The 144,179-nt window shown below is 50.7% G+C and overlaps 4 protein-coding genes across 7 annotated transcripts in view; 1 reads left to right on the plus strand and 3 right to left on the minus strand.

Annotated features, from left to right (window-relative positions):
• Window positions 1-33,596: 33,596 nt before the first annotated feature.
• Window positions 33,597-42,006, minus strand: LOC122378745 (cilia- and flagella-associated protein 300-like). The gene is made up of 7 exons (XM_043360200.1): window positions 41,874-42,006; window positions 39,381-39,491; window positions 38,016-38,097; window positions 37,589-37,661; window positions 35,856-36,022; window positions 34,768-34,940; window positions 33,597-34,391 (listed from the first exon to the last, which is right to left on the minus strand). The coding sequence occupies exons 2-7, from the start codon at window positions 39,482-39,484 to the stop codon at window positions 34,193-34,195; spliced, it is 798 nt and encodes a 265-aa protein (XP_043216135.1). The 5' UTR covers window positions 39,485-39,491; window positions 41,874-42,006; the 3' UTR covers window positions 33,597-34,192.
• Window positions 42,007-43,312: 1,306 nt separating this feature from the next.
• Window positions 43,313-109,188, minus strand: LOC122378746 (SAM and SH3 domain-containing protein 3-like). Of its 4 annotated transcripts, none has more exons than XM_043360202.1 (7): window positions 99,606-99,639; window positions 93,474-93,769; window positions 74,213-74,293; window positions 64,293-64,458; window positions 63,535-63,908; window positions 47,058-47,208; window positions 43,313-45,029 (listed from the first exon to the last, which is right to left on the minus strand). In XM_043360202.1, exons 2-7 carry the CDS (start codon window positions 93,594-93,596, stop codon window positions 44,407-44,409), a joined length of 1,518 nt encoding a protein of 505 aa, XP_043216137.1. In that variant the 5' UTR covers window positions 93,597-93,769; window positions 99,606-99,639; the 3' UTR covers window positions 43,313-44,406. The 4 variants fall into 4 exon arrangements, with proteins under 4 accessions (XP_043216137.1, XP_043216139.1, XP_043216138.1 ...); XM_043360204.1 differs by having other exon boundaries at window positions 99,518-99,634; XM_043360203.1 differs by having other exon boundaries at window positions 99,446-99,634.
• A 3,058-nt stretch (window positions 109,189-112,246) lies between these two features.
• On the minus strand, window positions 112,247-116,900 carry LOC122378757. Its single transcript, XM_043360222.1, has 2 exons — window positions 115,572-116,900; window positions 112,247-113,854 (listed from the first exon to the last, which is right to left on the minus strand). Exons 1-2 carry the CDS (start codon window positions 116,898-116,900, stop codon window positions 112,247-112,249), a joined length of 2,937 nt encoding a protein of 978 aa, XP_043216157.1.
• An 18,810-nt stretch (window positions 116,901-135,710) lies between these two features.
• The window catches only part of LOC122378758 (uncharacterized protein K02A2.6-like), a 10,776-nt gene continuing 2,307 nt past the window's right edge, over window positions 135,711-144,179 (plus strand). Inside the window, exons 1-2 of the mRNA XM_043360223.1 lie at window positions 135,711-136,240; window positions 136,424-139,444. Of these exons, the coding sequence (XP_043216158.1) occupies window positions 135,711-136,240; window positions 136,424-139,444 (3,551 nt within the window). The remainder of the gene's footprint in view (window positions 136,241-136,423; window positions 139,445-144,179) is intronic.

Below are 144,179 nucleotides of genomic sequence, written 5' to 3' on the forward strand. Positions count from 1 at the left end.
TGCCTCCTATTGGAATGATCACTGTTTAACGGCCCGTTTCTGGCGGCAGGCGTACAAGAACTTCAGTAAGCGTGTGCGTGAGGTGCGCCGTAAGCTGGAGGAGCTGGTCCCCGAGCTGCCGGATGTGTCGCCCGTGCCGTCGCCGGACATGAACGCGCCGTCGCCGACCAACTCTGACGACGGCCGGCAGCTGCCCGATGACGGTATGGGTGCCGGAGACCGGCCGGACCCGGCCCGGCCCCGGGACGGGACGGGACGGGGCAGCGCGGCCGGCTCTGGGACCACTCACTGGGGGCACGATGTCCCGGATGTTTGTGTCCCGAGACTAAGACATTCTGCTGCATGGTTGTCTACGCGCTGTCTCTTGTTTTTAACATTTGCAAAAATTATACTATTCTGAAGATTTTTTATTTCTTTTACACCTTCCATAACTTTAACTCTAATGCAATTTAACCATTAATTGAGGTCATTTCTTGTAACATGTAAAGAACTTTGTGTACGTGTGGTCAGAATTATTTACCAGCATATTTATATTCATGCATTAGTGAGTTTTCGATGTATCAAATATCATCTGCCTTGAAACATTCCCGTCATATACTGTAAACTAGATGATATCGCTATGGATTTCTGGAAGCATCTCAGGCGTTTGCTCTGTCCGCTGTGTACAAATCGAACTGCATGCCAGTATTTCTTTAGAACGGATGAGCCTTAATGGAATGTTAACTGCAGCGGCTTTATTAGTGTCAGCGATTCTAGTAGTTTGACAAGGGTCGCGTTTCTTACCACGGCTCAGTTCCCATCCACCTTGTGTTCCGCCTAATTTAGTTCATATACCATGCTGATGTTATGGTGTTGGCATTATGGTGTTGGCAGGGACCCTCCCACCTTCAAAAAAGTTAATGAATTGGCATGAAAGTGATGTCGCTCGGTGCAGAAAGAGCAAACACGAATATCTACCAAATTTCATCGAAAAATATTCACCGGTTTTCAAGATATTAGACTTTTACTTTTGTTTACTTTTTGGGATCTCCGCTGTTCCTAGCGACTTTATTTGAAAGTGCGGCATTTGTTGCGCGCAAAGCAGCCTATACCACCGCGTGTTACAAAGCATTTTAGTCAAACATTTAAACATCGTTAGATATCTGCGATGACGTCACACATTCAGAGGGGTATTCCTATGCATTAGCCCCTCTGAATCAAAATGCTGCAATTTTGAAATTCAATATTTCCGATTTAACGCATTTCTCGATGTTGTGAGTGCCGAAACCGGTAATTGTGAGCCAGGGACCCCATTTTGGCTATCTCAACTCAAATCTAATGTTAAGGTGGGAGGGTCCCTTTAAAGGGAGATAATGAGCTTTCTTTTTTCTTAAATAAAAATTACTCGACATCTATACTATTTCTACTGTAGTTTCTATAAAATATGAAAAATTCCTAGCACATTTTCGTATGTGAAAAAGGTTTTTATTTTTGCAAAAAAGAAGCAGTACTTGCAGTAGGGGAGAGTGGGGTAAGATGCCCAGGGTGGGAAAGACGCCCCACCCCCTCTAGCGGCGAAACAAAGAATCGGACCTGGAAATTAATGTTCTTAGCGTAAAGCGGAAGCCTGCCTTGTTAACTGCACAAAAAATTGCGAAGCTCAGTTGGGCAACGGCTGGCTTATGATTGCATGTTTTTTATTTGCTGCTTTCAAAAAATATTTTGGTGTCAAAACATTGTAAATATCAAAGATGGTAAATAATTTTTGCGTCCCTTGCTATAGTCGTGATACATTACCATGCATGTACTGTGTCCCAAACAGTTTGTTTCAGGGTGTAGTGTTATGGCTAACAAATTGTACTGATTTAATGTTACTTCGGTACCTTGGGGTAAGATGCCCCCTGTCCTGATGGGGAAAGACGCCCCCCTAAATCCGTAGGCTGTCCTTCAAACAGCCCGTCAAATCATTTATTACATACTTGTGATGTAGACAAAAGCCGATCTGGGACTATTGAGAGTCCAGTACGGTCGGGTGCTCCCCATGCCGGTCTCTCGGCCCACATAGCGACTTTTTGGGCGGCATCTGACTCTGAGAGCCCTCACGACGGCCTCTGTGCGCCCCATTATTGGCTCCAGGGCCCCTCACGACATCCTTTGAGGGCTCCCACGTTGGCCCCACGGGCCGCGCTGGCATCGGAGGTCCCCACGATGGGCTCGAGGGCCCTCAAGCATCATGAAGACCTATAAGAGCCCCACAGTGGTCTCCGAACGCCACCACGGAGGCTTGTTTGGCCGCGCTGGACTATGATGGCCCTAACGATGACCTCTGAAGCCCCTTACGACTACTTTTGCGGGCCCTTACGATGACGTTTGGTGTCTACTGCAGGCTCGAAGGGACTACTGATTCGTTCAGGCGATTCACGTGCCCATTTATGTCACTTATAGTGCAGGGGGCATCTTTCCCAACGTCAGGGGGCGTCTTTCCCACCCTGTGCGGTAAGATGCCCCCTTTCATTTCTTCAGGAAAATGCTTAACCCGCGCACCGACGGGGGTCTGCGCCAACTTAGTACCGACGGGGGGGGGGGCGGATGACCGCCCCCCCCCCCTGAGATCTCGAGAACGAAGCAAGATAGCGACAAGCGGTAAACGGCATCGGATACGCACGGTCAAGATCTACAATTTTTACTAAGGTCATTTTCAGGTCAGGTCAAAGATGACGTCACAGGGGTCGAAAAAGTCAAAATGGCGGCGCTAAATATGGAGAGAGTTTTTCTCTAATAACTTTCGAATTAGTCAAGATAGGAACAAACTAAGGGCATCATCGTGATCCTCTCGTCAATCCGCATCGAATGATATATATGTTGACCTCGAAAGGTCAAGGTCAAAGGTTGACCTCAGGTCACGTGACCTCGAGGTCATCATGTATATCATTCGATGCGTCTTGACGAGCTGAACACAATGAGACCATCCACGCGTCTGTATCTTGTTCCTGTACGGAGTTATTGGCCAAAAACCTTTGGTGACCTTTGATGACGTCACATGACCTCACAGCTGCCCAACAGCAAAACAGACCTCAAGGTAGTGAAGGTTGATCGTATATGAAGTCATGTATGGTATATGGGGCCATTCCGACCCGTTTTAGTGGTAAAAACAGGGAGTTGATTTTTCCCCCATTGACTTATAATGGGGAGGTCGCGAAATTGACCTGACCTTAGATCACCGATATCAAAATTCCGAGATATACAAATTGTAGCTACTAATGACCTAATAACATCCTGCGACTTTCAAAGGCCTCCGACATCTACTGTAGCTCTGGCACGGTGACAAAGTTGCAAAAAAGTGACTTGAGGTTGGGTCATTCAAAGTGACCTGGTGACCTGACCTTGAAAGGTAGGAGGTTCAAACTTGCACACCATGTGTAAAATTGATAAGGGAATAGTCATACCAAATTTCGCGGCGCTACGCGCCGCGGTTTTCCCGCTATTCGCGAAAAACCTCAGGGGGGGCGGATATCCGCCCCCCCCCCGTCGGTGCGCGGGTTAATAGCAAAAAAAAGTTATAATATTTCAGGCACGAAAGTGTGATATTTTTGGAGAAAAAATATGTCGGTTTCCGTTGAAACTCCAAGTTTTTGCTTTCCTATCGTCATTTTCGAATAAAATATGACATAGCAAAACCCTGGGCATCTTTCCCCACTCTCCCCTACTTGTAACACCCACCGAAATGCGTTGTCCTTCTCTATAAAAAAGTCGCAGTATATGGCGCTTTTGTTTCAAACAGCGACGCTTGGGTTTTTGTTTATGTTATCGCCTTGTCGTTGCTTGGTTGTAAGGATTCTAATTTGAATTAGAGTTAATTCGGTTTAGAATTAATTAGATTCTAATTCGGGGGTACATAGTGCCTACTCTTCTTTGTTTCCAACATTATTTTGCGCCACAAATGAACGGCATGCGCCAGAAACGCAGCCAAATCTTGCGATTGCGACTACGAAATTCATTATTTTGGCGTCAGAGCCTGAAGCGAAAAATACAAGCAAATTTATTTCAAAAAGACTTCAGGTTTGTCGAACGGTGTTATGAGAATTTTGATAACAGTACTGCATAAGTTTTTCAGTGATGCCGCAAAAGTGTTGTATCTATCTTCTTTGATTGTGCAGTCGGCGGGACCGATTCAAAATTGAGTCGTTGCTACTAAAATAGCAGCATATGGCGTCAGATGATGAACAGGAAAAATAGTTGCGTAAATTTAGACATAAACCACCCCCAAACCATGAATATCTTTTGAAGGCACTATAGACGACCATTAACTAACTAGATGTGATGAAGATCAAATGTAGGGTAGTGTGGGCCGTGGGGTAATTTGAACATATTTTTACGTCTTCTCCGTTGTACCAAATTCCAGTTCAACCCTGGATGAAGAAAAACTGCTTCAGTAGCGCGTGTCACTTGCTTTCACCATGCAAGCCTCATTTTTGGACGAGCCGAGCATACCTTGAATAGCATAGCCTCACTTCTCCACCAAGTCACGGTGTGTTCAAATTGCCCAACCGTGGGGTAATTTGAACATAGGTACTGCCTTTACCTGTCATAAAAACGATAGTCTCGCCAGCACCGATGTTGTTTGACCCATAAACAAATAGGCAGAACAATTCTAAACATACCTTCACTTGAAAAATCAACACAACAGCAAAAATAACAGTTGCAGAGTATCAATATCTGCACGCTGCACACCGGTCAGTTGACAGAATTCGCCCCTCTTCAATTAACAGAACGTCTATCATTTTTGTTCGATAAAAACTCTCCCAACCGTACTACATCTGTTAAAGTGGTGCCAATCGAAACCTGGACATTTGGAGTTCTGATTTTGTCCAATGTCCAATTCGGAATTGTTTGGACAAAGGTAGCAGACTGGACAATATTGGACGATGGCTTGCTACACTTCAGCGCTTTTTATAAAGTAATCGTGCATAGAATTGATTGGCGAATGGAAAGCTTGTTAAGATCTCAATATAATGAACACTTTTCGGCTGAAAAATTACATGATAAGCAATATAAATGACGGTTTTGAGTGTTGATAGCTGCATAATTTTCGGACATATTTGGACAAATAGTTGACTTTAACCCGCGCACCGACGGGGGTCTGCGCCAACTTAGTACCGACGGGGGGGGGGGCGGATGACCGCCCCCCCCCCTGAGATCTCGAGAACGAAGCAAGATAGCGACAAGCGGTAAACGGCATCGGATACGCACGGTCAAGATCTACAATTTTTACTAAGGTCATTTTCAGGTCAGGTCAAAGATGACGTCACAGGGGTCGAAAAAGTCAAAATGGCGGCGCTAAATATGGAGAGAGTTTTTCTCGAATAACTTTCGAATTAGTCAAGATAGGAACAAACTAAGGGCATCATCGTGATCCTCTCGTCAATGCGCATCGAATGATATATATGTTGACCTCGGAAGGTCAAGGTCAAAGGTTGACCTCAGGTCACGTGACCTCGAGGTCATCATGTATATCATTCGATGCGTCTTGACGAGCTGAACACAATGAGACCATCCACGCGTCTGTATCTTGTTCCTGTACGGAGTTATTGGCCAAAAACCTTTGGTGACCTTTGATGACGTCACATGACCTCACAGCTGCCCAACAGCAAAACAGACCTCAAGGTAGTGAAGGTTGATCGTATATGAAGTCATGTATGGTATATGGGGCCATTCCGACCCGTTTTAGTGGTAAAAACAGGGAGTTGATTTTTCCCCCATTGACTTATAATGGGGAGGTCGCGAAATTGACCTGACCTTAGGTCACCGATATCAAAATTCCGAAATATACAAATTGTAGCTACTAATGACCTAATAACATCCTGCGACTTTCAAAGGCCTCCGACATCTACTGTAGCTCTGGCACGGTGACAAAGTTGCAAAAAAGTGACTTGAGGTTGGGTCATTCAAAGTGACCTGGTGACCTGACCTTGAAAGGTAGGAGGTTCAAACTTGCACACCATGTGTAAAATTGATAAGGGAATAGTCATACCAAATTTCGCGGCGCTACGCGCCGCGGTTTTCCCGCTATTCGCGAAAAACCTCAGGGGGGGGGCGGATATCCGCCCCCCCCCCCGTCGGTGCGCGGGTTAACATTTTTGGACGGAAAATCAACAAAAATGCCGGACATTAGACGGATATTCGACGTAAATTTTCTAAAACTGGCATCACTTATCTGCTACTGCCTTGGGTCGAAAATATTGGCAAAAAAAAAACTGGGAGCGTTGTTTTTTCGGAGCTATCCCTGTCTTCATTCAAATTCTCACACTATGTTCAAATTACCCCACGCTAAAAGTTATTTTGCCATTTTAAAAAACAGGGTTCAAAAGCAAATTTCTTGGATTGACGGCGCTGATTAGGTCATTATACAACAAAAGCCGTTGCGTATTAGGCGCTAGCAATGCAAGATTTTGCGCTGCAATGAAGTTGCAATGACGTGTTGTTAGGCATTTTTCCTTGCAAAATTGATTTTTTACACTGTGCGTCAACATCTTCATTCCCTGAAACTTAAAACCCCGTTCATATGATAGCCCTTTTAGTTACGATAATTTCTCTCATTGGTCTTATTGTCATGCCACTTATGGATTTTCCGTAATTTTCTGTTTTTCACACTATGTTCAAATTGCCCCACATGTTCAAATTACCCCACCCTACCCTAAGGAATACGCTCATTTTACAAAATTACATGCAAGTACCAAAAAGTGATGTAAGTACTTATTCAACGGTCATTTTCAGCGCTCCCCGCTAACGTGACTTCAAGTTGAGATATTTGCGGCAAGGTACCGAATTGAGCAAAATGGTTTTAATTTACATTATAACTTGTATCGAGAGTACATGAACCTCCAGGCCCCACGAATCAAACAATTAAAACAGTTACATTAAAGGCGTACCGGTTTCGTCTATTAGACTTCTTCAGCGCCGTTGTATGAAAACAACGGCGCTGAAGAAGTCTAATAGACGAAACCGGTACGCCTTTAATGTAACTGTTTTAATTGTTTGATTCGTGGGGCCTGGAGGTTCATGTACTCTCGATACAATACTTGTCCATTTATTACTACATTATAACTTGTTGTGTTTTGTCAGAAAATGGTCCTAACTCAGATTTTGTGGAAAAAGGTCATTATCTCCCTTTAAGCTTTTTCTTGCTTCGACTGCCTGCTCTCTCACGCTATGTATGTAAAGCTCACACTCCGCTGTCCGTGATAGAGCAACTGTAATTACCAATCACTAACTGCTGTGTCTGCGTGCGTGTGTGTCTGTGTGTTCGCACCCCGGTCCCTGTGTCTCTTGTCTGTTCTGTGTCTCCGCCCTCCGGTGTGCCGTGTGTATCCGTGTCTCGGGTCTCTGTCTATGCGTCTCTGTGTGCCTTGTCCATCTATCTGTATTGGCTGTGTCCTGTCTAACTACGTGTGTCGACTGTGCCTTGTCTATCTGTATCTCCCGTTTGTCCCGTCTGTGTCTCGGATATCTTGTTGTCCCGGGTCTTTGTGTGTCTGTGTGTCTGTCCTGTCTGTCTCTGCGTGTCGGGTGTGCCACACCAGACCCGGACCCACCGTCAGCAGTGGCAGCCGACGCGAGCGGGCCCGACCCGCGCTCCGAAATCGAGCGTCTGCTCGGCAGCTGGACGGGCGGCGGCTCCGGCGGTCTCTCCTCGGCGGATCCGGTGAGTGGACCGTCCGCGGACCCGGTGAGTGGACCGTCCGCGGCGACTGCGGTCGGCCGACGCCGCTACCGCTGTCAGTGTGGCCGCAGCAGGTCCCAGAGGCGATCGATTATATTGTCTGTCATTTTCTGGTTTATTTCATGGTAAGTTTAAACGTTAGTGAATGAAGTTTCACGTGGTATTGTTACTGCGCTTCCTTCTGTCGAAACTCTTGTCAAAATTTAGCAAACCGGCATTGAATTAGGGCAAAATGTGCATCAACGATTTCGTCATGCTAACGTGCCATCGCCGTTGGGTCTCCATGCTGTACAGTTGTCACTTGTCAGGCTGTGTCGCTGGTAGACCGTTGCTGTTTCATTATCTGGCTGCTAAAAGGAGATCAGTAAAAGACAGGTTGTCATTTTCCTAGCCGCGCTGTCGGTATTTATCTGCTGGACGGTGTGGGCAGCCGGCGGTAACCGGTTGACGGCCGGGGTGGACGGAGCTAAGATTCTTACAGGACGGAGCTGTATCCATGGGTACGCGAACAGCAGTGGGAGGCAGCCCGACAGGCCCGTCAGTGCACTGATCGAACTAGCGTCGTCAAATGGACAGTCGCTATGGTGACCAATTAATGTCATCAGTCCCACAAATATGACTTTTGGCCGGAGGGGCGCATAAAGTCCAGGGCAAGCTTTCAGTGGAGGACTTTTAACCCTATTAGTGGCAGGCTCCTGGCTACCCCTATTAGTGGCAAGGGGTGGGGCTGTTTACGACCCCCCCTTGATATCTCGAGATCTAACGGGCCGATTTTCAAAATTCAAACGGCACTCGATTGCGCTCAACGTGATCTACATTTCTAAAAAATAAAAATTAAAAAATGTCAATAGGGGGGGTAGACGGGGGTAAAAACGGGCAAATTGCAGATACATTTTAGACTGTTTATCACGGCCAGGTTTCTGAACCAATCTTAACGCAACTTTTGCCGATCGATAGAGAATGAACCAGGAATTCACATGGATCCTAAAATATGCATTTTCAAAAATCATAGGCGGATACAGATCATTGAGATTGGGGGTACACAAAAAGTATAGTAAATAAGGTTTTTGTTGGTACTGTTTCTAAAAAGGGTGGTAATGGTCTTGTTATGTTACAATTTTCTTATGAGAGAACGACTACAATTGTATTGGTCATGCATAGGCGGTGTCAGGGCACCTATGTTGGGAGGTAAAACATAACCCCCCTTTTTGGACGCCTGGATCCGCCGATTATAGCAAAAACGTGTCAAAAGAGGATGCACAATAACTGTATATGCTATCACATGATACCTTTCATTCACTGTTCGTAAAACTGGTGCAGCATCGTGATCTTCGCCCAAATGACTCGCTTCACGAATAGGACCCCCCAATGCCCAGTGCTCTGGAGCCGCCCCTGGTAAAGTTATGAACTTGAAATTTTCAGGGAATGTGCCCAACTTAGTTTTAGGAAAAGTCAGAAAATTTCAGCATCGTAGCTTCAGCGGTTTCGGAGATATTCCCGAAAAACCTGAGAGGTGGATAAAAACAACCCCCCCTGCCACTAATAGGGTTAACGCAAAGTGTCAAATTGATGCAGCTAAACGTACTGCAAGTTTCGTGTTGATATATTAAGTGGTTTGGAAGATATTACAGAAAAACGGAAGGGGCTCTGTAGAGCCCCCCCCCCCCAGTAATCCAGTAATGCGCGGGTTAAACAGCAGATAACGCTATTTATTTTCACGGCTTTTTCAAGTTGGACCGAGACAGTCACTAAGTTCAGCGGACGAAGCCTTTATCTGAAACTAGACTTTTCGCGGCAATTTTTCACCACGAACGGCATCCTGTCAGAGGATACCACGTATAGAGATAAAAAGAGAGCAATGTATCCAAATGTCTAACAATGCTTGACAGGTGATTCACTGCACGCATCGACTGTCAGCAGTTTTGGCATATAAAAACGTTAACCCTTTTAGTGGCAGGGGGGGGGGGGTTGTTTTTATCCACCCCTCAGGTTTTTCGGGAATATCTCCGAAACCGCTGAAGCTACGATGCTGAAATTTTCTGACTTTTCCTAAAACTAAATTGGGCACATTCCCTGAAAATTTCAAGTTCATAACTTTACCAGGGGCGGCTCCAGAGCACTGGGAATTGGGGGGTCCTATTCGTGAAGCGAGTCATTTGGGCGAAGATCACGATGCTGCACCAGTTTTACGAACAGTGAATGAAAGGTATCATGTGATAACATATACAGTTATTGTGCATCCTCTTTTGACACGTTTTTGCTATAATAGGCGGATCCAGGCGTCCAAAAAGGGGGGTTATGTTTTACCTCCCAACATAGGTGCCCTGACACCGCCTATGCATGACCAATACAATTGTAGTCGTTCTCTCATAAGAAAATTGTAACATAACAAGACCATTACCACCCTTTTTAGAAACAGTACCAACGAAAACTTTATTTACTCTACTTTTTATGTCAATCTCAATGATCTGTATTCGCCTATGATTTTTGAAAATGCATATTTTTAGGATCCATGTGAATTCCTGGTTCATTCTCTATCGATCGGCAAAAGTTGCGTTAAGATTGGTTCAGAAACCTGGCCGTGATAAACAGTCTAAAATGTATCTGCAATTTACCCGTTTTTACCCCCCCCCCCTCTACTTACCCTATTGACATTTTTTAATTTTTATTTTTTAGAAATGTAGATCACGTTGAGCGAAATCGAATGCCGTTTGAATTTTGAAAATCGGCCCATTAGATCTCGAGATATCAAGGGGGGGTCGTAAACAGTCCCCCCCTGCCACTAATAGGGGTAGCTAGGAGCCAGCCACTAATAGGGTTAAGGCACGGTAGATAGAAATTACCTCGGTTCTCAACGTCTTAATTTATTTTTATGAAAAAGAACAAAGCAATTATTAATAAGATTAGAGAAATGTTAAAATTTTAATTGTAAATTAGGCCAAATGCGTATTGGAAAGGCTTTTGCCCTTCAGCATCTTCCGATTCATCATGTTTTTCATTTGGAAATTCGAGGTTCACAAAATGTTTACCACGCGCTCAATGTTAACCCTCGCACGACCAGGCCATTTCTCATAACACGAACGACCAGGGGGGGGGGGTTGTTACGACCCCCCCCCCCTGGCGTTTCGAAACGGAAGGTCGTAGAGCTTAGCGGAAAAAAACCAACGGATTGCTCTCAACGAGATCTCGCGATTGGTGGTATATTTTTTGGTCCTAGGTCAACATTTGACCTACTTTTGACCGGTCAAAGGTCAAATTTTCGGAAAAATAGACTTTTTTCAACTTTCGGCGGCGATTGCGGCAAAACGGTGGGAGATATTGTTATATAGTGCACCCGAAGAGGCGGCTTAAATAAGCCGCGAGAAACTTCATCACGCGCTGTGATAAATTCTAGAAGAGAAAAAGCTAACGATACATTCGAGCGGCTCGGTCAACTTTAACTTGAGCTTTAACCGATAACCTAACGTAGCGTTCTCATTCGGTATGTTTTGTCTCTGCTTGATATATAGCGATAATATATAATATCTGTTTCTAGCCTTATCTTCCCCGTTCCGAGATAACGACCGATAACGAAACATGGCGCAGCCGACAGGATCGGGACAGGAAGATATTGCTTCAAAGATGGCAGAACTTCTGCAACAGCAAGCAGCTGCCGCACAGCAGAGAGAAGAGAGACTCGCTGCTATGATAGCCCAGCTTCTAGAAAAAGACTCTCACACCAGCAGCGACACAGCTCAAGCAACAAACGGTGATACATCGGAGACGACTCGAACGAGACCGGCCGACACAGATGGCCGAAAATACAGCGTAGCTCCAGGCACCATACCCGTCCCTAGACTCTGCGGTACAGCTAACCTTCGAGACTTCGCAACATGGAAAGAAAAATATGAAGGATATGCTAAGCTCACTGGCATAGAAAAACTGCCTTACGAAGAGCAAAAAGCAGTGTTCTACACTTTACTAGACGACGAATGGCTCAGAATAGTAAAGTTCGGCCTAAATAACGGCACAGCCACGGGAACCGGAGAAGGTGACACAATCTCGAAGCTCATCAGCGAAATGGAGGCTCATCTTCGGCGTCAGAGAAACGTTATCCTAGATCGCCGGGATTTCTATCTGCGTCGACAGGAGCCAGGTGAGCGATTCGACGATTTCTTCATGTCTCTGAAGGAGATCGCTCAGTTCTGCGACTTTTGCGACAGTTGCACGGAAGACAGGTTCCGCGATCGAATCCTAACAGGGTTGGGAGACAAGGAAACAATTCGCCTCCTTCTGAGCGAGAAAGATTTGAGTCTGCAAAAGACCTTGGACATCTGTCGCGCCCGAGAGAATGCTGCACATGATTCCCTAGCGCTCATGTCTCACCGCACAGAAATCCAGACCGTCAGACAAGCTCACAATTGCCACAAGAGCAAAGAGTCTGTCAGAGCCTGTAGCTATTGTGGCGGATCATGGCATGAGAGCCTATCCAAGTGCCCTGCACGAAAAGCCAAGTGCGAAAATTGTGAGCGAGTGGGGCATTACACCGCTGTGTGTCGTAGAGCGTCGCGCAGTGGAGAAACGGTAAAGACGCAGTCAGACGGCCGTACTCGCAGACGATCTCTCAGTCGTAAACCAGAATCGGAGTCTCAGAAGCGTAACGTGCAGCACGTTACCATAGCTGACGTGACACGCAGCCCGGCGGCGCTGCTGAAAACACCGCAGATTACTGTCGGCGTGAAAGTCGCCGACGGGGGCGGCACTCTCCGATGGACTCCGGACACTGGGGCTGAAGTCAGCGTCATTGGCGAGCGAGAAGCCAAGAGCATCAGTGTGGATGTAACTCGCCTAACACCGCTGAACGAAAAACTATATGCGGCTGGAGGAGGACAGCTAGATTCAGCTGGAACGTTCTCATGTGAGCTGCATCTCGGAGATAGGCAAGTCACTACCGAAGTCGTGGTCTTAAACAGATTCGATGGAGCACTGCTTTCGTGGACTGAATGCATCGGACTGGGGATACTTCCCCCGGACTTCCCACGCCAGATCAAGTCAACTGAGTACGCGGCAAGTGGACAGACACAGTCAGCCCGCGGAGCCCGCCGTGACACCAGCCAGCGGCGCTCACGCTCGCTAACTTCCGATCAGAAAGATGAAACTGCGGTGTCTACGGTGCTGACCCGGTCGAGCGGAGGAAATACACTCCCTACCTGGGTTCTAGAGCGCGCGCCTACGGAACATGAGCGCAACAGTCACGCGGAAAGTCTAAAAGAAGCATTCAGTAGCGTGTTCGAAGACGGAACTTTGCGAAAGATGGCCGGACCACCAATGCGAATCCAGTTGAAAGAGAACGTGAAGCCGGTCGCGACAACTGCGGCTAGAGCCATACCGTACGCCTGGCGCGACGACATCAAGAATCAGCTGGATGATCTCGCACGTCAGGGCATCATCGTGCCGGTCAGCGAGCCCACCGAGTGGTGCCACCCCATGACGCCTGTGGTCAAAACTACATCCGACGGAACGCAAAAAGTGAGACTGTGCGTCGACCTGACACGACTCAATGAGCACGTCCGCCGTCCGGCTTACCCTATGAAGACGCCTCACGATGTGGTGTCAGCCATCGGAACAGGGGCCAAGTACTTCACGAAGCTGGACGCAAAAAGTGGATATTTCCAGATTCCGCTCCATGAAGACGATCAGCACCTGACGTGCTTCATTACACCGTGGGGCCGGTACATGTTCACGCGCGCAGTCATGGGTCTGTCGTCTTCGGGCGATGAATACAACCAGCGAGGCGATCAAGCACTGGCAGGGCTGCAAAATACCTGCAAGATCGTGGACGATATTCTCATCTACTCTGAGGACTACAGCAGTCATCTGAAGCAAGTTCAAGACGTGCTCAGGAGATGCGAGGAGCACGGAATCACGCTGAACGTTGATAAGATGGCGTTCGCCCAAGCAGAGGTTGAATACTGCGGCTACACCGTCGGAGAGCACGGGTTCAAACCCGACGAAAAGAAAATACGAGCGATAGCTGAGTTCCCCGCTCCAGCCACACTCACAGACTTGAGAAGCTTCCTCGGGCTGGTAAATCAACTGGGTGAATTCTCGGCTGACATCGCGAGGACAGCCGCACCACTGCGCGACCTCCTAAAGCCGAGTAACGTCTGGACCTGGACTGAAGTGCACCAGAATGCGTTCAATGACGTCAAAAAGGCGCTGACGTCACCGCCGATACTCGCGTTCTTCGATCCGGCACTCCCCACTGTACTTCAGACCGACGCATCCCGCCTGCATGGACTGGGATTCGCGCTGATGCAGAAACACGGAGATCGGTGGCGGCTCGTGCAGTGCGGGTCAAGATTTCTGACGGACACAGAGAGCCGTTACAGCGTCATCGAGCTCGAGATGCTGGCGCTCGTGTGGAGCGTGCGTAAGTGCAGAACATATCTGGCTGGCCTCACATTCGAAGCCGTGTTGGATCATCGCCCACTGATCCCAATCCTGAACAACAAGCTGCTGGCGGACATCGAAAACCCGAGGCTCCAGCGCCTCAGGCACGCGCTGATGGCCTACAGCTTCACAGCCTCGTGGAGGAGTGGTAGCAAACACTGCGTACCGGACGCACTGTCTCGTGCTCCAGTCGACGAGCCGTCTACAGACGATGCAGAGGCAGAAAAGGACCTCAACAGCTACGTCAGAGCCGTCGTCGTCGGCGCGGCAGCGCACGTCACTGACGAGCACGGTCCGACGCGGTCGCAAGAGAGGTCACCAGTTCTGATGTTGACAAGAATCAGAGATGCAGGGAGTTTGGATGATGAGTATGTCAGCCTGCGGGCGGCAGTAGAAGAGGGATTTCCCTCCGAGAAGACGGACTTACCGACTGAGCTCCGTCCGTACTGGCCCTACCGTGATCAGCTATCTGTAGACGGAGATGTACTGCTCATGGGCGCGAGGCTGGTCATCCCTGCTTCACTGCGTCGAGACGTCCTGGCAGAGCTACATGCCAGCCATCAAGGCATCGACAAGACAAAACGGCGCGGTCGCCAGTCAGTCTTCTGGCCTGGTCTGAACAATGACATCGAGAACACCGTGAGAACATGCCGTCCATGCCGCGAGAATCTCCCCAGCCAGAGGAAGGAACCTCTGATGGATGACCCGGCACCAAAACGCGTGTTCGAGAGCGTCTCAGCTGATTTCTTCACCGCGGCTGGCAAGCCATTCTTGGTGTATGTCGACCGCCTGTCCGGCTGGCCGGTCATTGCTACATTCTCACGTGATGCCACAGCCCGTGATCTAGTGACGACGCTTCGTAAGATATTCGCTTCGACTGGAGTGCCGAACGTGTTGCGCACGGATGGGGGGCCCCAGTTCAGTGCAAAGATCACCAGAGACTTCATGAAGAGATGGCAGATCGATCACCGGATGTCGACGCCGTACTATCCACAGTCCAACGGGCACGCCGAAGCAGCGGTCAAGTCGGCAAAGAGACTCATTCTCAAGACCACTCAGAACGGGAACACGGACTCAGATGAGTTCGCCAAAGGACTACTAGAACTGCGCAATACGCCGAGGGCAGACGGGCGCTCACCTGCTCAGGTCCTGTTTGGTCACCCCCTCAGATCCGCAGTTCCGGCACACTATCGTGCCTTCGCCCCAGAGTGGCAGAAATCAGCAGCTGAGTGCGATGAAAAGGCGCAAGAACTAAGGTCAGCGACCCGAGAGAGGTACGACGCGTCTGCAGGGTCGTTGGGCGCGTTGAAGACAGGAAACTATGTGGACGTACAAGACCCCATTTCGTGTCTCTGGACCCGGACCGGTATTGTCGTCGCCGTCGGTCGCCGGAGGGACTACCTGGTTAAACTGCCAAGTGGTCGGATCATGTGGAGAAACCGCAGGTTCCTGAGGCTGCATCATCCTCACGCCCCGGTTCAGCGACCGGAGGGACCGGGGGTGGTGGACGATAGCCCTAATGTGGCGCACGGACCGCGCGTAAGGTTCGCAGATGAAGCATCCGTACGCCTGCCTGCGCCCCCGCGGCGGAGCAACCGTACTATGAGGCCTCCAGAACGGCTACAGGTCGACCCGAGGAGGCGTACCTACCGCCGAGACCGCTCAACTTGAGGGGAGGTGTTATATAGTGCACCCGAAGAGGCGGCTTAAATAAGCCGCGAGAAACTTCATCACGCGCTGTGATAAATTCTAGAAGAGAAAAAGCTAAAGATACATTCGAGCGGCTCGGTCAACTTTAACTTGAGCTTTAACCGATAACCTAACGTAGCGTTCTCATTCGGTATGTTTTGTCTCTGCTTGATATATAGCGATAATATATAATATCTGTTTCTAGCCTTATCTTCCCCGTTCCGAGATAACGACCGATAACGAAACAGATATCGACTTGAAACCTTCACTATCGTGTTCCTTGATCAATTCTCTATCGTTTGGTATGTATTTCGTTTCCCTAGCTCTAAAAATAGCGCGTTGGGAGCGCCGGAAGTCGGCAAGGTCACAGTCGGCGGCAGAAATTCGAAAAATCAAAATTTAAATTTTTGAAATCTGATTGTATTTTTGGATTTGGGAGGTCCATTTGCTCCCTATAGAAGCTAATATTGCTGCATATTCCCATTGAGGTGACAAGAATTAGCAAAATAGTGGTTCGGGCGCTTTTCAAAAATAGTACCGGACGCTGTTCCTCTTGTGACGTCATAGCTCCGTGACCTGACCTGACCCGGTCAAATTTCTTATACCATATGATAGCCAATACTTGCCCCAACATGCATGGGAAGTTTCATCACGATCCATCAACCGATGTCCGTACCACCGGCAGGAAACCTCGGGCGTTGGCACTCAGTTTGTGAAAATCCGGCCGGAGGCTGTACCTCTTATGACGTCATAACTCCGTGACCTGACATGACCCGATCAATTTTTTTCGGCAAAAGATGCGCAAAGGTTGCCCCAGAGGGTATTGAAAATTTCAGCCCGCTACGACAAGCCGTTTAGCGTGCACTTTGAAAAAACCTCAGGGGGGGGGGGGTTGATACAACCCCCCCCTAGGCGTTCTAGGGTTAAATGGGAACAGTACACGGCAGACGCATCAATTTTTGACACTGAACCTTTCATTCGTGAATGCTTTAGCATAATTTAAAGCTAAAAACAGCGCGATTGGCAGAGTGAAACAAACAACCTCTTTCACATATAGAAATAACATGTAATCGGTGGTGCGCCAGATGCGCCATTATTTGTCAACCGCAGAAGGTGACATGTGACGTAACAGCATCAAGAGCGTCTTTTTCAAGAACTTTAAAAAATATGTTTTCTGTCTTCCCCCATTTCTCTCAGCATAATGATTTTATGAGGAAACTGTATGCACCATAAATTCTGCAAAAATAGTCTGATCATTTCTATACATTCTTCAAAAATCGAGTTCCCAACCCCATTGCAAAAAAAAAATTGAGTTCGAAAATTTGACGTCATCAATTCTGAAGTTTTTTTTTTCGCTATAACTTGGCCAAAAAAGAGGTATTGATCTAAAATTTGGTATTTGAATATAGGCTGGAATATTACATTTATTCCCTTTTTTTCGAAAATCGAAAAACTTTTTGGATTTTTTGGCTATTAAATTCAAAAAATTATTGTTTTGATTTTTGGTGGTCAAAATTCAAAAATTTCAAAATTTCGAGATAGCAGTTTAGTAGCCCTGGTGATTCTACATCTTTTATGTCTTGAGCGTTTTTCTGTATCTTCAAAGCTATAGTCCTGACAGCTCTTCACGCGAAACCTTTTTTTTTGTCGAAAATGGCAGAAATGACGTCACTATGACGTCATTTGCGGCCAACCTATCATAGCCTTTGGAACAATTTTTGGTCACAATGTGTAAAAGCTACTCCCGGGAGGGTACTGAAAGTTTGGTGACGATCGGCGCAGCGGTTCTGGAGATATATTGAAAAAACTGAAGGGGGGGGGGGGCAAAAAATGCCCCCCCCCCCACCGCCTGGAAGATTAAAATGGCTATCTCGTATTTCCCTTAAAATGCTTTTTCCATTTCTTGGAAAACAGTTACTTAAATCCAAAAATTTCAAAATTAAAATAAACATGTTATAGAGCTCTATTAGAACATTAGATGTCACAAATTTCAACTTTCTATCTTGATTTTTGACCCCCAAAATTTAAAAAAAAATAGCTCGAACATGTGTGGGGCATGGTGACGTCATAAGCATTTTCGTGATTTTTAGGCACTTCTGAACATCGCATGCGAAAAATGGCAGCATTAGATTGCTGGGACAAAGCTCGTCTAGAAAAGTGCATTTTTATGAAATAAAAAAATGAAAAATTGACTTTTTTCTTAGCCCTGACTTGGTTATGTATAATATAAAAGATTTTGTATGCTTTCAATGCTTACTAATGACCAGGACAGTGACTTTGGGTCACATATAACCATGACCATCGGATTCAGCGTGAAAAATAACCCGTAAGACATGTGTCGCATGCCCACGTAGCAGAAAGTGACCTACCGTGCCCTTTCTTGACCTGACCTGACCTAGACTCGTGCTTAGTATGACCCCTACACGCACATGGTACCTTCACTGAGTCTTTGAGGTCATTTTTGGTGAGTTTTGAGCAGGAGCTATCGATTCCGCTGTCCGTAAGCCTCATCATGCAGAAACCCCAGAATTTGACCTTTGACCCTACCTTGACCTGAAAGTTGATCTCAATCTTAAAATATTAAGTGTGCTTTGGGAAGGTCTTGTAGAGATTTTTCGAACGCCGCCTCGCGGGGCTCGATACGACCATTGGCTCTCGAGATAGCAGGGGGTGGGGTCGGATCCGACCCCTCCCCAGGCTGTCGTATGGTACGGAAATAGCCCAGGCGGTGCCGGGTTAACCCGCGCATGACTGGGGTATTTCCCATAACGCGAGTGACTGGGGGGGGGGCTCTGGAGAGCCCCCCCCCCTCCTATCTCCGAAACTACTGGGCCGATCGTCAAAATTCAAACGGCGTCTGATAGCCCTGGGAAAACTGTAGAGCGAAACATATTTTCATTGACCTCGAGGTCACCGATGACGTCACAGGTCAGGTCAAAGAAAAAGTTATCGACATTTTTGCTAGTTCACAATTTAGGCTCTGACCGCCGGACCGCCGGTCCGATCAGGCTCATTTTTTGTTTACGCACTCCTTGATAGATGCCTTAGATACCCTGAGGGTACCGAATTTTTTCTTCGAATTTTTAAGGTCAAGGCCAGGTCATCCTAGGTCACGAAAATTGTATATCATGTATCGGTCACGTGACGCATGTTTTATGGTCCATTTTACTCGTAGATTTCGAAAATAGTGTCGCCTGTGTCATTTGAGGTCATTGTCAGCTGAATTTACCGGAGGTCAGGTCACTTTCAGGTCAGAAAAGGTCAAATTTTGAAAATAAAATTTTTCAACAAAAAAGGTGCCTATCAGATGAAAGTTGAGCTCAGGAACACGATGGTGCCATTTATATTGCTGTACGACGTCAAAAACGTACTGAAAAATGGATTTGAAAAGTATATAATTGTAAAAGTTTGACAATAATGCGAATAACTTTGGTATTATTGAAGATATTAGGCTACAACTTGCAAATGTAGTTCATTAGTGTGTGTTCTATCACATATATTCCGGTTTTTTGTGAAAAGTCTAAAACTTTTTGAAAAATAAAAAATATATATTTTGTAATTGTAAATACATATTTTTCAAAATTTCGAAAATTCGAGATAGCAGTTTGATAGCTACGTGTATTTGTAGTCCACTCATGCAACGAAAATGGGTCTAGCTTTAAAACTGAGCTGTTGACAGCGTTTGCCGTAATTCAGTATTTTGCATGAAAATCGGCGGACATGACGTCACTCTGACGTCATTTCCGGCCAAACTATGGTAGCTAGAAATTTGAAATTTTAACACAACGTGTCAAATTGATGCCTCTGAGGGTACCGCAAAGTAGTTTCGTGTTGATCCGTCAAACAGTTTAGAAGATATTGCTGAAAAACGGGAGGGGGGGGGGGCTCTGTAGAGCCCCCCCCCCCCGAGTCATGCGCGGTTTAACTTGCGCCCTGCTGGGGGGTGTTTGAACACCCCCCCTCTGCGGTTTTTCGTGAAGCCGCCGTTTTTGGCACACCTTATCATACATCTTTTTTCGCACATGCTGTAATAATTTTAGCCCAAGGTCAGGTCACCAGGTCATTTCCAGGTCACGCCCCCCCCCACTGTCCTTTTCCGTAGATATTTCCTAAACGACAGCAGATATCGTCACCAAACTTTCAGGACCCCTCCGGGCATCAATTTTACACATTGTGATCAAACATTTTTCCAGAGGCTATGATAGATTGGCCGCAAATGACGTCAGAATGACGTCATGGTCTGCCATTTTCGACAAAAAAAATGTTTCGCGGGAAGCGCTGTCAAGCCTACAGCTTTGAAATTGAATATAGAGAAAAATATTCAAGACATAAAAGGTGTACAATTAACAGGACGGACTATAAAACTGTTACCTCTTATTTGTGAAATTTTTGGGATTTTGACCCCCCAAAATAAAAAAAATATTTTTTTGCATATAAAAACCAAAAAATCTAAAGTATTTCGAATTTCGGAAAAAACCTGAATATATATGATATTCCTTATCACCTTCTATCCACATACCAAGTTTGAGATTGATACCTCTTTTTTTTTGGCTAAGTTATAGCGAAAACACTGTTCAAAATTGATGACGTCCAATTTTCAAACTCAATTTTTAGCAATTGTAGACCACGTAGCGCGAAACAAAGACTACCATTAGACTCCCCGTAACGAGCTGCATCGAATCAATACCCATTTTATGCAAAAGTATCAACTTTGAAATTTGACCTAATTTGACCTTGACCTCACCTTCACCAGAACATAACCATAACTGGCCACAAAGGCTGCCTGACCCACATAATCGCATTTGTCATGTAAAATGGACCATTAAACATGTATCACACAACACTTTCGTATTAAGACCCTCAGTGACCTGACCTCTGTGACCTGACCTGGTATCAGTGATCTCAAATAGCAAAATATGTGTTTTACGGACAATTTCCCTATGGATGGTTTGCAATAACATGCCTTTTACCAGACTTGTGCCAAGATCCCAAAAAGATCCGAGATCCAGGATCTGCAAGATCCGGGATCTTGAGGGATCTTGGATCCAACACTTCAGGTTTTGCCCAAGGATCCTGGGGATCCAGGACTCTGGTCATCATTTTGTCGAGGGATACTGGGGATCTTGGATCCTGGCTTTTTATTTTGTCGAGGGACCTTGGGGATCTTGGATCCTGGTTTTGGATTTGTCTAGGGATCCTGGGGATCTTGGATCCTGGTTTTTAACAGGAATATTTTTCACATCAGTCTACCATGATTAAATGCCTACCAAACCTATCCATTGCTAGCAAATTCAAATCTCTTGAGGATGAATATCTAGCCAGGGAAACCAATGTGCAAAACATTAGCATCTACAGCTGTTAAACTCACTTTTATACGGAAATTTTTCCCATTTATATCTAAACTCACTTTATACTGGAAAGAAGACATACTCTACTAACTAAGGTGCTCAAGGTTTCAAAGTATATATCAGCATAAACACATCTTAGACTTTGTGGGCCGTACTATTAACTGGAGTATTTGCCAGCTGGCGTCGTATGGTGGCGCTAGCAGAGCTTGTAATATATCAATGATAGATATAAAGTTTGGTCGGTATCAGTTTGGCATTGGTTTCGAAAATTTCTTAAATTTACATCACAAACATGTACATAAACAAATCTGAAATTTACATCACTAGCATGTACAATTAGATACATGTCCATTTAGTGCTTCTCCAGGGCTAGAACTGAGTCAGTTGCAGTCTGCAGTTGCAAATAACCGATAAATCATCCTAAAATTATGATTGTGCGTTGGATCTTGGGGATCTTGGATCCTACAATTTCGATATTGCGTGGGATCTTGGGGATCTTGGATCCTGGAAGTCTGATCTTGCGTGGGATCTTGTGGATCTTGGTCCCTGAAATTTTGATTTTGTGTGGGATCCTGGGGATCTTGGATCTTGCAATTTGATTTTGCGTGGGATGTTGGGGATCTTGGATCCTGAAATTGAAATTGTGTGGGATCTTGCGGATCTTGGATCTTCATTTTTGGTCGAGGCACAAGTCTGCCTTTTGCTCGATTTTACAACACATTTGAAATGCTTCTAAACGGTGAAAATTCGACCTTTGACATGACCTGTGACGTCATCGGTTGGACCGAGGTCAATGAAATTGGGTCACAAGGTAGTTCCGTGGTAGGGCTATCCAACGTCGTTTGAATTTTGAAAATCGGCCGGTAACTTTCCGAGATCTTAGGGGAGCCGAAACGCCCCCTCCCCCTCTACGGGTGGTAGTGTCCGCTGATAGCCCTACGGGGCGCGGGTGAAAAGGTCACTTTTGCGTCTAGTCTGTTGATGTTTCGTTCGTTTTGATGTTTCGTTCGGATTGACCTAAGCTTGGTTTAACCCGCGCGGGGCTGGGGGGGGTAAATTTTACCCCCCCCCCCCCCCTCGCGTATTTTTGCAATATCTCAAAAACGGCGGCGCGCAGCGCCGCCAAACTTTCAGTACCTTTTCTTACATCAATTTGACACGTTCCCTGAAAGTTTGAGCGAAATCCGTCGGAAATTTTTTGAGAAATTGACGTTTTAGTGACGTCATGTTCGCCATTTTCGCCTCAAAAACGGCAAAATTTCAAACGCCGCTAACATCTTGATTTTTAAAGGAATCAAGACGTAACAAAAAAGGTTATACGTAATTCTATTTTGTCTATCAAATGGCTATCTCTGTTTTTTGAAATTTTTGGATTTTGGCCCAAATTTTTTCAAAAACTGATTTTTTGGGAAAATAATTATAAAATCCAAAATTTTGAGTGTATCGAAAAAAACGGAATATATGTCAGAGAAGTGGTCTTTGTGCACCTGCATACCAATTTTGAGAAGAATTAGTTCAAAAATGTGGGAGTTATTTCAAATTTTATGACGTCACGACACACAAAAATTTTGAAAAATGATTTTTTTGGAAGTTCTAGACCTCGTACGGAAACAAAAATAGCACCATTCGATTCGCCGTGAAAAACTGCATCAGATAGACACCTTTTTAGGCCTTAACAACCAACTTCAAAATTTGACCTCACTTGACCTGAACTTGACCTGACCTCGACCTGAAATTCATCCAGAGGTGGTCCATATCACTTATTGAGTGTGCCTATTGAATTATATGAGTAAAATGACCCATAAAACATGTGTCGCACATGCCCTTTTCTATATTTTGTTTTTGGTGACCTGACCTGACCTGACATGACCTTGACCTTGACCTCTGAATGATATTGTATGCAACGAATATTGTCTTGGTAGCCTAAGAACACGTTTTGGGCAATCAGTCTCAGTCCATAACTCCATTCTTCGGCAACTACAGTGCAAGGCCGATACTGTAGAAACTTGCAATTTGTACCCTTGACCTGACCTTGACCTTGACCTCAAACTTTAAATAAAGTACATGTTTTTAGTTGTTCGTGATAAGATCTTTCGATCGGCGTTTGAATTTTCCAAATCGGACCATTAGTTCGGGAGATAACAGGGGGGGGGGGGGTAAAATTTACACCCCCCCCCCCAGCCCCGCGCGTTCGGCTGGGGACCCCAGCCCCGCGCGGGTTAATAAAAGTGAAGTCTTTGAGCATATAAATTGTATTAACCCCATTTAATGTTGTTGTTATGTTCAAAACCAGTAGCAAGCACACTCCCTGAAACGTGAACTAGTGATACAAATTACCCCACCATATACATTTCACCCAAGCCATGGGGCAAGTTGTATCAAAAACATTGTTCTATTCGGCAGACCGTAGAAGAAAAACTGGTAGAGGTAGCGGAAAAGTTACTTGGCACAAAAAAGCAGAAGAATCAAGGGAGGAGATAGTATGGAAATAATGAGTTTATCACGGATATACGAGGTTATGGGTCTCGGAGTAAAAACTGATACAACCCACCCCACTCTCCCCTACCAAGCTTCAGCATCGCAGGTTGTCCAAGACATGGTTAGATAATAAAAAGTTTGGAACTCTTCAAATTTGACCATTTCAATGACTCCAATAAAATGGAGCCCAGTTAGGTATTTAGTGGTAACTTACCTATCAGTGTTAGTTATATTGGGAGGCCCATGAATTACCTTTCATTTGTGCATAAAACATTACTACATTCATCGTAAAATATCATGGGAGATCTCCCTAAAGCATTTTTCGAGAAGCATGGCAAAGTCACCCGGCGAGGCGAAGTCACCCCCGTTTCCGGTACCAAAGCCGAAAGAGAACGCGATTTACACGGTGCCGTTCCTTACCCTCCCCCCACCGCTACACTGGCTACGGCAGGATTTCTGCAGTCTGCACCCATGCACCAACAATGTTCGCAGCCGTTCCTATAGGCCCACGGTGGGATGTGTATCGTGTAAACTTCCAGCCGGGGTCGACAGCCGGCCGGCAGCCAGTGCGCGGCGTCTGCCCAGCCCACTGAACCGTTAGTGACGCGGCTCGTCCGCCGCCGCGCCGGAGCAGTGCGCACTGTCTCTCAGTGGTGCGTGTGACGGTCCGCCGTGTTCCAGCCGGCCATGGCGTGGCACCTGGCTGGTGCCAGCCCCACGGCGGTGACCCGCTGGTGCCGACGCCTCGGGGCTGTCGGCGCACTCCTGGCCGTGCTGGTCGCATTACATGGTCTTCGGAGGTGGCAGAACGGTAAGCGGCGTCTGCAGACGACCTTTCAGGGGCGTGCGCGTCTTGTGGCCTGGGTGCGTGTGTTCCTTGTGTTCCTTGTTAAGTTTTCCAAATAGTATTCGGAGTTTAACCCTCGCCAGGCCAGGACCTTTTTCCTTACACGGACGGCCAGGCGAGGGGAGGGGTACATACGACTCCCTGCAGCAATTGGCTTCTTTAGTGCTTAGAAACACCAATGTATACGGTAGGTGGACCCATAGGATATTTCGCCCCTGTGCAAACTAAGTAGCACTAAGTCAATAACTACGGAGTTTTGGGGCATAAATGTATGAAGCAAGTCAATTTTTTTCTCACTTTCTTTCTTTTGATGGTTAGTAAAGATAGAGCATAAATAAAAGCACCAGTGAACTCAGCAAATCAAACCGAATCAAATGTTATGGATCTCCATTTTAAAGGTAGTGTGCCAGCTTTCTTGGACCGTATGGAGTTAATGGCCCAGATAAGGAGAACCGGATTTTTAGAACTTATCCATACCTTCAAAACTCATGGAAACGTCTTAAATTCTTCAAATTTTTAGTACCCCAGTGCGAAATTCGCCCCGACGGGTTGTCGGTCGTACCCCAACCACATTTCACACCACTATGAACAATAAATGCACACACTGAAATCGCTATTACCGATATGCTCATCCAATCAAGTTTCGATAAACCCGTTCATCATCATCTCCTGCGGTTTCGAACACGCCTGTTAGGTGGCTTCTGATGCTCGTCGAGGTCGGAATTTCCAAATACGCGTGGTGCGTCGGGCCGCGCGCTCTGACTTCGGCCAAGAAAAATGCGTCAGCTGATCATTGTCATTTCTGCCACGGGTTGAAATGGGGTCATAACTTATAAGACGGCTTTTTCATATCAATTATTTTACATAAAATCATATTTCAAACCATAAATAATGTTCGACAGCCAAATAAAAGAAACAATACCAATACGGGCTTACAGTTTAAGGCTCGACATTGTGTTGTCTACGATTAGACAGCTGATAACTCATTCCCGTACGTCGTATGGTCGTAACACTATAATGACCTTTGCTTATTGTCACAAGTGCGCCGCATTCGCGATTGTTGCCCGACGCCTGTTTGCAGGTGAGCCCACTACAGTTGTTATACATATCTAAAAACCGAAAAACTTTTAGGCGAAAAAGGCACTATTCCAGGCCCATTTTTGATTTTTTTGCGATATTAGGTAAAAACAGAAGTTTCTTATCCTAGGAAAAATAAAATGGGAAATCTTTCAAAGGTGGCACACTACCTTTAACCCTATTCCTGGCGGGCTCCGCCGGGACAAGAAACTGGCGGGGGGGGGGCCGATTCGGCCCCCCCCTGAGATCTCGAGAACGAAGCAAGATAGCGACAAGCGGTAAACGGCATCGGATACGCACGGCCAAGATCTACAATTTTTACTAAGGTCATTTTCAGGTCAGGTCAAAGATGACGTCACAGGGGTCGAAAAAGTCAAAATGGCGGCACTAGATATGGAGAGAGTTTTTCTCGAATAACTTTCGAATTAGTCAAGATAGGAACAAACTAAGGGCATCATCGTGATCCTCTCGTCAATCCGCATCGAATGATATATATGTTGACCTCGAAAGGTCAAGGTCAAAGGTTGACCTCAGGTCACGTGACCTCGAGGTCATCATGTATATCATTCGATGCGTCTTGACGAGCTGAACACAATGAGACCATCCACGCGTCTGTATCTTGTTCCTGTACGGAGTTATTGGCCAAAAACCTTTGGTGACCTTTGATGACGTCACATGACCTCACAGCTGCCCAACAGCAAAACAGACCTCATGGTAGTGAAGGTTGATCGTATATGAAGTCATGTATGGTATATGGGGCCATTCCGACCCGTTTTAGTGGTAAAAACAGGGAGTTGATTTTTCCCCCATTGACTTATAATGGGGAGGTCGCGAAATTGACCTGACCTTAGGTCACCGATATCAAAATTCCGAGATATACAAATTGCACATACTGGTACCCTAACTAAACCCTGAAGAGAAGAAATTGATCGGTCAAAAACTCTAGCTCTGGCGTGATTGCAAACTTTTCTGAGGTAGCGTCACCAAACCGCCTCTGGTGACCTGACCTGAGGTCAGATCAACTCAAAATTTTCAGACATGTTGCGTAGAAGCCTTTTAGGAAAAGTCAGAAAATTTGAGCTTCCTAGCTCAACGCGTTTGGGAGATATAACCAAAAAACCTCAGGGGGGGGGGGCTCCTGAGGCCCCCCCGCCAGGGATAGGGTTAAGTGACTTTATAATATTCACTCAAATTAAGTGAACTTAATCAATCAATTAATTCAGTCCATAACTTCACCCAAATGCATCATGTTGCGTAAGCACAAGGGACTTTTGTGCCTTGATACCCCACAAGGCACAAAAGTCCCTAAATATTCACCTAGGGTCACCAAATTTTCACGGCGGTGAGATTTCCTACGGGCCCACCTACCCTGCAAATTTGGCGTTTCTGAGTATCATAGGAGCCAATCGCGAGTGGGTCGTATCACCCCCCCCCCCCCCCCTCGTCGTCTGTGTTATGAAAAAAGTCCTCGCCCGGCGAGGGTTAAAAGGTTATTTTTTTAAACATTCTATCAAAATGAGCCACACTCGGAAAGTCCAAAGGTGCTGAAAAGGTTTTCAGTGCTGCCAGAGGGTATCAGGGAGTGGATGCGCGACCTCCCACGCGGTTCTTAGCCTGGATGCCGCTCAGTTTCTCGGAGCTCGCTAATATTTTGGTAACCCTATAGCACTTAGCTTGCCGTTCTTCCGCTAAGAATGTCTATGCAAACTGGAAATGTTTCCTCTGTCCCTATCGACATATTTTTGTTAAAGGGACCCTCCCACCTTAACATTACCTAGATTTGAGTTGAGATAGCCAAAATGGGGTCCCTGGCTCACAATTACCGGTTTTGGCACTCACAACATCGAGAAATGCCTTAAATCGGAAATATTGAATTTCAAAATTGCAGCATTTTGATTCAGAGGGGCTAATGCATAGGAATACCCTTCTGAATGTGTGACGTCAGCGCAGATATCTAACGATTTTTAAATGTTTGACTAAAACGTTTTGTAGCACGCGGTGGTATATGCTGCTTTGCGCGCAACAAGTGCCGCACTTTCAGCTGCCAAACTATTGCTTCCAAATAAAGTCGCTAGGAACAGCGGAGATCCCAAAAAGTAAACAAAAGTAAAAGTCTAATATCTTGAAAACCGGTGAATATTTTTCGGTGAAATTTGGTAGATATTCGTTTTCGCTCTTTCTGAGCCAAGCGACATCACTTTCATGCCAATTCATTAACTTTTTTGAAGGTGGGAGGGTCCGTTTAAAACCAGTATAGCGCCTTTTGGGGCGACTAACGGAGCGAGCGAGAAGGTGGGCCTTGCACGTGCGAAATTGCGAGGGGGTACCTCCAACTGACTTGTGCACGGCACCCTACTAACTGGTCTCTAGCGATGTGCCAAATTTGGGCACAATCGGCCCAGCCGTTCTCGAGATCTGGAAGCGGCACCCTGCACGTGCGCACGTGCAAAATGGGTCCCAACTGACTTGTGCACGGCACCCTACTAACCGGTCCCTAACCGTGTACCAAATTTGAGCGCAATCGGTCCACCCGTTCCCGAGATCTGGAAACGACCCCTGCACGTGCGCACGTGCAGCAGCACCCCAACTCTGGCACATGTATATGCAGTGCCTAGTGGGTGCCTACCTACATGCCAACTTTCAGCGCAATCGGCCAAGTAGTTACCGAGATATTGCAACAATTACAAAAGTGACACCTCTTCGTTTTGCACGTGGCACGTGCATAAGGGGTCACCCACATGCATCGGGAATAGTCCAATACTTGGTAGAAGGAATGAAGCTACCCTACAAAAATTACCGCGTGTAAATCGGTCAAGTGGTTGCTGAGATATAAGCCTCGCAAAAGCGTGACCACGGCCGGCCGCTCATACTCAGAAATTTCCGTTAACCCGCGCCCAGATGGGGTCTGCCGAGCAACGCGGTCTGATGGGGGGGGGGGGGGGGCCATTTTGGCCCCCCCCTCAGATCTCGAGAACCACGCAACATAGCGACAAGCGGTAAACGGTGTTGGATAGCCCCAACGGGGAACTACCTTGTGACCCAATTTCATTGACCTCGGTCAAACCGATGACGTCACAGGTCAGGTCAAAGGTCGAATTTTCACCGTTTACAGGCATTTCAAGAAATGCGTTGTAAAATCGTGTAAGATGCATTTCATTGAAAATCATCCATGGGGAAATGTTCTTCAAACACATATTTTGCTATTTGAGGTCACTGATACCAGGTCAGGTCACAGAGGTCGGGTCACTGGGGGGTCACAATATGAAAGTGTCGTGTGATACATGTTTTATGGTCCATTTTACATGACAAATGCGATTATGTGGGTCAGACAGACTTAAGGGCCAGCTTAGGTCACGTTTTGGTCAAGGTCAGGTCAAGGTCAGGTCAAGGTCAGGTCAAATTAGGTCAAATTTCAAAGTTGATATTTTTGCACAAAATGGGTATCGATTCGATGCAGCTCGTCACGGGGAGTTCAATAGTGGTCTCCGTTTTGCGCTACGAGGTCTAGAATTGCTAAAAATTGAGTTCAAAAATTTGACGTCATCAATTTTTAACAGTTTTTTCGCTATAACTTGGCCAAAAAAAGAGATATCGATCTAAAATTTGGTATGTATATCGAAGAGCGCAGGGACTATCACATATATTCCGGTTTTTTCGAAATTCGAAAAAATTTTGGAATTTTTTTGAGTTTTACTAAAAAAATCAATTTTTTTGATTTTTGGGGGTCAAAATCCAAAAATTTCGAAAATCCGAGATAGCAGTTTTGTAGCGCCATCTTTTCTCTACACAACCACATAAAGAACTTTAAAATTGCTTGTTAACTGTAGAATTGGTGAGCGTTTCAAGATGTCATGTTTTTTGCTCATTTTTACTCGAACATGACCTCAGTTTGACCTCAATAACTCCTGACCTGAGGTGACCTGTGACTTGAAATTTTGTGTGAAGGTGTCAAATTGATGTCCGGTAAGGTACCCAAAATTTGGCGGCGCTGCGCGCCGCCGTTTTCTCGCTATTTAAGAAAAACCACAGGGGGGGCCAAAATGGCCCCCCCCCATCAGGGCGCGGGTTAATCTAAGGAAAGACTACGCTCGCTTCGCTCGCTCCGTAATGATATTTTTTGTACAGTATATGTCCGAATAACGACGACACTCTCCACAGGGAGTACAGAGGTGCAGCGGCCGTCAGCCAGGTGTTTGCAGATCTTCCGGATCAGTGACTCCCTGCTGGACGGCGGCGATCGGCGCGCAGGACATGCCACCGGCGGCCATGTCGCTCCGGTTCTCTGGACGCTGACCAGGCCCAGGCGTGTCTGCGGCGGCGGGCGGCGCGGCGGCGGCGGCCGGCGAGACTCGTGGTCATCGGCGACTCTCGCAGCCGCATCCTGACGGAGCAGCTGCGCGTGTTCCTCCAGTTGGGAAACGGCACTGCCATTAGGGACGTGCGCCTCGAGGACATCCCGCCGGGTCCGCTGCAGCCGCTTCTGCAGCACAGCACAAGGGACGCATGCGTCCAACAAGAGGCGAGTTGCAGCAGAACCATGAGAAATGACGTACTTATAGCAGAGTACTGGCGGCGGCCGTACATTTACTCGCTGTTTCTGCAGAAGCTGAGAAAGCTAGTGACTGAGTGTCGAGAGAAACCGTCAGAATGTCCCGATCTCGTGGTGATAAATAGTGGTATGTGGTACCTTCGTGTGATACCAGTCCAACTGCCAATTGAAAAATCAAAAATAGCTTGGACTCTAAAGATGCGAGAGCACGTGAGCGGCGTCGAACAGGTACTAGCTCAACTGGTGAAGGAGACCACGGTAGTGTGGCGACTGGAGGAGGCCATCACCTCCGACGTGACACGAACGCGCAGAAAGTCGGACTACCAGAGAAGGTTGACAGCTTCACATGCATTCTTCTACGAGCTACAGACTAAGGTGAGAATCTCATCATGCAGGGTCACGCAGAGACACTGGCGAATCTGCAGTCGCACGGATTCAACCTCTCTGATCTTCTTAACTTTCGACACTTTCGGTAATGATAGTAGGTATGGTGTGTGTATCGAAAATATCGTAGCAATGTTGACGGACAAAAGAGAAAACGTACGAGCACCACCCTCATATCAAGTCTGATTAGGTTCATTAAGTCGTATGAGAAACGTACGATCCCATTTTTGGGCATGCTTTTTAGCCCGCGACTTACCGCAGAATGGGCGATTTTGATTTTTTTGCTGTGTCCTTATAGGTAGGCATATAGGTATTGTGATTATAGGTAGGCATGAAAGCGGCGAATGGCTATGTTATCCCCTAACACAGAGATGCTTTCACTTTTCTCACATCGCGTTGACGCATGCTCGCGGAAGGAGTCAAAGATAATTAAAAAAGCGATCTTTGCATTTATCCATGCAATTAGCAGCATAAATGCACTGGAAATGCATGACCAGACTAAGTCGGAAGGATTATAAAATTTTAGCACCTTAATTGTTCTTACGGCTTTGATTTATCTTAAAATTAGGGAGGGAGAAAAGGAGACAAAAATGACGAAGGAAATGACCAGCTTACGACTTACGAGTACCTATGCCTGTATGTATATTGTATATGTATATGCTAGCGTAGCTGCTAATTGGCGCGCGAAAGCAAATGACAGAACTGAGAGCAGCGGGACTAGCAGCAGTGTCGGTGCACCTATCTGCGTGTTACGATTATTGCAAAGTAGAAATCTTGTAATGAATATCTTGTATTGTCCAGTGAATTTTGACGTTTAGCACTCCACGCGCATACAATGCGTGCATATGCATGATACGCATCCTGAAAATTTATGTTTTGGAAGGGTTCAAAGGCGTAGATTATGCTGATAATGATGATGATGATGATGATGATGATGATGATGATGGCGATAATGATATAACACATTCTCATTCATTTCAGGTGGATGGACTTGTATTGTGGGCATCCATGCTTCCAGAGACCTTCGATTTTTCCCAGCGGGTCTGCGGCTCAGTTAAGAACTTCACAGACTCTGACGACCCAGCTATCAAGGATATAATTAATCAGTGCTGGGACGAAATACACGTGGGTCGCTCCATGCGACAGCGATTTGTCTCCAAAATGTTGGATGTGTTTTGCGAGCTTGATGGCGACAGGGATGCAGGACACTGCTGTAGGGGATAAATTGGCTGGAATGTTTAACAACAATGCAATGGCTTCGCGCAGAATGGGCCGGCTTTACAGTTTGATATAGCTGCTTTACTATTTTTACTATTTTTGATACGGCTTTACTATTTGATACCTATATAGAGCCGTCACAGGTAATGACTATGTCATTAATCGGACATCTCACTGCCTCAACTTGTCCTTTTCAAATGCACACTTGGTTGAGGTTCCTGTGCCTAAGTCGATGGTAAATAAATTCTACGTCCAGTGGTTTTTGTCCAATCACAATCAGTTCATAAACATGGTTACAGTTTACGTTGATATCCAATTGTTTATCTTTTGGGGTTTTAGAAGTTCGTTCAATAAAATTGTTCGTTCATCATGGGATTATTTTTTTCAGTGTTACAGTTTCAAAAAAAAAACTTGCATGGAGGCAAACAATGGGTTTTAATCCATGAAGATTGGCTAGTAATTTCTTGCTACAAACTGAGCATCAAAATCCATAAAAAGGGCTGGACAGCTGAAGCTCAAATCGCACGACTGATGGCCGATGGGTCATAGCTCAGGTCATCAAATACAGCACAGCTGTCCATGAGATATGTTGTAAGTGGTTATCTTTCATCCCAAATGATGGGCAGATTTTTTAAAATTTTGGACACCTTCCAGTAGGGTAGGGTTGGGCAAAGCGCCCACCCTTACTTGTCAGGCTCAGTATCAGACATCCAGGTACCAGACTCGGTAGTCCAGTATCTGTCTTTCTTCGAATACCTAAAGGATCAGAATCATGTGGCATGGGCGGTTTTTAAAGTACGACGTCGTCGGGAAAACTGCAACTCGGGCGCCTTGCCCCACCCGTGGGGCATTTATGCCCTTATGAGTGGAAATGACGCGCCCAGTTCATCCACTTGCTATTTTAATCAATTTAATATAGTTTATCTATCTTTCATTTCAGTCGACCTTACATCGGCAGGTGACAATATTAAAACATATTTGGCTCTACCGTCACCTTACTTGTCCAGCAAACACCCGACATTGTCTCGTGGAGCGAACACACCTTCCAGACAATTTCGTACGAATTAATCGTTCCAGGCCAGAAATTTAAATCAGTATATTGCATACTGAATAAGCAGCATGAGCATTAGGAACGTGTACGGCGGCTCACATCGAGCCAAAACACTTGCAATTAGTCATGCGGTATAACGCTCATTGAAGGGTAAAACGACCATGATGGGTCGATTTGCCTATTGTATTGTATTGTATTGTATTATATTGTGTTGTATTTACGACCATGGGCGATCCACGCATGGCGTGGCGATGGGCGCCTCACACCCTAGTGGGCGTATTATCTCAACAGCACATTCAGGACCAATTTTACCAGCCCGACATATGCTTAGTGAATGTTTAACAAGCAACAAAATGCTCAATATGTAGCTTCCATCCACAGGTTTGGCAAAGCTAAATTTCGTGGCTTAATTCAAACTGCACATTAAAGTTTTAGCAGCAAAGAAAGCATCAATTCCAGAAGAAAAATCGGCAAAAATGTACCTACTCATCCTTGTCTTAAGTTCAGAACTTCCGACATACAGATGCGAAAAGGAGAAGCAAGCAGGATCCCCATTGTTCTTGAAAATGGCTATTCAGTAGACATGTTATAACATGTCAAGCATCTCACACTTAGTAATAGGGGTGGGCGCTTTGCTTCACTCTACCCTTACTTGGTACTTGGTGCCCTTTGAAGCCATAAAAACCCGTTGTTATGTTCAGCTTACCAAAACAGCACAAGATGGCACAAGTACGTACCAGACGCCGCTAGTCTGTCTTCTTGTTTTATCTTATCTCATTGTACGCATTTACATAATTTTACATTTCATTTGAGTTGACAGATCATTCATTGTCGATGCATGTATATTGTATACCAAAACAATATAACACCTGTTGAAAGTCGATACCTTCATTAAAGGAGCTATATGTGTTGAATGAAATATGTTTGTATCATTCCCGGTGCAGCTTACATTAGTGCTTATTTTATGTTTTTGAATGAACTATTAGTATGCCCAATACGTGTGTATGTATTCAAACCATGACGAGATGGAATAAAAATCGATGCAACATCTAGCCGGTTCCGTACTGCTCTTTGTAACCTGGTGTTCATGTTACCCTTACTATAGTTCAGATGGAAATATATCGTCATTGAAATGTGGACGGACAAATACTCGAAATTCGTGACTGCCTAACTGAGGCAAATATCAGCGCTTCGCTTTATCTGACAGTACCTATGTTGAGAACCTACTTTATATGGCGGAACTCGATTAAATTCAAAACATTTTTTCGCTCTCACAGTGGCTGCAATGGACTCTAATTAGCATGAATGACGATGAAACACTGGAAAAACAGACGCACAAACACACAAACACAATAAACATTTGATGTGTGCTCCTGACATACACACCAAATGGTGTCCGACCGTCGCTGGCGCTCCTGGACTAATTCTGCAGCAGGGCGCCGAACTGGTGGTAGAGCGTGAGGACGCTCCTCTTAAGCGGGTTGACCAGCAGGTAGAGGAAGTTCTGTGGATGGTCCGCCTCTCGCGGGATCAGATCGCTGCCATCCTCCGACTTCGCCGTCACTTTCAACACCTGGCTGGTTACGCGCAGGCCGACAGAATCGCTACTCTTACAAACGCTGTGGAAAAAATAAAACTGTCGTTATGGGCGGCTCGAACCAACCAAAGGCTGGTGGACGTCTAACAACGTTCAAATTTTCAAAAATTGATTTCAAGTGAGTTCCCTAAAGGGTCCTGATAGTCGTATAACTTCATAAACGTTCAGCTGCAACGCCTGAGTGCCCTTATCCTTTTCTGACCTTGGCGCCTAATAGCCGTTTTGGCCAAATCTGCGCCTAATCTGCACCAAACGTGCACCAAATGTGTACCAGATGGCCGTCGTGAAAACGGTTAATTGTCACCAATCATGTTTCACCCAGAAGCTATGAGCTTATCATTGGGCCATTGCTATTTGCACACAGCTTAGCCGTCACTCTAATTACAGTACTCTCGTACCTGACCAGCTCCTTATAGATGAGTTTGGTGACATCCAAGTAAGGCTGCACGTTGTCCTCGTACTGGCACCAGCGGCCGCCCAGTGCCAGGTGGCGGAACAGGCGGAACAAGAACTCGGACTGCTCCGCCTCCGTAAATACGTCCTCGTAGTCGGATTCACCACCACCCAGAAGCTGTGATGTAAAAAGTACAGACGCTAGAATCAGGGCTGTACCAGTATCGGAAACCTTACTGCTACCAACGGACATATCTAGCTCCTGTCCTAGTTCTCATGCCCAGGTGTTATGCTACCACGAGAGCTGAGACGGGATGGGGGCCCAACAGTCTGGAACGGGACTCCGCCGGTGCGACACGGCCCGGTGTCATATGTGATACGACGTGGCCGACGCGGTCTGACGATCACGAGTCTCAAATGTGACTCCGCCGGGGCGACACGGCCCGGTGTTACGACGTGGTCGACGCGGCCCGTGAACGACGTGCCGAGAACGACGAATTGCGACCGCCGTATTTTATCCATTTTAACCGTCTCGCTGTCAATCAAGAATAAACCTTTACAAACTCTTTTTGGTCCTCCGGTTAACGAATCGAACCGACTAAACGCGAGCTATTACGAACTATCCGCACGAATATTCTGGTCCTCCGGGCCGGATCTGAGTGAATGAGTACGAATAACCACGAACAGCTACATTGAACGTGCTTTGCGGAAGAGCAACAAATTTAATTCATTTGTTCATTGATGCATATTTCTCGCGTGTGGTGATTGTGTCACTGATCAGTGATCAATCACAAGCACTAGCCTAAAAGAAATGTTAAAAGAAAGAGAACCAGCAACGTGCTAAAACAACTACATATGTACTTGTTCACATAGGCAAATTGTTGAAATACCAAACGAATTTGCCAATGTACTGCCTTATCATTCAATCGTGCTTCTCAGTTTCAAATTCGATGCAGCTTAACCAAGCCAGGTAGCATAATGAAGAGTTCAACGCTAATAAAAGTGTTGCGACAGCACATGACTACGACAAAACTCGAATGATAAATAGGGATTATTAATGATAATACTCTTAAACAATGAAACAGCCACATACCTTTCTGAGCTCGTCAGCCAAAACCAAGTCGCCGAACCACTCCTCCATGCACTTTCTGATGTTTCCGTTGTCTCTGACGATACCGCTGTCGGTCAGCTTGTCGAACAGGCGCATTGTGGTCTCTGTGCACGGTACCAGCTCCACGGAGACGGAGGCCGCTGGCACCACTGCGCATTGAATAAGGATTGCGTGAATAAGGTGTCATGAAACGAATAAGGATTGCGCAATGTAAAAACTTTGCTACTTAGTAGGTACTTATATACATACGCAGAAATATATAAACGACGCTATGTAGAATGTCGTGTGCAGTATGAATAATGTTACATATACATACCTATTTGCCTATCAGATGCGACTAGAATTTGCCATGGCAATTTCTAAATTCATCGCCCAAGCATCCATTGCACCATTGTCACGTTCAGCACAGGCAATCAACAACAGTGTTGAGCTTCATGGCACCTAACCGAATTCACACGGCATTGCTAGTTCCACTCAACGGAGATGGGTATCTATATAGATATATTTTTATCACTGTAAAGCGTTACTTAAAAGAGGATTAAGTTTCACAATATTTGATCTTACAATAATACAAATAAGTGCAACAAAGAAAAATAAATGCAACATCATACGGTAACATTGAAGATAATGAGATACACTGTTATTCATATACTAAGCAAACTATGAAACCGCATGGTCGCATGTAGGGTAAGGTGCCTAATTAGCGTCTCCCTTTCCGATTTGCGACCTACCTCCCTACAGAAAAACTAGCAGGCGAAAACGGGGTAAAAATATCGTCAAAAGGTCAGCCATACTTTGGTTATCAAATTAAATTATTTTCCAGTCGTCGATGTTTCTGGTGGGACGTTTCAGGTGAGTTTAAATAAAAATGATGAGTTTCTTATCCATAACGTGTGTGTTTGGGCCCTCTCTGATGAAAAGCGATGCACATTAGGATGATGCACCTTTTTTATTCTGAATCGACGTTCCTTCTTCAATTGAATGCCGTTTTCCCATAGTGAATCGCTCAACTGTGCACAGCATGGCGGTTAAAAATGTGTCGCAACTCATATTTCCTATTTGCGCCTGACATGGTCGCAAATAGCTCAAGAAGGGAAAGAAAGGGGAAAAGAGAGAAATAAAAATGAGGTGTTGCTGAAGCTTGCAATGTGTGGCAGGGGATGCCAAATGTCGTCACCGACTGCAGGGGTGCCGAATTCAGCGCGGACCTCGAATATCATACGAGATAGCCCGCAAAATTTGGGTTTCCGCCTTCTTTTCGCCTTTCGGTGCATCACGTGATCAGTTTTTACTTCCATAAATGTGTTGGATAAACGTTCCTGTTCGAGTGATTGAGTGCTTTGCGTATAGGTTACCTTTTTGAGATCATATTTCATCTTTTCAGGCGTCGCATATTTTGCCATTTTTAATATGGGGAAACCCATAGACTTATTAGCGACCCTCCCCGTTCGCTAATCGGGAAGAGTTCCCTATTAGCGTTTTTTGCAATGGTTTGCCAAAATGCTCACTACAAGTAAGTTAGTGAATATTGGGGCAGAAAATGACTATATTTTAATAGAAAAATGAACGGTCTCTCCGAAAATCAAGCCAGTAATACAGTGGCACCCACAGAGCGTGAGCAATGACGGTTCAAATTAAGGGGGTCGCTAATTAGGCACCTTACCCTAATTCAGACTATAACCAGCGTAAACTGAGGGTACTATAGAGGCACTTACTCAACGGTGACCATTTGTTAGCTTCAGTGAGAACTTTCAAACTCGCCAGGATCGTAGGCTCGGTTAAAAATTCCTGGAAATGGTTCAACATAATCAACAACTTATAAAACACCGCGCTCTATTCAGGAAATGCCCTTATGCATCAAAGAAGTGCGAACATTAACCTCAACATTAGACGTCAATAGTTGGGATAGTTTCTCGTAAAAATGCGTGTTTATATCCGTCACTATTGCCGGCATTTTTGATATAGCTTATAGCAGCTGAAAAGATCACACACCTGCAAGATGTAAGATCTTTGCTCATTCAGCATTGTTCATAGGCACTGAGCAAGTGATATGTCGTAACGCAGCAGTGAAGACGGAAACACAGCACATTTTTAGGCATCTTGCAATATGCATAAAGGTGCCCTTCATGAGAAGTACCTCACCTGCACAAATTCGACCCGGTTGTGAATGTCTAGATGTTTGTCGTAACAGAAGGCCTGCACCGATATTCTGTCACGCAACGACCTGAGAAATAGTCAAATAGTGCAGCCTAAAACAAAACCAGTAGGTATATAAGTTACTCCCTACCAATTCATGAATATTCCGTCGAGGAAACAAGAAAAACAGCTGTTCCTTGCACCTCCGCAAGATGGTCCAACACAATAAAGGGTCCCTGAAAAGAGTTTGCACCACCATTCAATTATTCCGTGACCCCGAACAACAATCAGAGATTCAAAAACTATTAATCCGCAAATGAGCTATGTTCCATAATTAACCATACCGCGAGTGACTGAGGGGGCGGGGCTCTACAGTCGGAAGTCCCCCTGCTAGGGGGGAGGGGGTCGGATGGATTCCCCCTTGTTTTTTCGCGAATAACTCGCGCAAAAATCGGTCGATGGCATTCGCGACCAAACTTTCAGCACCCCAGAGTTGATCAATTTTACACCCACTCTGAAATGTTTATGACGCTGCCCTGAACCAAATGAGCTTTGACCTGAGACCTATTTCTCGAGACCATGTTTGGCCGGAATCGCGATTCGGCGTGACAGCAACATTGTCCGCACGTTTCCAGTCTTTTTACTATTGTAAACGTTCAAACGTGTGAAATGATGTTGGTTCCATGGACCATGCACTATGGTGGGTGTCAAGGTCAGGTCAAGGTCATTGACCTTTGATGACCTTCGTTCACTTTTTCGAGTTTTACATGCTTCTAGGTTAGTTTTTTGGAGCTAGTTTCGAATTAAGCATCCATATGAACATTAAGGAAGTAGTTTTAGCGCCATCGAAACATGTTACGACGCCGTCAGTGGTGGTTGACACCTACTACGGATAGCCGGCAGGACGCCTACTAATTTACCTGATCTGACCCAAGCCGACCTGGCAAAATGCATGAAGGCATCAGCTGTGATAAAACTGAATGAAAATCGTGATCAGCACTCCGAATAGCCCGACAACAGCTTCACTTTACGACGTTCTAGCAGCTTACGATTTCCCCCACTTTTGGGTGATTGACCCGACCTGAAAGGTCAACCAATGACTAGGACCTTAAAAGCTGGGTATCATCGGTTCCTCTCGTCACAGGTAGCTCGCTCGTTCTTTTCCGCGAAGTCCTAGCTCGATCAGGGGCCGAACGGCAGGGGAGGGGGGGGGGGGCAATCGATAACACTACCTACAAGTTAGACGCTGTAAAACGCCGCACACAGGCGTGAGGGTTAATGCACCTTCTTTCGCTGCATTGCGCAAATGAGACATCTCATAAGACGGTGATGGTACAATTATAATAGGCGACTTGGCTTCTTCGTGCTTACCACTTCATCAGGCACTCGGATGCGTCCTTGTTTTTCATGAAGTTCCATTCCTTTTGGGGCATCAATCTGAACCTGTATGAATCAGGCTTTGCTTCCAACCCCATCTTGAGGCTGTGGACAAAACGATTTGCTATACATATGTAGTCAACAAAAATTGCATGCCGTCCACGCGGACCGCAGTAAAATATGCATAAGGGATTACATCCGAGGATATATGCACTCTGCTCGGGATTGTCACTGAGGGTCCGGCGCAGCGCCATCTAAGGCCACTGTGGACACCTTCCTATCATCCAAATCATACCAGTCAAACCAAAAGGCAAATAGACTATGCTGATATACCCTGATGTCACGGGGGCACACGGACGGGGGTCTGAGCCAAATGCTGGGCCAACTTCTCACCAATGAGGGAAGGGGGCCATGCCCCGGGTATTTCAAAATTAAGCGAAAAACGGTAGGAGGCAGGACTGCGGAGTCGATGGATTTTAGGGTGACTCCGACTCCGACTCCGACTCCGGCTTCAAAAATCGACTCCGACTCCGACTCCAACTTCGACTCCGGACGGTTCTATTAAATCCATATCATGATGTTGAAGCTCATAGGTAGGTAATGGAGATGTTGTTATCTTGCCTGAAACGATCCCTTGTGCGTTCCACGGCTTTGCGCTGCAAATATGTAGGTATTAAAAAATGCAGAATTAAAAATAGGTTCTGGGGAATTCACCGTCTTCTGCTTCTTTCACTGAAAACGTTCGTCGAAAGCAGCAAAATGACCTTTTTCGACAAAATCCCTCACATGGACGCCGTTGTGGTGCCTCAGACACTGGTGTGGCGCTAAGCCCACACCATTCACAGCACAGATGGCTGTGTGTGGGGCCCTTGGAGTTGTTGGTGCGAAATGCGAATGCTTAATAACCCAGTAGGGCCTCTCAGAGACCGACAAAGGACCCTCAGAGGCCGGTAACGGGCCGTATGATGCCAACAATGGGCCTTTACAGGCCGGCAAGTGAGGGCCGGCAGTATCTTCAGGAGCCCTGTGGAGTTCTTAGAGATCGGCATGGTACTCTCAAACGCCGGTGGGGCCCTCAGAGTCACCGGTGTAGGACCTACAGAGTTACCGGTGGCTGGCTGCCAGCGGCACCGGTGTGGGGCCCAGAGGCGCCGATGTGGGACCCTCAGAGTCGCCGATGTTGGGCCTCAGGCTGGTGTCTCAGGTGGCGGTGTAGGGCCCTCAGACGTGTCTGTGTGGTGCCCTCACAGTCGCCGGTGAAGACTTTCAAAGGCATCGTTGTGGGGGGTCCTCACTCCTCAGAGACACATGCATGGGGACAAGGAGTCTTCAAGAGACCAGCAAGGGCCAGCAGAGGCCTTCAGGAGCCCTGTGGGATCCTGGAGACCGGCGTGGTACTCTCAGGCGTCACTGGGAGGCCTCAGAGTCACCAGTGTGGGGCCCACAGAGTTGCAGGTAGGTAGCCGTCAGATGCGCTTGTGTAAGACCTTCAGAGGCGCCAGTGTGGGGCCCTCAGAGCCACCGCCGATGTAGGGTCTTAAGAAACATTGGTGTTAGTCCCTCAGATTGGCGTGTTGGGCCCTCAAAGGCGCCGGTGTGAGACCCTCACAGGCGCCGTTATGGGCCCTCAGACTTCAGAGACACTGGTGTGGAGCCGTTCCATGCGGGTATGGGCCAGGACCCTTATTAGAGCTGACGCTTAATAGGTCAGCAAGGTCACTCAGAGGCCAGCACAGGGCCCTCAGAACTCAGAAGCCGGAGTGGGGCCCTTATGGAGATGTGTGATGTGTGGCGACTCAGGAGCCCGTGACTCCGTGAGGTGCTCTCACGAGTCCTGCGGGTTTTATCTTGTCGAAATAAGGCACGCTTGGACCCTGAGCGGCCAATTGGCACTGCAGGGCCTCTCGGGCCCATAGGTCACCATGCATCTAATGAGGCGGAACGCGCCCCTTGTGCCCGCCCCCCCCCCCCCCGGTTACGATGCACTGGCTGCGGCCATACAGGTAAATCATATTCTAACCGTCCCTATTCCCAAGCATAGGCGGCGGCCGATTCCTGGTTCGGCACCGGCAGTCAGTCCGGGCGACCTTCGCACCAACAGGGAGGGGGAGTAATGGATACCCGTCACCCCTAAGATCTCGAAAACGAAGCCAACTAGCGGCAAGCGGTAAACGGCACTCAGTGGCGCGGGAGCCGGGGGGGGGGGGGCTAGCGGGGGCTGGGCCCCTCCAGCTTTTCGGCTGGAGGGGGGCCGGGGGGGGGGGGGGGGCTCGTAATGTATTTGAGCCACCCAGCTGGAGGAATCGAAATCGGAAATCTACCGACATAATTTCATAGATTCGACAAAGCTCACTCAGGCCATTTTCAGGTCAGATAAAATTGACGTCTCAGGGTCAAAACTCAAAAGTTGACCTCAGGTCACGTAACCTCAAGGTCAAAATACATATCGTCCGATTCGTCTTGACAAGCTGAACACAATGAGCTCACCCGTCTTGACGACGACGGCGGTTACCGAGAAACCATATGGCCTTGGAGAAACCTGCGAGAAACCCAAGCGAGAAACCAGGCGAGAAACCCGGAACGAAACCACCTCCAGTCCCGCCCCGGACGGACTCACGGTTGTCATGGAAACGCTGTGCTCCCGGAAACTCAGACTAGTGGTGTATAACGTATGGCACAAGACTTCAGCCAGAGTTATAAACGTATTGTTAAGAAAATGGAAAAGTAGCCAGTCATTTTGATTTATTTAACAATACACCCACTAGCTATGTTTTATAGGATTCTATTTTAAATATTCCAGTTTTGCACCTTTTATGACGCAGCTGTGGCTTTTCTAATCATTTAATAAATAATGTGGTAACTGGGGTTGCCCAGCAATTTGAGTTTAAACTTGCGGTTAACAGCATGTTGCTTGGCAACTTACAAACAGCGTTTCTTTGCAGATCAGGTAAAATGCCTACATTTATCCCCACACACAATACCTTCTAGGGCACTAAAGGGTCTTGCTTTGGTTTTGGTCTTGCTTGCATATCAACGAGTTCTACAGCCTTGTTTGTGACACATTAGGAAGTTAGGGGTAAGCTTTCCGTTGAATATTTGATAGGTACCTACCTAGCTGGGTAGGTGGTAAGTACTGTGTGTACTGTGTAGGTATGTGTTAGGTAGGTAGGGCACCTAGCTACTTGAAGGGAATAGCTCACTCTTCCGATTTTTTTTTCAATGGATTTATGATATTTATGATAAAAATTATCAGAAATAGAAAAGAATCTTTTGATAAAAAGGATTATATTCTATATTTTAGTATAGAGAGAACTATATTCTATGTAAATAACGTTTCACGCAGAAGCTAATTATGCATTAACCAATCATATTGCATAGTTCAATCCTATTAAGCAGTATGCTTATTGGCTGATGATGATGTGGCTGCATTCCCCAGCAAGGCATACATTCCTCTACAAGGCACTCTTTACGGAACAAGAAACGGAATATCTTCGTCTAGGGTGATTGTGGGCTGTTAAAGCTCCTGATTTGTGCTAGTCTCAGCTCAAGCTATGGAACTGCTATTCCAGTTCAAAATCCTATGCCAAAAGTGAACTATTTCCTTAAATAGCTGACCATGCTAGTTTTGGGGTAACTTCTGTGCCAATGGGCAGGTAATAAATTAAATTTTTAAGTTACCATTGAAGTAATCATATATGTATAAGCTTTAATTGTCCATGGTCCAAAGCAAGCTCTTCATATAATCATTTCAAAGATTCGCTTCACTATTCCATTCCCTTCCTTATTTTCATTTTTATGTTCAATGATATTAATGTTAAGGAAAAATATTTTTAGCATGACTGCAGCTGATTGATTTGTTTCCTGTTTCCAGCATACCAATTACCAATGCTGGCAATTTAGTATGCACAAAGCATAGCACCATCTCATTCATTTTGCTGACATTTATTGACACAATATGACAAATGATTTACACTTGCAGTCATGAACCCAACAAGCAATACACTGCACCAGCCTCGCATGACTTAGCATTATTGTATACAGTTACCACGCTGGTATTCACATGTGAACCTACATAACAGTGCGTAGGCTCCTCATATTATTCTGAGGAACAGAAAGCAACATGTTGCGACACCTTGTGACACTGGCAGGTCCCGGCCATGACACGGATTGGGGACATCTGTGTAGTGTATAGGACATTTCACATTCTGTCATGTCCCACAAGTCGTCCTGACAATAGTTAGCCGTATATGGTGGTAATGTGGCTTTGCAGACTGACCAGGGACGTTTGAGCCCTTAAACGATAACAGTGAACAGCACAGATGTTCCATTGAATTGGCGCAGCACAGATGGTTAGGGACATCAAGCGCGCTGCAGTGCTCTTAGCTCGAGGCACTCGAGGCTTTGCGGTAATGGAAGAAAATCTGCCTTGTTGAGAGGTTTTATGATGTTTGCTTATGAATGTGGGAATATTTACGAAGGGGCGTGGGGTATCATGGCTACTCGGTCCCATCATATTCACCATGGTCATAAGCTGTCAGTGTCCTTTGTCGACAGTACCGATGCTTTGCAACTAAGGGGATACAATGTTGTAACATGGATATACAAACAAAATGTCGGGTCTTTACCGAACATTGGCATGCATGGGTATTATGGCTCAAAGTGAAACATTGAGCATAAAACCATAACACCATTAGTCCAGTCTATCACAGATTTGCAAAAAAAAAAATCACAAACATGACTGCATTGAAAAGAAACAAAAACACCCATACGAAGTCCTCAAAACCGACTAAATGAGACTCCAGTTCGAATACAGTCCCCTCCGATTAAGTTATCCGAGAGCATTCCACACTCGCTCAACGTCACGGCAACTTTCTGCACTGAGCTGAGAGCATTTGACAGCGTGGGACAACGCAGGTTCAGTCGGTCACAGAGCTCGCCATCCTCGTCGACTAGCGGCCGCCGCGCCAACTGGAGTTACATGTGACTGACGTAACGCTGACAGTGGCGCCACCGTCGCCGCCTACACGGTCACCTCGTCGCCGACACCGGCGGACTCGGCGACCGGCGTCCGCCCGCGGACTCCCACCGGAATCTGGCGGCGCACACAGTTCGGCTCGAACACGCTGCGCGCGCTCTCAAATTTGCGCGCAAAGTCCACAGCGGCGCGTGGCGGAGTGGCCTGGCGCGCGGCGTCCGACGCGGCGGGCGTCACGGTGGCCGGCTGGGCGTGCACCAGGTCTCCCGCCTCACTGGTCTCTGCCGCGGCGCACTGTCCGGCCTCAGCCGGCAGCGTCTCACTGTTCTGCTCGGGCGCGCCGACCGCGGGTGCGGCTGCGCTCTCCTCCGGGGGACACTGGCGCTCCTCCTCTCCCGCCTCCTCCGCACGGTCCTCCCCCTCCTCCTGCCGCGGCTCTGTCCGATCGAGGCTCGGCGAGTCGGGTCGGGACGCCGGACCGGCGGCGGGCGCGCCGTCCGGGTGCGGCGCGCCCTCCGCTGCCGGAGAGGTCGGCCGCTCGGTCGGGTCTCCCTCACTGGTGGCGGTCTCCTCGGTCAGCCGCCAGACGTCGTAGCAGCCCGAGTCGCGGATTAGCTCCGAGAGCAGCGGCTGGCTGAAGTCGCACAGTGGCTCGGCGCCGTACGCGTCTGCGGACGGTGAGACGGTGCACGTCAGTCGGGCTCGACAAATAGACACAGCTGGGCTATTATTATCATTACATCATTAGCATTATCGGGAACATCATTAGCAGCAGCAGCACGGGTGGACGCGCTCAGCGCCTTATTCTGTACAAGGTGGTAGGGCTTCGGGTGTTCTCACACAGGTGTACAGCGGTTTTACGAACTGTCAGAGGCAGAGCTTTCTGATATGTCGTGCGTTGTATTCGTTTTCACCGACGAAGGCATTCCCTGGCCCAAACGTCCGGTAACAAAGGATTGCTTTTGTCGTCTTCGGGCAGATGCATTATGCATATTATAATATGCATAATGCATCTATACCTCATATTCTATAGAATATGAGGTATTTCACTGATGCTACATATGGTTGACAAAATGTTATCAAACTACCAGGAGGTTACAAATTAATGCGAAATAAGGTTTACGACTTGGGAGGCTGACATTAACTGTCGATTAATCTCACAGACCCGGAACACCATGCACTGCCGTTTAACTGGGTGGGGTGCCTCAGACCGCGATAATATGACGCTGGGGCGAGCGGTAACGAGCTTATGATTGGTGGTATACCTACCTACCCAGTGACGCCCTTTCGCACGTTCGCCCGCCTAATGAAGTCGCCCCTGAAGTTGTGTTGCGCAACGCACGGATTATTATCTTGTAGCGCATCTTAATGTTGTAAAATATCCCATCAACGAATAACTGGTGCTTTTGCGGGAGAGAATTCACACGAATAGTATTCCATCGCTTCACTCCCAAGATAAAAGATAGTGGGTATAATAATTGTTCAGTATTGTTAGACATATTTATGAAATCAGTTGGCCATCATATTTCATAAAGTGGGTGATAACTAGATAAAACATCGCGCTTGTATCGCCTAGCTTTTTTAATCATGATCAGTTTTCGTTTAAAATGCACAAATTATGCCATTTGATATTTACATACAACTTCCATCTGAATGCGTTTAGTTGCAAGGGCAAATTGTAGCTCGACTCTCGTACGAGTCGTCAATGCACTTTTTTCGCCGGTCCAGTTAATGTTGCCAGTTGCAAGTCCTTTCGTATGTCTTTGTCCCCCGAGGAGGCCTGAGAAACTACTATATAAAGGACAAGCAACGCATAAGCTTTTGCATTTAATGAATGTCTTCATTATTTATTCATGAGTTGGCGCACCGTTCTCAGCCAATTAGCCTGTTGTTACATTGGCATAATCGCACGTCTGTCAGTTCTGACCTCCGCTACCTCGGCTTTAAGCTGTCTTACCTGGACTGAGGATTGGCAGTCGGAGGTAAAACCGATAAAAAGATTAACATATAGATTGCACCGCATTACACGGATGTCTCTCAGCCCACTATGGTTTTACATAGACTTGGTATTGGCAGTCGGGAACTTTTTCGACGGGCAAAACATCTACCAACTTTCCGACTAAGCTCGCACGCTGCCACCGAAACGCTCGCTGCCACCGCTCTCGCACACTGTGCGGTACTTTTTACTACACAGTGCAATTCTAATTTGCCAATTTCCATCAGACCGTACACCCTGCGCGCCACTCCCGGCCGTTCTTGGGACTAGCCGCCACCACTGATTGGACAGAGCATTACCGTTTCCTGAGTCACACAGTTCGACGCACGGACTGTTGGATAAGGTGGTGAGCTTGGGCCTTGTATGGGGTAGTGAGCGATTCGCCGGGGATGGGGTCAAAGGGCGACGCGAACTGCAGACCGCGGAGGCTAGGGAGACATGGTGACAACCGTGACAAAGTCACAAAACCGTGCCACCGACCGCCAGAGGCACGAAGTCGCGGGGTGTGAAGGATATGACCCAGACGAGGTCAAGTGTAGGTAGGCACTCTCAAGAAAAAAGGGGCCAATTGCCTACATAGCTAGCTCCAAAAAACTTGCCTATTTCGCCGGAACATTATCGTTTTAAGTGCGTAACGTGATACCATCAACATTCATACTTCACTGCCACTTTCCACCAGAGAAGACCCGCTAGTACGCACCTGGTCCGGCAGTGAGCACCTGGGCGGCGCCCAGCAGGCTGGAGCGGTGCTCCGGGTCGACTATGCCCAGGTCGGAGAGCTGCTCCGCCTCCAGCGAGTGGAAGTCCTCGACGCTGTCAAACCCGTGCAGATGGAATATCGAGGCGTACTCCTGCCGACACAGACGGACAGGGTGGTTAGCATCGTTAGCATTGGGTTAGCAAGTAGCCTTGATTAGCACGGGCGTGGTCTAGCGAGGATGATTATGGCACTATGACGAGTTTACGGGTACCGACATGACCGGTAAACTCGAACGGATTGTGAAAAATATTTGCTAAATGTGAAAGGATTTGAACTTTTTCCCGTTTTACCTAACTGCACTGTTCCAATTATTTTGTGAACCAATTGATGGACTTTATCGGCGTTCTTAATGTCAACTAGAAACCTACTACCTATATGTATGTATGTATGTATGTATTGACGATCAAGAGCAATCCACAATCGGCGTGGCGATTACACTCCGAGTCCGAGCTGGTTGAAGATAACACAAGAAATAGGTACCTACACAAGAAAACGCACACACTTACGGATACGAAATACACAACGCGAACGCCGAACACGCACATACTTGGTGTAACCCGCACGAAGCCGCGTTCATAACTATGTACACACAGACTCGTTTGCCTTTCATAGTCCAAGAGTCATGAGGCTAGCTACTATGGCTACTCTGGCTAGGCTTAAGCCCCTTTTTTACAGCACGGGCAAATCTGGCTGGAGGCAACTGCGTTAGCTCGAGGGGGAGAGTATTTAGGAGCGCCGCGGCACGGTAGGCGAATCTACGTTTTCCGGTCTCTCGTCGGGGTCGCGGTAAGTGGAAAAGGTGGTCTTGGCGAGTAGACCTTGCTCGTGTTTGGGAATTTTTGGAAAATAGGGTCGCGATCTCCTCGGGTTCACCTCTCTGGATGGCCTTGTGCGCCGTGATAAGGGTATGGTATTCAGCCATTGTTTTAGGTGCCATCCAGCCGAGTTGGTCCCGGAGATGGGAGACATGATCAAATTTACGGCGACCGAAAATGACTCTAGCGGCAAAGTTAAGAATTTTCTGAATGCGATCGAAGTTCTTTTGGCTACCATTACCAAATACGGAGAGACAGTACTGGATCCGTGACATGACGAGAGCCACCACTAGTGTCTTGGTGACACCGTCGGGGAGGTAGTGGCGGACATGGGAGAGGCCAATTAGGAGACCCGTGCATCGGCGACTGAGCTCGGACACATGCGCGTCCCAGGACAGGGTGCCGTCGAAGATAACGCCCAGGTTGCCCACCTGCTTGCATGGCACTAGTTTGGTGTCGCGAAAAGAAACGGTGAAAGCAGGTATGCTTCTCAAATTTTGCCGACTGCCGAAAACCATGAGCTGAGTTTTAGCAGTGTTAACTTTAAGAGCATTTGCACTGAACCAATGGTCGAGAGACGCCAGTGACGCTTCCAAGCGCGAGATGAGTCCCCTAAGGTCGTTTAAAGGGCCACTCACCAACAATTGAGTATCATCAGCGTACTGGAAGACTGCTGCATCCTCAGAATAAAGTGATAGATCATTGGAAAATACCGTGAAGAGTAAGGGACCGAGTGCCGAGCCTTGAAAGACGCCCATAGAGTTGGGGAGAGGTTGTGATAATACCCGGCGACCGGACTCGTCCTTCAATGACACACTCTGTGTGTGACCCTGGAGATAAGCGGCGAACCAGGATGTCTCTATGCCGTGCATTGCCAATTTAGCGAGTAATAACTCATGGTTGATGACATCAAAACATTTGCTTAAATCAATAAGGCATAGCATAGAGACATCCCCCCTATCGGTGGCGGCCAGGATTTGGTCACTGACGGACAGAAGTGCTGTCTCAGTTGAGTGCCGGGGTCGGAAACCGTGCTGGGTATTGGCCAGGAGATGGTTTTGGGAGAGATAGCGATAGAGCTGTTTGTGAATGACTCGCTCGACCACCTTCATAATGACAGGTACTAAGGAGATAGGTCGAAAATTAGTGGGATCAGATGGGTTTCCAGACTTGAAGATGGGGTGAACTATAGAGTGTTTCCAATGAAAGGGGATATCGGACCTTGAGATGCAAGTGTTAATGATGTGAAGGATAACGTCACCGATAGATGGGAAAGCAGTTTTCAGCATGCGAATGCAGACGCCATCAGACGCACAGGCGGCAGAATTGCGCATATTGAAAACGGTGTGACCGAGTTCACCGAGAGAGATAGGTCTGGGCTTAAATCTACCGGTTACGACACGCGGCAAACGGCCAATTTGCTCAACAACTGGATTTTGGTCACGGATCTCTGTAGCGACGCGGGGACCCACAGAAACGAAAAAAGAATTTAAAACGTCAGCCGATACATCAGGTTGAACACTAGGTCCGTCTTTCTTACCAGCCACAACCGACCTAATACTTTTCCACACCTTGTTGGGACCCCGCCCACTAATCTCTCTGTGAAGTTCGCCGCGTCGGTCTCGTCGCACTGCGGCCCGGACAGTTCGGTTTAAAATTAAGTCTTTGTAAACCTCCGACTTTCTACCGAACTGCTGTAACGCGGTACGACGTTGATCCATGATTTTAAGTGTGGCGGGGGTAACTGCTGGTGCTGTAGGATTACGGATGGTAATATTCTTTATAGGTGCGTGATCGTCAAAAATCGGCAGAAATTCGGTCAGGAAAGCATCCCACTGCTCACTTACGTTCGTGGCACTAAACACGCCCTCCCAATCGGCAAACATCAGGTCAGAGTTCAGGGCATCGACATCTATACGGTTGATCGAGCGGGATTGAACAACTGTAGGATTTTTGCGTTGTTTCGGAACGTTAATAGACACACGAAGGAGTTTGTGTGGGCTGAAGTGGCAAAAGGATGCAGAGCAATCACGCACAAGCTCTCTATTTTTAACCATACAGACGTCTAGCAACGAGCCGGAAGTGTACGTTGGAACGGTTACAAGCTGCTCAAGAGAATAATTCGATAAAAAGTCACTGAGGTGTACACGCGCACGAAAACTCTCCTCCTTCAACATATCACAGTTTAAATCGCCACAGATCATAAATGGAATCTTGGGAAAATCAATTAATACACGCTGTAACTGCGTCTCGAGGTCCGAAAAGTCAGCTCGCAGAGCGGCATCGGTCTGTCGGGGCGGCCGGTACACAGAGCAAACAATTAACTGGCGATTTCGTTCGAGCTTGAACAACATCCACCGGGTTTCCAGGAGACTGCCGGGGTGCGGGGATGTGCTCGGTTTGATGGTCACAGTTTTCATATCCGTTTTTGACAGTACGGCGACCCCGCCGTAGCCGCTGCCGTCTGGTCGGTCGACTCGGCTGAGAGAGTAGCCGGGAATCACGAGAAGTCGATTGGAGTAGAAGGGCGCAGCCAGGTCTCGGCCAGGAGGCAGGCGTCGAAATCGTGACGGTTTAGTTCTTCGGTGAGTTCTAGTAGTTTTGGCTTCAGGCTTTGAATGTTCAAAACGCCGATCAAAAGACCGGTGTTTGCTGTCTTTGTGAGCCGGCGGGTTTCCGAGATGGTGAGTCGGGCCGGTTGGGTGAGGGTTCTGTGACTGGGCTCCTCTGGTGCGCGGGTCGTCGCGCGGTGCTGCCGGCCGGACCCACATACGACACTGATTGATTGGTGTGCGTGAGCTCTGGTACGGCGGATCAGGTGAGACAGACGAGGGGGTAGGCTGACCCTGATCCTCTCGGTGACGTCACTAGTCGCGTCGTCCCAGCAGAGCAGTCTGCGGACTGCCAGCAGCTGTTCTCGGTCATACTTGGTGTTAGTCCTGACTTGGGTTTGTGGACGCTCTACACGGCGGGGTAGAACCCCAGCGTCCGAGGCGGCCGGCTGATAGCCGCAGCCCCCTCCTCCTCCCCTGGCGCGTCTGGCCCGCCGTCCACCACGACACCCGCGGTGAGCGGGCCGGCGGCAGCGGGCCTCCGTCGCCTCCCGGGTGCCGGCCATGTTGACATTAGCCGGCCCGAGTCCCGTCCCCTCCGCTGGTGGTACCGGCATCCATGGGGGCGGGTGGGGGAGCTGAGGTCGAGTTCATCCGCGCGCAGTCCACGTCCGACAGAAAGTAGTACCGGGAAAATCGAGCAGAACTTCCGACTGAGTAGAGGTAGAGTTGATCTGTTTTCACGAATACATACAGTGAAGAAAACCGCAAAACTTGAGTCGGTTGGTCGTAGGCAAGCATCGGAAAGTAGTTTTCAAATATGACTTCGGGCGTTAGCTGCCCTCTCGCAGACCACGGCTTGACAGAGAGATATGCGAATAATTCTTGGACTTACAGTTCTGGAGAGTGGCCACAAAGATGCAGAAGGAGATTACGAGCACTCCGATGCCAAATTTCACAGCCTGTACGCGAAATTTCTCCACAAACGATACGAAAAACGGAGGAGCGCCTGGGGGTCGCCTGTATAGCGCGCGCGCCCAGCCGCGAGTGGGTTAACTTTGATATCTGGTCTGATCTTTGCTCCTCTGGTCTCTACTCAAATCAAATTATGTGACCTCTGGCACGCGACCGCGTTTTATGAGACCAATTGCCAACCCACCAAAACAATGCACCAATCCATTGCCAAGCCCCAGACGGAACCGCATCATTGACTCAGATATTGCGTATTTCAGATGGCTTGAATAGCGCCGTTTTGATTTAGACTGCCGCTGACCTCTCACATTACAGCCGTCACCTATAGGGCATCTCGCACATCAAAGGCACTTCCACGGGGCCAAATCCTACCCTTGGGGTTGCATTGGAGCGAATTAATATCTGATGCAGTGGCCGCCGCGGGCTCTCGGGGCGTTGGTTTACAGGCGGTGTGGGAGCCACCCGTGACAGGGTGGGAACATAATGAGAACGATGGGCGCGGCAACGGGCTGTCTGGAGCGGGCGATGATAATAAAGTGTGATTTCATTAGCACCTCGCCCACCTATTAAATTTGCCATAGAATCTACGATTTACGATCGCCCGGTCATGTTTTAGTTGAGTGAAACAATTTTTCGGTAAAAAGTTGTCTGTTATATAGCTTAACGTCCGTATCTCCGTCTGGATTTTCAGACGCACCCGAATAGTTAGTGGAATGCGTATAATGCACAAAGATTTGGTCTGACAAACTTGAGCGAAAAAAAACGGCACTAAAGCGCGTAGAAACACTATAACACGCGCTCACCATCAATTCGACCGGCTCATTCAACCGCTACAGTAGCGAGTTCCTTACGCCTTCTCTATACATATCGGTTGCGTGGGAAGATCGCCTAGTGTAACAGCTGAATGAGCGGCCAAGTGGATTGGTTAGTGGCCTGTAGTCTTTGCAGACAGCCTAGACTCTAGTTCTTACGAGCGAGTGAGCGAGCGAAGCGTTCGTAGGATAATGGAAATTTCTGAGTGGGTATGAGCGGCCGGCGGAGAGGCTTGTATTTCAGCAATCACTGGACCGATTCGCTTGCGGTCTTTTTGTGCGCGGTAGCTGCATCCTTTCGTGTTTGACCATTCTCGGTTCATGTGGGTAAACCCCACTGCATGTGCCACTTGCAAAAAGAAGAAGTGTCAGTTTTGTACAATAACTCGGCAACTACTGAGCCGATTGGGCTGAAACTTAGCATATAGGGGAGAGTGGGGCACATTCGTGCAAAAAATGCATAAACCCATATATCTGTTCTTTGGTTAGTGCAATGGCAAAATTGTTGATTGTAGTATGGAAAGGAACTATTGCAGATAGTTTTCCTCTTTAAAAGTTATCCTATAAAATTATTGCTTCCATTAGAAAAAATGACTTTTATTAACTCTGAACATTTGCACGAAACTGCCCCACCTATGGGGCACATTCGTTCAAGAGATGGGGCACTTCCGTTCACCCGGCAAAATTCGAGAAATTACCGGGCATTACCAGAAATTTACCAAAGGAAATTGGCAGGGGTCATTTCACTTGATTCCTTTCGACAAGAATGCATTGCACAACAAATGCAGAAAGAATGGGCTGGCCAACAAGAATGTGCCAACTGCCGGCCTCCGTGACCTCGCCAAGTTCGCGTGAATTGCTCGTCACGACGTCGCAAGCAGTCGAGACTGAGTCAGGCGAGCGTCATTAGAGAAACCTACTACAGATAAAGTCATAAATCGCAAAAACTAAAAAAAAATATGCACGAATGTGCCCCCAGGCAGTGCGTACACGAACCTGCCCCACAACGTTATTAGTAATATATTTCAAAATTTCTTTTTGAAAAAATGACACTTTTTCAACAAACAAGTTTGCAGCAGTTCCGTGAATAGAGTGGGCTTCTTCACCCCCAATTTTGAAAAGCTGAACCACATTTCCGAGTCAGGATCACGAAAATGGATGATATGAGGAAAGTTTGGAAAGCTCACGAATATTACAAATTTGCGTTTTTATCAAGCATGACAGCAGGTACAGTGTTGTCTTCTACGGTGAACGAAGGGCGGCAATGATAGACATATTTCCATAATTTACCTTGAGCTCGTGCAGTCACTCGTGTTCCCATAAACTGCTGAAAACGAATGTGCCCCATGCACGAATGTGCCCCACTCTCCCCTACAGGTTGGTAAGCAGTAAGCACCCACCTGTCAATGCATTTCAATGTGTCACCTAGTTGAGGTCCTGAAGTCGAGTCTCGCGTAAGTTGGTGTTATGATTTCTTAGTGACCGAGTCCTCGAATTATTGTCGTTTTGTCGAAAAAGAATAGTGCTACGTAGTGAGACGAGCCGTGTACCTACAGTACGTATAAAATTGTTGTTAGGATAACACCATTGTCGAATGACACTATCTAGCATTGCACGAACCAGACCAACCAGAAGTCATCAGGATGGCACAAGAGTGGGGTCGCTGCATCTCCTATTTTCTCTGGCGGCTTCGACCTGAACTCGGCCGACCTTGCGGCGTCTCCCCGCCGCCGGGGGCCAGTATATAACCGGCGGCCCGGCAGCAGAGGGCACACTCGACTGCCGTCCGCTGCTCTCTCACCCGCCGTCCCTGCAGTCTGCCATGAGGTGCCTGCTGTGTGTTCCGCTGGTGCTGGTCGCCGCCTGCGCCGCCCCGCAGGGGGGCTCGTACGGCGCCCCGCCGCCGCTCACCGCCGCCGAAGAGGAGCGAGCGGCCGCTCTGTCCGGCCGACCGCCTCTGCTGGGGGCCGGCGGCAGGCTCGGACCCCTCGGTGGTCCCCTGGGCCCCCTGGGCGGCCCTCGGGCCGGCCGCTTCGGAGGGCCGCTCGGTGGCCGGCTGCCCAACGGAGGCAACCCGCCCCAGCTGCGACCGGACGGCCTGCTGGACGGGCCCGGCGTGCCGTACAGCTTCAACTGGGCCGTGGACGAGCCCGACTACGGTAACCAGTACGGCCACCAGGAGGAGAGCGACGGCGTGGTGACGCAGGGCGAGTACCGCGTGCTGCTGCCCGACGGACGCACCCAGATCGTCACCTACTCGGTGGAGGGCGACAGCGGCTTCCAGGCGACGGTGACGTACGAGGGCGAGGCGCAGTTTCCGCCTCCGGGCGCGCCCGGCGGCCTCGGCGGTCCGGCGCCGTTCGGCTCGGCTCTCGGCGGAGGACCCCTGAGCAGCGCGCCCCTCCCGGGAGCAGCCTTGGGCCGTGGTCCGCTCGGACGGGGCCCTCTGGGTCGCGGGCCTTTCGGAGCTCGGCCCCTGCTCGGCGCCGCTGGACGTCCCATTCCTGGCGTTGTTGGTGGCGATGTTGACGTCCCGGTAGAACCCAGCACCAGCTACGGTATCTGATTGATGCTGCCGTGGTTTATCGCGAGAAAACGGCAGCCGCCGGTTCCAATTGGCTGACATGCGTCAGCGGGTTGCGAACAGGTGGACAGTCGCACTGTCCATGATAAATGAGCAGTACTGACTTGGAGCTTGGGCGATTGTGTACACCATGTATATGTATTTGTAAATTGGTGAAATAAACGATAATGGATCATAAATTGCGTACTTCTAGGAATGTTTGCTTTGATTTAGGAACGAGACAAGACTTCACATGAATAAAAACTTCGAACGGTGGTTATAAAAAATCGTTCTTCGTCAAAAACTGAATACCTACCTATCTACCGAAGAAAACTGAGGTATCGGTATTCGGTAGCCGTCTGCACATTCTCGAAGAAAAGGAGATACATAGTTATGGAAATGGAAGTCGAAGACATTGCATTGCAATTTTCCATCGTAGGGAGAAAAATAGTCGTAGGTAAGATAGGTATTGCTTTACATTTGTTTGGTTTTCAGCTGCACCTAAGTAAATTGTAATTTTGATGGCATTTAACAAAAGTAATCCGAAATGTAACGATTAACGGATTAAGCCATTATTTTAGTTACCAGAGATGCACACCCCTAGAACGTCTCAATTAATGTTTGAAAATTATCACCTTGAATCCACCGGTCTGTAGCATTTGGCATCTGGAACTCAACAATAGAGCATAAACTCAGGCGTTGGTCTCTACTACCATCTAGCACGGCGTGAGCCAAAGCTCGCTCCCTGCTGTGCGGCACAGCATAACTTCAGGCGCTAGTCACTGGTGCCATCTAGCGATAAGAGCCAAAGCTCGCTCCGTGCTATGCGGCACAGCATAACTTCAGGCGCTAGTCACTGGTGCCATCTAGCGACAAGAGCCAAAGCTCGCTCCGTGCTGTGCGGCACAGCATAACTAAAGGCGCTAGTCACTAGTGCCCTCTAGCGGCAAAAGCCAAAGCCCGCTCTGCGCCGTGCGGTACAGTATAACATCAGGCGCTAGACACTAGCGTCATCTAGCGACAGCAATGTAACTAGTTAGAGAATCGCGATACGCATTGAGGTACGACCTGCGAATTGTCATCCGAGAGTTTATGCCATGTGTGGAAATGGATTATGTTTGCATTTATACTTGTTGTTGTTACTTTAATCAAATGATAATGACGGTAAAAAAGACCAATTGTGAAGGACCGCAGGTAATGCTTTTCAAGATAAATAACTGCTTGGGTAAATTCATTTTAGACTATTGGCACCTTCCTCCCAGAATAAATACTCACGAGTCACGAACGATGCTACTGAAAGTATGCAAATTCCAAATGACATGTCGGTTACAGCAATAGTTTGAATACAGTACCTTATTTGTTTTGAACGTTCCAAAAATGGGTAAGTATCTATAAAGGACATTACTTCGTGTATAATTGAAGAACAGGATAGACGCAAGTAGGTAGAACGAACAAAGCATTTACGGTATCTTAGCACCCTCGCTATTTCGCAAGGCACATGATTATCGTAAGAATAGGGCCAGGACGTAAATTGATTTAAGTTGGGAGTGGTTTGGTATTAATTAACATAAAGTGACCTCTATATCTATTAACGTTTGGTTAAATGCCTATTGCCATTCCAATACATATCCACGATTGCAATGACAGCCAACAATTATTTTAAATACCAGTTTCTCGACATCCTCAAATAGGCAATGCGCCGCATGATGGGTTAATCATTGTATGTTATCCGTTGTCCATATATTATACCAGTCACCACACCACAATAAAGTTAATAAATACAATAAAGTATAAACAATCACACACATATACAGCGGCTGGATTCCAGTCAGTACTGTTCATGCGGGATGAGCAGTACGACTGTCGTCCTCCATCTGTTAACGCTGACGACTCTCGACCAATAGAAACTGGCGGCTGCCGTTTCATTACAGTCATATGCTGTGGCAAGAATCAGATACCGTAGCTGGTGCTAGGTTCTACCGGGGCGTCAACATCGCCACCAATAACGCCAGGAATGGGACGTCCGGCGGCGCCGAGCAGGGGCCGAGCTCCGAAAGGCCCGCGACCCAGAGGGCCCCGTCCGAGGGGACCACGGCCCAAGGCTGCTCCCGGGAGGGGCGCGCTGCTCAGGGGTCCTCCGCCGAGAGCCGAGCCGAACGGCGCTGGACCGCCGAGGCCGCCGGGCGCGCCCGGAGGCGGAAACTGCGCCTCGCCCTCGTACGTCACCGTCGCCTGGAAGCCGCTGTCGCCCTCCACCGAGTAGGTGACGATCTGGGTGCGTCCGTCGGGCAGTAGCACGCGGTACTCGCCCTGCGTCACCACGCCGTCGCTCTCCTCCTGGTGGCCGTACTGGTTACCGTAGTCGGGCTCGTCCACGGCCCAGTTGAAGCTGTACGGCACGCCGGGCCCGTCCAGCAGGCCGTCCGGTCGCAGCTGGGGCGGGTTGTCTCCGTTGGGCAGCCGGCCACCGAGGGGCCCTCCGAACCGGCCGGCCCGAGGGCCGCCCAGGGGGCCCAGGGGACCACCGAGGGGTCCGAGCCTGCCGCCGGCCCCCAGCAGAGGTGGTCGGCCGGACAGAGCGGCCGCTCGCTCCTCTTCGGCGGCGGTGAGCGGCGGCGGGGCGCCGTACGAGCCCCCCTGCGGGGCGGCGCAGGCGGCGGCCAGCACCAGCGGAACACACAGCAGGCACCTCATGGCAGACTGCAGGGACGGCGGCTGAGAGAGCAGCGGACGGCAGTCGAGTGTGCCCTCTGCCGCCGGGCCGCCGGTTATATACCGGCCCCCGGCGGCGGGGAGACGCCGCAAGGTCGGCCGAGGTCGGGTCACTGCGGTCGGAGACGGGCTACGCTGAGAAGCCTTTCTCATTGATCATATCCAACACTTCAATTGCATGGCCACTAGCAATGACGAAGGTCAGGTGCAAGATTTTCTAGCATTTTGCAGGCAAAAATCGCACTGTCTTTCGCCTAAAATTTACGAAATTATGGTGCAAAAGACACACTTTTCAACACACTTGTCATCTTTAAACATCTAATACGGAGTAACTTTTTAATCGATGAATAGTTACAATTTTACAGCAAGAGCGCCTTGACTGCTCCAAAAGTCTGCCTTTATTTGTGGTTTGTCAGATAATAATTGGTTGTCTTTATCTATTTGATGTCGTAATTAGGATTTATTTTATATCCGATTTAAATGGGTAACGGCATTCGTACAGGATATGTACATATTGCTGATATCAAATTTATTTTTAGTGGTGCAAACTTAGTCGGAACCATACGCAATGAGAACGTTTCGTGTGCATGGTGCAATGTGCATGATGCTGTTAAATATAAGAGGTCAAACTTCGAAGGGGGTCGAACGGAGCCCCTTCCTCAGTTTTTTTTCTAAAATAATGAGCTTAAAATAGACGGCATTGAAAAGCCAATGCGGGCGAGGGTCATAGGTTTCATAGTGTTAAAGTCCACAAAATATATTTGCGCTGAATTTGATTCTTTTGCATTGTATATTTTTTTTTTGTATTTGCGAAAGTTGGAGTAATGGTTAAACGCCTACCCGGGATAACTATACTTATCAATATCTAATATACACACAGACAGGTCGTAAAGCATTATAACTATGCAATTGCGTGATTTCTTTACCAGTTTCGCACAGGAGAAAGCCAATGGCCTTATACCTCTCGTTGATCGGCCTTTTTCTCTTTGCTTCTGCTAATATGTGCTAAAATAAGTGCCCAAGATGATCTTTCGTCAGCACTGAGCACGTGTGGGAGCCTACCGGATAACGGTAAAAATAGCACTGTTGTGGCACGTTTCACCGAACTGGCACGTGTCAGCTAGGGGTCAGTCGAGGAGGTAGATCATCTGTAACCGACAGCGCCATCAGACGGCCGCCGTTTGCTGCCTACCGTCTGATCCAGCGGCCCCGCCCCTGCCACCGCCAGTGAAACGGCACCACAGACGCGCCCGGAACCGGCCGGGTCACGCCCTGCGCGAGCCGCAGGACTCGGGTCAAGGTCAGAGCGATACGGGGCAGGGTCAGCCCACGTGCGGTAACGTTCCCAGCGCCTGATCAGCGCCGCTCTCTCAGTGGTTCCTGTCGGGGTAATATCTCCCCAGTACGTCACACGCCGGGTCGGTGCGGCCGTTTGTGCAGCGATTACCTGCCAGCTGCTCGCCACATGCATCTTAATGTGTCGTCATAGGCAGATCGGATCACCGCAGGGTCAAAGGGCACACAGACAGGGGCTGGCTTAATTAGAAAACGTGCGAACGCTCGTGTCAAAGCGCCACTTGACGAGGATTTATTCGTGCTTCGCGTGTGAGGGTAACTTATCTGTATGCTTATCGTGTGTGTATGGTGCGCAGAAAAATAGTCCAACGATACGGGAGAAAAGAAGATTCAATGCAAAATTGGTTATGAGAATAAAGTTGTTTCATTACTCAGATATTAAATTTATCAATGGCGTGCGGCAACTGTTAGAAATAACGTAAACAGATAAGGTCAGTGATATGCCTACATCTGTGTGCCTGAAGTAAATATCACGACATTGGCATTAGTGTTTTTCTTCAGTTGAATACCGCTCTTCCCTTTTTAGCGTAACCTCTTCTAAAAGGTTTGTCCATAGGCAACAGGAAAGGTCTTCTTGTCTCTGTGATTCGTAAAATGAGCAAAAAGATTACGGATCATTCTAAGAGTACCTACTAGGCGAATTTTCCAAGAAACAATACATATAAGTGAAGAAATCTAGACTCAATAAAAACGGTTCAGTGTATTCCACATCGATTGCTGCATAAATAGATTCCAACGGCCACCAATATGCCGTACACTTTCTACACTAACGGCAGCCACCTTAAAAAAAATGCACGCGAGAGTCAGAACGGCTGTCTGTACTGTTCACTGTGATGTCGTGAATAGTACGACTTCCCGTCTGTTCAACACGTGCTGACGCAGCTGCTGTTGACGTCTGCCACCCAATAAGAAGTGCTGACTGGCCCTCCAAGAGCTAACCTCCTGTCCTGGATTAGAAGCCATAGCTGGTGCTCGGCGTATTTACTGGCGCGTCCGCTCCATCATCCAGGACATCAGGAATGGGACGGCCGGCGGCGTCGAACAGGCGGCCCGGCCCCCCGACGTATGAGCCTCGTCCCTGAGCGTAGCCCGAGGCAGCTCCAGACAGGGGGCCTCGCAGAGGACGACCTCCGAACGGACCAGCGGGACTGGGGCCCAGGGGACCGCGGCCCAGAGGACCCCGGCCGAGCGGTCCGCGACCCAGAGGACCCCGGCCGAATGGTCCACGGCCGAGGCGACCTCTTCTGATGGGAACGCCTCCCAGGGGACCATCTTCCACGGCTGCTCCCGGGAGGGGCGCGCTGCTCAGGGGTCCTCCGCCGAGAGCGGAGCCGAACGGCGCCGGACCGCCGAGGCCGCCGGGCGCGCCCGGAGGCGGAAACTGCGCCTCGCCCTCGTACGTCACCGTCGCCTGGAAGCCGCTGTCGCCCTCCACCGAGTAGGTGACGATCTGGGTGCGTCCGTCGGGCAGCAGCACGCGGTACTCGCCCTGCGTCACCACGCCGTCGCTCTCCTCCTGGTGGCCGTACTGGTTGCCGTAGTCGGGCTCGTCCACGGCCCAGTTGAAGCTGTACGGCACGCCGGGCCCGTCCAGCAGGCCGTCCGGTCGCAGCTGGGGCGGGTTGTCTCCGTTGGGCAGCCGGCCACCGAGGGGCCCTCCGAACCGGCCGGCCCGAGGGCCGCCCAGGGGGCCCAGGGGACCACCGAGGGGTCCGAGCCTGCCGCCGGCCCCCAGCAGAGGCGGTCGGCCGGACAGAGCGGCCGCTCGCTCCTCTTCGGCGGCGGTGAGCGGCGGCGGAGCGCCGTACGAGCCCCCCTGCGGGGCGGCGCAGGCGGCGGCCAGCACCAGCGGAACACACAGCAGGCACCTCATGGCAGACTGCAGGGACGGCGCGTGAGAGAGCAGCGGACGGCAGTCGAGTGTGCCCTCTGCCGCCGGGCCGCCGGTTATATACTGGCCCCCGGCGGCGGGGAGACGCCGCAAGGTCGGCCGCCGCAGCCGGAGGCGCGGCCCCACACAGACGCCTCAGGGTCCGCGGGTGCTTCTCAGTAAGAATATGACATGGCTAGCGTTGGAATACCTAAATTAGCGTGCCAGATTGGCGAATGGCAATAGCCGTGAACAATATCATGGGCTTTTGAAAGGTAGGTATATAATTGAAAATGCATATCATAATGAAATGAAAAACAATAACTTAGAAAGCAGCTTAATTGCGGGGACTAAAAATTGATTCTATTCAAATTAAACAAAAAACAAAAACAAAAGAAGTTACAAACTTGACAGTGCCAAACACGATAGCAAGATATGACGAAACTGTCCTTTTTCAAATGTTTATATTTCGGAGATCCGTTTGGTTTTAATTCTATTCGCCCTTGGTTTTCATCCTATGATTTTGAATGAGTTAAGCTCTGCAAGCTGCTCAACCTTCTTTTGGAAAAGTGGTAACAATTTTCATTTTTCATGTTAGGAAACAATGTTATTAAGCTTAACCCTCGCCCTGGCAGGGGGGGGTCGATGCGACCCCCCCCCCCCTAAGGTTTTTCGAAGATAGCGTAAAAACGGCGGCGCGCAGCGCCGCCAAATTTGGCACAGCCTATGGGGCAACCTTTTTACATATGACCTGAAAATTTCAGGTCCGGGTGACCTTGGGTCAGGTCACCAGGTCAGAAAAACCGGTACAAGGTCATGGTCAAATTTCAATTTTCTTTTTGCGCCTGTCCAACTCACAGTTTTGGACTGATTTCCTTCAAACTTTCAGGATGTGCTAAGTTCACCGAGTTGTATAACATATAGTTCGGGTTTATTGAGGTCACTGACCTGAGGTCAGTTAGAGGTCATTACGTCGTAATGCTAAGCCTATGGGAAAATACTAAATTCGGAAAATACTGGAGATATCCGCTTCGTTCTACCACTTTTGTGCTTTGAAACCACAGTACTTAACAGCAGGTCACTCGGTGCTTCTTTGTTTGGTGTACTTATCCATGGGTCAGGTCAAATGAGGTCAACTGAGGTCAAATGACGTTATTGCCAATAACTTGGCACATAATGACGCTAGAGCTTAAAAAATGGTATCATTGTGTTCCTGGTGATCTGCCGAATCGAATGATATGCGATATGATGCAATTTGGTTAACTTGAACTTAATTTATTAATTTAAGTTTACTTAAAATTTAAGAAAAACTTTAAGTACACTTAAGCAAGCTAAAACGTATATCATTCGACGCGCCTTGACGTGCTGAGTTCACTGGTGCTTTTCTTTTTTGCTCTATCTTAATTAGATCAAAAGTTATAAGCGAAAAACTTTTGACCTGTTTTTAGCGAAATTTTTACATTTATACCCCCCAAAACCCCCCTAAATATTGACCTAGAGCAACCAAATTTGCACAGGGGCGAGAACTCCAGGGGGCCCACCTACCTACCAAATTTGGTGTTTCTAGGTGCCATAGGAGCCAATCGCGAGGGGGGGGGGTCGATGCGACCCCCCCCCCCCCTGCCAGGCCGTGTTATGAAAAAGGCCCTGCCAGGGCGAGGGTTAAAAATTGGTCAATCCAACAGCTAGCATATAAATTAGCTCCATAGACCTTACACGTGTTCTCCTGCTGTCTCTTTACCTACATCCATGCGTGGTTCGAGTAAAGGTTTCGCAAAAATAGGTATAATTGTTCCGTCGCCGAAGTGCAGGCCGCTCATCTTGCCCTAGTTTCAGGGTAATAGCATCGGAAGTATCAACTGCGTCTGTCTGGCTGCGTTCACGCCATTAGCATACGTGCAGAGTCATAATTACTGACGAAGGTTAAGGCAGTTCTGTGGGCAGCTCCCTGCCGCAGGAACGGCTGACTCGGAGATCGGCGCTATACGGCGCCGACAATTATCGACACTGTGTGGCTTGCTCTGGACCATTCCGGGCTTTTCGCACGGTTAAAGCAAGGGCAGACGTGTAACTGTCGGTTCGCGAGGCCGGTTGGTTCTGTTCGCGGAACATATGTCGCTGAATGTGCTCATTTTTACGAGGAGGTACTGGAGTACTGTTCAGGTGTGGATCAGAGAGAGTCGTGACCACTGAACTCTATAATGGTCGTGACAGTACATGAACAGAATGTGGAGCAATGTATCAGCGATAACGTCTAGTCAAACCGCAGCTTCAATGGCAGCTGTTAGCATCTGTGATACAATAGCACAGACTATGAGTCAATAACGCATGGAGTTCGTGGACGGACATCGGCACTATTCCGGAAGAATATAGGTGAGCGCTCCAGGCACCGCGGATAGATCCATAGCCGATCAACTTATGACCTTAATTGAAATGAGCCGCTGAATTACATAGTTAGGGAGATTGTTGTGAAGTGAAAGCTATAATTCAAATAAATAACGAGCAAGCACCATCGAACTGCCGCCAATAAAGACAGCCGTCGTAGTGAGTCTGCACAAAACACTTACCGTTTACTGTAACAGCTTTTTAAGTTCCTGCGAATAAATTTTACTGAAAACTACTGCAACTTTTCTAATCAGTCTTTAATCATGGCAATGGTAGATAGCACGTTACGTTATCGTCGAGCTGACCACTGTAAATGAGCATTAATTGCTTCAAGTTTAAATGCCTATACTCAACTCACCAAAAACACCGTATGTACTCACCGAGACGCCCAGCTCCTCGAGCAGATGTTTGACGGAGACGGGCCGCGTCTTGAGCGGCGGCAGCACGCCGCCGGCCTCGCGCAGGCGCGCCACCTCGTCCGGCAGCACCTCCACGTTGATGAACTTGAACGTGCCGACGCGTCCGTGCAGCGCGCCGCGCCACAGGCCGCTCGGATTCATGCTGATGATGTCGATGATGTCACCGCGACTGAAGCGCAGCGCCTCGCGGTCGTACGGGCTGGGCACGTAGTCGACGCGGGCGCGCGCGCGGCCCACCGTCGGCCCCCTGTACGAGACGTCAGAGTCCTCAGAGGAGGAGGACATGTTAGAGAGCAGCGAGCTGCGGTTGCTGCCCACCATCACCGGCTCACTCCCTGCGGACAGAGCGAGAGAGACGGGCGTCAGAGATGGATGACGATAACGCGACGAACGAGTGATCCTGGACTAGCGTTTTCATCACACTTTTCTCTATTTACAACAGGTGTTGATTAAACACAAAAACATCCGTCAGCTTTAACCTCGGGTATGTTCATATTCCTACTGATCGTGAAATTGTCAATGCTATGGTGACGTTTAAAACTACAATTTTATATCTTTTTCTCCAAGTTCTATTGACATGCAGGACATGGAAGGGGACATGTAGGGGCACGCCAGGGTACCACCCGCCGATAGCTCAGGTCGGTACCGACGGGTATTAGAGAGGGTGGAGCGGGCGCGGGCGCGGGCGGGGTCGGGTTGGGCCGGCGTCGGTCGCTCACCCGACGAGGACAGCTCCGAGCCGTCGCTGCTCCTGCTGTCCACCGAGGCTCTGTGAAGGCGCCTCTCCGAGTCGGAGGCCGTCAGCTGGCGGGCCGCCAGGCGGCGCTTCAGGCTCTGCACGCCGTGAACCAGCGAGGAGAGACGGCGCCCTGAACGCTCCGAATCCTGTCGGCCAGAGGGCGCGCACATCAGGCACAATGCTGCGGTATCAGGCACGGGGCGGCATACAGAGAGAGGAACAGAGGGTGTGCACGTCAGTCACGGCGCCGGGACATCGGGCACGGGACGGCCATCACTCACAGACAGCGCAGAGGTATCTAGTAGGGACGAGCGGCGGACACAGAGCGCGCTGAGGTGCCAGGTGTTGGACGAGCGTCAGGTACACAGAGGGCGCTGAGGTATACTGTGTACGGGACGTGCGTCAACTGCAGGGGGCGCTGAGGTGTCGGGTGTAGGCCGGCTACAATTGCAGAAAGACGAGCACTGGGTGTGAGAGCGGCGTCGGTCGTGGAGGCCGGTAAAGATATGAGCATTGGGCAGGAATCGAAATTCAGCTGGGGAGCCGCCAAGGCGCTGACAGCGGGGCGAACTTTATTCACTGTGTCTTCACTGCCGATTTAGGCAGTGTAGGCACTGGTCAGATGGTCCAGAGTTTCGCTAGGGATGCCGAGATAGTAGAGATTTGCAAAAAACTTATGAAGTGAAACACAGGTCAGATCAACCGAACATAGTAAAAACAAATTCAGAGAAGTCTAACATTCGTCAGGGATAGGAAAGGTAGGTACTCTACACTTTGGTATCTGGGATAACCGTCCTTTGCCTATATTTGCATTGCATCTATTAGGTACGTCTTAAACAAGGTACCTAATAAAATTCATAGCACATTCATATTCACTGCCCCGTGTTTGATTGTCTATTCCAAAGCGCCATCTAGTGTCTGGTTTATCGAATAGGAGCTAGGAAGATAAGAAAGTAGCTACAATGTCTGGACGAAACCAATAAATCTGTCCTTACAAAGCACAAATGTGTTCGCTGTTTGGTTGTAACTACTGTCACTAAAATATACTAAGTCCCTTCATTGAAGTAACGAACAGTAAGCAAATGTTTGATTGCCGGTTAACTGTTTTATACCCGTATTACAGACGGCATAATTCCCCTTCACGTTGTTAGTGTGCTACGAGTATTCTGATTTTTACAACTTCGTTCCTTTTTCCTTACATGATACATCGAACTTATCGTTCAAAACACCTGTCTGTATAACCAAGTGCGTTGTAATGCTTGTAACTCCCATGTTTCAATGCAGCACGTCTCCATTTCTTAACGCGCTAAAACGCCTTTACATTCTCCGCTAAACATGACGCGTGCGTTTTCCATTACAATCATCGTGCACTCTCAGCGTGTAGGAGCTATTAGAGCACTAAACCCATCTCTAATGAGCATTGCGACAGGCGTCGTCTTCCGGCGGTAATCGTGCTACGGTTCCTAGCAGCGACGGGCGCAGGTCGTAGGATCCTCCTTTCACAGGAATGGGTTAACTCCGGGTCGGCACGGGTCGGCGAGTATCTTGCAAGACCGGATGTAGCGACATTGTGGGCATACTGTCACAGCCCGAGTGGCGCCGGGAGTCGCGACAGTAGTAAGACAGGTCAAATTGCAATGACAGAGCCTGACCCGGAGGTGACAGACAATTTGGCAGGTCGGGTGTGCTGATCGCCGGGTAAGTCACACCTAATGCTACCGGCACGTGTCATGTGAAAGTGTCATGATGACAAGCAAAAATAGCTCTCATCTTTCCGCCGGCAGTACGAGTCTGCTAATCGGTCACTGGTCAGATGTCATCGGTCATCAGTCAGTGGTCATTGGTCAATTCAGAGACCCGTGACCAGAACTAGGGCAGCCATCGACATTCAACACATCACACCAATCATCGGGAGCTCCGCCAGGCTTCGGAAAATCCGGGTAAGCATGCATGCATGCATCACGTTGTATATCTTCAGAACACCACGCAGCGTACGCATTACGAAATACACCGGGGAGTGACCCAGTCACTCGATAAATCGTTGAATTGCACCATGAGCAATCGCTCCGTGCCCGTCCCGTGACGTCCGGTTCCGTGAGTTCAGTCGGTCGAATTCGTCAGATAGTCGCCTGGATACGGACGCCAGTGTAGATGGGGACGAAACTGAGCTGGAGCCGGGCCAGCTGAGCCTCAAACCTGTTCGGCAAGTCGTAAACAGACATGCCAAGCCGACAGCCCGGCGGGTTCGGAACCAACGAGGTGAAAGTGTCATGAAGATGTCATGTCGCTCACTGCTCAAACAAAGATTATTGGAGACGCGGCGAGCTACACCTACAGGATTTCACTTTTAGACAAAAAAAGTCTTACAATCTCATGGGGACCTATTTGCTGCTGAACAAAGAAAATTAGCCCTAAACAAATTCCGTGGGAGATTTTGTAGACCGACAAAGTGTCTCACGCGACTACCGGCTTTCAGCATCTGAGGAACCTTATGTTCTCTTGAAAAGGTCGTTTGTTCTACATCCCAACCCACAGGTTACCGCCCAGCGGAGTGGACTCCAGACACGCTATAAGCTCTCCCAGCTGCGCACCAGCACTCAGGCTCATTCCGGAGCTCTCGGCGGAGCGGCAGCTCTCCATCCCGTGATATCACGAACATCTGACCACGGCACGCTACCCGTTCCGGCGCACCCCATCCCGCAGCACCGGCTCTCGACAAAACAGCGCTGAGAACCAGCGGGAACCGCCCGGCCGCCGGCCGTCGCGCGTCGCACTGATGTCTCAGTTTCCCAGCGGCGGCGGCCGCTCTGCGGCCATTCTTATAAAGAAAAGAACGGAGGGACGCTCCGTCATTTCTGAGATTAGACGGAATTTGGTTATCATAAAAGGACGAAGACGAAAGACGGAACCTGTTAAAAGAACGAAGCCAGATTGACGCTACCCCCACCCAAAAGGACGCGTTTCCGTATCATAAAGAGACAAAGACGCCTCTGGTGACGTAAGACTTTGCGTTGTTCGTGAAAAATAACGCACCAGAAATAGCGCTGCTCTTCGGCAGCGCTTTTTTACGGCATTGATACGATATTTAGCTGGTTGCGAGAGCAACTTGTGCGAAATGTGTTTCAGGCTGCATGCTAATCGATATGTGAGCTGTATGACATTGGTCGGGAGTTATTTCACACGAAAATTAGTCAATTTGACATGCAGACCAAGTACCTATAGACCGCCACCTTATCGTTCTGCAGCTATCGTTGTTTATCGGGCATACACATTAACAGGCAGGATTGGACACCTTGAGATGCAATATCCAGTAAGTGGTAGGTGTTTACTGTTTGCAACTGCCTCCCAGTAGCTCCACCCTCACCTGGCCTGTGTCCTGTGTCCTCTGGCGCCTCGACTGGTATCACGGTTGGAGGTCTGAGTCATGTGGCACTACAACTTCTCGTTAGCACTTTATACACCCCACCACGCTCAAGCGCTCTCGCTGGACTGTCCTCGCTGTCCCCACACAGAGAAGATCCACAGGCCATTTCTTCCCCCGCTCCCCCTCCCCCCTCTTTAGCGTGGCAGTTCGTCAAAACAACACCTGCGCCCCCGTCTCTCTCTACCTACTCCTTCCCTCTCTCCCTCCCTTTCATCCCGAGCCGCGGCGGCGCGGCGCGCGTTCGCCGCGCGCCGCGTCGTCCCCTAGAACGATAAGATGCCTTATCAGTATCCCCTCCTCTTTTATCTCTACCGCCTGTCCCGAGCCGCCACGCTAACTCAGGGTGTCTGCGTTGTTCCCTTACCGCTTATTAGACACCCTATCACTGAGTAAGACATAGGCATTACCACATTTATACGGAAAAACAATCTTTGGTGGGTTTCAGCCTAGCAGGAAAGACTACAACATATTACATACTTCGCCTATCTATGTATATTATCCTTCATCGTAGCCAAGGCCGCCAAGGCTATGTATCGTAGCAGACAACAGCCCCCGGTCCCATAAAAATTCAAATATGATCCCAAATAATCGCAGGTTCTCATTTTAGTATACCTATATAGCGATCACACAGTATTTTCTTAGTCTTATTGCATTCTTTGTGACGAAATTTATAAGAAAATGTTGCAGGAAATAATTCCAGTTTCATTTACTAAAGCTCTTGATCATTTAGACGAAAAACGCATCCTAGCAAAACAACGAAGGGGGAGGGGTAGAGGGACGGAACCTTTATGATAACCAATAAGGACGGAATCGTTTAATTCATTGAGTTCTTTTTTTCCTTCCGTCCCTCCGTCCTTTTTCTTTATAAGAATGGCCACTGGCCGGCCATCGTGGTCGTAATGGCCGTCAGACGGCTGGTCCACGCCGTAAAACACGGCCAAATATGTGTCAGCGGCTCGGGCCCGAGAGTCCGGTCTACGGCGCCGGCTAGACTCTGCTGGCGGCGGCGGAGACGGCGGCGGCGAGCCATCAGCGTGGGTGCAGTGGTGGTCTTGATGGTACCGTGGTTTGATCGTTCCTACTTCCGTCTTCCTACCTTTCGTGCGAGCAATTAGCGGCAGCTAAGGCTATTGGTCAGCTCCCGCTACAAATTGCACTTGTCATTTCAGCGCCGTTTCTACCAGACAACTACATATTTAGCAGCAGAGTAGCACGGGAGTCCCGCCTAAGAGAAGGCGCTGGCGCAACGCTCGAATGTGGTCATGAATCATGCATACGAGGCAATGTCCGGCTGGGATGACGTCTTCTGTCTCCGAGAATCCTTATGCGTGTTCTGTGTAAAAAGCAGCATGATACATTACACAAACGCAAAACTAGCCTTGCGTGACATAGAGGTGACAAGTATTTAAAGCATGACAGGTGTGTTTATCAGAGTAATAATGTTCAGCCCGCGAACCAGAAAAGACTGCAGCAGCCTGAGAATATCAACATTGCACAGATCATTAAAAGTAGAAATGTTTTCTTGAATTGACAAAGATTAGCCAAAAAGCCAAACTCTCGAGACTATCACATTTTTATCTGAGACTACATCAGAAGGAAGAGTGAAAACAAATAAAAGGACGTGAAGAGAGGACAGGCACTCGACGTGGAATCCAACAGAAAGCATCCCTATGTAGCCGACAGGGGCAATTGAACACACGCTGAGTCGTCACCTTTTAGTGGACAATGGGCTGAACGAGAGGCCGGCAGATGTTTTCAAAGAGAAATCTTCACGCTCAGATCGGATGAGACACGACAAACTTGAGGGCTGATCACAAGCTCCATCAAGGACGATACAGCCGTAAAAGTGAAACCGTTATACGAGACAAATACTACACAAAGCCGGCGTGACGGTGTAATGCCAGAATAAAGCACAGAACACGCGGCACTTCAGCATGTACACGCTAATGATTCAAAGTAAATCAAAGCTCACCGTGAGTTTGAAAAATGGTGGGTAGTTGTGATAACAAAAGAGAATACAGGTCATGAATGAATTGCGAGCTCGCTTGAAATGAATGCGATGGCATATTGCTGAACCTCGTGCCGATTCAAGTGAGTGCCTATAAAAAGGTCAAAATCACTTTCACACTCGGCACTTGCAGTGCGTCATGCGGAGGGAGTTGCGGGGCGCCAGAATAATGGAAGGAGCACAGCGATGTCACGCGGCCCAGCTGTGGCCACAGGTGGTCGGTGTCCGCGTCACTGCACCGACACCGACACCACACCGGTGCCGGTGGCTTAAATCGGCACACTGCACCCCGCCGTTCGTCTCCCGCCTCCCACCACCGTCTCCGTCTCCGTCACCGTCTCCGTCTCCGTCTCCGTCTTCGTCTCCGCCGTTGTCGTCCCTGCCTCCTCATCGAACGCAGCCACCTCACCGCCATCGCCCGTCGTCTCACCGTCACCAACCGCCTCTCTCGTCGCCTCCGTCCCGATCACCAGGTGACGAGCGAGCTCCAATGGACCGCTACCCAGACCCAGTTCCGCTCCGACTAACGGTCTATTAGCGTGACGGTTCAATATCGCTCCCCTATCTGCGCCTCCCCAAATCAACTCGCTCCGCTCCGGCAAACAGGTCCGCGCAGTTTGTTGTCCTTCGGTGCTGAGGTACCCGACAGCGTCGCCTCTGTTCTCCTGACAGCGTCATAACATCATGAGGCCGAGATGGGCTGAATCAACCACGAACGGGTCGACACCACACCACACCCTCAGTGCGTCACAGGGGCACACGTGGGGTCGAGTACGGGACAAAGAACACGCCGGTGCACCGCCGCAGGGTACGCCGGGGTCACGTGATGACTGACAAGCTGCACCGGGTGTGTGGTAGAGCCAGTCACGTGGTGAGGTGTGCGCTGAACCACAACAGCTGCTGATGGGCCGCTGATGAGCTGGTGGAGTTGCGGAGTGTGTGTGTGTGGGGGGGGGGCTGCAGAGGGAGGGGAAAAGTGCAGACGCGGTACAGGCTTTGATCAGATCGACTCGACGAGGTGGCGACTGAGCAACGAGCGGCAACACGGTTGGAAACACGGCGGCGGTGGACGAGCGGCGCCAGCAACAGACGAGAGCTCTCAGGAGACGACAGGGGAGGCATGTCAATATTCGGCTGCCACGCACCGCCTTTGGTGTGGTCCGAGAAGCAAGAGAAACGTGTTAAAGAGACGGGGCACACGCGCGCGGTGGCGCAATAAGCGATGGGAACTAAAGCGCCTACTACGCCGCCATTCCCATTAGCGCCGCCGTCGACACCGTACTTCAGTACGGCCTGGCGTAGTGGTGTCGTAACCGGCTGTGTAGTTTTTCAGCCTGTGTGGCTTGAGAGCGAACGTCGAACGTGTTGGCAGCTCCGCTCCGCAGGGCAGCAGCGCGGCGGTCGGTCACGTGCGGTTCTCGATGATACGTGGACGGCACGTGGGCATTCCAACGGAAGGAAAGTTCTCCAAGCATGTCAATCACAAGAAGGAAAACAGTGCGACGGACAGTGATACAAATGTAAAAATTGAGATGGATGAACACAAGGAAAAGGGCAAAAGGGCAAACGTAGCGGGGAGGAAAGTGATGACATCAAGGCGTGCAGTCAACTGTGCTGTCATGAAACGAAGTCTCATTTCACGTGAATTCCGTCACTCTTGATTAGTATCTAGGAAACTTTTTAAACAGTTGGCGGAAGTAAACGATAATTGCATCGTATCTGCGTGCATAAAGCCGTGCACTGTGCTACGGTAGCTCATATAACAAACCTGTCAGCCACTGATAAATACAGCATCACGCTGTTGCTATTTCTGTCAGTCAATGAATGCCGTTTGCTAAGTTGACTCATCGCAGTCATGAACAGCGCTTCCTGGAACCGCAACTGGACCGATTGGATGCATGTAATCCAATACGACATGCATATAAGTGGCTTATAAACGCTACTGACATGGCGTATTTCTGTCACGTGCTGGGTTCTTCAGCTGAAATGTCTCGCTAGGATTAAACGAATAGCAGCACAATGTAGCTGTGAACTGGCTATGGAATTTGAAGGCTATAAAAAGAATCGGCCGACAGTCACCATAGCGGAATGCGACCGACATTCCGACATTATACCACTGTCACCCAATCATTCGGTGGTGTAAGTTCGAAATGCATAGGTACCTAAAACCATGTCTCGCGGGCTTCTAAACATGAATTCGAAGGTGACGTAGGCAATCCATCTTTCAAACTCATTGGTCAGAGTTAACCAATTAGTAGGCTTTACCTTTTGGGAGCTTCTAAACACTACAGCATATCGAAACTTATGCTTTATTCTGAACAACTCCGGTCGTTGATGACCGAACAAACGGACTGTTTCGTCTTACAAAGAATTCAGCGAATGACTCCAGCTCGGGCATCGACTCGTGTATGCTAACAGACATGACACAGGAAAAATATCAAACCGATGCGTGACTTCACCGTGGCAGCTTCCGCTGTTTGTGTTAGCTTTGGGCCTGGCAACAGGTCCACTCCCATGGATGAGCTCATCACCCCCCGTTTATCTTCTGGGGTGTTGCCAATGTTCTACTCACAACCGATCAGTCGTAAGTCGTTACGTCTCATTGTAAAAAAAACTTTTGGATAGACTGATACATTTTGTGAGATAGCTTTATGTTCAGAAAGCAAATCCATATCCCCTGAGTTTTAATCGCAACAATAAATGATGTGTCGATCATCGATGTAAATACATAAATACCTTCCTATCAATTTTCTTTGTAGTTTTGACACCCGTTCATCTCGTCCACACAGTACTACTCTGCCGTGAGGCATATCCAGGCGGCACTATATCCCGCATTCGTGCACCGTGTGGTGCGCAGTATGATCAGACCCCTCCCTGTCTCTGATCACGGGCCAACGAACCAGCGGACGCGGCTCCTGCAACTGGCCATCGGTGCAGCGTGCGGAACAGACGTCCGTCGCAGGCGCGCCTCAAAGCTTCTGCGCCGCACTGTGCTGAGCACCGAGCCATGGCTGTTAACAGAGCTGTGCGGGTACAAAGCATCCGACCGCTTCACAGCAGCAGGGCGGGGAGGCAGGTATACCAACTGCTCAGACGCAAACATTGCATCACGCACCATTAATCATGTGCACGGAAGGAAAACTGAAAGGAACGAAACTGATCACACTATATCGCAGGCATCTTATCACCCTTAAAAGCAGCATCAAAGCGGCCATATTTTCTAACCCCGGCCATTGGAGTTGGATAATTAATTGACGCGGTGGCTATGCATTGCATCACTCTCATTCACCAGGTGCCGTCTGGCTGCATCTTGGCAACAATCAAACAGCTCGTGTTAGCTTTCTTCTCGGCACCATGAAGTCCATGATACATAGCACGGCTTTATCATGATCTTTATATGACCAACCGCAGAACCCGGCAATCAGGCATGATGCCACGTCACGTCCTGATGACGTCACAATGACCAAACGAGCTGGCAGATCTGAAAGCAACGCCGCCGCGGGCTACCATGACGCGGGAGACGCTAAGGAAGATTAAATGAGCGGGCTTTTAATGTTGTGCAGTGATACAGTGCCCGTGCCTTCCTGGTAGAAATCAGTAGCCATGCGGCAGACCAGGAAGCGCGGTAATTTGGTTTAGTCGGAGTTCAAGGTAACAGCTATGCTCGCAGTTTAGTGTAAGCGATAAAAGTGACATTTTTGTGAAATACCCAATAATAAATAGGCATGACGGTAGCGATGCGTTCTTGATTTGTAAGTAGAAAGACAGACCATACATACACAGATAAATTTTATCTTGTTCGCTATATCAGCCCAAATGACCTCACAAGGCCCGATCAGAATTATGGTGCAAAGACGAGTGACTAACATCAGCCTGCAAGTAAAAAGAGTGTTATAAATATGAGGAAAGGCGGCACATCAATGCTCGCGCGCCAGCTATGTCCTCTCAGCAGTCACTGCCTTCACTGCCGCCGGTAGTGCGTGATTGAGTTCTCAGTTCCGGGTGGTATTTCCAACATTTCCAACATGGTGTCATATAGTGGACGCTAGTGTTGCCGTGCTGACGTGATGGAACTGCGTTTCCCTGTCGCATAGAGACAAGGAAATGCTACCTTGATGACCGGTAGTGTTGAAGTCAACACGTGTCCGCTGCTCTTTGAGGCATGAAAATGATGTTAACACTGATTTCCAGGGAAAGCCGTAATGAGCTGCTTGAGGAGATGGTTCAAAAGGAAGGACAAAAATTACCTATAGTTATCTGTCTGTATGTTCAGTGGTTAACATTTCGTAGACAATATACGTATTAGCTGTGTTCTGGGAATAGATTTACGTAGCTGGTCTTCCGGATGTCTTTGATATAATGATATATAGGTAGGTAGTTTGCTGTCGCTGTGGTGGTACAGCATCATACTCTATAACCACCAAACCGACAGTACACCTATAAGTAGCTAGCCTGAGTAGGTACTCACATGAGGGACACTGCTGTCGATGATGACGTCATCCGGGCCCATGTCGGGGTCCTCGCTGAGTGTCCTCTGCTGTGAGCGTCCCTGTCAGGAAACAGACGGTACCGGTCAGTTCCTCTGCCATCCTCACAACATCCACACACTGCCACAATCAGCAAAGAGAGCACATGACCCGCCGCACTATACCGCGGTGTCAGCATTAGCAGTAACGGCGGCAGGGTCCGGGGAGGGGTGGGCCCCGGACAAAAGGCCGGCGCAGTACCCTCAGGGCCCAAGGTCGGGTGACGTCAGTGGGTGCTGTTCGGCGCCGGGGGTGGCCGCTGTGGCGCTGTATGAGCTGGCTGGCGGTATATTAGTCCCCGGCGCCGCCCAGAGATAACGGTGAACAGACTCAGCGGCAACGAGCCGGAACTGCACGGCACTCGGACTGCAGGCGTGCGCCAGCCGCCCCAGAAAAGCCCCGTTGGAGTAAACACGCTACGGGTTTAGCAAAGAACACAGCATACAGCGCTGGCTGCGACGTCTTAGAGCGCCGCGGATCAGTGTGTAATGACTGGTATAGAAGTCGGACTTGTTCGACGATCTCCGCCGCGTCCAGCGCAGCAACAGGCGGGTCTCGTCGGTTCGGGAGCGCCGGCTTGCACCACTAACTGATGGTGACCAGATGTCACACAAAACTGTTCACGAGCGCAACGCTGTGACAGAACAGAGATGGAGGTGACCAGGCTCGGAGCACTGCAAAATGTGCACCGACGGCAGATCCCGCGGCTCTGTTCGAGAGAGAAAAAAACGAGGACGGCTGCAGGCCAAGGAAACGGAACAGATCAGAGGATAAGTCGGACACGCGGCGGCCTTTGCAGGATTGTATAAACAAGCGCTGGTCTGAGGAGTGTGTCCGTCTGGGGGAGTTACTGCAGAACAGAGACCAAGCAGCTTTGACTGTCGTTACCAGGGCAGAATGAGTCGGATATCTAACGGGGCGCTCGGAAGCGGGCTGACTTGTCAACCGTTAATGCCTGCTATTAGATGAAGCTAAGAATGTTCAAGTAAGCGGTTGGGTGGACTTCACTGGATTCGGTTTATTACCCCTTCCTTTCTTGTCGGCGTGGGTAAGCCATGATTGTCTAATGGTAGGCTTCGTAGCATAATTAGTCACACAAAACTGGGCACCATTCTTGAGCAGCACAAAAACCCTCCCTCTACAAAACCCAGTGAGGCGCGACTCACGATAAGTCCTGGTGTTCTGGCGACGTCGGCGGCGGCGGCGGCGATTAAATAGAATAATTGTTTTAATATTCCATTTTTTACTGTATAAAATGAAAGTCCTTTTTTTCCCAAAACCTCTCGAATCCCCTTTATTTCTTCCCAAAATATGTCACCGAAAAAGCATCACTCGTGCGACGATAACATACACTGTGTTTTAACAAACCTCTCACTCGGGAAAATAAACCTTTCACTCGGGAAAACACTCATGGCAGGAATAATGGCATCGCCCAAACATTCCCCTCCCCGTGGAGCACCTTGGGCTCCACCAGCTGACTCCACTAGCTGACCGTGGTGCACCTTGGGCTGCAGTAGCTGACTCGTACGGCGGCTCATGCGTTAGTCCACTGCGGCGAATTCCAGAGGACAGAGGCGTGTGATCGGCCGGGTGCATTTGCGAGGCCCCATACGAATCTCGGCCACGCGCACATGACCATCGCGGCCGGGATGGGTGCGCTCCACACGCGCCAGAGGCCAACAGCCGCGCGGTGAGGCCGGGTCCATGACGAGCACGACATCGCCTTCTTTGATGTCTGGCTGCACTTTTGTCCACTTGCCACGACGGCTCAAGTTTGGCAGCATTTCGCGAATGAATCTTCGCCAAGTTTGGCTAACGACCTTCTGAACGTGCCGCCAGCGGCGTCTGGGGCACGTCACCTCCTGATCGGGTAGCTCTGGCGCGAGAGGGCCACCCAGCTGTCCAGTGATAAAATGGTTTGGCGTCAGCGGGCTGTCGTCTCTGCTGTCTGAGCTGGTATAGGTCAGTGGTCGGGCGTTCAGCAGACTCTCTACTTCTGCGAGTGCCGTTTGGAGCTCCTCGTCCCTGAGCATTGCGTTGCCGATGATGACCCTGATGGCCCGTTTGGCTGACTTGATCAATGATTCGAACACGCCGCCGTGATGGGGAGCATGAGGCGGGTTCCAGTGCCAGCGGATTCCTGTTCGAGTCATGGCGTCTGCTATCTTGTCTCGGTCTTCTGGCTGAAACAGACTGGCGAGCTCCTTTTCTGCACGAATGAAGTTGGTTCCATTGTCGCTTGTAACTTCAAGAGGGCGGCCGCGCCGAGCGGCCATTCTTGAAAATGCCAGGAGAAAACTATCAGCTTCCAAAGAGCTGACCATCTCCAGATGTACTGCCCGCGTACTCAAACATGTGAAGATGCAGCCGTAGCGTTTCGCTGTGGTTCTGCGGCTCACTCTAGTGAAGAATGTGCCGAAAAGATCAATGCCGCAGTGCGAGAAAGCCCGCAGAGGTACTCGGACGCGAGACCCCGGTAAAGGCGCCATGACCTGGGTTGCCGGCTTAGCTCTCCGCTTGTTGCAGAAGAGGCATCCTCTGTCGTAAGTTTTTACAGCCTCTCGCCCATTAACGATCCAAAACCGCGTCCTTGTGTCAGCCAGGACGTGGTTTACTCCTGCGTGACGGGTTCTCTCGTGTGCTTCTTGGATCACCAAGGTTGTCACGGCGTGCTGCCTCGGCAAAATGATCGGATGTTTGGCATCATATGGCAAGTTGGACTCATCCAGACGGCCACCCACTCTCAGCACGGCATCTTCCGATACGAACGGCTGCATATCGCGTATTTTGCTGCTTGGGTGCACTTGTTTGTCTCTTGCCAGACACTCGCGTTCCTCTCGAAAACAGTCTTCTTGGGCCTGTTTTATCCACAACCGTTCTGCCACCTGGAGCTCGGATAGTGTCAGTGGGCCACTTTTACGGTCGGCGGCGGCTGCTTTGCAGTTTTTTACGAATCTGTGGACCCATGCCGTGACAGCCAGCAGTCGCGTCCAAGACGAAAAGTCTTCAGCCCTGATCACATTTTTCTGGCTGCTTCGGGCTGGAAAAGACATGGTCACTTTCTTTTCCTCCTTCTTTGCTTCTGGCGATGGGGTGGTCAGAGGAGTGACTGGCCAGTTTTCTTTCGGCTCTCGTAAGAACCGAGGCCCTCTGATCCAGCGACTGTCGCAGGTGAGTTCCGAAGCGTGTATCCCGCGGGAACAGTCGTCAGCGCTGTTTTCCCTGCCGGGCACGTGCCGCCATTGCATCGGGCAGGTTTTTGACTGAATTTCTCCCACACGGTTCGCGACGAATGACTTGTAGCGCCTGGAGTCTCCACGGATCCAGTACAGACTGTTCATGCTGTCGGTCCAGAACGTGTGCTGTTCGGTCGGGATCTGCAGGGAGATAGCGATCTTCTGGCTCAGCTGTAGACCGAGACAGGTCGCCAGAAGCTCCAAACGAGGGATGCTGACGGCCCGTAACGGTGTGACCCGAGTTTTGGCAGCCACAAAGGACACACTCGTCGTGCTATCTTCATAGTCCACGCGCAGGTAAGCCACAGCGCCATACGCCTGTTCTGAAGCGTCTGTGAATATGTGAACAGATTTCTCTCTCACATCTGTCTCTTTTTCCATAAAGCAGCGCGGCAGCCGCAGTTGGAGCTGTTGTAGCTCTTCCATCCAGTGCTTCCACGACTTCAACAGGTCGCCTGACATCGGCTGGTCCCAGTCCAGACCTTGACGCCAGCACATCTGAAGGCCGATCTTGGCTCGGACTACGAAGGGTGCTAGTAGACCTAGGGGATCGAATACTGAGGCGAGTTTCGATAGCACCCCTCTCTTGGTGAAGCTAACGTTTTCGATGGGCTTGAATGTGTAGACGAAGGAGTCCTTTTCTGCGTCCCACAGTATTCCAAGCGTCTTCGTGGTCGGGAGTTTCTCATCTTTTGGACCGAAGTTGCACACTCGATCTTCCACGGGAACATCTTTCAGGACGGCGGGACTGTTTGAGCACCAGCGCCGGACAGAGAAACCACATTCCTGTAGACAAGCGGTCAACTCGAGTCGCAGCGCATCAGCTTCTGCCTCGCTGTTGGCTCCAGTCATGATGTCGTCTACATACATGCCCGTCTTCAGCACCTCGGCCGCCTTAGGATACTTCTCTTGCATCATTTCAGCATGATGAAGCAAAACCTTTTGGGCCAGGAACGGTGAAGCGCAGTCACCGAACACCAGTCTGACTGCTTCGTATACGGCAGGCTCTTCTGTTTCTTCCACATTCCTCCACAGGAAGCGATGGAAGCGGCGGTCTTCGTCTGCCAGGCTGATCTGGCTGAACATTTCTTTGATGTCGCCGATCAAGGCGTACTGTTTTTCGCGGAACTTGATCAAGAGATCAACAATATCTTGTTGCAGTTTCGGCCCGGGTAGCATCTCCGTGTTGATGCTGCGCCCGCCGTGTTGAGCCGCGGCGTCCATGACGATTCGCACTTTAGTGGTCTCCTTATCTTCACGCACAACCGGAAAGTGAGGTAGGTACCACGCTGGCTTGATCCGGTCTTCTTCTGTGACTTTACGCACGTATCCCTTCGTCAGGTTTTCATCCATCTTGGCCTGATACTTGCGCATCAGCTCTGGGTTCTTGCTTAGAGTTTTCTCTAAAGACCTGAGTCGTGCCAACGCCACCGTCTTGTTGTCGGGCAAGCTTGGCCGCTCGTCTTTCCATGGAATACCGATCTCATAGCGACCGGCTTCGTATCTCAGTGACTGGCTGGCCTTTTCTTCAGCGATTTTTTCTTCATTTGACAATGTCTCATGCTTTGTCGTGACCAGTTCATCGACTTCCCAAAATCTTCTGAGCAGCTCCTGTTCGTTTACTACGGCTGAAGCGCGTGCTCCGACACGGGGCCGGCGTGCTGGCGGTGGAGCTGTGGACCCCACGGGCCCCACGCAGACCCAGCCCAGTGGTGTCCGCTCTGCCACTGGAGTGTGCGGCAGGCCAGTCCGGCGCTCCAGAACTTCGTGCAATTCTGGATAATCGCTACCGATGAGTAGGTCAACCACTTCAGAGTCAGCAGGTTTCTTGAAGTCAATATCTTGTAGATGGCTCCATTTCTCCTTGTCATCTTCCCAGTTAATCATCTCGAGCTCTTCGCAGACGACCGGAAGAGTCCATGCTTGCATTCTTGTGATGCCATTGCCGTCATTGGCGGTACCGACACTGATGCTGACTTCGGTTGTATTTTGGTTCATGACAGCTCCTCCCAGAGTTGCAATCTGAAGATTTTCTTCGTTCCAGATAGCTCCCAGCGCGTGCGCCACGTCTTCTCGGATGTAACTTGTGTCGGATCCGCCGTCCAGGAAGGCATTCACGAGCATCTGCCGGTCACCGAGGTTCACCATCACGGGCAGCGTGCGCAGGGCTACACGGCGCCGGGCGCAACGGTGCAGTCCACCGGTGGTTGTCACCCTCGGCGGCGGCGGCGGCGGCGGCGGTGGCGGCGGTGGCGGCTGAGAAGCGCTGGCGCTGGCTCCCTCTCGGCCGCACAGTGATTGGTGATGGACCCTTCCGCAGACGCAGCGGCCTCTTCTGTCGCAGTCTGCCGTCCGATGTCCTCGACGGAGACAGGTGAAGCAGAGTCTTTCTCTTTTCACGATCTCCCATCGAGTGTTCAAGTCCGCATTAAAAAATGCAGGACAGTGCTCCAGGGCGCGGCAGCCCTGTCTACAGACGCAACACTCGGCGGCTCTCTTGGTAGCAAAGGTTCTTGCGGGCATTGCTGAACCGCTGCCTTGTTCTCCTGTTTTGGTGTGCCGACTCGGCTTCACATGAGGACCGTTCTTGGCGTACTCGGCACTCATGCAGTGTACCGCAGCTCGGCGTTGCAGCCACGGCTCGAGAGACAGCAGATTTTGCGGCCAAGCGTTTATGAAACACTCCTCAAAAAACGCATCCCGCTCCTTAGCTGGCAGCTTTCCAATAACTTCACGAAAAAGGGTGTCGGATTTTATGTTGTCCGTATCCTCTAGACTCTGCAGCTGTTTTGTTACAGATGTCACTCCATCAGCAAACGCTCTAAGGGCAGCTGCTTCGCCAGTCACCGCTGAGAGCTGATGAAGTCCGCGCAAGCTCTCTTGAACGAGGCGATCTCGGCCACCGAACCGTTGTTCAAGTATTGCCAGAGCCGACCTATATTCGTTTTCCGTGAACCCCAGGCCTCCTACCGCTTGTAATGCGGGGCCACGCAGTTTCCCTTTCAGTCGCAGCATTTTCTCCATCACATTCATGCTTGTGTTTCCGTCTATGAACACGTTAAAGGCTGCGATGAATTCCGGATAACGACGCGGATCTCCATGGAAAGTTGGAATTTCGATTTTCTCTAGATGATGATGGTATGTTTGCGGTGGGGGCTCGACGGGCGTAGTCTCTCTGCTGTTGCTCAGTAGCTGCCTGGCTTGACTGAGGCTTGCCCGTTCAAGTGACTCCAGTTCGGTATAGCTGTCCATTTCGGTTTCGAGCTCATCTTCACCAATAGCTGTCAGCAGTTTTTCGTAGCTTGCACTCAAAGACGCCTTTTTCTCCTTAACACTATCAATACATAAACTGATCTCTATCTCAGCTGCTCTCTCTTCTACTAACCTGTCCAAAGAAGTCAGACTGCGGGTATACAGGGCCTTCTTTACCCTTACTTCTTTTCGTAGTTTTTCCATCTTAATTCGATCTTGGATTCCTAGGATCCGGCCCGGAGGACCATGTGTTCTGGCGACGTCGGCGGCGGCGGCGGCGATTAAATAGAATAATTGTTTTAATATTCCATTTTTTACTGTATAAAATGAAAGTCCTTTTTTTCCCAAAACCTCTCGAATCCCCTTTATTTCTTCCCAAAATATGTCACCGAAAAAGCATCACTCGTGCGACGATAACATACACTGTGTTTTAACAAACCTCTCACTCGGGAAAATAAACCTTTCACTCGGGAAAACACTCATGGCAGGAATAATGGCATCGCCCAAACACCTGGTATTACGCTGTCATTTCCACTGCTCTTTATGTGTATCCGGTCAGCTGAGTGAAGCGAATCGCGGTTCCTCCGCGGTCTCTTCCGCATGAGTATTGTTCACAGAAAGTTACTGGTTACATGCAGCAGCGTAACTTATTTGCATGAAGCTACGAGGCATGATTAGAGACGAACAGTGAGGGAAGGGGAAACGGTGAAGAGTTAATAACAAGTGAGCACGTGAGAGGGGTGACTGTAACAAGAACAAAATAATTGGCAGGTGCAGAGCTCAGAAACAAGGCGGGCAACCCCGATATCTAGAAGATGGGAGCATGAGTTGTGAGGAGGAAAACACTCAGCGAAGATAGGAAAACGGCGGTGAGGGGGATGTAAAAAGACGGGAGGCAGGCAGTCGATCACGGTTTTTGTGCTCGGTGGCGGGCCCGCCCCGGGCGCTGCAGAGCCCGCTGTCGAGCAGCAGCTCTGCTCCCGACACTGACAGCTGGTGGTGGACTCCATCAGACCCTCTGAGGCGCTCCCACGCGGCGGCCGGCGCCCGTTCCCAGTCGATCGCGCAGTGACGCCCGCTACTGACGCGACTGAGGTAACCATCCTGACCCGCTGCCAGGAGGCATACGTCGTCCTTATTCACGAGAATTCGCCACAAAATTGGCATGGCCTAGAGAAGGAGGTGATTTGTTTAATGGGCGGCATGTTTTATAAATTACGCTTTCGAACAGCCACGAGCAGCTGAGAGGTAATTTCCCGGACCAAATTTATTCATCACATTCATGGTGCATCTAAAGTCATCATCAGCTGAGCGGGTGACAAGCAGCGACCCATTTTTAGTGCGCGAGGTGACATTACTTTCACAGACACGACCCCGTCTCCTTGACATACCTCTCCTCGTGCATGCTGAGCATTTCACATATCAGCTTAAATCGAAGAAACTATCTATTGAAATCAGCCACATAAAAACTTACTGCCATGCCAGGATAAACTATTATTCCTGCTTCTCTCTTCAACAGATTCAGCCAGCTTAGGGTAGTTTTGCTCCCTGATGCAAGTCATCTACACTGAGACGGCTAACCAGAACCGTGGAAGTTCCCGGCACAGCAAAAGCAGGCGGCAATGCCAAGTAGCTTGGTGGCGGGCTGACGCAAGCTTAGAAGTAACTGGGTGCTGAAATTGTGTTGTTTTCACTCACTTTTTGTGGTCTTGTGCCTAAAGTGGTTCGATAAATTCGGTACACTATCTGAGCACGAATTGGAAACGTCCCAATCCCAAACAGACAGTATCCTAGCTATCAAACAACCGGCAAGAAGTTACAAATGCTGCAGAGGGCGGCTCAGTTTCGGTGAATTTGTGGCTCACAAACAACTCTAAGAAGCGAGCACTTCGAAGGATGCGGTGGTAACCAAGCTTGTTAGTGCCATTCGTTGTAGGAGAATGTGTTGTGAGTTCGTTGTGAATCGTGGGTCAATGAGACACGTTGATTTAATGCTTAGAGTCAATATGCGTTGGTTCAACATAGGAACTTAGGAAGCATATTTATATTTACAGTCGATTTATGCACCAAGTCGATTTATTTCAAGTCAACAGCCAATCATCTCGCGATAACCTCAGAGACTTTTCCATTTAACCTGACGCTTTGAGCGCCTTTGACTGTCAACACTTTTAACCCGCGCCCGGCTGGGGGTCCTGGATTTCCACGCCCTGCTGGGGGGGGGGTGTTTGAACACCCCCCCTTCTAACTCGGCTCCTGGGCCACGTAGCGATACGCGGAAGGCGGCGTTCGAAAGAGCGTCAAAAATAATGACGAAATCACTTCGATCAATTTTTTGGTCAGGTCAAAGGTCAGGTCACCAGAGGTCATTGAAGGCAAAATTTCGCCGATTTCCAGGTCGAATATCGAAAATTTCCAAGAAGCCAGCGCATAACTCGGGAACCAATAGAGCTACAGCGCCGCAGAAAAGTGCATTCGATAGCCCTCTTAACGCCCTTTCTGATTAATTCCCTCAGATTTGACCTAACGTCAACGGTTTTGCCTGCAGGGGGCAAAAACTGCAAAAATAGCCGATTTTTTCGGAAACAGTTTTTCTGCAATAACTTTTGACCCAAGCATTGTACGAGCTTACTTTTACCGGCATCGTGTTCCTCTCGTCAAGACGCATCGAACGAACTATAATTTGACCTTGAAAGGTCAACTTGAAAATTTGACCTCAGGTCAAGGTCATGACCTGACCGGAAAGGGTCATGTTGCATATCAGTCGATCCGTATCGTCGAGCTGAACACATCTAAGGCGTTTTCATCGCTCTAGCATGCCTCTATCAAAAGTTATTTGCGAAAAACTGTTAGATACCATTCGTGACCTAAGATGACCTCAGGGCATAAACAGGGGTCACAGACACCATTTTCATGTTCAGTGTGTCTAAACCACTTGTAATTCAGTGTTTGGGAGTGTTTATAATGTCTTTCGTCCAAAACAGGCGCATTTCAATTTTCTCCCATTGACTTATAATGGTGAGGTCGCAAAATTGACCTGACCTTAGGTCATCGATATCAAAATTCTGAGATATACATTTTGTACATGCTAATGCTCTTAGCAATCGCTGAAAGTTTCAAAGCGATCGGTCACTCGGTGTAGCTATGACAGACATTGAAACTTTTTATGAGGTGAGGTCACTTCGAGTGACCTGGTGACCTGACCTTGAATGACCTTGGTCTGAAATTTTCACAACATGTGTAGAATTGATGTATGATAAGGTGTACCAAAAACGGCGGCGCTCCGCGCCGCCGTTTTTGAGATATTCGCGAAAAACCACAGGGGGGGGGTGTTCAAACACCCCCCCCCCAGCAGGGCGCGGGTTAATGACCATCTCAACCTCAAAGCACATCTCGCACATCACGATGGGTTTGCAGACAGGTGGTGCTCAACCGTCTCCTGAGCCGTTAACCCAAACAAAGGGCGCCCCGCGGCGCCTTTGAGTGCCCTCAGTCGTCACGGAGCTATCTGCACCTTCACGGAGCGGCGCCGCGGGCTCCGCGGACGACACGCCGCCGTCAGACGGGGTCAGGGGTCAGCGCGGCCGTGGTCGCCAGGTCACGCGGGTCGGCACGGCCGCGTACGCCGCCGAAAGCGAGAGGGCGCCCGGGGGCACGTTTGACCCGCAGGTCAACGCGTCTGGCGCAGCCGCTGAGCTCGTGCGTGGCTCTGCGTGAACTGACAAATTAGACCAGCGGGGGCGATCGCCTTTCTCCTGCGTAGTCTCCGCTGCACCGGCCGGGCGCTCTCCGCCGCTGCGGTTTACGATAATGGGTCATTAACACGGCACAACGGGTGCTAAGGATTATCCCAGAGAACCTCCCTGCTTGCTGTGTGGTCCCCAGCTTCGAGCTGCGCTGCAGTTGTACCAAGTGCCGTTAGCGGAGGAGGCTGGAAGCTGATGGAAGAGCTGATAGAAAAGCTTATTACTGTTCGATAGAAGCTTGATGAGGAGAGCAGAAACGAAGAGCCTCACGCGATAATAGTCGCACGGGATATGGAGCTGCTCCCCAGTCTATCTAGCAGCACGAAATGGTAACCCACGAGGAGCGGCGTGCTGAACAAAACTCATTTCCGGCTCGGTCGATTTGTCACTCTCGCCCACTCTCAGGCTCTTGTATTTCTCTCTTTCTCTTTCGGAGCACGATCGTCACGTGGGAGCTGATGGCCAAAGACAGGTAAGAAGCATTCTCTGTGAACGTGAGGACGCTGAGAACACGACAGACTTCACCCAAGAGGCCGAGGGTCACAAATATGGTCAACCGTGTGGAGATAATAAAATTAAGGCGTCCTTTATCTACATAATTAGTCATCTTTATCGTATCGTTATCAAATTATATCGTTTATATATAAGAGTAGTAGATATACCTATTGGACACTGGACAGGTATGTAGTAAAGAGCCAGTAGTCTACGAATATATTAAAAAAACAATTATTTCTAATTGTTTTTAATATATTCGTAAACTACTGGCAATTTACTAGAGTAGTGTCTGTAGCGGTGTACAAATCAGGTATGCGATGCGCCTTGCAGCTTCAAAATGTGGAGCCAAAGAAAAGAAAGATATCAGATATGCATCTTGTGATTTGCGTTTGAATGACTGACGTTGTCATGGCTGCGCCGCGTGTGTGACACGCCCGGCCTCTGTGATTGCTGCACAAAGGCGGCTGTTTTGACGAGGCGCCTGCAGCGTGGCCGCTCCCCCGCCGTGGGTAGGCGTCTGGCGGCGTACGGTAACTCGGCACCGCAGCACAACAAGACATCCATCAGAGGGAGCGAGAGGGCGACCCACGACCTCCGCCTTCCCGGCCGGATTCGAAATACAGGGTGAGCCATAAAGATTTACCCATCGATAAATTCACTTTATTTCCAAACGGGTTGGCGTGGGTATGCTATCTTTTGCATATATGTCGCAAATTTGTCTCCAATCCTGACAGTGTAGCTCATTTTGTATATGCTCGTCCACTGTCTCTGCTACGCTCCTGAAATGCGAGGTCGTCTTAACGCACATCCGCCGCTCCTGAAATTCAGGATTCACCACTGGGTGTTGGCTGCTGAACACTCCTTGGTCTAAAGAATGCTGGGCACAATTTATCCCAGACTTCAGCCCCACGGGCTTCGCAAACTGAAATATCCTGAAAACCCGACTCTACCTAGTCCCTGAAACACCGCAAATGACATACGGCGTAGCATTGCTATAGCATGGGTGATCGAGGAAAATAAGTGAAAAGACGGAGCGGCGACCGCGTGCCATAGTGCTTTCGCGTCTCGGGCGCGTAATATAAGAAGAATGCAAGCATACAAAAAAAAAACAGACTACATTTATTAGTTAGGAGATGACGTTGCTAGGTATATGTATGTAAAAGATGACACAGCTATGTCAGCGCGCCTTGAAACAAAGTTAAATTTTCGATGGGTAAATCTGTATGGCTCACCCTGTATTGTATCGACCATCGAGGAGACACTTACCATCAGCCAGCAACTCGTGCTACCCCATGTTTAACTGTGACAGTGCGACATCCAAATGACATTCTTCATCTGTGTAGTGTGGTTGTCACTCCCATTTTGAGAGCTTCCATCATGCAAGCACACATGGTATTGTTGCACGACGGACATCCCTCCAGATCAGTCCTTCGACCTTTCGTTAGATACGGTCCTTTTCCTCGATACCCACCCACCCCAATAGCATACAAGCGTGGCACTACGAGGATATTGAGCGCTATTGGATTACAGCTAGCCATAATGGTAGGAGATCGGTCATGGCAAGTGTAATAAGGAACGCTACCGAATGTCCTTTCTTCTCTTATCGCGAGGCATATGGCCAGGCTACAATGTGAACGGCTGTAATAAACTTTATATAGGTGAAGATAATAGTGAAACAAAAAGAACCTCGTACTAAGGCTGTACTAAGGCTGTACCTCGTACTAGGCTTGAGACTGTTCTGGAACGAACACTCACGAACTGCCCTTATCGACTAGGTATCCATCACAGCAGAACTGTCCAGGTCACGACCCATGACTTCACACATCTTTCTGGTCTCCAGAGCCGAGACCAAATAAGTTCAGATTTACTTCCTCGCCCGGCATTTCGCCACGACAGAGAGGCGCTTTCGCTGCCAGTGTTCCGCCAAAAACGAGACCTATTGCTCAGGAAGTCCTCGAGTTTTCGCTGCCCTGAGCTGAATTCACACGTCAGCGGCCCAGGATTCGGACCCCAAACCGCCGACGACCCGTTAGTCGTGGGAGTTTACCATTTTTACCGCAAGCTCGCGCAATCGTTCGACTCGCACGAGCGAGTACAGCGCTGTCCGACGGTCCATCCCCGTTCAAACGAAAGTAGACGGGTTCGAGGCACGCTTGTCCACTCGCAGATCGTGAGGGTCTGCAGGTTCAGATTCCAGACCGCGATTGCTCCGATTTGATGAGGTGAACTGACCCGACCGGTTCGGTTTCCCTTTCAGCCGTGACGTCCAGTCTGTGTCGACTCTTCCGGCAAAACTGGTCCAAACCGACGCCTTAGTTACTGACAGAGCTGATAGTGATACGTCATCCGGTCAGCCGAAAGAGAAACTGGTGGCCGGCAGTTGACGACTTCATTAAGGATCATGACGCCTGTCTGCTCTCCTCCGGCCTTCTCCCGCCTCTTTCACTCTCCATTTCGCTGGAGCTGACTGCAGGCGCCCGGGGGCTGTTGGGCGGAGTTGCCAGAGAACGGGCGGAGCCGGAAGAGCTGAGTGGAGCCGACCACGCCCGGTCGCCGTGTAAGGAGACGGGTGTATCCAATGAGATGGGACGGAAGACGCTGTATCGCAGAACGGCGAAACTAAATAGTGGAAACTACTTTTGTCGGTGATACGGCAGCCACCCAAAGCGGAAACCAGTCCATTTGCGATTAAACCATTCTTGTTTCCTTCACGAACTGCATTGAAATTGAATGCATTTTCTTGATAACGGTGAGACACCGGCTATTGCGCACGAACAATGCCTCAGATTTTCCGGTCCAAACAGCACAGCCTTTATCATACATCGCTCCTTTTATAATTTGGTGAATATTTAGATACACTGAACAGTGAACGTTTCAGTGCCGACGCCTTGCAGCTACCCTGTCTTATCCTTGGTCACGGCCCAGCTGTCTCGAACAGATCTGCCGTTCGAGGTCCGTGACGCCATTGTGATCATGCTCTACAGCCATGAGTGCCACAGAGACACGCCATTATGTGGCCCATTGTTTCGGGCGCACACGGGCCCGCCACGGCGGTCCGTCGGTCGCTCAGGAATGTCTCCGGGACTGAGGCCGCACCGGATGTGGCTGCACGTGTCCAGAACATGATAACGCGACACGAAATCCGCGCTATCGTCAGGGGTACGCGGTGGTCAGGTTCACCCTGCAGCCCTGGGTACGCCGCGGTCAGCGGTGATCATTGGTCACGTCGCCAAACCTTGGTCCCGCCATGGTTTTGACTCATGCCTTTACTATGTCATATGGACGTTTAGGTGGTTCTATCACCCGATAAAGCATAAGCAGCTCAAGCTGGTAATTCTATGTAATGGGCAAAAAAAAAAAATATATGTAATGGGCAGATGTCGTGCATGCCATGCGACGGCCACATAAGAAATAAAACAGGAACTTGACTTTACTAGAACCTGACAGCTCAATTTCATGAGTGAGCATCAGCAAACAACATAAAACGCCGGTCTGTGACTATGCAACTATGGCATTTCATGTATTGACCGTCACGGGCTCAGTTCAAGGTGACACGAAGAAACGTGACGCCGGGAGCAGCCGCAGCTCCGCTCCCGAACCACCAGCAGAGAGCCAGGCAGCCGGAAAACCACTGCTGGCAAGGTTAAACACGACTGATGCTCAGGAAAAGGGAGCTCAGCCGTTTGAGCCTGTGATTTTCCGGGGTTCGGCTCACGGTATACGGAATCACGCCGTGGGAGACATGCCGGCTGATTTAGACAAGGCCATGGTGTGCTGGGGTGCCGTGCGGTCTGAGTAACCAATTAGGCAATCCTCACTGGAGGCAAGGTCAAGTGGGTTGTGGCATTTTTGGATGGTTCCCCCGCTCGGACAGCAGTTTATTATTACAATATTTTAATACATTGACATGAGCAATGTTAAAGCGGTTCTCGTTTGCGGCATCGAGTCACATATCAAGTCTTTGGGAAAAATGAAGCACATGGGTCTTAAACCTTGACCCTGGTGATGATCTATCTGATGTCATGACTGTGAAGTATAAATTATTTTTAGAACAACCAGTGAAAACTAAGGCAACCGTGTTAAAACTGCACTGTTTATGGAACGAATCGAGGAACGCTGCAGTGACATCAAAGGTCATGTCTCAACAATGTCAACATCTTTGTGTTACTGCTCGGTCGCAAATCACCGCTGCACCTTCGTGGGTGGGTGGGAGCGTCGGGGGGCTGATGTCACCTCTGTAGACCAACTGTGCTGACACCAGATGCTCGGGGTGGGTACACAGAGCGAGCAGAGACGAGCTGACGTGCAGTGCACAGGCACACATGTGACAAACGACATGTTTGGTCGTACGGCCAAACAACACCACTGACGACACGATTAAACCTTCCGGTGGTTGTTTTGAATGGCGTGAGAAGACGACATGCGGCCAGTCGAGCAAAAACTGACGCATCTGCGGCGGTTGCAAGTCACATAGTTGAGGGGTTGACCACTGGTGGACAATATGATTATGCCCTGCAGTCGTGGCGAACCATGCATGTCACTGTAAAGGTCTGATTCAAGAAATGGCTGGCGATTCACCAAACCATGGAACGTATTGCTGTTAGCCGACAATGTGTGAGAACCAGGAAGAAAGTCCCACGGCAGCCGCAATAAAAGCAAACCAAGCGCTGAAATCTAACCACAACTGCACAGCAGCATGCACAAATCAAGGATGTGAGCCAATTTCATAAAAACTTCGATCATCGAGATATTCAACAGGCCAACAGCTTTCTATACAGGTAGATCGCATATCGGCATCGCTCGTCGCCTATCTCGCTAACGAGTTTTGTCAGCCATCATATCGCTGATGTGTCTCCGCTCCTGCACTAATGATGTCTTGTTGCGGGGCCGTTACAGACGGGTCTAGGAAGGAGACAGAGAGCGTGACCTTGCCCGGGGCGGGGTCACGCGTCAGTGGGCACAGTGCGCAGTTTTGGCCGCACCCGCGGCGGAGCCGGGGCGTGGCGAAGACGTAGGCGGAGCTGGGGGAGGAGGGTTGGGTGGGTCTATACGCTTCGATCCAACGTCGCATGGCTAGGGAACAGGATAAGAGTGACAACAACCGCATATGATGTTCACTAAAAATTGACACAAACTTTGAATGACTGCACATCAAAAGTGAAGCAAGCTATTATGATGCAGCTTAGCATGGAGATAAAAGGGACATTTTTTATCATACCGAGCATACAATTTCACGGGTGTAATGAAAACAGTCGCGTTGGAGGTCGTTTTAAATAAGGACCACCGAAAGCCCATTGGCAGGCTTTTCCAAAATAGTACGTCAATGGGAGAGTCTGGCACGACAAATACCTAATGAAAGCTTAAAATGTTGAAATTAGTTACATACCGTATGGTGTGACGAAAGTTCTAGTGGGTGTGGGAGTCAGAAAATCTGAAGTGGTGCAAATGTGAAGATATTGACCTAAGGAAAGGTCGGGGCCCCGAAATTGCACGTGAGGGGCTTTTTGGCACCTCACGGCGCAATGTTGTTGATCAGTAAGGTATTAACTGTGCCTAAGCGAAGAACATGTATCACACCTGAGGCTAGGCTGAGTTACAGCTGGCGTAAATGATTTCTCGAAGCGACTGAGAACAACATAACGCAAGAGAAGTAAATATACAATGGTCAAGAAAGGGCCAAAAATTGCAGAAAAAGATCGATCTATTTAAGGAAGAAAAATCATGTTTTTGTCAAAGGGCGGCAATTAACTAGTTAATGGAGTGTTCTGTAGTGATGTTATCAATGATACAAGAGCAAACGTCCATTTAGCATCCAAGCTAACGCTGGATGCCGTGGTACATGTCACATGTGTTATTTCAGAGCATATCATCAGTTCACTTTATTCCTCCAGGCCGGTCCTTTACAATATGATACTTTCTGAGCCAAGTGTATTATTTAGCACTAGAGGTTCATGCAGAACAACATATGTAACCAGAAGGTGATCTTCTGGTCCGACCTCGCGCCAGCACACTAACCAAGGGGCGCCTTGAGGAGCCCGGCCGATGTAAAAATTGCATGATTGGAACAAGGCCCGATAAGCAATTTGCCACGACTGAAATTCAACAAATGAGTATCTAATGTGATTTGCCGAAGGCTATAACGTATGTTGGTGTCTTTAAATTTGATACAAAACATCAACTGGCTGCTCGTTACCACCATGAATTGGCCAAATTCCCGGTCCACTGGTGCCAGAGCTTGTGAAAACACTTCCAAGAAAATGTCCAAAAAATGACCTACGGGAATCAGGCAAATCTGTTGACGGTCTACGGCTTGCAGCAGATGCAATGTGCATTACAACAATGCCTCGTTTGTTTAAATCGGTACATTTTTACCGAAGATACAGCCTGCTAAACTTTGTCTCAATTTTTAGTGAACACATAGTAGGTGAAAGGAAGAGCACTGTGGCATTAAATCAAAAGCCAAACGAAAGAAAAACCAAGCCAGAACCGCTAACGAGCGGTTTCTCGAGGGATTGCCTCTACATCAAAGCATACAGACAACTGAGAACATCGACGAGAAGCTGAAGCCATGTGAATAGCGAACGGAGGATGCAGGAAAACGGCCAGAAGAGGAAAATATTCGTCCGAGAGGGCGATCGGAAAAAATGTTAGAAATCTCCTTCCAGTAACAAAGAACGTCTTTTCAGAAACGAGCTGCTGGAAGTAGGTATCTTGTATTTGACGTTTACTCCCACGGTAGAGCATGTGGCGCAGGATACAAAGACCCTGTTTGAAGTTCCGTTATTATGCAATAGTTCGTTTGGTTTGTTTTCAGGGAGATTATGCAATACAGCTGGACCACAAGCATAATTTTCACAAATGTATGCCCACACTGGGAGAAAGGCGGCCCAACCGTCTCTGCGGCCTGCTCCCCATGGTGGATAGTTTGTGAAGGTAATCAGCAACACTGGAGTGGAGATCGTAACTATCTGAACCCCCGTCGTTTCGGGCGTGCTTCCGTCAGTATCCTTTCCTCGTCAAAAGGGCGCAGTTTAATCACAAATGCTACTGCATGGATTTGATTTATGTGAGAGCTCGATAATCCTTCTATTCCAATCAATAAACGTTTTCAAAAAGCTGCACTTTGTAACCAATCATCAGAGAGGTAAATGCATTGCACCTCTGAGAAATACCATGCAACAGGTAAAAGTCAAGGTGGCGAATAAGAACTAAGAAGCACCGCATTGACAAATGACGATTTCAGCCGAACATAATGAGCCCATTAGCAGACGTGATGGCATCTCTCTTCCGGTCGCGAACCGTCCCACCGCTGATGATACAGCGACCCGAACGGGAGAGACAGCGGCAGGTCGTGAACAATCCCCCACAGCGACACACCGTGAACAATCTCAGACAGCGACACAGCGCGAACAATCCGGCCTCGCGTGGAACAATACCCGGTGGGCAGTGCCGAGGAAAGTGATCGCGGTCGCCGGTCAGTGATCACTTTCCAGTGGCGCTCTCACAAGTCACACGGGGCGGCGGCTGGGCCTGCACTGACCGACCGGAAGGGCTGATAGGCAACTATCTGTGTGAGGCATAAGCAAGGAGTACAATTTGAATGATAGGAAAAAAGACAGGGAGTAGAAGCTAAAGTAATGATACTTGGAACGGATACAACGAACGCCAATGTGCGTTCGAGACAGTGAGAGAGAGGGGGGAGAGGGAGAGGGAGAGGGGAGAGGGAGGGAGGAATACATTTTAGACATCAAGTCCATGATTTGGCAGCAGTGAGTATGTTTATCGTGTTCGATTCGAGCTCGTTTGTAACTGATTACGTATCCCTACATTTTTCCCAGACCATGCACCAACTATCGAAAAGCGTTCCAACACTTTGCATACTGCTGACGCCGTCCCGGCCGCAGGATGCTCCCGCGGCGTCTGATCCAGCCTGGGAAGGGCTGGCCTGCGGCCGAGCTGCGTGAGGGAAGGAGGCTCCGTCGGCCGCCGCATTCCGACCTCCATAGGAATCAGAGAGTATCTCGGCGGCTTTGTGGTCGACGATACTATCACAAAGCACAGGGCGATGCTGCAGATCGTGAGAAACCCTGAATATGGAAGAATGTGTGCGATTCCACAATGAAACCGTATGTAAATGAGTTTCATGGAAACCACTTAATGCTGGGAACACTTCGCAGCATGTTACAGTGACACGCTAAGCATCGATTCAGAACTCTTCCGGCATGTAAAACAATGCTAAAAACAAGAATCTTTAATAGGAACTCCAATGCCGACCACATATGAAAAAAATCTTACAGATGTCTAACTCGATGTAATGCACCTAATCTCCATTAGCCCAGTGCCGAATCCCGAATATTTGGAACACATGTCTCACAAAGACCTGCTAAAACACTCACATATCTATACCTAACGGCACTTGAACAGGGGGCAAGGGTTCAGCTTTAGTTCCAGCTTCTCTAAACCACCCAGAAACTCACCTGTGAGGCGCTCCGACTCCGACGGATCTTGCGGGCCTTGTTCAGCATGAAGGTCCGCACCGCCTGGGGCGTCCTTCCTATGTGACTCATCAGAGTTTCATCCTTCGTGAAGACCGACTGCATCTTGACCACTGCAGTTCACCGAACTTCACTTTACAGCGAGTTTCAACGCTTACACACTGGTAAAGCCAAATGACCGGCTTTTATAAATCTTAGGCATCCATCTTCATTTGAATCAACACTATCTGCGGCGCTTATACAAATTTCACTCAAATAAATTATTTTGTTTCTGCAATCTGTTGAGAAAGATTGACATAGGTTAGTGGTATATTTTGTTACGTTGAACACCAATTAGCGTTCCTCAGCGTGAGCGTTCAATCGTTCAGTCAAACTAGGCCAATCATCGTGCACGCATTTTTTAATGTTTCCTCACAGACACAACAATCGAGTTTCACGCCTGCTGTGAGGCGGGTCAGAGCAAAAACTACTCCAATTCCCAGCAGGGCATCCCTTTCGAATCCATTGTGCGCGCTGTGTGCCAGCTCGGTTAAAAACCGTCCGTAATTGATCGAAGAGGGCGAGGAAGAAAGTGGCCTTTGCGCTCTCCTCCGCCGGCGCCGGTCGGAGTCGGAGACTGCAGTGCTGACGGTGCGCTAACACCAGCCACGGCTGGACCTGGCCACGCCCTGTTACTCATGTCCATAACCAATTCGAGTCACAGTTGTGACCGAAGGTCGGACAGGCCTATTTCAATCCATGACTGAGCTCAGTTACAGCTTGAAGGTCATACGTAGGTTCAGCGAATCAAACCAAAAATATACTATGTCGAGCGACGATGAGCGAAATCTGTGACAGCAGAAACGAGGGCGATATTTGACAAAGTCACCGCAGAGATATTCGATCCACAGCCGCGCCCAGTCGAGCTGTGACAGAGACCTGTCAACAGGTGAGCCATCACCACTGAATGCCTTCCGACGAGAGATCTGACACCGGCTGCTTCCGGCTCCCAAGATAGCCGCTGCACCGCGAGACACGGAGCAGGTCGCGCCAGCGGACGGCTCCGGCGAGTCGTCTTTCAGGAGGAAGTGGCGGAGACAGACACTCCGTTGTCTCTCCAAACAAGTATGGCCCGTAAGCAGGTCTGGGATCAGATGGCCTCCAGGAGGAGAGGTCGCATGGCCTGTAGTGTGACTGGGGTGCTCCGCATTCCACAAGCCAAGTGATTATGCTTGTAGGAATTGAGCGCAGCGTTTCCTCAATCCTTGCAGTTTGGACAAACATCACAGAATTCCGTACCAAATCTGGGTTATTCACGCACCATCGAACACGCTTTGATGTCGGTCGGTATAGCCCAAAAAAGTCACTGGGTCACCAAGCCGGCTGACCTTTCCCGACATCACGTTCCACCTTCACCAGCTCTACCCAGCACCACCGCTCACCCCGGCCCGGTCACCACGCGTCAGCTGCGTGCGGGCTCGTCACCACGTCCGGCGGCCGGTGTTGCATGCGGCCTATCGCAGCCGGGGATCGCGGCTCGGCATTCTGTGGGGACAGTGCCCGTGACCGGTGACATCAGACGGTTCACGGCACCGGCGCCACACTGACGTGGTCGTGTGCGGTGATGTGGGAGGTAATGTGATGTGTGTGATGCGTGACTGTCGTGGTTTTGTGACAGAGAGGCGTAACGATGAACCTCGGGTTATGCTTTGAGAGCGGCGAACCGATCGTAGTAACGATTAGTCATGTTGACATAGTTGAACAGCTGAAGGGAGAGTCAAGTGTTTGCCCGTCTGAATACAGTCTTAGAGCTTGAGCCCAAATCCAGAGCCTGGAATAGCGAGGAGACACAGATGGAAATGGCACGCGCTGACAAAGCAGAGGATAAACCAAACAGAGTGCTTCGTCACAGAGCGCGACACGCTCAAAGACGAACGAAGCGACACGCGTGGGGTCAGAGGTCATCCCGAGCCAGTCGGGCACGCGCTCCGATCACCCTCGCCCTCGCTCGATGACGGGCGTCTGTGACGTCACCAGCACAGGGCACCAGCGCCGCACGCGCACCGCGACTGTCGACACGGCGCAAAATGACGTCATGCAGTTACAGAACCGACGCGAAATCGGGTCGCGCGTTCGCCCGCTCTTAGGAGAACGGGCTGTCGATGAGTCGCGCGGCACCACACGAGGGGCGCGCGGGAGGGAGGGTGGTGTGCAGACTGTGTGACAGTCTGGGTCGGCTAGACACGTCGCAGATCGGCCTGCAACCAGCCGGTGCCGTCAGCCGGCGGCGGCCACGGCGGCCCACATGTGGCGGCAGCTGCCAGATCGCGTGCAGTGTCGACCGCGCTGCGTCGCTGGCGACGCAAAGGGTAGACGACGGCCGCCGACGGCTGTAGAGAAAGAGAAAGCGACATCCTGCTGCTCGGAAATGTCACATAGCAGCTGAGACCTGTCGCTACAGCTGGCGGGCAGGTATATGACAGAAAAGCAGGCACCGCGCGCCTGACGCTGGGCGTGGAACCGGACAACAGGCATACCAGACTGACAGTAGACCGAGCGACAGCAGACCGGCCGAATGACAGACCGGCCGACAGCAGACCGGCCGAATGACAGACCGGCCGCTAGCGGAGCTCTGCAAATGACGGGCGGGGACCGGACCAGGCCGTCACCAAGGTAGACGGGTCCAAACTGGTTACCGGAGCCAGTTGAACCTCGGTCTCGGTCGGTCTACGGTGGCCACGAACAGGTGAAGAGGTCGACAGGTGATCAGCCTCCAGTGGGGCGCCGATTAGCGCAGGCCAGCGCGGCGTTTGACAAGGTCATGACCTGGGGTTTACATAACCACCGAGTGACACCGGAGCCGGCCGTGGGAGCGGCGTGTTTCCGCCAGAGAGGGCCCTCGCCGGGGGTTGGTCACTGCCACCCCGTCAGTGAAACACGACCCCACGTCTCCTGCCCGTCCCTCGGCAGCTTTTCTCTCCCTCCCTGTCCTCCCTGGCCTCTGCCCCGGCAGCATGGCGACCATTGACTAGAACCGGAAAATGAAAGTTGATCGTCGGGGGCCAAATAAACCGGCGGCGCGACCCTCTGAAATATTAATTTCCCCCGTGTCTCGTCAAGTGTGCCCGGCAAATCGGCGACTTTCACCTCACATGAGAAAACAACCGACGTCGCCGTGACTGATGGCGTGCCACGCCCTGTCAGAGCGCATCCCGCCGTGTCTCCTGGCGTCTCCGCGCCTCTTGTCGCGCTCTTGTCTCTTTCGTGCGACAGAGCACGACTAAGACACACGGTGATACAGCAGTACGGTATGCAGCCAAAGTCCATTACGTCTCGGTCCAACGTCAAAACAGACCATCACCGTCGGAACAGCACGGTCGCGTCTTGCGTGTGATGTAAGGCTGAACGCCGTTATCCAAGGTGACACGGTGAGGAAGCGATTTCTAGTTGTGGTCATATGTTGTCTTCAACTTGACACTCAATTGTCAGCGAACAACATGGTATCACCATTTTATGTCCGCTTAGCGACTGTAACAATGCTAACACATCACCCAAACTATCATCTGACGTCAGCTCACACATCATGTGGCCACAGCACACCGCTCACCCTGTGCGACTGACGTGACTCACGGACCGCCCCACGTGCCGGCACCGTGCCGAGATAGAGAGATGAGCGGTGGTGCGAACGACGAGCCGCCGACGCGGCCGTCCGTCTTCGGCCGTCGGTCGGCCGTCGGCTCGCGTCATCGGGGCGTCGACCACACCCTAACGTCGCGGTCGACGGGGCCGACGACCCGGGCGGACGTGAAAGCCGGTCGGCGCGGTCGCGGACCCGGCCCTGCCATCACCGGCGGCTGTCACGACAGAGGAAAACCGTCAGTGCAGCCGACAGAGGCCAGACGAAGTCACGGAAACGATGTCAGTGTCAGCAGCACCGGTACCGCAAACGGGTGCGTCCGGAGCTGGACTTTGTGCGGGCACAATGATTGAAAATTAAAAAAGGAAAGAGCTTAGCATTGATGCTAAAGCCAAAGCTTGATGTAGTCCAGCTACGGAAAGTTTACGATTTATTATTTCAGCCTAACATTACTTCATTTGACAGACTGACAGACCTCCCCATCTGTCACGGCGTGTCGGACTACGTCACGTGTCACACGTGATCCCGAGTGGCACCCTTCACGACACGATCGATACCGCCACCCTGGCTGTCAGGTCAGCCAGCCGCAGCCACCTGTAACAGCGCGGGAAGCCCGCATCCTTCCCGTTCCACCTCAGCAAGAACCCGGCGACCTCCAAAGATGAACTGAACAGATCCGATGGCCTCAAATGGCAACCTAAAGGCTTGGACCGGCCATTGACGATAGAGCTGTTAGCCTGACCTCGTGGCTGAGGCCGAGGTCATGCTCCACTGATTGCTGGCGGTTTGAGACCGACACACCACATAAAACAGAGTCACTGATGCGGAAACAAACCTCATCGAGCCATCCCGGTCGACATTCCGCCGTCCCCGCGCTTCTACAAATGCAGATTCGGGCAGCTTGCCACCTGTCTCCTCAGTATCCCGTGAACCGAAACGGCCAGTGTCCCATCGAGACAGCAGATGCTGCAACGATGACGTCAGCGGGCCACCTCTGAGAGCAACCGCGACGAACGGACACCGGGAGCGGGGCGGCCGTCACACGAGCCGTTACTTGGGTCACGTCTGTGTGTCGCCACATCTTCTCGCAGGTGACACCCCGTCACGGCGTGTGTCGTGACGCCACGGAGTGTCGTCACGAACTCGTGTCGTCACGGAATCAAGCCAATCACACAGCAGCATGAGCCGAGATAGGACGATATGAGGTGGACACGATCAGGGGCGAGCCACGTCGGCGCTTCAGTTCGGCAGGTGCAGACAAAGGCCGGGTTAAAACACCGGATATTGCAAGTCCGCTGTCCGGGTGAAGACACAAATCACAAATGGCCGACCACTTGTGAGGCTGCGAAAATTCTGTGCGATTTTATGAACAAAATATCAGTGATGTTATAACAAGGACGATCGGGCTTCCGCACATTTCCCATCATTACCATTGCGAAAGTCTGGTTTCCAAATTGGTGGAATGCTCTGGAAAAGCAGAAATGCGCCGCACACTGCCTGTTGCGACAGTCTCGTCATTCGCCTAAGGCGGCGGCGCCTCCGGATCCGCCTTCCGTAGGCGGTCTGTGACGACCGCCGGCAGCCGGCCCGTGACGGCCGCGTTACGCAGCGCGCGCGTCACGTCACGGGCGCGAAACCCGTCAGGCTGGCTGTCTCAAGGCCTCGTATTGTTCCCCTTTCGTCCGGGAGCGCTCTGTAACCCGCTCTGTCGCGTTGGACCGGTTCAGAGTGCCGCGGTGTCGAGCCGGGCCGCACCAGCGAACGGGGAACGACGGCTCTTTGTAGTGCGCACAATACAGATGGTTGCCCCGGCAGCGGCGCCTTAGTTTGGGAGACAAATGATGGGGTGATTAATGGTGAAGTTGGCGTCATACCGCTACCATCAAATGCCAGAGGATGGCGGCATTGTGTGATTAAGGTATGGCCATAACACCGGTGCCGCCAATACTGGACCCACCGGTCCTGTGATGTCCAGCCCGACACCGCGGCTGCTCCATAGATGCCTCCCTCAGGAAAGCGTGTTGAGCCTATCAGTGAAGCCCTGCCTTTGTGGGTCAATAAGCCCGGCTGGACAACACGGCACCGCCGAAGCGGAAGACCGCGCCGCCGGGGGGGCTGGGGAAGTGGGCCGGCGGGGACGGATGCCGGCGACCGGCGCCCCGCGACAGGCCTGCACACTGCCAAACTCGGATGTGCTAATTTGATGGCAATTTGATTGCAAAGCACCACTGCGTGTGTCGCTGCAGCGCGCCAGTGCGCAGCTCAGCAGGACGATCCGTCACCCGTCGGACCAACTGCAAAGCTGCACACCAAACCACTCACGCAGTTTATCAATTACCTCCACATGCACCCACGCAAGGGCGGAGATTGCCAGTTGGCCTACCGCGAACTGCACTCTACGCGCACTCACGTCGTACTGCTCGTCCACACTCACACGCCCTTCATAACTCCGAGAGAGCGCGCCGGGCGCCGGCACACAGACACTCGGAGACACACACCTTCACCGCCCAGCACCTGTCGCGCGACTGCTGCCCGCCCGGCCGGCACCGCCTCCGCCGGCTCACCGCCCGCCGCCCGGTCCGGGCCGGGCCGGTCCGCCGCCGCGCCGGCGGCCGGGCGGGCCGTCAGCGGGAAAGAACCCGAGACGGGCCGGGCGGCAAAACAGGGGAGGTAAAAATACCGGCCCAGCCTCGCGGGGGAGAAGGAGGAGACCACGGAGCATCGGCACAGGTGCCACCGTGGTGTGAGGGCAGCACGGCAGAGAAAAAAGTACGTAACGCAGGGTAACGACCCCGGTCACGGGTCACCGAGAAAAAGGCTCACATTTTTGGCTGCAGCAAACAAATGAGTGCAGCTTATGGGGCTATAAACGCACCCTCAAAAGCTCACCAGTTTGACTGATGGCCTGCAAATAGTGGTGGCTTAGCCCGTCTGGATGAGAGATGGATGACATCGTATGATGAATGAGAGCTTACAGAACTGGGGGCGCATTGAACCCCTTCGATATTAATAGGCGGGAATCCTGGGGTCGTCACAAGCCGACCCAGCGCATTTGCAATGCATTGAGGATTTCCCGATGGGCCAGGCCGGTGCTAGTACAAATGGAAATGGTATTCGGGAATAATCTGCGGCCTTGCCATGCAAGCTAGGTCGGTGGGGCGGGGAGTGTCGCCACGGTTACACATCGATTGTTGTGATATTGCTGCATCGCGACACACTTTTTGTCAATGAAAGCATCGCATAGTCATGTCATATCTCCATGACTAAGCGCTACTGGTAACTAGAAACATGAAATGTAGGTGAGTTTATACAAACATGCGTTCATATAAGTTTGCATAGTTATTGTGCTCGTGTATTATTACTATGTAGCTGCAATGATTTATGTTAGGTAAATAAAGAAAGAGAGAGCGAGAGAGAGAGAGAGAAAAGAGAGAGAGAGAGAGAGAGAGAGAGAGAGAGAGAGAGAGAGAGAGAGAGAGAGAGAGAGAGAGAGAGAAGAGAGATAAGGAGGGAAAGTAAGAGAGAAAGTAAGAGAGAAAAAACGTCTTCAGCATTCGGCATTTTTCAAACTTGGTAAAACCCAAGATTCTTACAGAGTAAAACCCAACTACTTGTAGACCTATGAGGGACACCAGGACACCATGCTGAAGACGCTTTACTATAACCGTTACGAGTAAACGCATCCCGTGAAGCTACAATGAGCCATGAAGTTACTGGAGGTTCACACAGGGGCGCGGGAACTTATATGCTTTCAGACTGGGGGGGGGGGGGCACACCATAATAGAGATCAACTTAGGGTACCCCAAATCTAGTTTTCTCGCATGTTTTAGGTCACTTATTTTTTGGCCCTTGGCTTTTTCAACAAAGAAGAAAACATTTGCAAAAAAGTGTGATGTTCCGTCTTAAAGTTGTCCACGGCCCCAGAGTTTGGGGGGGGGGCAAGCTGCCCCCACTGCACCCCCCCCCCCCCGGGTTCCCGCGCCTATGGGCTCACCTCGCCTCAATAGCCTCAATGCCTTATAGCCTCCTCCAGTTGCACGACCTACGTGCATGGACAGCTCGGCTCTCGGAAGGATGACTGGCCAATGTTAACGCGCTAATTATATAAAACCACTAGCCGACCGGTTTGGCTGCTGATTCACAAAACGGCCAGGTCAGCGTGATAAAAAACAGGCATCAGATCGACTCCTGCGCTGAATCATATTCGGATATGATAACAGTGGACTCAAAAACCGGTTTGTGGATTGAATCACAGCCCGGTGTTGGGTACGCAAGACGCACACAAATCCTTGGAATGGCCTGAAGAGTTACCTGGAATAAACTGTAGCGAGCATAGTTAGTTGCCTATCGGTAGCTATCGCAGAATTCCACACCAAAGGGGCATCACCAGGTGAGAAGTATAGGCACTATAAAATGTTGGATTTTGGGCCATACGTCACTTAAATAGGCAGCATGCTTATAACTAGTTCAGCTCAGTTTAGCTTCGTTTAGCTGTGCTCAGTTTACGCTCTGCAAGATAGGTAGCATGCCATATACACAATAACGCAAACTTCTTAACAAAAGTAGGGTCACCGTCTATGCCGTGACGACGTTGAACTGAAGTCATTCCTTTGTTTGTGGTTATTCCGCTAGTCTCTGCATAACAGGAAAACTCAGCCTCTTTGTCCCTGCTCAATGTATAACACGTATGTGGTTCAATTTACTTACAGCATTTACATTATTAGAAAGCCTACAAGCCGCCGGAATAAACGACAAAGCACATTGGCAGGTTATGAGCTCACCAATCTGACTGCTCCTACAGCCAACCCGCTCCCGTATGCACATAAAATAAGAACAAATGCCTGTAATAGGTACCTTTGTTACGGTTGGTAAGTAATTGGGGCAAACGCGTTACAGTTGCTAGGGTAGAAAATGATGTAGGAGTACCAAAACATTTGCAACACGCAGCTTCTCTACCTATCATCTCAGGCACTCCCTTGCGAGATGCGTAGGTAGGTATGTAACGAATGAAAGATGTCTTTTCTAAGGCGAAGAAAGAATTTAATGCAAAGGTAATTATTTATTACAAATGCCTACCTACCGACGCTTAAAAAGGTAAAAAAGAAAGAAAAGAAAAATGCATTGAATCATTCGAACATTGAAGCCAACATGCACAATTTGTCCCAGCCGCGTTGTGGTCAGGATGTGTCCATTTAGTTACGGCACCGGTGGCAGTTTTCCCGTCCGATCTCCCGCTACTGCCACTGGACACGCTCAGATCCACGAGGTGACCCGCATGGCGCATGGGAAGCCCGCCGATTACCGGTCTTACCAAGGCCAGGTAGCCTTGTAAGTTGTATCACGGTTCCCTGTCTATACGTGCTGCCAGGGCGCCAGGGAGAGATAGGCCACTGACCATAGATCATTCAATGGCGCTGGGAGACTCCACATGACAACCGTCACAATCCACCTCATGCTGAACTATATCGTGACCCTCGCAGCTGCTCTCGTGGCACCGCACTTCCCTCACGTGGCGCACTCTTTCTGCCTGTGACACTTCACAGCTGTACGTGCCGCCACCTGACAGCCCCGTGCCGCCACGTGACAGCCCCGTGTCGTGTCCCGTGACGGCCTGGTGGCCTCTATGTGAGTCCCTCTGTCCGCTCTCTCTATCACGCTTGGTCGGTCAAAGGACTTGTCCAATGTCCAATGACCGTTCATTAGCGTAGGCAGGTCGCGCGGACCATTGATGTACCGCATGGGATGGGATCAGGGTTGTATACCAATCAAGTCGATTGAATTGATTGATTTGTTTCAACGCGTATTTTGAGTTGATTGGATTGAGTCGATTGACTTTTCGAGATGACTGGTTGACTGACTCGTTTGACTTTAGCGACTGGTTGACTGATTTGATTCCCGAAAATTAGAGTGACTCGTATGATTGAGTCGATTGAATGGAAAGTTCAATTAAGTTTTAGTTGATGAAAAATAATGACACCAATTGATGACATCAAAGATCACAAAACTACACTGAAAACAGCTTGTCATCACAACTGCAATATGGGGTAGATGGCCAAATAAAGAACAGGGCCCAAACATGAACAGCCAACTTTGACTTTCAACTGCAATAACTGCTCCAATCCTGGTGATAGAGCCTGGCGATGCACCTACCTACCTTTCTGCACTCAGCAGGAAACGTTTTTTTTTTTTAATCCAGATGGTAAAGTGCAAGGCCCTATATACTAATAAAGTGTATAAATTAATAATTCACATCTCCACAGAAACAACCCACTGAATTCTATAAAGGGGAATATTTGTTTCTGGTCCCTAAAAAGCTGTTTCTGGCACCTAATTGCTGATCAGCCCCAAAATGCTTATTCGACCCTAATATCTGAATCTGGCACCTAATTGCTTCCACACAGCCTAAAGTTGCCAGATCGTCTAGTTGAACTCCGTATTTGCTGTTTGCTGATTCAGCACCAAAACCAAAACATCCAGCACCTATTTTATTCCACGTTTGCCTACCTAATTCGCGTAATCTTCCTGATTTTATGTATCCTAACAAACATGAATGTTGCATTCTGTGATGTTAAGTACCATTTTCGCCAGTGGAGATAATGATTAATGCCATTTCTAGCCAAAAGAGAATCACTAGCCAGCTATGGTGCAGCATAGCAAGACGCTCCTATACCAGCCCGCTATGTAGAGACTAGAGATTATTGCACCCTCAGCCATTTTAACGTGAAAAGTTTGGATCCGTCACTTCCAGCCAGGCTCTCAGGTCATAAACTGGAGTAAAGCAAAATGTAAACTCTGAACAGACATGCCACGCAACCGGCCCTCTTTTCAATATTATTAGCTTTCTGCAATCATCGTCTGACTCCATCTCGATCAAACGCAGCATCCGGTTTCTACAGGGGCGTTTGACTGACCGGCCACACAATAGCCAAAAACAAAATCAAAGCTTCATGCACACATATGACATAAGTAAGAAACGGATGAAAAAGGCACAACCACGGCACAACTCTGCGCGGCAAACAACGGACAATGTCCCACGCAAGATCCCGCGTTTCTTCAGCGGCCTTGAACGGAATGAAAACATTACATTTCTTTTTTTGGAGCTATTTGATGACGTCAAAAAATACAATTACCGTTTTAATGGTCAAAATCGAGACAATTACTCACAAAAATGTTTCCCTTTAAGCATTACAAATAAATGCTTTTAAATATTTAAATGACATTGTTTTTTTATCAAACAAATCAATATTATTTGCTTACTTAAACGTCATATACAATGCTGAGATCACTACGGGGCTGTCTTAGAGTGTAGCTGCACTGGCAACCTTTAGGCTAGACTCCAGGGGTCATTATACCAGAACAACATGATTCTACCAGCCAGTAGTTCATTTTTCTACTAGATTGGTGCTACGCTCAGCATTTAGGTGCCAGATTCAGAAAAAAGAGTAAGGCGTACCGATGAATAGGTGCCAGAAACAGCTAATTAAGGTCATTTTCCATGATTGGTGCTGGTAGCCACCAAATAGGTGCTGAGGACCAATTTTGGGGCGAGTCAGCTTTTAGGTGCCAGAAATAGCTTTTCTGGGACGCAATTAAATGGCGTCCTTCTATAAATATCTGAAACCACTACAAAAATAACTGAAACAAAAGCGCCGTTTTCGTCTCGCTAATAACGTTTACGTACCTAATCAATAGCTAATTCGCTGCATTGTTTTATTTGCAGCAGAACGTTTGTTGATCCTTTTCTCCTGAGAGCCTAAGCATAACATATTAAATATATGTCATTTTCCTTAAAATACTTTACCGAATATTACTAAGTGGTTTTATTTCAAATGAAATAATAATTAAAACGAAATTGGTGTTGTACAACCGATTTATTTTATGATGATCTACCATACTACATCATAATCAATGACGTCATCTTACCAAAAAATCAAAAGACGTAGAATAAGGATTTATAAAAGCTTAGCAAACTTATTGGCAAAACATCCTGTGGTTCCAGAGTCCCTGTCCTCTCCATTTCCTTTAAATATATTTTAATCCTCATCCCTATCCCCCAGTCCTAACAGTTTCAAATTGTATTGCAATAAAGTGTTTTGAATTCTTCACATAGGTACCTAACATTGACATGCCACGTCCAGAGTCGTGGACCGCTAAATACTTCAAATCTCTTCCTTAACAATCTGACAACATCCCACGTCTCAAATGCACATTGTGTGGAAAGATTTTTCAGGCTGCCCGTCAGTCTCTGTCTAACCGAAACCGTCACATGCAGGTAAGATATTTATTTCTATTTCCCTATGGTTAATACGTTATTGATGCATATTATCCATTAAAATAGACATGGTGTAGCGTAAATGGCCAAATCACGAACACTGCCAAAATCCGAGCAGCCAACTTTCAACTGCAATATCTGATATTTAGTGTAAATGGAGTTGGAATATGGCCAAAATTAAATTGACAACTTTTAGGTGAAAGGTGGAGATTTGGGTTAAGGGGCGAGTCAACTACTGGGTTATTTTGCACCCATTAAATGAAACTTCTGCTCCAATTCTACCCATTGAACCTCAATATCATGATCCACCTGTCCATCACTAGGTATCCTTCCTTATTACATAGAAACTTTGAATGGCATGGCAATTTATAATTTTAAATGACAATATGTTTATGTTTCTTCTGTAGGTAGGTAGTAGAGTTGCAAAGTTTTCCCCAAAGGCTGCTACCGGCACCGCCCCGCCCCACAAAAATTTTCTGGGATACCGGCATGCTACCACGCCCCAAGCAAAAAAACCGCCAAATTACCGGCATACTAAAAAACCTGCATTCTTGATTCTAGCTTACCCCTGGAAGAGTGCCACATTTTGGCAGTTTCAGTACCCCTCCCACCCAACAGCCATCCATTGTCCAACCACCAATACCAGCAGGCTGATTTTGGCTAAGTTGGCCCCACAAATACCCACAATTTTGAAACTCAATTCCAGTCTAAACCTGTTAAAATATCACCTGTAATCAAAGAAGTATTGCCTACAAAAAAACTATTACATTCATCAAAAAGGTGAGGACAAAAAGGACTTGAATTACTGAAATGTGTTTTTGAAGACTGGACAGTGAGCAGTAATCACATTTACATTTCACAGGTGTTCTACTTTTCCATATTCTCCTAAAATGTTGCAGGCACCAGCCAAATGTTTAAAATCTAGATGGTCAAAACATAGGTAAACAAGTACAGATTCGGCCATCTGCCTTACTGAGGAAGCGAGATCAACATATACTTTTTCCTATCAACTATGGCTTGCTGGTTCGTGAATAAGATACGAATCATGTAAAAAATGTGTTAATAACTCACTGGTCCTGAGAATAGTCACCAAATAATATGTATAAAAACGATATCTTCCATCCTCTCTCCAACCTCAAGCGGGAACAAACACCTTAGGTTATCGATTTCGAAACAGATGCGCCATAACAGAGACTTTTCACCAGCTGATTAAAACGCTGCAAAAAAAATGTTTAACGACTGCAAGCCACTGCCTCGTGAATGATTATATTAATAAAAATTATCCAACCAATATTATATTATAATGAAATCGACATTGTAGTGTAATTCACTACAAAGAAATTTATTTCTCTTCAGTTATTCAACCAAAAGGGTAAATGAATAAATATTACGTCATCAGATTACATCCATTCATTAGGGGAGAGAGAATCTTAAAAGTAAATCCTTGGTTGTCTAATTGTTTGCGCCACTTTATGTCAATTTTGCGTGCATGATGTGTTTTCTTGTAAAGATAAGACAAAATGCCAGTTCAAATCCATTTTCATTTAATTATGGGACCAAAGTCAGGCTTAGGGCTACCTAACACCTGCCTTTTCAGCTGGATTTTCAGTGTGAAATTCTTTGTAGAGTTTCTCAGACCACATCTCAGGATCTCAGGACTCAAGGCCAGTTTCCAAACATTGTGTTTTTTTGGTGTTGTGATTCTGCCTATTCCCCTAGGGAATGTTGTCATGAAAATTTATTTTATTTTATTGTGATATACGTATTACCTACCATTAGACTTACTAGTTTATCATGCTTTTGCAACATGAATGAGTATTCTTCCTTTTATAGACCACAGTAGATTCTTGACAATTCTAATTATAACCAAGCCTGTGAATTGTGTGAAATGCTGAGGTCCATGTGGGCCTACACTTAGCAATGGAACTTCTCCCACAAAATGTATCTTTCAGTGGCTAATATTGCTGTTACTACAATTTGAGAGCCTCTTAGTGTCCAAAGTTTGAATCATTTGCTGATATTTTTTTTTGCACAAAATCAAAAATACCGGCATGCTACCGGCAAGACATGCCAGATACCACGAATAAACCTGCGGTAGTGAAAAATTACCGGCATGCCGGTAGTGCGGTAGGGAAATTTTGCAACTCTAGTAGGTAGGTAGGTAGGTAGGTAGGTAGGTACACCAGACTGCTATGGACACTTTTCCAAGTTGGTGGGGCAAAAAACCTAATGTATGTCTTGGTTTGAGTCGTTTGATTGAGTTGATTGATTCCTTTCATTGTCGCGTTTGAGTCGATTGAATCAATTCCGGAACACTGCTCTGACTTGATTGATTTGATTGGTTTCCCAAATTTGTCGTGATTGAATTGATTACTATTGATTGAGTGGTATACAACCCTGGATGGGATGCATGACCGCCGAACCGCCAACGGCAAACTGCGTTTATGTATAAGTAAAAAAAAAAAAATTTAAACGATTAGTTTCCGTGGTCGTTGTACTTACTTCCACCATCCATCCCCTCAAAATATGTAAGTTTAGATCAAAGTACCTAGCACCACAATGAAGCAAACAAAGACAGACAAATTATTTCCGGCTACAGAATAACATTACATCATCGGGTGCCACAAAGAGGTCTCGTGCCAAACCAGAGCGCACACGTCACCCCGGCGGCTTTGGCAACAGTGGGAGCTGTTGGTGGGCTGCAAACTGGCTGGAAAACCACGGGGGCCAGGCCATCCGAGCGCTCAGTCCCCCGCGCCTGTCTGGGACGGGAATAGCCGACCACCTGCCCTTGAATAGCTGCCGGATGGCTGCTCGCTGTAAACGGCACGGCAATCAGCCGTAATTGCAGCTGCATACGGCCCGTAGTGGACCGTCATGGGGTATGGAGGTGAGGGGTACCGTCACCCTCCATCGGCCCCTCTCCATGGCTGGAGTTCGTTTAGGCGCGGAGCCCCGTGAAAAGTCAACAAACAGGGGTGCGTGGGGAAAACAAACGCCGCCCCTGTCATATGATAGGGTCAACAAAGGCGTGAGAAAGACGTTCGCATGCCAAGGTTGTAGCCTAGGGACGACTGTAGGTGTTAACGTGCTAACCTTACGTTAGACGGCACTGGAATTCACGGCATGCAGGTCCGAGTCGGATTTGTGTGCATCACGCTGCAGGGACTGAGGGAGAAACTGCGCTCTCATGAAACGTTCTGGCTTCAGTAGACGATCACAAAGCCACATGGCGTGAACAGTAAACCGGCGGATACGGATTGTCCGTGTGAACTCGCAACAGCGAGCCGGTGTTTATCTCGTGACTGACCTTCACAGGAGTGGTGCTGGCGGATGAGGAGCGTCGGCGCAGCTTTCCCAGGAGACCTCCGCCCTTCTCCTGGCTCTTGACGGGAGTCTCCTGACTCCTGGTGGACTCCGGGGTGTTCCCAGGAGTCTCCCTGATGGGCGTATCCTGAATCCAGACATCTGGCTCCAGACTCACCGGTCCTTCCTGACTGTCCCTCACGGTTTCCATGGTAACCAGTACCAAACAAACAACAGTCACGTCTCTCTACTCAGTCCTCGCACCACACTTTGTCCTCAGCTCAGAGAGTCCGCCTCGAATCAGCACAGCAACAGAACTGAATGTTTTGCGGCTCCCTCGCTTAGTTCACCAATCACCACATTGCTATGCTCACACAGCTCAGGCAGACGGCACTAACCGACGCGTGCACCACGCTGTGCACTGCACGCTGTGTGCACGCCGCTCGCCCCTGCCGCCGGCGCTCTGTGCACGCTCCACGCCGGCCGGCCGGACGCCACCAACTGATGCCCGCCGCCCGGCGCGCTCCCCGCCTCCCCGCCGCCGAGTGCTGAGGGCGGACACGTAATTCCAGCTCCAGCGGGGGAGGGGGGAGAGGGGTGCGGGTGAGTCAGTCAGAGCGGCCCGTCCTCCCCGCGGCCTCGCCTGGCATCCCGGCGCTGCAGCCTCCCTCTGTACCACCCCCTCCCCTTCCCCAGTCGGCCAGGCCCAGCGCGATAGGATGGAATGACATGACACACGGCGAGATAGGCACGGTGTGATGTGGTTTGTCACGGTCTGACCCGGCCTAACCCGGCGCACCACGGTACGAACTGGCACGAATGGGGCGGCAGGCACAACAGAATGCACATTTTACAACACAGGACACCGTAGAATCCGCATTTTACAACACAGGTCACCAAACGACGCAGGACAGACCTCTAATCTATGACCGGACTGAGACGACAGGGGGCGGTTCTGGACAAGGATTTTGGCACCCCTCCCTGCACCCACCCCACCCGCTCCCTCACACTGTCATGGGAGAGTGCCGAAGGGCGGAGAAAGAGAGAGGGAGACGAGCTGCTAATGGTCACGAGCGCGGAACTCCGGGGAGACGAGAGGGAGGAGCCGAGGCCAAGAGCGCCCCGCGGTGCACGAAGAAGGGAGTGGCGTGCACATGTGCCGAACGACTGCCTGGAACGGGGTGGGTATGCCCCGGTATGGGGCTGGTCACGTACGCTTTCGGCTTTGGAACGGTATCACGTGGTGTCGGGCTTCTTCAATTGACTTCATGCATGAAGTGCTAGGCAAGTGCTGGGCACATGATGGTTGGATGATTTCATTCGCGCTCATTCAGCTTAGAAATATATTTATAACAGCCGATATGCGGTTCTACTTACTATTTATTAATATCACATTGAAACACCTTCAAGAATGCTGGTTAAACGATCAATAAGTTCGCTACTACACAGAGTTATGCACTGCCGCTCATGGTATGGACGGATGGCAGCGCCCCATCGCCATGCGTTCCAGGTGACATCACCTCGCGGCGACAGCGGGGCTTCCCGGGGTCAAAATACCGCCGCGGGCGCTGAGGTCACCCCGCCCGATCACCAGTCACGACGACCGAGGTCACCGGCGCAGTGGGCCGGGCGCGCCGTGCTCCAAACTCGCCCGTCGCGCCCGGCTGGGCGGCCAGAATGCAGCCACACCCTGCCGTCCGTTCGTCCCGCCCGCCCGCGACCTCCTGCCCCCCGCCCCGCCCCCGGTCTGTGACCTGCAGGGGTGCTGGGTCAGCCCGGTACCGCCGGTCGCTACCCGTTGCTGAGCGATGACGCCTACCACTCAACAATGGCACTCTGGATTGTCAGTCATTCTGACGCAGCTATGACGCCCGTGACGCAGCTGCATCAGTCCTGGAGGAAACTGGGCAACTGGGAAACACACGCGGTGACGTTACGCCGTTTGCCGTCCAAAGGAAGTTTATCCGCTATATGAACATTCAAGTATACTGTGCACTGCACGTAGGTTAAGCACTTCCGTGGCTAAAGCGGATCAAAACAATGAATGGGTAATGGCTCAAGTTCGTAAAAAATCAAATCAAACACATCGTTGGATTGCGTCAAGCTATGGTAACATGATAACGAAAAACGCTACGCAGTGTTTAGTGTGTGTTGTATGTACGTAAGTACGTGACGCCATAAATGTTGTGCTGCTTTTGGCCTGGGAACTCACAATCGGGATGTACGACAAAACTCGGTTCGGGCTCGTGAGCGTTGCGCTTGAAATACCTATATAGAGCTCTGCCGCATCACGTGCCTACACGATTTACGTAGGTGCCGCTTTTACAGCACTACCTGCAAAACAAAAGGTTCAGTCGGCGCTGCGCAGCGCGCACCTACCTACACCGTAACCGCAAACCAGGATCGAGCAAATAGTGCAGCTCGACTGCGGCCGAAGGCTGTATGCACTACACGAGTACACTGCTGTGTAGTGCATTTGTGCACTAAATGCATTTGTGCATTTGTGCACAGTTGCTATAGTAACTCCACCGAGCGACTGGTTGTTTGACCTTTACCTGGTGCCAAAAAATACGACACTTATTGTCCTAATGTCAGTGAGTGGAAAATGATAAGAAATTGGTTAGATGTGACTGAAGTGTATGTATTATTACATTACTAAGGTATTTTCTAATTACGGAGCGAGCGAAGCGAGCGGAGTCTTACGTAGAATAACGGAAATTTCTGAGTATGAGCGGCCGGCCGGCCGGCCGGCCGTGGTCACGCTTCTGCGACGCTTATATCTCAGCAACCACTTGACCGATTTACACGCGGTAATTTTTGTAGGGTAGCTTCATTCCTTCTACCAAGTATTGGACTATTCCCGATGCATGTGGGTGACCCCTTATGCACGTGCCACGTGCAAAACGAAGAGGTGTCAGTTTTGTAATTGTTGCAATATCTCGGTAACTACTTGGCCGATTGCGCTGAAAGTTGGCATGTAGGTAGGCACCCACTAGGCACTGCATATACATGTGCCAGAGTTGGGGTGCTGCTGCACGTGCGCACGTGCAGGGGTCGTTTCCAGATCTCGGGAACGACTGGACCGATTGCGCTCAAATTTGGTACACGGTTAGGGACCGGTTAGTAGGGTGCCGTGCACAAGTCAGTTGGGACCCAGCTTGCACGTGCGCACGTGCAGGGTGCCGCTTCCAGATCTCGAGAACGGCTGGGCCGATTGTGCCCAAATTTGGCACATCGCTAGAGACCAGTTAGTAGGGTGCCGTGCAGAAGTCAGTTGGAGGTACCCCCTCGCAATTTCGCACGTGCAAGGCCCACCCTCTCGCTCGTTCCGTTAGTCGCCCCAAAAGGCGTTATACTGGTGAATATAAAGATGCTGTATGCGTTTAGGAAATAGAACTGAAGGTTTCCACCAAACTTCCGAAAATGATTTTCGTTGTATGGAATTAGCTATAATGGGAGTTGGACGACCGACGATCTCGCCTTTCTCGCTTCCACTGCAGAAGAAGACTGGCTGCACTCTTGCCAGTCTGTTGTTGTTGTTGTTGTTTCTCCCTCTGCTCCTCACGGGAGCATAGCCAGGCGGCTCTGGAAGCGTCTGGCGGCGGCCGCCAGGGCCGCCACCACTGAGGTCTCCCGGACCTCCTCCAGCCTGGGATGGATGTGACCCAGGGTTGAATGTCTCAGTCGCATCAGGGCCGGACATCTCAGCAGCACGTGTGCCGGCGTGTCAGGCTCCTCATTGCACAGGGGGCAGCGGGCCGCCACACAGCCCTCGTCGCGGCAGCCCTCACATCCCACAGAGGGAACGGCCCCGATCCTGTGCAGGTAGGCCCTGGAGCCCGACCAGTGCCCGGCTCGCAGCTGGTGGACGTCCACCGCGCGCTCCCGGTCCAGCCCCGCCACCGGTGGGGGGAATCGGCCCCCCATCAGCGACCGGAACCAGCCGGGGGGCCAGGCCCGGACCGTGTCGTCGCGGGCGGCCCTAGCCACCGCTCGGGTGATTGTCCTGATGTCTGCAGGCACGCTGTCTTGTGGTAGTTCCGCGGCCTCTCGAGCCACTCTGTCGGCTCGCTCATTACCCTCCACACCACAGTGCGAAGGGACCCACTGGACGTGGATCTTCCGGCCATTATCCGAGAGGGCGAACATGGCTCTCCAAGCCGCTACCCCCAGCGGGGAGGTCTGGGCGGCCGGGCCGTTGCGCAGGGTCGCCACTGCTGAGAGGCTATCCGTGCAGACCACGATAGGCAGGTCCTGGTCTCTGTCTCTTTGGGTTAGGGTCTCCAGGCCGGTCACCAGCGCAACCATCTCTGCGCGGTAACTGGAACATAGCTGTCCGGCCGGGACCCGCAGCTCCTCGGTCTCTTCATCCGGCCAGACCAGCACGGCCCCAGCTCCGCCCCTCGAGACTCCGCCCGCCGCGGACCCGTCCGTCCACAGCCAGACGGCGCACTGCGGCAGGGACGCGAGGTGCAGGGCGGCCGCGCGCTCTCTTTCCGCCGCCGCGGCGCTGGCCCGGAGGGGGCCCACGTCCATCCGGAAGGTGACGCCTGATGTCTGCCGCCACGGCGGTATCCGAGGGGGGAGCACCGGCTCCACCGGCAGCGCGACTCCGGCCTTCTCCCAGGCCAGGCGGCCCCGCTCTCTCCACCCCCGAACTGAGGCCAGGCGCGCCGGTGCCGAGGCCTCGGCGGTCGCGCGCAGGGGGTCCCCCGGCGGCAGGGCCAGCGCCCTTCCCAGCAGCCTGGCGGCCAACGTCCATCCCCTCTCCTCCATCGGGGCTAGTCGAGCCTCCGCCATCAGCGCGTGGGTCGGTGTTGATCGTGGACACCCGGTGATGATGCGGGCCGCCCCCCGCAGTTCCCGCTCCAGGAGCTCCACGTGCGAGGGGGCGGCCGCCGGCAGCCACGCGGCGGCGGCGTGCTCGAGCGCCCCGCGGACGTAGCCGTTGGCCACCGTCCTCAGGGCATCCTCGTCCAGGCCCCAGCTGCGTCCGCCGAGGCGGCGCAGGTGAGCCAGCCGGGGGCGAACTCGTTTCCGGAGACGACGACAGTGGGCACCGAACTGGAGGCGGCGGTCGAGCTCTATGCCGAGGAGGACTAGGGTGTCTTTCGCCTGCACCGTCTTTCCTGCCACCTTGATGGTGCCTCGGACGGCGTCTCGGGCGTTCTGGGAGAGCACCAGTACAGGGTCCGGCAAAAGTCTTGTCGTATGTGGTATTCTAGTTTCTGTGTCTTCCCAGGCGCGTTTTGCCCCACCCAGCGTTTTGCTTTGAACGCCATTGTGTCAGCGCATCTATTGTGCCCCGGGGTATGAGACCACAGATAACCTAAGGGTCAGCGGCTGATTGTGCGAGGTCATTTGAGTAGCGAGCGTGCAGTTGAAATGAAGGCTGAAAACACCATGGTCAAATATTACGATGTCAGTCTCAGGAATCGAGCCATCGGCATGATTCAAGCGGGAATGTCGCAAAGTCTGGTCGCGAATAATGTCGGCGCCCCTCTCCGACCAGTGCAAAGGTAGTGGAAGCACTTAACACCCACCAAATCGTCAGAATGGCCGCATTTGGGCGCCCGACGCAGCCAGTGTGCCCACAGCTCCTTCCGTCAAATGCCCAGCGAAGTTGATGGTGTGGGGGATGATGTCGCATCAAGTGCTCAGTGAGCTGCTCCACGTCATCCCGCCCAAGACGAAGGTGGCCACCAAGTATTATGTGGAGACCATCTCGGAGGAAATCCCAGAAACAGCTCTGTTCTGAACCGACGAATGGTGGCTGAGAGGTCGAAAGCCATCTTCATGCAGGAAGGGGCTCCAGAGCATCGCTCTGCCACAGCCCAGCAGTGGTGCTGAGACAACCTGCCGCACTTCTGGGTGAAGGAGGAGTGGCCGGGGAACAGTTCCGACCTAAATCCCATTGAAAAGCTGTGGGCGATCGTCCAGCAAGACCTCGACAAACAGAAGCCAGCAACCAACCTCGAGCAGCTGGAGACGCAGCTAAAGTCTGCGTGGTCACGAATCCAGCCATCTGTGCTCTCCATTCTCGTGGCCAGTATGCCGAACCGTGTTCGCAAGTGTTTGCCTGTCCGTGGACAATACATTGAGCGCTGAACAACTTTTTTATTTACAATGGCTTGAAGTGTGGAATGGTTTCAAAAATACGTCAAGACTTTTGCCGGACCCTGTAGTTGGGTTTTCTCCCCGGCGACCAGCATCTTGTTGTGGTGAGCCCACGCGACGAGGGCGTCTGCCGCTGTCTGCGCTCGACCTCTCGCCACCTCAATGGTGTTGCCCGAGCATAGAACTGCCGTGTCGTCGGCGTATATGTAGGGGAGGTGCCCGGCGCTCGGAGGGCCTCGGCCAGGTCTGCCGCCCACAACAGGAACAAGTAGGGCGACAGAACACTGCCCTGGGGCAGCCCGGCGCGGAACATCCTCGACTTGGAGAGGACTCCTTGAACTTCGACCCTCGCTCTTCTGTCGCGTAACCATCCCCATACCCACCGGACAAGGCAGAGGGGGAGGCCGCTCTCGAGGAGTTTCAGACGCAGTAACTTGTGGTCTACGACGTCATACGCTCTACTGAAGTCGAAGGCTGTCAGGAGGAATTTCTGTGCTGACTCTCCGTCCTGGCGTTTTGACCGTTTGTCTCTCTTTGGCTTCTGCCATCCGTCTTGCACGTCTTGCACAAGTCTCCCGATACTGTCCTCCGCCGATCTTCCTGCTCTGAACCCCACTTGTTCGGGGGGGATGAGTCGGCGCTCTTCGGCCAGAAACTCCAGCCGGGGGAGTAGCATCCGCTCGGCGAGTTTCCCTACACAACTGGTGAGGGCAATTGGCCGGTAACTTGACAGGAGCCTCTTATCCTTCGATGCTTTCGGTATCGGTACCACGGTTGCCGAGCGCCACTCTTGGGGGACCGCTCCTGTCTTCCATGACTGGTTGATGAGGTGGAGCAGTGCGCTCCGGGCCACCGGACCAAGGTGCCGCAGCATTTCAGGTGTGATGCCATCGGGGCCGGGGGACTTGCGCAGTTGTGTCTTCTGGATGGCTTGAGCGAGTTCCTCTTCAGTGAAGGCCGAGCAGCACCCGGTGCGGTCGTTCTGGCACTCGGAGCATGTGTGTCGGTCTATCCGGTTCAGCCGCTCCCGCGCCGCTCGGTCTATCTTGGGACTCCTCACTTGCCTCGAGACAGTGGCATATTGATGTGCAAAGGCGTTCGCCTTTGCCTCGGCGGAGACGAGAAGTCGGTCGCCGGCCTTCATCGCTTCGCCGTCCCGGTGTTCGTCATCTCCTCCTCCCTCCCACTTCTTGAGCATTCGGGAGACTCGACCGACGCTGGACGGGCGGTTCAGTTCAGTGGTGACGAATTCTCGGAAGGACTCTCGAGAGACTCGTGCCTCCACCTCTGCTGCACGCTTCTTGGCATTGATCCAGCGCGTCTTGGATGAGGGATCTTCGGCTGTCACAGCCCGTCTCGCCGCCTGTCGCTCCTCCGCCGCTCTCAACACATCCGGATGCAGGGCCCATGGCTTTGCGTCTCGGCGAGCACCTCGGGGGATGTGTCTCTTCCCGGCTTCCTGGAGTGCGGCTGTGAAGCGAGAGGACAGCTGTTGGACCGTGGCCTCCGGGAGGGGCGGCTCAGCGAGGGCCGCCTCACAGCTCCCGCGGAACTGCAGCCAGTCGGCCTTGTGGTGGGCCCACCGGGTCTTGCGCCTGCGTTGTGGGGGTTCCGACACTCCTCGGAGCTCGACCACCATGGGTAGGTGGTCGCTCCCGAGGTCCGGGCCCCGGCTCCAGCTTGCTCTGGTCGCCAGCTCCTGACTGCAGGCTGCGAGGTCGGGCGCCGTCTGCCCGCCCGTACGGTAGCTGATGAGGGTCGGGTCACCACTGTTGAGTGTTGTCCACTCGACGTCCTCCATCCAGCTGGCCAGGCGGGCGCCGACTGCGTCCTCTTCCTCGCAGTTGTTGTCCCAGTCTGGGTGGTGGGCGTTCACGTCGCCAACCAGCAGTGTCTGGCGGGTGGCCGGGAGGCGGCACGGCTCGAACCGGTCTTCACGTTCGTCGTTCGTCGACCTTATAGGCGGTCGGTAGATGTTGATGATGTCGATCGGGGTCTGGCCGAGGATCCTGACCCCACAGACTTCCGTTGAGTCGTCTCCATCGGCCAGAAGAGGTCCGTCCATGACGGAGAAGGGCAGGCCGGCGCGCACATACATGCACACGTCGCCACCCCTCACCGCCGCGCCAGAAGTCCGGCCTCGCGCTCGGCGCACGACCACCGGGGGCTGAAATCCCGCGAGCCTGGGGGCCGTCGTCTTGGGCAGCTGAGCCTCCTGCACCGCTATCACATCCGCTCGCACCGTCGGGAGCCAGCGCTGGAGTTCCGCTTGTTTAGGGCGGAGCCCCTCCGCATTCCATGAAACGACAATCATGTGGCTTCTCCGGCACCTGTTGCGGCGGTATCTTCTGTTTTTCAGGCGGCGGTGACGACGGCTTCCACGCCCGCGGGCCTCCCCACGATCGGCGCCCCCCATCCCGACGGCGCTATCGGGAGGGGGCATGGCCAGTTGATTAATCATTCAGCGGGCCGGGGCCGCGGCGCTCTTCGCACGGCGGCTCCCAGGCCCGGAGACTGAGTTGTAGATCCGAAGAGTTGGAGGAGGTCCGGGAGAGCAGCCGGTAGCGACGGGAGGCCGCCCCCAGCCGCCCCCCAGAGAGGGCACGATGACTCCCGTTTGGTTTCCCGGCGTCGGAGTCGGCCGTCGCCGGGCGGGCCCGAAGGCCCACACCCCCCACCACTGGACGGCGGGAGTCTCCAGGGGGCCAGTCTGTTCGTCTCCCCGGGAGATGTGCTGACCTGCAGTGATGCCCTTTACAAGATCTTTCCCAGGGATACAAAACATCGCTGAACGCTAATTTTGACATCTAATCCAGCACAGATCCGTGCTTTTATTGCAGGGTGAAAAACATTCCACTATCCAGACAAGCATAACGTCCTGCCTATAACCTTTCGAATTGCGAGCCGAAACATATCAATGATGTCATGGACAATGTGCACACGTGAAGCAAAATATGCAGTAGGTAATGCATGCTGCAGTCAGGATACAACGGCTTTCTTATCGAGAGCATGCAAATCAATTTGGCATTTGGCACGAATCGGCGATAGTATGCCGTTAGCGCAAAAGAAATTGCGCAGCGCTCAGCAACAAAGAGATTGTTTGACATACCATTGTTCTCTTCAGCCGAAAACTGACGCATCACATGTGCACTTTCATCGTGCAATGTGCATTGTGACTGTGCTGGGTCGCTTTGACATCAAGCAGCATGTTCAATAGGTAGGCATGTAACTATAATACACCACAATGAATCATGCGCATGCACTTGTTCTGTGCCTAGTCAGTCAGCCAAAGAAAGATCTGACCTGTTGCTCAGTGATATAAAAACCACAATCATGTAGTTTTAATGGCCCAGGCGAACCTCTCTGCCGGCCCCTCTCGCTGACATCTGCTCCACCCGTCTCAGCGACCCGCCCCCTGTGTGTGTATGTATAAGTATATATCCGGCTCATGTATCCATGACGAGCCGCAGCGGTCGGGCGCGACTGTGGTCAGTACAGTTACCATGACGACAGGCTGACTCGGCGTATCCTGCCGGTCATGTGACCCGGGGACCTTCTGACACTGTCCAGTACCGGGACCGATGTTATGCCCTCGGCGGTCGGCGGCTTCTCCGCTGCTGACATATTAACGCTGACTGCGGACCTCCTACGCAGTACACAGCCGGAAGGGCGATGAATCTGCTCGCCTGAGCTGAACGATACTGAGAGCAAGTCGGCGGTATGCGCAGCGGAAGAAAAAATGGAGGCTTTTGTTTAGTTAGGCATGCAATCATTCATAAAACCGATGCTTGGAATACCCAAAACCGGTAGACTACAACGCTGACATTAAACGTAACCCAGTCCTGCTTTACTTTACTTCCTCGTACCCTCTATCAAACCACTGATGCCTTCCTCCTCATGCAGCATGACGGGCAGTTTCCGGACCGCATTCAGAGTCCTGTTTAGTGTTTAGTGTTTAGGATGTCCACCCTTCTGGTTTGTCATGAGGCGGAGATGGAAAGCAGAATGTTCAGCAGGACAGCGCGACAGGCCACAACACCTCGGTGGGCATTGGACAGGGCACAGGGCGCAGGAGGGGACGGGATAACCAAAACAGGGTCGGCCCTGACATCGCTTACGAGCTAATGTCACAGCTCCGGAATAAATTCACTGATTGCTGAATGCCTAGTAATGCGGGAATCCCGAGGTAGAGTGCACGAGCCATGCGACGACCATCGCTGCCATCCTCGCTCGTGTTTTGCACTGCAATGTAGGTATATAGATGCCGTCTATAAATGCCATGCAGGGCTGGGATTTTGAGAGCAGGGGATCCCCGTGCAGTCACGGAGAGTCCGCCGACTGAGGTGCAGGGGAGAGCCGACCGGTAACCTCCCGGCATTCGCGCAATGCCGGGCCCCACGGCAGCAGGGCGACACTGGGGCTCTTGGTGCATGGGCTTGATTAGCATTGCACTATATGTTAGAGCACTTCACGGATAGGCTTTTTAGGATCCGGCCCGGCCCATATCCGGCAAGTCATATCCAGATCCGCCCATTATCCGCCTTTCTTTGAATATCAGAATCCGGCCCACCCATGGCCCGTATTGCAGCCAAACTTCCAAAAAATATCCGTAATAATCCGTTTCACCAATAACTGGTTTCACCCAAAACTGGACTAACAAATTCAATCTAAGGGACCAGACAGCCATACATCTCACAGACCATGGTTCCAAAAACCATGCTTATAAACCTAAAACCACATGAAAATCACCACATTGGTAAACTAGGTATCAATTTTTAACTTCAATGTTGAATGTTAAAATTTTGATCCGTTTTGATCCGGGTTCAACCTTCAATTCCCAAATCCGGCCCGCCCATATCCGTTCTTTTTTAACAAATTTAGAATCCAATCCTATCCGGTCCGCGGATTTATCCGTGGATAACGGATTTATCCGGCCCATGAAGTGCTCTACTATATGTGCATTGTGTATGAAGCAAGAGCAGCATCAGGCCGGGAAATAGAGGCGCTGCATCATGGTTACAGCCTACAGGTCGAATGGCTTGCTTGTAACGCATATGCCGCATTTATGGACCCTTGACTCACTCAAAACGGCATCTTGCAATGACTGGTATAGTTTCTTCGCGAGAAGAGCTGTCAGGCCTACAGCTTCGAAGATACAGAAAAATGACAATACATAAAAGGTGTAGAATTGACAGGGCTACAAAACTGCTATCTCGGATTTTTTAAATTTTTCAGTTTTGACCCCCCAAAATAAAAAATGCCATTATTTTGATATATTAGCCAAAAAAACAAAAAGTTTTTTTTTTGAGTTTCGAAAAAACCGGAATATATGTGATAGTACCTACCATCTTCTATCTACATACCAAATTTCAGATCGATATCTCGTTTTTTTTGCCAAGTTATAGCGAAAAAAACTGTGCAAAAATGATGACGTTAAATTTTCAAACTCAATTTTTGGCAATTCTAGACCACGTAGGGCAAAACAAAGACCACCATTGGACTCCCCGTGACGAGCTGCATCGAATAAATACCCATTTTATGCAAAAATATCAACTTTGAAATTTGACCTAATTTGACCTGACCTTGACCTGACCTTGACCAAAACGTGACCTAAGCTGGCTCCAAAGGCTGCCTGACCCGCATAATTGCATTTGTCATGTAAAATGGACCATAAAACATGTATCACACGACACTTTCATATTTTGACCCCCGGTGACCTGACCTCGCTGTGACCTGACCTGGTATCAGTGACCTCAGATAGCAAAGTATGTGTTTGACGAACAATGTACCATCGATGGTTTTCAATAACTTACCAATTTACTCGATTTCACAACACATATCTTGAAATGCCTGTGAACGGTGAAAATCTGACCTTTGACCTGACCTGTGACGTCATCGGTTTGACCTAGGTCAATGAAATTTGGTCACAAGGTAGTTCCCGGGTGGGGCTATCCAACGCCGTTTGAATTTTGAAAATCGGCCGGTAAATTTCCGAGATCGAGATCTTAGGGGGGGGGGGTGCCGAAACGGCCCCTCCCCTACGGCTGGTAGGGTCCGCCGGTAGCCCTACGGGGCGCGGGTTAACCTTCCAGCCGGTGGGGGGGGCATTTTTTTGCCCCCCCCTTTAGTTTTTTTTTGATATATCTCGAGAACCGCTGCGCTGATCGTCACCAAACTTTCAGTACCCTCCCGTGAATAGCTATTGCACATTGTGACCAAATTTTTTTCCAAAGGCTATGATAGGTTTCCCGCTAATGACGTCAGAGTGACATCATTTTTGCCATTTTCGACAAAAAAAGGTTTCGCGGGAAGAGCTGTCAGGCCTACAGCTTTAGAGATACAGAAAAAATGTTTCAGACATAAGAGGTGTAGAATTAGGAGGGCTACAAAACTGCTATCTCGGATTTGTGAAATTTTTGGATTTTGACCCCAAAAAATAAAAAATAGATTTTTTGAATATAATAGCCGAAAAATCCAAAAAAATTGAATTTGGAAAAAAAGCAGAATATATGTGATAGTCCCTACCACGTTCTATCTACATACCAAATTTGATATTGATACCTCTTTTTTGGCCAAGTTATAGCGAAAAAACTGTTCAAAATTGATGACGTCAAATTTTCAAACTCAATTTTTAGCAATTCTAGACCTCGTAGCGCAAAACAAAGACCACCATTAGACTCCCCGTGACGAGCTGCATCGAATCAATACCCATTTAATGCAAAAATATCAACTTTGAAATTTGACCTTTTTTGACCTGACCTTGACCTGACCCGTGACCTCCACCAGAAAGTGACCTAAACCGTACCTGATGGTCTTATAACCAACACCATTGAGTTGGAAATGAAAAACTGGCCATAAAACATGCTTCGCACAACCTTAGTAAAGTTGGGTTCATGTGGTGACCCTTGGTGACCATTGGTGACCTGACCTGTGACCTGACCTGGTATGACCAGTGACCTCTGATAGCAACATATGTACAAGACAACTGACGCCCTATCGCTGATTTTCGACAAAATGCGTTTTACTCGGTGTTATAGCGCTTTCCCCAGAAGCCCTGTGAACGGTGAAGCATTTTATCTTTGACCTGACCTGTGACGTCATCGGTGACTCCGAGGTCAATGAAATTTGGTTTCCTTCAACAAATTTGACAGGGCTATCGAACGCCGTTTGAATTTTCCGGATCCGTCCAGTAGTTTCGGAGATACGGGGGGGGGGGCAAAAAAATCCCCCCCCCCCACCGCGCGGAAGGTGGCCGGGAGGCCCACCGCCTGCCGGGTTAATGACGAAAAGCATACCTCAGTCTGTCTCCGCCCACCTGGCGTTTTGTGCATTCATGGACATGGAAAAAACAGCTGTAGGTAAAGGTATATGGTACTCCTCTTATACATACTCCCTTCAAGAGCTAACTAGCTAAGCACTCATAAATCTGTCGCAGATCATGTGATTAATTTCCCAGAGACCACCGAAAGTCCATCCGCGATCTCGTCAGCGCCTTTTCGTCAGGTATATTTATACATTTCCGTCAATAATTAATTCCTAATTATCAGTTCATACCCTCAGTGCTCTGCAGCCGTCCTAGGAGCCGACACCGGAGCAGGCCGCTATACACACACCACACCGTTGGGCGGTGATTCAGCCAATTGGCCGGAGCCTGCACCAGCCAAGGTGAACCGAGTGACGTCAGCTTCCAGGAAGAGGAGCTTACGGGCACACTAACCAGCTCACGCCGATGGGCAGCGAGCCACGCCGCCTGCAGCATGGGACACGCCAAGGGGCCCGGTGAAAGCCAGTCTTCTTCGTAGGTGAACGCTTACGGGGCTTAGCACCGTCAGGAACATGGCTAGCGACTCGAGATTCGGGTGCGTAGCGACTAACGACCACTGCATGGCTTGGCTGACGAGCTGGGTGACGTGGGGCGTAGTCATGTGGGGAACGATCAAAACTAATGAATATACCTACCTGTCCTGACATCACATGAGTAAAAGTCGTACCTATCGGTGATCAGAATTCAGAAACGCCCAACTGATTGAGGGGGTTATCTCTCATTAAGATGGTGCTCACGGTGCGAAACGCACCGTGGGAACTGAAAACGGTTACCCGTTTCCTTTCACTCCTTTTTATTCCTCTCTATCATTTATGACTGCATGTCACATAAAGGATAAGTAGGTACCGTACCCACTGTGCGCCTGAGAATTTGCTTTGTAGGTAATGCCTTCTTAACCCGGCACCGCCTGGGCTATTTCCGTACCCACGACAGCCTGGGGGGGGGGGGGGGTCGGATCCGACCCCCCCTGTTATCTCGAGAACCAATGGTCGTATCGAGCCCCGCGAGGCGGCGTTCGAAAGGTCTCTACGAGACCTTCCCAAAGCACTCTTAAGATTTTAAGATTGAGGTCAACTTTCGGGTCAAGGTCAGGTCAAAGGTCAAATTCAGGGGTTTTGCATGATTAGGCTTACGGACAGCGGAATCGATAGCTGCTGCTCGAAACTCACCAAAAATGACCTCAAAGGCCCAGTGAAGGTACCATGTGTGTATAGGGGTCATACTAAGTACGGGTCAAGGTCAGGTCAGGTCACGAAAGGTCACGGTTTTCAATTTCTGCTACATGGGCGTGCGACACATGTTTTATGGCTTATTTTTCACGCCGAATCCGATGTAATGGTTATATGTGACCCCAAGTCACTGTGCTGGTGATAAGTGTGCATTGAAAGCATAAAAAATCGTTTATACTATACGAGGGCTGAGAAAAAAGGTCAATTTTTCAACTTTTTATTTTTGACATAAAAATGCACTTTTCTAGACGAGCTTTGTCCCAGGAATCTAGTGGTGCCATTTGTTTTCACATGCGATGTTCAGAAGTACCTCTAATTCACGAAAATGCTTATGACGTCACCATGCCCTATACATGTTGGAGCTATTTTTTACAATTTGGGGGTCAAAAATCAAGATAGAAAGTTGAAATTTGGGGCATCTAATGTTCTAATAGAGCTCTACAACATATATTCCGGTTTTTTGGAAATTCCCAAAATTTCGGATTTTATTAGCTGTTTTCCAAAAAATATAGTTTTTTGAATTTTTAGGGGTGAAAACGCATTTTATGGAAAATCCGAGATAGCCATTTTAAAGAACTCGTTGAGCTGCGTCCTTTAATGTCCTTAATTTGCAATTTGCTTTAAACCCTGATTTTTGGCGATTTTTTAAACATTTACTTTTTGACTAATAACGCCATGTAGTTACATCGCTAAAACCGATATATCTCAAAAAGTGTTGGAAATTTTTTCTTAAAAATTGCACAGGAGACGTCAAATTGATATGGAAGAAGGTATGCCAAGTTTCAAGTAGATAGCGAAAGTGGTTCATGAGTTATTCAAGAAAAACGGAGGGGGGGTCGGATCCGACCCCCCCAGGCGGTCGCGGGTTAATTCTCTTGTTTTGACGGGAGATACGTATATATAACGAAAATTAACCAATGCTCTTTCCCGTATCATCATTCTGAAAACGTGGATTATCTTTCTTTATTCTAAAACCGTGGCAAATCACCAGTGACCAAATAATCGAAATAAGATGGCCAAGTAAGTAATCAGGACTTACGATTCAATAGTTAGGTCACGCATACATCTTTCGCCAGGCATTTCATGTCTGGTTCCTGTAAAAAAAAAATTAGGAAACAAGGAAATGTTTGTGGCGAATACCTAACGATGTGCAATGCAAACCGAGAAATTGCGCGTAAATGACGGTCAATCTATCTAAATCCTTAAAGGGACCCTCCCACCTTCAAAAAAGTTAATGAATTGGCACGAAAGTGATGTCGCTCGGTTCAGAAAGAGCGAAAACGAATATCTACCAAATTTCATCGAAAAATATTCACCGGTTTTCAAGATATTAGACTTTTACTTTTGTTTATTTTTTGGGATCTCCGCTGTTCCTAGCGACTTTATTTGAAAGTGCGGCATTTGTTGCGCGCAAAGCAGCATATACCACCGCGTGCTACCCACTGAACTCTATAATGTGGAATGCGCATCGGCCGCCAAATGGTGTCCAACGGTGCCGCCATGTTGCGCAGACCAGAAAGCGGCCGCCGCCTGTGCTGGGGAATAGGGAATTCGGGACCTCGATTTACGTTTGCGGTCGCTGCATCCGTTACGCTCAAGCTATGTGGACACGGAACCCGGCATCTTACGCAGAATTGAGTGGAGAACAAGATGAAATCCTAAAAAATCATCAGCTATAAGGAACTTATACGTTAAACCCTTATAAGTCAATGGGGAAATATGAAATTGTTATTTTGGCGCCGAGAATGATCTGAAACTATCTCAAGCATATAAAATCATGATTTCATGCACTCTTTGCAAGGTTCTATGCTTCATGTTTGCATTGTTGCCCTTGCGTGACGTCATTCGTGACGTCACAAGGGTCACCATTTTTCTTCAATAACTCCCGATCAAATTGAGCTAGCGAGTCGGGAAAGCCACCAATGGACTCAGGAAGACCTGCCGAATCGAATGATATGCGACATGACCTCTTTCGACCAACTTCGTGACCTGGGGGTGCTGACCTGACCTTAACCTGAGGTCAACACCCTAAGTTGACCTGACCCGAACAAAAAGTATATCACTCGATGCGCCTGAGCTAGCTGAACACGATGATGCCAAAATCGCGGCTCTACGGCCATTTTTGGCGAAGTTATTTACCAAAAACCGAACCCGTGCCTTAGATCACTTGACCTGACCTCAGAGGTCACCGGTTGACCTGAGACCCTTACAGCGGGTTCCTACCAGTCACTCTGCATTATACTTTGCCGCATACGACCACTTTACCGTTTAATTCAAGTTTAATTAGCGGTGCATTAGCGAGGTGGGTTCAATCAACCCCCTCGGCCGGGGCAAATGTAGGTCAGGCGAGTGAATTTGAGGAATTCTGAAGATACGATCGTGTTCCCCACTCAATTCTGCGTAAGATGCCGGGTTCCGTGTCTACGTAACTTGAACGTAACGGATATGGCGGCCGCAAACGTAAATCGAGGTCCCGAATTCCCTATTCCTCAACACAGGCGGCAGCCGGTTTCTGGTCTGCGCAATATGGCCGCCACCGTTAGACACTACGTCCAATAGGGTTGAAGCGGCATTGCTCCCCTGGGTGCTACCAAACGTTTTAGTAAAAGATTTAAAAATCGTTAGATCTCCGCTGACGTCACAAATTCTAAGGGGGCATACCAATGCACTAGCCCCTTAGAATCCGAAAACTGCAAGTTTGAAATTCCATATCTCCGAATTAAAGCATTTGTCGATGTTGTGAGTGCCCAAACCGGTATTTGCAGGCCATGGCCACCAATTTGGCTATCTCAACTCAAAACTAATGTTAAGGTGGGAGTGTCCCTTTAATAACGCAAAAGAACGCACGAAAATGTATAAAATCGTGATGAATTGGGAACAGTGCGGCCGGGATTTCCTATAAGCCAAATTATGTAACACGTAATCAAATGCTGCCAATCCATGCTCAGACCATTCGTCAATTATTTTGATTAGAGACTCCTGCCTCAAGTAGTCGCACTTTGCACGTTCTCTATCGGCACCCGTCCGTCTGGCACGTGCTGTTGGTTGTTGTTCGCCTCGCGACCCGGGCCGCGGCGACGTCAGTTGTGGCCTGGGAAACCCACCGCGCTCGGCGCCGGTACAGCTCGGGGAGCCACCAGCAGCTGCGCCCGCCAGCCGGGGCTCAGGTGGCAGGGCGGGCGGGCCGGGCGCCGGGAACTGAGCAATGTCATCACCAAGGTCACAGCCGGCAGCGGTGTCGGCGGCGGAGGGAGCACGGCGTTATTGACACGGCACCGCAGTGCAAAAACCGCACACGGATAACCCCGTAATGCGTGTTTGCAAGCGACGGCGCCGCACAACCGCAGCGCACGGCTCGAACTTGGAAAGAGAGATTGGAGAATTAGCATCAAGGCGAAAAGTGCGGGAGCTCGACGCGATATCTCCTTCGATACACAGCGCTTGAACAAGAGCGCGTGTCTGGCGAGAAAAGGACCGAACGCGAGTGCTAATCCGCGTGTTTATGTTCAGAATAAACACGCACATTTGTGAGTACGGCGGGGACGGGAGGAGGGAGGGGCGGGGCACAGCGCGGCGAGATGAATGTACAAACAGGACCGCCTCTGATGGGACACAGCCGATCCCCCTCACCCCCGGCAGAAGACACACAGGGTAAGTATTGCCCCGGAAGTGTGGCGCAGTCCCAGCCGGCGCCTGAAGACGGTACGGGGACCGTCAAGGCAGCAGGTGTGAGACAGCAACGCCTGAGGGCTAGACCCATCTGCTGATAGCACCACACGAGACACATACTGCAGTGCAGTCGGCCAGATGAAAGAAAACGTAAAAACGGACACGTCCCGTGAAGGATTAACGCTATCACACCGAATGTGAGGTGCACCCCGATCAAAATTTTGTCACCGTCAAACGAGTGACAATGTTCCTTAGCTTCCAATGTTTCCAAAACTCGGTTTCTTCTTGTGTACGAAAGAGGGCGAGCAGGTTTTCTGTCCCAGAGCACAGCCAGATGCTCAGCTGCACCGCATTACATCCTTGTAATTACACTGCACCGCACTACAGTCTACACACTATAAGGTATACTTGGCTGATGGCTCAACAGGCGCTGATAGGTACACAAGCCTTCTCTCGAGGCAGACCTCGCGGAACAGGATGCAAGTGCACATACACAATGCCACGATGACTATAAATACATAATGCTTCAGTGTCGCCATACGGCAAAACCGACGACCAAACGCCTTCAACCAGAGATGAACCAAAATATGATCCTATGACGAGATCTTACCTAGGTACTCGTGGGTCCGAGAGAACGATTTGCTTTTAAAAGTGCAGGAAATATGGGGAATGAGCGTTTGTGGTGCATGCTGTTGCTCGGCACCTCTTTACGTTTCAGCATCTGTCGCGCTTGGTGCGAACGAATACAAGACGCGAATGCGTAGCACTATGACTATAGTCCTTTCTCTTCAAAGGGTGGCGACAGATGACCCATTAATCTAAGTCCAAATACTACAGTTCCTGAGGCTTCTGTTCCCATTAGGTAATCATAATTTTCCACAGAAAGTCGGGAGCGGCAGGAGACGAGTCTGGACCGGCTCACTCCACTTGTGCTTGACATTCGAGTATAACCTTTGCTCACTTGGAACAGAACGGAGCAGAAGGAACATAACACTTCGCAAGAAATACAGCGAGCGACGTAATGGGGTAAATATTTTAACTTGGCTCTATGTAAATTGTCTAAAAATGAGTCATCACCGACAGTTGCAGGGAAGAATTTCGCGACGTCTGTAGGTTCGTCACCGGATTAAATCACCTCCAAATTTCATATACCAGATATTCGGCGCCAAGCGTGAGGCGTTCCACTGTCCTGAGGCGGAGACGAAGCAAATTAAACACGAGCACGACCCTGGCCTGCAATTTCTGACCGTTTCAGGCATATTCTGCCGTTCAACATCTCTTATAAGTCACGCTCCTATCAAACGATCGATAAATAATCTGTGCAAGTTCTGCATTTGACGCCGTTGAACCAGCACCACGGAATATATAGTCTACGACACTGGAATATATACTGTCGTAGACTATATATTCCGTGACCAGCACCAAGGTACCCAGTTTCACTCAGCTACAAAGTTTTCTTTCCTTTCCGTCTTTCACCTTTCACCCAACAACCAGCCTCACCCCGCATCACATCCAACACACGCCAGCGGCAGCTGCGGTCTTTATTTAGGACTGGCCGGCGATGGGCGCAGTCACAGGTACAATCTGGGCCCCACCGGGCAGCACCAGGCTCCGGTCTGTCCCAGGGGACACCACTCGCCACAGCGCGCCGCGGGTGGGCCACACACGACGGCGGCCGCGACCCCACGAGCACACGACACACACGCACAACGTCGTACACACACCGGTATAAAAATAAGCAGCGCATCTGTGCCGCACGAGGCGGCGGCCGGTCCTCGCCGGCGCGAATCGTTGTACTGTGGAGGGTCGTCGGTGAGACGGTGGGGTCAGGTCAGGTCAGGTCAGGTCAGGTCGGGCCAGAGGGCAGTCGGGACCACCGACGATAGCGTTACGGAGATTAGATGGAAAGCAGGCTATCGAGAGAGCGAGAAAGGCCAGAGACAGGACGGATGAAATAGGGAGGGGTGTTGCTTCAACTTTGGTAAACATTTTATGGGGTGAGTTAATGCAAATTGGTCGAAATGAAGACGTTTTTATGCTCATTATGAAGTATTATGGATGGATCTTGCTGTGGACGTTTTCAATTCAGGACGGAACAAGCAGTTGAGATTATTACACTTTTTTGCATATTCGTTTACACTCATGAGCCAAATGAAATTATTAGCACTGAGAGTTGAGATTCGGAGTCAGTGAAGAATCGTGCATAAAGACATTTGTACCAGGTTAGCGGGACTTAGAGTGTGATCTGGTGTGGACCAGATGAGGTATTCGTTCCTGAAGCCATAGGAGCCAAACATGTCATGGAGAAATTGCAAACTAATACATAACGCGCGTGCATAGCATTCTCTGAACAGAGTGAATAACACTTCCCCAGCACAATGCTCACCAACAGCTCTCCAAAAACGGCGTGAATACAGCGGAGATAACAGCAGTCGAGTCGAACAGCGGCGTCTACAAAACAGACTGCCCGGCTAACAGGCTGCGGACGACAGCAGCACGCCGTTCATTCTATGTACAATACACGGCGCCCCGGCCCGGCGGGCGGAGCTCGCCCAGGGCAGTGGGCGCTGGGACGCGCACCCCAGGCACGCCTTCGCTGTCTGTCATGAGCAACTACGTCACCGAGTCAGCACCGCGCTCTGAGATCTGGGATTGCTAGCACGGTCGTTTGGCAGAGAGCATCCCACGCACATACAGTGGACGAACGGGCCACCGCGCGTTGGCGGCGACATGACGCGTCGGCGGTCCGCCCGTACACGGCGGAGCCCCGCCGACGAGCCACGTGACACTCTTGCCCCAAGCACAGCCATCCCCCGCTACAAATACACGCGCGGCTCACACTCCTCACGGCAGGAGACGGAGCCGCCGGGCTACTGGCCGCCACCCGTTACCAGTTGTGCGGGCGGCGCCCCTGCCGCTGCCGCCGCCGTCGGGCTGGTCGCCGCGCCCTGAACACTCAGTCCGGCCACCCCGGCCAACAGAGCAGCCTGGTCCGGCTGAGGGGGCCTCCCTCCACCCACACCGGGGACCATCGGTCGGCCGTAGTACCTGTGCAGCTCACCGGCCGGCGACATCACAAAGCCGATGTTCTGATAGTACCTGGGGTCGGTGGCGGTGGCGGCGGCGGCAGCGGCCGGCGGACTGCCGTACCGCGGCAGGCTAATGTCCCCGGCTGTCCGCAGAGAGACCACGTCATCGTCACAGCGCGCCGGGCTGGCCGGCACCAGCTGGTCCCTCAGCGAGTTGTCCAACAGGTACTCCTCAGTGTCACTGTCTGGCGACTGGTCGAACCACGGGCGCGCCACCACCGCCACTGCTGAGCCGGAGCCCGAGCCGCCGCCGCGCCAAAACTCATCTGTCGGAGGGACGGGGTGTCAGTGACGGGGGTGGTGAGAGCCGTGTTCCTTCCGGCCAGGGCGCACCGATACACGTGTCTGATACATAGTTACATAGACGACACGGTTCCAGCCATGCTTTCACAAATTAGGTCAGACATCGTTATGGTCTGTGACGATAATTTGTACCCCCGGGGTTGTCGGCTACAAATGGTCACCCAACAGTCACATCAGTTACAAATGATTGTTCGACGGCCGAAACTATCTGAAATTACCACAGAGAACAACCGGGGCTAATTCAGACGCTTTATCAAGTCGAGAAATCTAGAATGAGAACAGTCGGGCGGAGGGAGGCATCTGCTCCCGATGCGTAATAGTTCTGTCTCAATAAGCAGCGCAAGTTGAAATAGCGCATCAAAATACGCACAGGCATGAGGATGACAAGTAGGAAACGACATCCAAACTCGAGCGAGGTCAAACAACATCACCTCCGGACACTTGGAATACTTGGAACAGGCTCATAAGACAAAATGTCCCACGACTTTCAGCTCCGACTCGGTGACGACACGCAATAAAAGAGGAATACGGTTTAGATGTTCGGAAAAACTGATCTGAGCGGACACAAATGTTCGAGACAAAACGAAGCGTATTCGTTATGAACTCTCCAAATTTCATTCATTGACTGATAAAACGGCACACACCGAAGCAAGAATGGCTGAAATTAACCCAATCTTTATCTATTGAAGAACAGGAAGAGTATCTATACGGAAGCCGATGGTCATCCCATAATCCCAATAAAAAATAAGGCCCGAAACTTGGTCAAGGTTAGACCGCCGCTACCGCCATACAAACTAGCGACAAAACCATTCAAACGCCAAAAAACCACGCCACAAAACCGCTGATGCGCGAGGATTTTCTGTCAACCGTGGCGATTCCTGACGATCATCCTGGATGAGCCACAAAACTCTGGTGTGAATCGGCCTCGTCAGTCATGACATCCAGTTCGTCAGGACACTTTTCACACGAATCTCGTCCCAAACGCACGCTCTTCCGTTTGCTACAGGGTCCCGCCGGCGAGGAGTGTCTTCAGCGGCTGTGAGTGGCACTCAGGCACGACTTTGGGGACGAGTCCCCGGGTCGCGACTGCGTGACGAACCTCTGTGGGACACGCCGAGCTCGGGTCTGGGTCTCGACCTGTGCGCCTGTGTAACCCAAATACGGGATCACGAGTGGATGGACCGGAACGGAGTACAGGGTGGAAAGTGTGCCTGTTGGCACGCACTTCACAGGTTTGGAGCATCTGACGAAATAAGTATCGTATCGCGATTCGGTGATCTGTCCTGTATCTAGATGCAAGAGTTCAGAATCAGTAGTTCCCGAGAGGTTTCCTGAATAAACAACAATCCATAAAGCATCGTCAGATAAAAGAGAGGTCAATTGTTTGTAATTTAGCCAGTTGGCAAGTGCTGGAACAGCTATGAAGCCTATTGTACCAAAATCTAAAAGAAGCCAATAAAAATAGCTCTCCACCCAATAAACCATCTACCGTTTTGTCGAATGCTGGTTCCAGGAAGCGGCACATCTCAACGTTCCTTTGGTAAGACATGGGACGAAAACAATACAAAATAACATCAATAAACACTTGACGCCGAGTCTTTCACTGTACATTCCTCCCAGGAATGACTGCCAGCATGGCCTTCGCATCTCACATCCAGATCCGGGAGAGTGAATATCGATTATCGGGAGCACCCCAGGCGATCCGCTGTGTGCCAATCACAACAGTTTGCATATTTGTAGTTCGAATTTCGCCCGTTCGAACTTCGTTGCGCGGCCACAGGGGCCAAGCAAGGTGACACCGCAAGTCCAATGGGTTCCAGAGTTCAGGCGGCACAAGGCGAGCTGCACGGACCCGGTCTGACGGTGGTACCGATGGTAGCATGAGTCAGGTGACAGTGACTGAGGTGGAAGTTTACGCTGCCAATGAGGCAGCAATATTAAAAAAATCTTTGGCCACCGCCACCACAACAGCTTTCGTCGAGATACTTTGTTCCACGAGAACCGTCGAACGAATAAAGCCGGACAAAATGCCAAGCACAAACATCAGATGCGACGCCCGGTAGTAACCCTCATAGGTATCTGACTAATCCATGTGCTAGGCCAACACCTCAGTGACGAACTAACTAGTCGGTTTCGGTATCAATTGATACATGTTTCTGACTGTAAGCACAACATAAAACTAAATTCTAGGAACTAAACTAAAAACTAAGGAACTAAATTCTGGAGCAAATCAACGAAAAAAGCGAGGACAATCGCAAAAGTGGCTCTTTTATCAGTTGTGGTAGTCGTGGTAACTACCATCTGTCCTTCCTGTACACCTGCAGCGCTGCTATATCAGCACACAGGGCGCAGCTGCGACCCAGAAAGGTTACCACCGCGGCTACGAGCCCACACAGCTGCCTCCGGGCCGACCCGATCCGGTCCCCGCTCCGACCAGAGCATCCGCCCGCACCACCCCAGCCATTTGTGCGGCTCCTTCACCATTCTGTCTGCCGTCACCACAGGAGCCGTCACCACCCTCTCCCCCTCTCTCTCTCTCTCTCTCTCCTCTCCCTCCCTCTCCCCAGGACAGTCCGCGGTCGGGGTATCACCGCTCCCCGATCCATCATAAGCCTGACAGCCGCCGGCACCGCCGACCACGCGCAAACACACGCATATGGGCCACACCGGACCGGCAGAAACCGGATCCACCATCTGACGGCCGCCCGAGGGAGGCAGGCGGGCCCGTTGGTATTACGGGAGCGTCGTATCTCATTAGCGGCTGGGTGGCTCATATCGTAATGACCTTGCGGTATTGATATATGTCCGTGTTGTTTGCCGAGTGCCGACCGTTTGTTGAATGATAATGCCCGGCATAGCATGCAGCATTGCAGCGTGATCATAAGTCCGTTACGATTGATGTCATAACGAAGGGAGGCGCTTACACCCCAGGAAACCAACATGCTCATTAGCTAAGTTCTAAAAATAGGCTTCACGTCATAAGCATTCGAATAAAAATATCACATAAGCTTTACGAAAATCACATCCTTCTTCATAAATCGCCATAAGAAAAGCCACGAACAAGAGTCAATCTAATGCCAGACTCTGATTGGTTCCTTGCTGTGACGTGGCAGTACCTGCTTGGCCGTAGAGCGACGATCCGCCGGTGGCGCCTCGACTCGGCGACCTGTCGTCGTCCCGCACACCCGACCTCAGGTCACGCAGCATCTGCCGAAAGACGCCAGTTCAGGTCAGCTAATCGTTAGGTTGAGTAACATCGGGTCAGAGCATTTCACACTTCATAGCACGCCAGCTTCAATCGTCAATGTCAACTATTCAAATGTGCTCCGCATTATCACACAATACCGATATGACAACAATGCGGAATCAAACAACGGCCCCAATATTTCCAAACACCCAATCTCCATATCCCACTCTCCCCACATTCACACCCACACCAAGTGAAACCGTATCACGCACTCGTCCGGCGGTGTTCCACTAGCGTCACGGACGACGAGCCACCGCAAAACAGCCCGGCCCTTCAAAAGCGGTGGCGAAGAGGCCGCCGCATGCCGACCATATGGCGAGCACGCTGCGGGCTCCGTCACACATACACTACATACACCGCCGGCGCGCCACGCGTCTCAGACGAGCAGCGGCGCGGCGGTACCGTCTGGGGTACGAGGAGTGACGCTCGCGCGGCGGAGGTAGTTGGTGGTCGGTGTGCCGTTTTGCCGCCGTACGCTGCCGCCTGGCTGAGACAATGTGTCACCAATCACCGGCTGACAGTGATGACGGGGCGGGCACTGGCTAACGGCGCCGCTATTGTCTCAGACGAGCCGCCAGCGCCGCACTACAGCGCCATGCCGCGTGGCGCAACGATATGTTATGCTGACACAGTGACACATTGACATGGGAAATGGCAGAACATGGGCGAGCCAGCTCGCTTAATTTGCCTCACCCCTCGGGGGGTAAGAGGGGGAGCTAACACATAACAAAGGGTCAGGCAAAAGAGAACGCATATCAAATAAACATAGACTCCGTTCACCGCCACCCGTACGACGAAGATTCTTTGCCATCTGGACTCAAAATGCCGATCGTAGAATATAAGATATCTATGCTGTCGTATCGTTATCCGTAACTGGCAGCGTTTTAGTGTGACCAGCATTACGGGCAGTCAGCTGTTTGTGGTGTTGTTTACATCAGTCAGTGCCCGGCCCCGGCCAAGGTCGGAAGTACTCAGATGTACTGTTCAGTGTTTACGTTTGATCGCTGAGAAGAATACAGCGTCAGCCAGAACTGCCAGTCTGTCACGAGACCACGATGTAACAACGTGGCGACGAAGATGAGATTCATTTGCTTTAAGTCGTGGTAATCGTGAGGCGGCCGGAAGAGGCCAAAAAGATGGCGCCGACAGGACAGACGCCAGTGAAGTTCGCGGTGAGTCGGTGGCGCTCGGGGCCGGAACCGATGGCGGACAGGGAGGCCGGCCAGGGACAGTAACAGAGGCAGAGCCGGGGTGCGCGGTCGAGCGCAGGCGAGCCGAGGGAGACGGCGGTCAGTTCACACGGGGTGGACGGTGACGCGCCGAGTTGGGCGGCGGTGGTCCTCTGAACTAAACTGGCGGTGTCAGGTCCGAGTGGTAGCTCGAGGACGGCGCAGGGTCTGGAGTGGACACTAAAGTGCGCACGTGTGTAGCCGATGACCGGGGCGTGTCAGTCGCGGCGGAACAGACCGGTTGCCTGTCGGGTTGGTCGCCGGGCGGTGGCCCAGAGTTTTGGCTGGGCTGTGACAGCCATTACGGCGGTGTAAAAACCGGTGGTGGTCGGCGCAGGATTAGAAAAGTTTTTTTTTGTGTTGTTGGTGTATGATTTTTTTTTATTGATGCTGCTTGTCGGGTATACTGTTTGGTGATGTTTCTCGAAATATTAGCCGTTTTGTTATTGTTGGTGCAGCGAATGCCGCACAGGGACGTGAACGCGGAAGCGGCGGCCGGCGGCGGCGGCCTGTGATTGGTCGGCTCAGGTCGGCTGGCTGTGTCGAGCCCCGTGATTGGCTGGCCGGCGGGGGCCGGCGCGGGAAGCCAACTCGGCTTGGGGGGCCTGGTCCGGGTGCCGCGGCGGTGATCAGCTGGTCGGGTGCGGCGTGGGTGCAGCGAGGGGGCGGCGGCCCGGCTCTACAGCGGCGATCAGCTGTTCGGGTCCGACGACGTCATGGAGCTGGGAGCGGGACTGCAGGCGATGGCGGTGGCACCATACCGACAGGGCAGTGATTTTGAGAGATGGCTCAGGTCACTGGAGCGGTATATGGTGGCGATGGGGGTCGAGAGCACGGCCCGAAAGTGCGCCCTACTGTTACACCTGGTTGGTCCCGATATCGCGGACCTCTCCGACTCGCTGCCGGAGGAGCCGGACGGCCAGGCGGCGGACGACGACTTCGTTCGACTGAAAACGAAACTGACGAAATACCTCGTACCCACAAGAAACGTCGTCGCGGAGCGCGGCAAATTCCAAGCGATGGCAATGGAAGAAAATGAAGACCTGGAGGTGTTCCTTGGTCGTCTCCGCGCGCAGGTGCAGCGCTGCGGGTACACGGCAGCGGAGGTGGAGCGTGAATTGCGCGACCGCTGCGTGCTGGCCAGCCGCGGAGAGCTACAGCAGAAGCTGGTGCGAGAGGCGGCGTTGAAGGGAGCTGGCCTCACCCTGGAGGACGTCCGGAGGACGGCGCGTGCGTTCCGAGACGTCAAGGATCTTGCAGCTCAGTTGGCGGGGGCGCCGGAGCCGGCGGCGGCGGGCGAGGACACAGTACAGGCGCTGCGACGCCCGCAGCGGCCCGAGGCCGGCCGGTCAGCCGTGCCCCCGGGCACGTGTTTCCGCTGCGGCGGCCGGGGGCACTGGCGGCGGGACTGCCCGACGGGCCGGACGGGCTCGGAGCCGGACGGAGCCCGGCCGGGCAGGTCAGCCGACGGCGGCGGCGGGAGAGACGGTGGCCGAGGCAGCTACCGTTACGGCGACGGCCCCGCGGCAAGAGCGGGACAGGAGCCGGGCGGCTCCCGAGCGTCCGGACGGCCGGACGGCGGTCGGCGGGTCGACATCGGACGCGGCAGCCCGCCCGGTGGCAGGAGCGGCGGCAGACGCTGCTTCAAGTGCGGCGACACGGGACACCTGAAGCGGGACTGTCCTCAGCGCGGACAGGTGGCATCCGTGGAAGAAATCGTGATGGCGGTGGACCAGACAGCCACACGGCGCCGGGACCGTCTGCCGCTGGTCACGGTGTCCGTCAACGGCAGGCAGATGGAGATGCTGGTGGACACGGGGTCCCCGGTGTCGATCGTGGCGGTCGGCAGCATCCCGGGACTGGAGGTGAGACCGTCCGTGATGCAGCTCCGGTCATTCACCGGGCAGCCGGTGCCCGTGCGCGGCGAGGCCACGGTGGATGTGCTGTACGGCGGCCAGCGGAGGCGACTGGACGTGGTGGTGAGCAGCCAGCTGGGACACCGCCCGCTGCTGGGGCGGGACTGGCTGCAGGTGATCCGGCTGGACTGGCGGTCACTGTTCCAGGTCAGCGAGGTCGGCGGGGCAAGCGGCCGGCGGACGCTGGAGTCGGTGAAGGCGGCGCACGCGCAGGTGTTCGCGGACGGGCTCGGTGTCATGAGTCACCAGGCGCACCTGACGCTGAAGCCGGGCGCTGTGCCGCGGCGGCTGCCACCGCGCCCGGTGCCGTACGCGCTGCTGCCGCAGGTGGAGGCTGAGCTGGACCGGTGGGTCAGAGACGGCATCGCCAGGAAAGTGGATCCGTCGGAGACGAGCTCCGGCTGGGGCACACCACTGGTGCCGGTGCCGAAGCCGGGAGGCGGCGTGAGGCTCTGTGCGAGCTACAACCTCACGGTAAACCCGCAGCTGATAGTGAAAAACCATCCACTGCCGAAGCCAGAAGACGTGTTCGCGGGAGTGAGCGGCAAGCTCTTCTGCAAGCTGGACCTCAAGCACGCGTATCAGCAGATGCCGCTGGACGAGGAGTCGCAGCCGATGACGACCGTCAGCACGCACAAGGGCGAGTTCGTCATGCGGCGGCTGCCGTTTGGAGTGGCCAGTTCCGGCGCGCTGTTTCAGGAGGCAATGGACCGGGTCCTGGAGGGACAAGACGGGTGCAGGTGCTACCTGGACGACCTGTTGGTGTTCGGGGAGGACGAACAGCAGCTTCTACAGCGTCTGGATGAAGTCCTGGGAAGGCTGGAGCGACAGGGGCTGCGGCTGGCGGCGCAGAAATGTCAGCTGGCGGTGTCGGAGGTCGAATTCCTGGGATGGAAAGTGACTGCGGACGGCATCGCCCCGACTGATGGCGGCGTGGCGGCGGTGCTGCAGGCGCCGGAGCCGAAGGATGTGAGCCAGCTGAGGTCACTGCTCGGCTCAATCACCTACTTCGGACGCCTGCTGCCGGACCTGTCCACGGTGCTGGCGCCGCTGTACCGGCTGACGAAGAAGGGCGTGCCATGGGAATGGTCACAGAAGTGCGCCGAGGCGGTCAACAAGGTCAAGCAGATGCTGACGAGCCCGCCGGTGCTCATGCGGTACGATCCGGACCTGCCGCTGAAATTGGTGACCGATGCCAGCAGTGTCGGCGTCGGAGCGGCGTTGGTGCACGTGACACCGAACGGAGCAGAGAGACCCGTGATGTACGCGTCACGGACACTGACAGCAACCGAGAGGAAGTACGCTCAGGTCGAGCGAGAGGCGGCAGCCGTGTCGTATGGCGTGAGCAGATTTCATCGCTTCATCTACGGACGGCGTTTCACGCTGGTGGTCGACAACCGCGCCCTCTCGCGGATCCTGAGCCCCGACAGGGACCTACCGAGCCTGGCGGCGGCCCGCCTGCAGCGGTACGCGCTGCAGCTGGCCGCGTACTCGTACAACGTGGAGCTGCGGCGCTCGGAGCAGATGCACGTGGCCGACAGCCTGTCACGGCTGGCAGTGCCGTGCTCAGGCACGGAGCTGAAGGAGATCGAGGCGGATGCGGTGACCGGCAGCTACCTGATGTTCCTGGACGGCGTGGCGCCGGCGCTGACAGCGAGAGAGCTGGCGGCAGCATCAAGACGGGATCTGGTGCTGGCGAAGGTGCTGGCGTTCGTGCGCGGCGGCTGGCCCGCGACAGTGGAGCCGGAGCTGGAGCCGTTCAGGCGCCGCCGGGAAGAGCTCACCACCGACGGAGAGTGCCTCGTGTGGGGCGGTCGCGTGGTGGTGCCGCGGCGGCTGCAGGCGGCGGTGATGCGGGAGCTGCACGAGGGGCACCTCGGCAGCTCGAAAATGAAAAACCTGGCGCGCCGGTATGTGTGGTGGCCGGGTCTGGACGCGGAACTGGAGGGGCTGGCGCGCGACTGCGTCAGCTGCGCGGAGAAGCGCAGCGCGCCGCCCCGCAGTGAGCTGCACCCCTGGGAGCCGGCGGGAGGGCCCTGGGAGCGCATTCACATCGATTACGCCGGCCCGTTCCATGGAAATATGTACCTGATAGTGTATGACAGTTACACTAAGTGGCTCGAGGCGGTTCCAATGCGTGACACGGGCAGTGAGGCAACGATCAACGAGCTGCGAGCGATGTTCGCGCGGTTCGGCATCCCACGGCAGGTGGTGTCTGACAACGGACCGCAGTTCACAGCGGCCCAGTTCGTGCAGTTCCTGGCGCTGAACGGGGTGCGGCAGGTGCGTGTTGCACCGTACCACCCGAGCAGTAATGGAGCGGCTGAGCGGGCCGTTCAGACGGCAAAGAACGGCCTGAAGGCGGCGCTGCGAGACGGGGGCCCGCTGTCTCGGAGGCTGCAGAAGTTCCTGTTGGCCTACCGTGCGGCGCCGCACGCCGTGACCGGACGGTCGCCGGCCGAGATGCTGCTGGGACGGAATGTCCGGACACGCCTGGACCTGCTGCGGCGAGACCCGGAGGAGCGGAGCAGAGACCAGCAGCAGCGCCAGTGGTCGGCAGCCGGCGGACAGCCGAGAAAATTCAACGTCGGCGACGCGGTGTGGGCGCGGAACTACGGCGGACCACACAAGTGGAGGCGAGGCGCGGTAGCGGCGCAGACAGGCCCCGTCTCCTACGAGATTGACGTCGGGAGCGCGCTGTGGTCGCGGCACGCAGACCAGCTGCTGGCGGCTGGACCGACCGGACCGGCGGGAACGACCGAAACGGAGGCACCGGACGGGAGCCGTCCCTGGAACTGCCCAGGATGGCAGTGCCGACGAGCCGGAGCAGGCGAGCGGCGCGATGGGGGGCGGGGCGCGAGATGAGACGGGGGGCAGACGGCGGTCTGAGCGGCGACCGGTGCCGCCCAAGCGCCTCATCGAGGAAATGTGAAACGGTGTGTAATTGATCAGCCTAGCTGCTCAAGGGGGGCAGAGTGTCGTATCGTTATCCGTAACTGGCAGCGTTTTAGTGTGACCAGCATTACGGGCAGTCAGCTGTTTGTGGTGTTGTTTACATCAGTCAGTGCCCGGCCCCGGCCAAGGTCGGAAGTACTCAGATGTACTGTTCAGTGTTTACGTTTGATCGCTGAGAAGAATACAGCGTCAGCCAGAACTGCCAGTCTGTCACGAGACCACGATGTAACATATGCTACGAAAGGCATTTTGATTTTTGACTGGATTGAGGGCAGCAAGGATCAGTTCAAATTCGTATATGCTTCTCAAGTTCTCCAAGTTCTTATATGAATAGCTTCGTCATATTTTCCCGTTTTGTCCTGACTTCCTGAATGCGCCCATGCGCCCATCCAGCTCCAGCCCCGTCGCGCTTAAGTCCACGGAAATCTCAGCCACTGACTGTGTGCATTATCTGCTAAGCCAGTGTCTGTTCCATGTCATCACGGTAAGTACCGCGGATGAGCTCCATTTAACACCCTCCACGGTTCATATCGCGCCGACCGGCCGAGCAGACCGCGCTGGCAACAGAAGGGGCGCGGCCACGGGTGCAACATCCCTCCCTGACCACGACCGTTGTGTAGGCCATGACTTAGCTACCAAAACGGGGAAACTACCGGTCAACACGGCGAAAACGGAACACAAAGAGCATGAGCTGTACTGAATAGAGTCAAGTGGTTACACAAATCTCGATGTGACGTGAAGGTGACGTGACGATGATGTGAAGGGCTGGCAATGAGGAACACACGGCATAAGATCAAAGAAAAAACACGTTCCAGTGGCACTTAAGCTGTTTTAGGTCGGATACCAACACCAAGACTTCCGATTCTCCTCATGGTAGTTGAATGCATTCTTCGCACCCCGCCATACTCCCAGCGTAAGGCGGAGAGGTTCCGGTAGCGTGATGCGGTGCTCAATCGTGACGACCCTGAGGCGTTATCATCACACCACGAAAGCGAGCCGCCGCCCCGTTAGTCGCCAACGCGGGCGGGGACGGGGAGAGTCCGCCTCTGCGACTGGAGACTGGGGCTTTCGACAGCACTGCACAATGCCCGTGCTCAGCCAACAGTGATAAGCCATCAAAGGCCAAACATGTGTTAGACCTTTGAAGTGGCACTAGTAGATGGGATTAAATAAGAAGTCGAGTTGAGAGAAACGTCAAAAGCCGAAAGCAGAAATCATAGAAAATGTCAAGGCAGGAGCATGGCTCTGAATATCAATCCAGTGACGAACAATTTGTGACCCATCCGACGCAGGCCTGAGGCCACCGTTAATCACCCACATTCACTTACACCCAATATCGCAAACCCAGTCGGTTTTGGCCGCCCTGCTGCCCGCCCGCCTGTTCCGCCCATCCCTCCTCAGGGCCACAGCCCGTATCATCAACACAGAGGGCGACAACAGATCAGCAGCCGGCCGGACAAAAAGGTCGGCTGCCATCCGCCGGCCGCACTGCCACCGACCTCGGCTCTCCCAGCGAGGTCAGCAGAGCTCCCGACCCGGCGCACAGAGGGCCGCTCATCCGAATACACCATCCAACTTTCCCGTCATTCATACGCTTCGGCGCACGAAGGGCCGCTCATCTCGACCGCACAATCCAAATCTACCATCATTTTTACGCCTTCTCCACATCTACGGCCGACTCCATTACGCATGTCCCCCACTCTGAACAGAGATGTGGTAAGGAAAGGACGACAGAGGACTAGGCTCATCGCTGTCTGTCCGTAGTGGGTGGAAGCGACACGGACCTATTGCCTATTGGTGTTGCTTCGAAGGCCACATAGACAAACACCACAGGCAGACAGACGGTGTGCCGGTGATACAGCCAGAATACACCGCCGCTTTTTAGTTCAGTCGACTGAATGGCACACAGCCGTACAGCCGCGGGCGACATGCAAAGCCACAGGGCCAGACAGGCTAGTATCGGATATCCAATCAGCGCCGGGGCAAATGACATGTGCCGTTATGCGCTGGAGTACGGATATCTCTTGATCCACCACAGCCCATGACGACCCTCCCCTCTCTCGACACACGTGTCCCTAGCGCGTGAGGTCCACTGACCCCAGCGGTCACAGGTCACGTCCTACGTGCCAGAGCTCCACCACGTGTCGCGGCCGTACGTGAGCGGTTCTCCCGTCACGTGGCGCCACGGGTCACGCGTAGGGTTTACGTGACCTTCATGGCGCGTTCAGCGACTAGCCATACGTAGGAAGACTACAGGGAGACCATTCACTAAAATATGGTTGAGTATGGAAGACCATTCACTCAAATGGTTGGTCTTGTCAGACCGAAAAAGGCTAACCCAACAAAACAAATACAAACTCTCAATGGACATAAATGCGCTAAGGCAACCACATCACTAGGTCAACACTCCTACTTCATGGTCCATACCCTGTAGGAGGCGGTTAGCAAATCACGGAAACAAATGCTGGGAGAACTAATTTAACAACAGGTGGCTACATTCACTCGATTACAACACTTTATTCTGTACGGTTCAAATGATGGTACAGTTCTGCTACATATTTGTGGCCGGCAGCTGACAGTGACATCGGCCTGCAAAATCTGGGCCAGCCCAAACTGTAGGACACCGGACGTGCAAATCACAGGGTCTGCAGTGCCGCCGGCGGCACGCGGCGCCCGCCCTGATTCCGGCGCGTGCCATATACCCACAGCTCACTGGCTCATTACAGCCGATCGTGTCAAATCCGACTCGCTGCCGCCGCGGGTGATAGCAAATGAGTCATCTGACCACAGGGCAGGCCGGCCCGAGGCCAGTTCGGAGAAATACCAGCGCCGGTACGCAGCGGCTCCCGGCAATGGTGCAGGGCGGTACGGACTTCAGGAACGTACCCGTGGCTTTGCAAGGATGTGGGTATCGGTGACCGGATGAGAACGAAGAGGACGTGCGTCTGTGTCTCGTCCCGTCCCACGGGTATGGTGAGTCATGCTGCGTAGTAAAAAGAGTGCGTAATATGTTTGGTCAGTCCAAGCCGGACCCAAGACCGGACTAGCAATGAGCCTCCGACCGGTCTGGGCACTGACGTGTCCGGGTAGACCTGCCCCGTGCCGGTCCGGGGTTGACCTACCTCTAACTCTGGGAGACCGAGGTGAGTCAAAACAGACGATAGTGCGCACTGCGCAGACAGGATGCAAATATTATAAAACTCAGCAGGCGACATTCCTTCAAATACGTGTCAGCATATTATCTAAGCCGAAAGGAGGGCTGCGCTCAAGGAAGGTGCTTCACACCATCGAAACTAATTTATGCACACCTACCTACCAACACGATCCGAATGCACATCAGCATACAATGCCAGCGGCAAGCGGATAAACCAAACATATAAGTGGCAGCTCAAGAAGCAACGAGAACAAGCAGCTGCAATAGTTCCTCGAACAATGCAAGGTCAAATACAGCCCGAACCCTTGGGCTACACAGCGCACGAACTCCGCGGTTTTCTGATACCTAGTCGACGCCTCGTTTACACTGAGTGGGGCTTTTCCACTGCGCTGCGCGGCCCAATATAGCCGACAAACAGGAATGCACACTGATATCACATCCGCAGTAGTGAGGTCAGTAAGGCAGCTGAGGTAAAAAACGATAGCAATAGGTACATGTAACTAAACGCAGCTTGTTCTGCCTGAAGCCTGAATCCAGTGCCTACTTTAGAAATATCCATGTCATGTCTTTACTTTGATCAGTCTTCCATCGACCACGCGTGTTGGAACCGTCCAAAGTGATGATGCTTGATGTCTGATGACAATGCCAAATTTCAGTGTGAGCCAATTTATGTGATCGAGCATCTCGGTGCAGATTGCACATGTCTTTGGTAAGCAAAATCATGTGAGCATCGAACAGACAAGTGACATTTTGGAAGCAACGATCGAGCAATAGAGCACATGGTGCACCCTGACGGTAAGTTACAGCAGCTCAGCTTTCCAGGAACCCACTAGGTGTCGCGCCCTACACCTCCATCTATCACGGGCGTGCTATCCGGCCCTGAAGCTACGCTACCGTTACCCATGGAGCAGAGCCAGCTGTTCTTAGTGGAAAATCGTACACAACACAAACATTCCTACAGGTAATTCCGGAACGAAAAATAATGTCATAAATCCATTCAATTCTGCAAATTATCTGCCAAGTGCCGGTACCTGTGATTAAAAATATCCAGGCAGGCCGATGTCCATTGTCCAGGTATGGCCTGATGTGTTCCAAGCAGCAGAGCACTACAAACTAATAACCATGCATGTCTTAAAGCGCATGTCAATAAAGACGATCAAGAGGGCGGGCCAACATATGCAGTTCAGCCAAGAGTCTGGAAGAAACGCATTCTTTTATTCACTCTTTTAAGGAGAAAAATGAAAGCATTCAGCATGTTTTCA

This window comes from Amphibalanus amphitrite, unplaced genomic scaffold (assembly GCF_019059575.1).
Source record: "Amphibalanus amphitrite isolate SeventyFive unplaced genomic scaffold, NRLGWU_Aamphi_draft 000064F_arrow, whole genome shotgun sequence".
NCBI classification, from domain to species: Eukaryota; Metazoa; Arthropoda; class Thecostraca; order Balanomorpha; family Balanidae; genus Amphibalanus; species Amphibalanus amphitrite.

Excerpts from the sequence above, each read along its gene's own strand:
- LOC122378745 (XM_043360200.1), bottom strand. The coding sequence starts at position 39,484 with ATGGGGTTGGAAGCAAAGCCTGATTCATACAGGTTCAGATTGATGCCC. Across the intron at positions 36,023-37,588 it reads TAACAAATGGTCACCGTTGA|TGGTGCCAGCGGCCTCCGTC; the intron begins GTAAGTGCCTCT and ends TTCAATGCGCAG. Across the intron at positions 34,941-35,855 it reads TGGCTGACGAGCTCAGAAAG|CTTCTGGGTGGTGGTGAATC; the intron begins GTATGTGGCTGT and ends TTTACATCACAG.
- LOC122378746 (XM_043360201.1), bottom strand. The coding sequence starts at position 108,896 with ATGGAAACCGTGAGGGACAGTCAGGAAGGACCGGTGAGTCTGGAGCCA. Across the intron at positions 74,294-108,689 it reads CCAGCACCACTCCTGTGAAG|GGACGCTCACAGCAGAGGAC; the intron begins GTCAGTCACGAG and ends GTTTCCTGACAG. Across the intron at positions 64,459-74,212 it reads TCGACAGCAGTGTCCCTCAT|GATTCGGAGCGTTCAGGGCG; the intron begins GTGAGTACCTAC and ends TCTGGCCGACAG.
- LOC122378757 (XM_043360222.1), bottom strand. The coding sequence starts at position 116,900 with ATGTATGTGCGCGCCGGCCTGCCCTTCTCCGTCATGGACGGACCTCTT. Across the intron at positions 113,855-115,571 it reads AGTGGCGCTCGGCAACCGTG|AACGCCCGAGACGCCGTCCG; the intron begins GTACCGATACCG and ends GTGCTCTCCCAG.